Genomic DNA, 123,419 nt, shown 5'->3' on the forward strand with positions numbered 1-123,419 from the left:
CTAAATTACAAGGAAAAGATATTCAGTTGTCAAACTTTTGATAAGAAATTTTACATGAATTTTATGTATTGTTATTATGTATTATGCATTAATCTATTTTTAAAGATTGTGAATATGAAATATCATTAGAGATACATATAAAGGTGAACTGTTATCAACTTTTAATCAAAAGACTGACTGTATGACAGGTATTGAATCAAGTTTGTTTTGATAATTACATGATAATAGCACCTCAAAATGTTGTTTAATCTATTTATACCTCTGTATTTCTCTGAGGTGCGCCATAAGGTGGTCTGTCATATTTTTGTGTGGTATCAATGCCCATACCTTCAGTGTCAAAAGTTTGAGAAATTTTACTCTTATCACATTATACAGGCCATGCATGACTTTAATGCTTCATCAGCCACTGAATTGAGTTTTAAGAAAGGTGATGTCATTCCAATTACCAAAAGAATTGATGCTAATTGGCTTGAGGTAAGAGTGCTAGTGTGTACAAATAATTACTGCTGAGTAAATTTCAACCTTTTGACCAAACTAAAGCAAGGATATATGCAGATCACAGTGTGAGGTAGAGTACCGGGGATAACTGTTTATAGATTGGTAACAATATTCACAAATCATTGTTATTTCAGATATTCAAACCCTTGTACCAAGGCTTTGTGATTGTCTTTTATTAGTTTAATTGCACCTTCCTGTTTTGAACATGCTCCCATTCATGTCACATGAAATATTGAGAGACAGTATGTTTTTATGTTCTTTACTGTACAGGGTTCTATTAATGGCAAGGTAGGTCTTGTACCTCAGCCGTTTGTGAAGATAGAAGATGATGTTGATGTTGGATGGGAAGTAAGTTAACATGTATAAACATCAGTAGTTTAGATAATTTTCTACAGTCCTCCAACAGTTTTAAGTTGTACTAGCTAAATAAAAATAAACCAGCTTGTTTCTGTATGCTGATGTCAATATTTGTGAAAGTTTTGTCATTTTATATACTTCTCTGGAAATAATGATAAAGAAGTCACATTGCTTTATAGGAAGTTTAATTATTCTCATGTTAACATTTTTAATTTAAAACTTAAATTGATGAACAGGTGCAAGGCTTAATAACGTATTAAAATGATATTCATCAATAATGCACGTTGAAATCATGAACTGATTATGTCTACAAATTTCAAAAGTCTTGTGTCAGTCGCAGTTTTGGAGTATTTTTCCCTCCTTTACTCTTAAAGGGCTGGGAGCTTTAACTTGATGATTTTTTTTTCACTTTTTGTTTTGTATGTCAATTGCAAGTTCTTATTCTATTCCACAAAGCGTGTTGAAACATTGCCTATTCAGCTTATCAACACAGCGTCTGTACATATAAAATATACTGTTATTGTTTACATTTGAATTCTAGTCCGGACCAAGAATAACAATACTGTCTTTACATGTACAGGCAGAGTTGACAAGCTGCCACCATTACTGTATATCTATCTCAACATACTTTTGGAAGCAGAACATAGAACTGTAGTTGACATTTAAAAACAAATACAATGAAAAAATCATCACAGTTGTGGCTGCTGGCCCTTGAAAGATAAAAGGCAGTGTTTGCACATTTATACAGAATAGTAATGACACTAAAAGAGTGAATGGTTTATTGCAGGATGAGTGGGAAGATGATACACCAACCATGGTAATAAGATGTCATTATGAAGGATCTATAAGGTATGCACAGTATTCATAACAAGTTTGTCAGTCCATAACCTTCATGTTATTTTTATGTCATTAATGAAAGATTTACCATGGTTTATCGTTGACATACATGCCTGTCTGAGAAAAATCTACTTTTTTTCAGGGAGGGAAAATTCTCAACAACAAAAAAATAGATAAATACAGTGGTTTAAACAGTTTGATTCAAGGCTGTCAGGATTTACCACTTTGACTATCCAAATTTCAATACCATGCCATCCCTAATATAAGCATCATAATATTAATGATGACATGTACATTGCATTTGATAACAGAGGCATTGTGTCCAGTAATTCCCTTTTTGTGTTTCCAATTTCAGAGACATAGATGTTGATGCCAAAGTAGCTGAAAAGCCAACTTACAATGAACTTCTTGAAGTTATCAAGTAAGTTTTACAAGCCACTAGACATTGCTCATACATTGAATGGAGAATATTAACAACACCCTATCTATGCCACAAGCGCTCGAACCGTGATCTGTGAAAATGGAAATCAATAAATTGATCACAAAAACTTATGTAGTGTCTCCTGTCTATCTATGTGACTACCCATCTAGTAGAGCGAGAGTGAACTTGAAGCATGACCAAGGTTGTGTTTACATCAGACGCAAACGTTCACCTTTCCTGTTGTGCTTTGCCAATGGGGTCACCATCACTGAGTCTACTGTAGTGCAATGTATGTAAATAAGCGTATGCAGTGTACGACAATGAAATCTGCTTAAAGGCGGAGCCTCCCTTTAAAAGGGCGTGAAGCTATGGCGGCGTTCATTGTGTAAGTGGACACCAAACAGGCAACACGCGGGCACACGCTCCAGAAAATGCCACTTTTTAGTTTTTCCGGCCGCAAAAATGCAGACAGACTGCCAAGAGGTCAGCGCGAAGCTGCTGCCGATCGAACTCTGTGGTTATATTCAAATTCTAACACGACTGGAAGACAATTTTTTAGGAAATTCGAGCGTTGGTGGTGGGGAATCAATGACCGTTGGCGATTTGAACCGACCGTCAATCAAACGCTTGTATAAACTCTGTTTGCAGGATTGGCAAAAGGTGCCAAAAGGTTGAGATCAGTTTGTGTAATTAATGTTATAGAAATCAAACATCGTACTGGCAAAGTGTTTGACTGGGAGGAGAACTCCACTAATGCGAGAACCTGGGATTGAAAATTGCGGCTTTAACAGATATCTGCAAATGAAAACTAATAAAGAACTTAACAACGACGACCAGGAAATGTCACCTGGCTTGATTACTGTCAAATCTCCCTAAATACAAATATAGCATACGGCCGTTTCACCTCTGTCTATGTATATATAAAAAGGTGTGAAGGACCTGGCAACAAAATTGACCTTTCCTTCATCTGCAAATTTGTTTCCAAGGTAAATTTCTCCGTAAAACTGCAAAATTTAACTCCAAAATCATACTCTCTCTATCGATCGATAAATCTATTTTATGAGACTTACAGGTAATTCTTCTTAATACCACTGTACAACCTAAATTTGCCAAAATATCTTTGATAAACAAATGTAAGATTGCCAAAAATGCAGTTGTGGATAATTCACCTGTGACCTGAGGAGCAGACACACTAATCCTGGCTGGTGATTGGCCAACACGTCTCATATGATGACTATGTTGATGTCATGGCCTGTCATCTGACAGGTCATAGTCATCATGTGAGACATTTCAGTTTCAGTTTAACTGTTTCCTGGAGCATGTATATACTGTGATATAGTCTGTGAACTGTTTCCTGGAGCATGTATAAACTGTGATATAGTCTGTGAACTGTTTCCTGGAGCATGTATAAACTGTGATATAGTCTGTTAACTGTGATATAGTCTGTGAACTGTTTCCTGGAGCATGTGTAAACTGTGATATAGTCTGTGAACTGTTTCCTGGAGCACATGTAAACTGTGATATAGTCTGTGAACTGTTTCCTGGAGCACATGTAAACTGTGATATAGTCTGTGACCATAAATGACATAATGACGGCCATTGACTATCTAATCAAGTATAGACAATTCAGATACAATTTAGAGACTACCAAATCCAGAGACAATCCAGGCATCTCTCCTTACATTGTTTTCAATTTATCAACAGGAATGAACTCAGTGTTCAAGACATCGCACTAAACTATCAGGACATAGAAGGAGATCTAATCCGAATAAAAGATCAAAGTGACATTGAATTACTTCTTGAAGAAGCTGCCAAATTTCCTCAGTTAGCCATGTCTGGCTATGTATCATGGGAGTTACGGATCACCAAACTTGGAGATTACTCTATGTATCATGTAGAACCATACAAGTGATAGGCATCTCATTTGTAGAAACAGTACCACATCTCTCGAGCTAACTGTACAGAAAAACACTGAAAGGACGAAGTCTTTTAAACATTTTGGTCATATAGCAAGTTACTTGTCTTTTTCTTTAAACAGTACATGTATGTACTTTGGTTTACCCGTAATTCAATCTGGTTTGTACATTTTTATAATGTTTGATGAAGTCAGGCAATTCTCTTTGTGTGCAGAAATTGTAATTAGTTCCATTAATCTTGGGAAGTGAAGATTTTAGCTTGCTGTTGTTTTCATTACATATTTGAAATGAGAAGAAAGGACAGCATTTTTCGAAATTTCCAAGTTTTGTAAACAGCCACCCAGAATAGTTTTATAAGAGAATGTATGGAAACTTGTTGCACTTGTTTTCACCAATACCAGTAAACGTATGTTAGTTGTTTAGCATTAAGGCTCAAAAGGAAGTTCACACTTCTCACAATAAATAATCACCAAGTTGATCATTTCCAATATTTATATAGTGCAATATTAATACCTCTACATCCTGTAAGCAATGATTTTTATCATTGAATAATTTCCATTGCTATCAGTATTTTGTGAAATTACTTAACAAGTTATTGTCGGATGATAATTTTCAATTACCACTGTACAAATTTTGGATATGTAGGAGAAATTTGTAGATATCGATAAGGAGACTTGTGGATAATTTTATAGTACTTTGACCTCCACAGTTGGCCACGTATAATAGTTTGTCATGAGATCATCATAATGTCATACAAGTTGTTGGATGTATGATATACCTTGTTATTATTATTACTTGGATGGTACTGCTGTACTCTGATTATTGAAAATTCAGTTTAAAACAGGAACAACATGATAGCTCGTCATAGTTAAAAATATATCAAAGAAAAGCTCTGCTGTTCAGAATGAAAATGCCATGTAGAATAGAGTTGAAACACACCTGACATTAGCATTAGAAGATTAGTTTAGACTGAAAGAGTCTGTGGTATGTGGGTTCTCCACTGACCCTACATTAGGTATTCATACACAGCTGAATCTTTCTGTGTAAAGCTCAGTTTGCATGTACTGAATATTTCAAACATTTAAAATATTCATATTAATACAGATTGATAGTATAGCTTTTAGCAAATCAAGTTGTCCATTAAGGTATTCAACTGACAAAGTTGCTACTCAGTCTGGTAAAATTGCCATTATACTTATTTGCCTTGACCAGCAAGAACAAATGTACTTGTATGATACAGAATGTCTGCAGGACTAACAAATTAGACTTCAGGACAAGTATTAAACTAGACAGTAGGACTAGCAAACTAGACAGTAGGACTAGCAAACTAGACAGTAGGACTAGCAAACTAGACAGTGGGACTAGCAAACTAGACAGTAGGACTAGCAAACTAGACAGTAGGACTAGTAAACTAGGCTGCAGGATTAGAAAATTAGACAACAGAACCTACAAACTAGACTGCAAGGCTTTTTGGCTGATCATGATCCTGGGATCAGTATGAATTTGTTTCTGACCACAGTCCTTGCATCACCAGTCTTGAGGAGGTCGAATAATTTGGGATGTTTGACACTTTTGTCTTACAATTGTCCAGCTGTCTAGAATTCATATTTGTAGTATATGCAAACACAAGGCACTATTGCAGTGGCACAAAGTGTGACTCAGAATCAAAACAACAAAGCTTGGCTTTGGAAATTAATAAACTGATGGGAAGTTTATACCTGATGATGCCATCTTCATTTCCAGTGTATTCTATTGGCCTGTAAAGATGTTATGTTTCAATGGCATCTTGCTGCTACACTCAAGGCCTACATATTTACATGTAATTAAAAGCAAACTTACAGTAGGGTATTCTGGTCATTAAAATTACTCTCAGTGAACCAAATACTAAACAATGCTGGTAAACAAAATTGGCACCCATAAAATTCTTATTTGGACATGACAACCATAGTCATCAATTTTCTCAGAATATGTCATTTCTCTACCAGGAGCACTATTTATATTCTGGAAAAAAAATCGGTTCGATGATGAACTGTGTTTTTGACCGAAAATTGATATAACAACAAAATGATCAATGACTCCTCATGTGTACAGGGCTTGGGACTTAGAAATGTACTGAGTTTAACTATGTTGATCATGAAATGGACTGAAAAAAGTTTCCATTTCTTTCACTTGCATTAATTTGCCTGCCATTGTCAAAAAGGCATTAGTGGCAATTGGAGTTTAAAAATGTTTGGTTTATTATATAATGGAAGATAACAAAATAACAAAGAACACTTCTACCCATGTGATAATAAATTGAATGACAAAGCAAGAATGGTAATGATATAGAAAGAGTTTCAAAACTTTCAATGTAGACTGTACATGTGAACAAGCAACCACCATGCATATTGCTTTCTTTAATAGTACAATCTATGTACAGTAGGCGTAGTTCACACCTTTGACTATGGCCATGTCCACAGCACTAGTTGAAGGACTGTAAACAGACTACTGTTTCAATCATGTATATAGACTGACAGTTCATTTTGTTCAGATTGTCTTTTGAAGAAATCATGCTTCTGGATTGGGACTAGAATCTGGAATATTAAAGCTGTTATGTGACTCAGTGACATTGAATCTGGAGTATTAAAGCTGTTATGTGACTCAGTGACATTGAATCTGGAGTATTAAAGCTGTTATGTGACTCAGTGACATTGAATCTGGAGTATTAAAGCTGTTATGTGACTCAGTGACATTGAATCTGGAGTATTAAAGCTGTTATGTGACTCAGTGACATTGAATCTGGAGTATTAAAGCTGTTATGTGACTCAGTGACATTGAATCTGGAGTATTAAAGCTGTTATGTGACTCAGTGACATTGAATCTGGAGTATTAAAGCTGTTATGTGACTCAGTGACATTGAATCTGGAGTATTAAAGCTGTTATGTGACTCAGTGACATTGAATCTGGAGTATTAAAGCTGTTATGTGACTCAATGACATTGAATCTGAGCAATGCATTATGTATGAATGAAGTGTAAAAGAGATGTTACATCTTTATTGATTAAAGTTTTCCAGATTATATTTTGCAATATTTAACAAATTTGTTGTATAATAAGTACATCATAACAATAAAGTTTTGTATATTTTTAGATGGCAAATACAGTTTTTTTAATCAATGTAACATTGGATAGTCAAACACAAATCAATAACACAAACAAGACTCACTTAGAGTTACGTGTGCTTCCTATATCAGGTTAATAATTTATTACGTTGATACTTTTTAGCTCCAGGCATTTGATCATCAACACAGTCATTGGAAGTTCTAAACTTAAAATGAAGAAACTTTCAGATTTTGTTATCATGTGATTTGCCATGTGACCTGTGAAAGGTATCTCTATAGTGTAAGTGTGTAACAATTTAAGACAAGTGAACTATCCTGTAAATGTATGTTCTTTATATTTTTGTAACAATCAACTTTGTAGCAGTTTGTCCTATCAGTTTTCAAGATTGTTACAGTCTCTGCCAAAGCAAGGACCAGAATAAAGACAAATTTGCATAAATTTCTTTCAGATTTGATATCTTGTGTAGTATCAGTATTTACTTGAAAATACTGGTTAATTATGGTTACCAGACAGCCATTTTGTTTTGATTTCTCTTGGCCCACACCTGTCATGTGGACATGTTACCTGAACTAATTTGTCTCAAACTTTTACATTCTTACAATTACACTATTACAGGAATCTAATTGTCCATATCTCTTATACGTGTAGTTTTATCCAATAAGGCTGCCACTACTACATTTTGCTTAAAAAGACTAAGTCTGAAAAGACTTAAACATTTGCTCAAACTTTCCTCAACAAACTTTCAACCGTTTCCTCGACATATCCAATATTTCCCAATATGTGCAATTCAAAATGGCCACCCCCTGTGTTAACTCTTGGGAAAATTGAATTGTTTTATTTTCACAAAACTGATACAGTGAAATCTTTACTTACTTCAAAAGTTTAAAAATGAGTTCCCACTAATGGTAGACCAGAAAAGTACTGTAAAAACTTCAGAGTCTGAATATCTGTCTCTGAGGCGAATTTTGTTATGTCATATGTAAAACTCATTTCATGAAAGCTTTACACTGCACAGCCAATATGTTAGTATGTGAAAATTTCTCTATGCAAATCATCTGTTGATTGCTGCCAAAGCTGAGAATAACTTCCACTTGACAGTTCCATCTAGTGCTTTACCTGTTCAGTGCATGAGAAATTGTTTACATTATCCCCTTGCTGCACTGACCCTTATTTAAACTTCACTTGAAATAAATCATGTAGAAATAATGACAGGAATATCAGGAATATCAGATATGTGAACTAATGTCTTTTTTGTTGCTAAACACGACTTTCCAAATAATTTTGCTGCAGTATTATTCTAATTGAGCATTTTAAACTGACATCTCTTGGATGACAAATTTCAAGTGTTTCAAAACCAAGAAAGGTGTGCTTAAAGTTGTTGGACACTGAAAAGGTGGAGTTCTCGAAACACGCACATTGAGGTGAGTGCAAGAACCACAAGTAATGTCAAAATACTTTTGGTGATAATTCATGATTAAAGTCTGGCGTATCATTGTAAAGAACAATGGTGGACACAGTATATACAGTGCAGGCTATGAGAACAAGCTGAATTGAGTAGATATTTTCAGGTGTAAGGATGAGAAACTGTAGCATAAGCACAACAAATGAATAATACTGCTTAATTTTTCAAATTGAAACACTAGATAAACAACAGTAAAAGTATACATGCGTTAAAATATTAATCAAATCAGGGTATTAATGAAATTACATGTAATGAATTCAGATGTTATGAAAATGTTGTGACCAAAGGATGCACCTAAACTGAAAAGTATTATGAAAATCGGACACCCTGAGGGTGCAGACATTGACAAATATTATAAACATGGTGTGCTTGGAGGGCACGCCAAAAATTATAACTGTTGTAAAGTGGGGCACCCAGAGGGTGTGCCAAAAATAAAAAGTCAGACTTAAAGTAATCTTGGCACTGTTTTTTCTTCGTATCTACTTGCAATCCTTTTTATTTCTTCTGCCATCCTAGGTTTGATTTTTTAGTCCCCACGGACACCGTCCGGGGGGACTTATAGGTTTGGTCATGTCCGTGCGTGTGTGCGTGCGTCCGTGCGTGCGTGCGTGCGTGCGTGCGTCCGTCTGTGCGTCCGTCCGTTCACGCAGATATCTCAGAGATGCCAGAAGCAATTTCATTCAAACTTGGTACAAGGATTACTTCATATGTCGTACAGATGCACGTCGATTTGTTTTGTGATACGATCCAATATGGCTGCCAGGCGGCCATTTTATTACGATTTTTTCATGTACAGAGCCATAATTCAGGCATGTTTCAACTGATTTTATTCAAAGCTGTTACAAGGACATTGACCAATATCATAGATATGCACGTCAATTCTTTTTATGATACGATCCAATATGGCCGCCGTGCGGCCATTTTGTTACGATTTTTTCATGTACAGAGCCATAACTCAGGCATATCTCAACCGATTTTATTCAAAATTGGTACAAGGACATTGACCTATGTCATACATATGCACGTCACTTTGTTTTGTGATACGATCCAATATGGCCGCCAGGCAGCCATTTTATTACGATTTTTTTATGTACAGAGCCATTACTCAGGCATGTTTCTACAGATTTTATTCAAAGTTGATACAAGGACAATGACCTATGTCATAGCTATGCACATCAATTTGTTTTGTGATATGATCCAATATGGCCGCCGTGCGGCCATTTTGTTATGATTTTTTCATGTACAGAGCCATAACTCAGGCATATCTCAACCAATTTTATTCAAACTTGGTACAAGGACATTGACCAATGTCATACATATGCACATTGATTTGTTTGTGATTCAATCCAATATGGCCGCCATGTGGCCAGTTTATTACGTTTTTTCATGTCCAGAACCATAACTCAGACATGTATCAAGCAAATTTATTCAAAGTTGGTACAAGGAGATTGACCAATGTCATACATATGCATGTAAATTTGTTTTGTGATACGATCCAATATGGCTGCTGTGCGGCCATTTTGTTATGATTTTTTCATGTACAAAGCCATAAGTCAGGCATATTTCAACCAATTTTAATCAAAGTTGGTACAAGGACATTGACCTGTGTCATACATATGCACATTGATTTGTTTTGTGATTCGATCCAATATGGCCACCATGTGGCCATTTTGTTACGATTTTTTCATGTCCTGAACTACAACTCAGACAAGTATCAAGCAAATTTATTCAAAAGTATTTTTATCACAGACCTAATGAAGAGGACTCTTTCCTCTCTGAGGACCTGTAATCAAAGCACCCATTAACAAGTGGGGACTGTGTCATCAACGATGACTTGTTTTTCAAAGATGACCTCTTGGAATCTTATTTTTATTCAAAAAATTTGCACACCCCATCCCCTGATATCAAATGGTCCATCCCTTATTCAGTACCAGTACCGGTATGGTAGTAGATGAATTGAAACTACATGTAGATACCAGTAATACATTTTTCTATCCTGTCTGATGAAGAATATTTCCAAAACATCATCAGTGTACTACATAAATTCATTTGCATTTCCACTGAAAGAAAATGACAAAGTATTACTGAAATTTTGTTGGATACTTAAACTGCACAATAATTAATCCTTTATAATCATTGTTTTATAACAGGATCTACCAAATACTCAAATTGGCTGAACATTTTTTAAATTACTGACAGTAATTTTGTCACCCATCAAAACGTGTTATTGTAACTATTTCATTTGGCGATTTTATAAGTGAGTTTATGTAATAAAAGATTCATTGCTTAATTTGACAGGCAAGAAAACCAAGTATAGGTCTATATCCATGTTTGACTTTTCTACCTATAACATATGTCATGAATTGTAAATGATAAACCATTAGAAAGACAGGCAGTTGTCTAATAAGCTTTACAGCACAGAAGAGTGGGAGCAAAAAGTATCAACATTATCAATCAAAGATCATGCTATTTCAGTAACAATTTAGCATAGATAAATCATTAAATTGCATAAATTTCTTGACTGACAAAATATTTGTTGATGTGAAAATATCTTGTGACATTGTATATCCAATGCTGTTTGTCCTCACACATGAACATAAAGTTTAATTATCATGGCTATAGGATATGTTGTTGATAGGTCATTTACCGCCAAGGTAACATTATCCTAGTATGGTTGAGCATGAAAGAACATTTGAGTATCACACCCCCGTCACGTCAATCCAAAAGATTTTGAATGCCCCCTTGTCACTTCTGATTTTTTGAATAATCCCATCAATTCCTCCAACCACCAATCTTTAGGTCCATTTGCAGTGTGTGAGCAGGTTGAATGGCTCCGCTTCCAACCAACACAGTTATATGAAGTTTTGCCTGCCATGCCTCAGTGGATATATACATCTCAGGGAAATCACTGTGAGCTTGACTCGGCCATACTGTTATTTAATTCTCCTATGAAAGATATGGTGCATCCCTCTGAAGCTTTAAAGCATGAATCTAGGAAAAAACATCAATTTGACAAATTTTATGTTAGCCCTTCATATAAATGTAGCTCTTAAATGTATTTTAGCACTTTTCATTATTGCATAAAAGCAGATTCATTTTAGGGCATTTTAGCATTTTCTCTTAAATTGCAATTTTTTTCTTTCATTGAGTACATTTTAGCCCTTTTCCCTATTTATTTATTTATTTATTTATTTATTGGGATAGCCTATGGGATCTAAGTCCCATTTACAGGTTCAAAAATAAACTGAAGACACAAAACCACAATTACAGACAAAATACAGTCACAGAAACAAGTCACATAGAAAAAGGGAGGTCTATACAAAAGTTGAAGCTCAAGAAAAACACAAGAAAATAAAATTAAGTAGGTAAACTGCCAAAAATGGAATGTCTAATGTCAGTTTTAAACTGAGTATGATTACTGAAAAGATCGATATTTGGATGGGAAAGTAACAATACATTAAAACTACTCATGCACCTGTTGATTCACTAATTGATTGTATTTTAGCCCTTTATTGCATTCATTTTAGCAATTTTAAATACTCCTTTACATGTTTGCACTTTTTATATTTAAGGCCTGACTTTCTGGTAACTATACTCGAGCTACCCTGTATATAGAGGTATATACCTGAAAGGATTTATTGCATTTAATAGCCTCAAATAAGTGTTACCTTCGGTGTTGTTAATTTGCCAATAATTCGACAATTTAAATCGTAATTTTTTTTCTGGTCGAATTGATAGGGTTTTACGGTATTTAATCAGGCCTATACATTTTTGTTGCAACACACGCTAACATGCTAGCGCCCCCACTGTTTGAGTGTGGCGCATGCACCCGGAAGTAAAAGTAGATTTGGAGAAAGATGGCGATAGCGGTTGGAACAACTGAGGTAGTTGAAAAAACATTTGGATTGCTCAGCTATGACAAGTTGGCAATCAATACAAAGCAAATATCTACCAGTTTTGTAAAGCAACTGGAAACGAGATATGACATCTTAAAGCAATATCATAGTGACGGTTGTCCCACAGCACACCAGAACATCGCACTTCTGTTGGAGATGGCTGCGTGTGCATATCGACTTCACAAAAGTGAACCGGGTGAAGATCCAGAAGAAATGTTGGTGAGTGTGCTTGAAGAAGAACCAAATAATTTGAATGCTCTTGCAGATTTAACCTTTGTGTATGAGAAGACATATCAAACAAGCGATGCTCAGAGATGCCAAGGTAAACTCGAACGTTTGACCGGCGACCAAATGTCTGAAATGTTGAGGGCAAAGAGCTTTGCTGAGAGGGCATTCGTTCGTGCGCACGATGTTCATACACGCACTCGGTCGTATGAGAGATACTGCGAATCTAACAAACTGTATGAAGAAGCAATCAGCTTAGCCAGTTCCTATGGTGAAAACGTCACTGAAGATATATGCGCATGGCACTTTGTAATGGGTGAAAATTATCGAAGAATATACAACATCATGACAGACATTGAGCAGCCGATGTCGGAGAGAATTGTACAATACGATAGAGCTGCAGAGTGTTATTACGAAGCACTGAAAACCAGTAACGCAGAGCTTAAAAGTGAATTATGGTGTTCAGTGGGTTTATTGTTCTGCAAGAAACCCAAACTACCGAAAGGACAGCGGTATCCACATTTCATTGGTTCGTGTGCAATGCTGAGGTGTTTTTACCATGAGAGACCACTTGAGTGCTTTAAGAAAGCATTGGAGACTAATGAAGACTCACTCAAGATCAAAACTCTGTATGGATGGCATTGTCATAGGTTGGGAAAGAAGGAAGAGGGTATGGAAATACTCAATGAAGTCATCAAAGCCGACCCTGACAATCGTAGTAACTGGTATGCATACAGCTGTAGATCCAAAATAAACAGAGTGAAATACAGAGAACAACACAAGAACAAGCGAGTAGATCATAAATGTGAAGAACATGGCTGTAAAGAATTACTGATGAATGCCCTGTCTGATTCTCAAAAATGTATCAAAATGAATAAATCTCCACAAGAATATGCTCACTTGGCTGAGATTCATCATCTTCTTGCAGTGTTTGATAAAACGAAGATCAACAAGAAAGAAATGAAGAACGCATTGAAGTACTTTGCTTTGGCTGAAGATTGCCAAGATGGGGCAGAGAGACCAGACATCCATCAACGCAGGGCACTGTGTCTTCAAGACAATGGACAGAGCCGTGAAGCAATTGAACATTTCAAGCGAGCGTTTGAATGTGCAAGTGATGATTCTAGGCATGTGAAGAACTTCACTCACCTTATGGAAGCCTTCTTCCGAGAGTACCGTAACAAAACTGAAAGTTGTCTTCTCGCAGAAATTGCACACTGGTTCAAACGAGGTGTAAAACGATACAAGAACATAAACATTGATGTTTTCAATGAAGATCATGCTAATGAACTTCTTGAACTCGGTAAATATCTCCTTGGTAATGACCAACTTGTGTATGCCAAAAGATGTTTCAGTGCCCTTCGGAAATATTGCAATGAAGAAACTAGATGTAAAGCTAAAAGTTTACTTCATGAAACACAAACACGGTTGAAGGAAGAAGAAAAGACACAGACACAGATCAAAGAAGAATCAGAGTGTCTAGATCCTGAGAAGAATCAGGAGAAACCTGAAGATGTGCAAAGTGGCCAGGATTGTGATCCTGATCATACTTCAGAGCTTGCTCCGATGGCCTCAAGGCAATCTCCGGCAAAACTAATGCTCTCCATAAGCCAAGACCAAAATACAAATACAATCAATATCACTTCACCAGATGGGGACATCAACTCACAAACCAATGCCGACCAGTTCTCACGCCCAAATCTAGAAACACTATTCTACAGAACTCTCAGCCAAATTGATGGAAGTGTTCGAAATAAACCAGATATTCTACCAACTTTGGAAAATCCAAAAAACAAAATAAACAAACTGTATGACTTCTTTCCAATCTACTGCAAAGAAAATGAAGAGTGGGTTTTCTACACGTTACTTCCAAAATTGGAAGAAGATATGGAGTTTAAAGGATGTATCGCTGACAGAGATTTTACACCTGGGAAGCAGATCCTGTCAAACATTACAGAAGCTATTGAAAATAGTGCCTGTGTCATAGCTGTGATGTCTAGAAAATTTTGGGAAGACAAGCGATGTGAACATACTTTACATCAAGCAATGAGTGAAGATGATGATAGAGTCATACCTTTTGCTATGGAAGAGTATGATGAAAATGACAAGAAGGCCAAAATGTTGAAGTCAGTCCAAAAAGTGAACTATTACAAATATTTAGATTGGAAACCTCTTGAGACAGGCCTACTTGAAAGAATGGAGCAAAAGGGCACAAAATAGGCTGTTTATAATTAAGTGATGTGGCATGTGCTGCTCCACACAATATTTACATTCAGCTGCATTTATGTGTGAATGAATTGAATGAATGACTGAAAAAAAATGTACTACAGCTGTGTGACATCTCATCTGAATTTCATGACACACATGTGACCACAGGGAATAGATTTCATGTCAAGTAGGTTTTTCTCAGTCTAATGTACTACCATGGAACATAGTTCATTTTCCCCTATTCTGAAAATTTTTGTTAATTTTCTGTCATTAGTTCTGTATTTGCAATAATCAAAGCAATCGATAGTCAGTAAAACTGATGTTCAGAGTGATGGTCTTTAATCCAATCAATGCGCTCAGCAAAGTGACACTAATGCCAAGATTTCCTGTCCAAAAACAGAATTTGAATTTACATTGTATAATAGTCAAAGACAGTGAAATGTCAAGAGATGGAGATTGTCACTGACATATCTGTTGGTGTAAACTCAAACAGGGTGCATGCACAAATGACCTAAATACCAATATTAAACTGCTGTAACTGAAATACATGCAGAGTTGCATTGCAATGTGAACTCATTCAAGATGCAGAGAATTAAGGCATCTCAGACTGTTGTGAAATCTTCAAGGGTGACTGTAAGATGCCAATACATATTATTGTTACATTGGTGTAGGATATCAGCAAACACTGTGAATAAGTTTTTAGTGAGTATTTACAGAGGTGATTGTATTCCAAGAAAACAAAACTTTACATGTTTATATGAGAAATGTCATTGAAATGAAATTCTCCCTATTTAGAAGTAAATGTGTACCTGTATTATGATACATTACCGGGAAGATTATCAAACCATTGAATTGGGATAATTTTACAGAAAAAGCCTTGGAAATGAGAGTAATAATAGTTTCATAGCCATAACAATGTGAATATCTCCCTGTGCAATAGAAAAAACAAAAATTACTTACTTTCAAAGATGCTGAGTATGTTGTTGAATGATTGTTTCAGATTTTCACAATTTACCAGATGAAAGAGATTGTCTTTTCTTTGTTCAAAGTATCTTATTTTACATCTGACATTGCTAAGTAGTGAAGGTTCATGTCTTAATGAACATTGTAAATACCTGTATTGTATTCTGCACCCTGCCTGATGTTGTCAAAAGTGTCTTATCAAAGTTAATTGTTGTGTATATCTTGATCATGCATTCTTTAATTTTTTTTTATTTTCAGAAACAATATGTATATTGTGAATAAAATTGAAAGGGTGTTGGAAAGAAAAAATTGTTAAATAGTGTTTGTTTTAACTGGTCTTGTTTGTGGACAAACAATAAAGGTGTCACAGGTAAATTATTGTCATGTTTAAGTTGTTCGATAAATATATGTTGTGATTAAGTGAATTCATTAATTAATGAGCATGTTGACTTTGATTGATTTGACCTTAGTCCCCATTCAAAGTTTTATCCAGTGAGACAATTTGTTCTTAGATACAGCTGACAAAAATCTGCCCCATGGAATATTTGTACAGAGAAAGTATCTTGTCATGTTCTGTATATAGAAGTACCAGTATGCTTTTGTCATTTCATTTTGCCTGTACATTGTAATAATTGTGAAATTAAATGTGACTGTATTTAACATGACTGCTTGAGGCAAATTTTATGATTACGCATATCATTTTGCATTTTTGCCTAGGTTGTCAGAATTGTGAAGGATATGTGAGCTCTGTTCTTGGTGGCAAACAGATAATCCTTCCATATAAAGTCTGCCAGCTAAAGTTGTATCTTTTGGTGTGAGGGTTACTAGTTCTACTTCTAAATATTTTTTGGAAGGAGTTTGCTGTCCTTCTTGATGAAACTCTATCCACCTTCAAATCTAACCCTTTTCCTGCCGAGCGCCCTGTCCATTATCCTGCCAAGTCGGTCAAAACCGGCCCCCTTTTCCGTGTCTACAGAAGATCGGCTCTCCTGCACGCTTTCCTGCCAGGCATTTGGCGGGAAAATACCGCATTTTCGGGGTACGATTACCGACCATATACGTGTTAGACTTCAAAAATTTTGCATGCTCGTATAGAGGGGCAACTGCTGATGAGGTTGTGTCGAGAAAATAACGAGGTCTTCGGCGTTGTTTGCCCCGGGGGACGTGCACTTTTATGCCCTTTTCTAGCTTACTTTTGCGGAAGTAAAGCTCGTTCGCCGTCACGCACGTCCACACCGGGGAAACATCACCTCGCTCGTGAGTTAGTAGAAGACCCAGGGGTTAGTGCTATGGGTGCGGCAGCACCCTCAAACCTGTCCTGTTCCCCCTGGGTTGTGTCACTTGGCCACGTACTTTGAACGACTTGGAAGAGTCGCACAGTGCAGTCTGCTTTGACGTAGTGTCAACGACATAGCTTCGCCATTGAAGGAAAGCGTGTATGTAGTTTGGCTAGTTCAGTGCACACTTAGCTCGTTAGTGTTACCATTTCCTAACAGGTTAGTTGTGCAGTTGTTACGAAGGTGCAGTTTTGTACCACCTTAGCTCTGGACAGTGCAACTGCTCTATGCACTAACCCAAACGACAGATGGTTGGTACAAGGTCTACGTCGCACGAGCACAGCCTCCGTTGGGCTGTGCCCCTCCCACGTGATACAACGCACGTTCATCCATTACTATAGCGTCCTTACGGATCTGCCAAAAACGAAAGTGGGGGTAAAAACAAAAGAAACGAAAATATGCGATCCATAGATAGTATTCGGGAATAATTTACATTATGCCGAACAATAAATCTCGGAGTCTGTCTCGACGTCCGAGTGCATGGTCCGTGTTTCAAAAATTAAAATCGGGGTGGCAGATCCGTGTTACAAAAATTATAATCGGGGGAATTGTACAAAATAATCCGTCTAAACAAAACAAACGAAAATATGCGATCCATAGATAGTATTTTATTCGGGAATAATTTACATTATGCCGAATAATAAATCTCAGAGTCTGTCTCGACGTCCGAGTGCATGGTCCGTGTTACAAAGATTACAATCGGAGGATTGTACAAAATAATCCGTGTTTCAATTTACAATCAGCGGGATTGTAGAGCACAAACAAACGGCACAACCGTGCTCAAAATGTGATCATGGTCCGTGTTAAGACTACAGTCAAGCCACTGTGAGGCGAAGCTATCCCCTGTCCGTTATTTACGTCGGGTTCTCTTGCTGATGGTGTCGTCGGGGCTGTGTGAGTAGAGGTCTGCACGCCAACGCTCCTCTTACCTCGTAGCATCATGCGATGATGAAAAGCCGCAAAACACTCGCCCTCGTGAAGATGAACCCCGCACAGACTACATCCTTTGGACGTCTCAGACAGTCGTCCGCTCGCAGTGGTCTTACCCTCTCTGCTGCATACTTTACAGCATTTCTGCCGCCCCTCCAAACGGCTGACGTGCATCGGCTGATTTTGTGGATTTATGTACGGGGCAAGAGAAACGGTGGCCTCGACCTCTCTCACACTGGGCTGCGATCGCCACAATAACCGCCAATGAGTTGTTTCCCGACACGCAGATGAAACATCTTATGGGTCAGCTTACTATCAGGGTGTACATGCTTGAAGCATATATATGCATTTACCAGGGCAACATCAATCAGGTAACATGCCAGATAATGTCCACCATCTGTGATTCTTGCGCCCAGTGTGAAAGTACTTGCGCTTCTGGTTGGCTCGGTCGACACCTCCCATGTACCGGCGATAATTATACAGCGACAGAAGCACTTGTCGCTGCTCGTCTCCCTCCCCCACTGGCACGCACTCCAAGGGTGGACAGACCGTATTCAAGATCAGCACCTGAGCGTTACTATCCTGATAAGCAGTGATGTTAAGACGAGAGTCCGTTCTGGTCGTGGCTTTCATATCCCCAACAGACAGAGGAAGGCGCTTCCTCTTACCCGGCGGAATTAATTGAGGGGGCATGTGCGACGATTACGGTGGTTAAAACTCCCGACCATGTAGATCCCGGTCTCCATCAGCTCTCTAGCAGTAACGACCGTGCTAAACAGGCTATCACAAAATAGGCTGTGATATTTATATCCACAGAATGGCTGGACCAGCTCCATCGTAATTCTTTTCACCACACCTCGCTCCTGCCGTCTCCCATCAGTCCGATCCCGAAATTTCACACGTACTAGCTGGTACGGTGCAAAGTTAGCGATGTATGCAGTGCTGGAGTCGCATAGCTGCCATATCTTAAAACCGTCTCGGTCAGGCTTATGCGGTAATCTCTGCTTAAATTTAGAACGGCCCTTAAATCGCACCATGCCCTCGTCGATGGAGATCTCTCTACCCATCTTATAATTATTTACGCACCTGTCAACTATGGGCTCCATCCATGGATTGATTTTATAAAGGGGATCCTCCTGACACCGACGTCGGCGGCGTGCCTCATCAGGATCACGACGTGGATCGTTCTCTGGGTCTGCCAGATGAAAATATCGCATAAGCTGCTGAAAGCGACTGTGGGTAATCACAGTAGAAATACCCTGGTTTCTCAGAAATGGATCGCTAGACCAATAATCCTCCACTGATGATTTACGGTCGATACCCATACAGACTAAGACGCCAATGAACGCCTGCACCTCTCGGTAGTCAGCGTTACGCCAGTATTTATCGATCTTTCTAGCGATATATCGCTGGTGGAATTTGGCGTATTTATTAGTCTCGTCCTTTGCCAATCTGATCAGTGTAGCTGGAATAAACTTAAAAAAGTAATCGATCTCACGGGAGTGGCTGGGCAAGGTGAAAGTCGGTCTCCTCAAATATATTAGCATCGGTAGTTTCCGACATACGCCAGACAGGAGGGGTGTCGTCCTCCGCCAACACAGCAGCAACGTCATCATCGTCGTCAGAGCTTGCCTCACCTACATACTGCCTGTCATAAAAGTCATCGTCCTCGCGGAGCAGCCGGGGGAGAACCAATGGCATCAGCCGTCTCGTTACTAACTGTCTCACTAGCAGCAGCAGACGTAGTCTGTGCAGGTGAAGTATCTCCCACAAGAGCAGATGTAGTCTCTGCAGGTGAAGTAGTCTCTCCCGGAGCAGCCGGTGAGAACCACTGGCAACCGGTGACCCACCATCATCATCATCGGTAGAACGATCAGTCTTACGTTTACGCTTACCACTGGGTTTTTCAGCCGGAGATAGCTTCGCCTTACGGGCGCGTTTCTTGCCCGACTTCTTAGAACGTTTACTAGGGACATCACAACGATCGCTACCACTACCGCCCGGAGACTCTGCATCTTTGAGCTTCAGTCGTCTGCTCGCCTTCAGAAAACTTTTGCGGTCGGCCGTCAAGCTCATGTCTGGAACAGTGTCGACAGACTAGCAGGTCCCGCCCTTTTAAAGCCACAGGGAAACAAAGCCCTGGACATGATTTGACGCAGGGATGTTTATATATGCAGCCACCTGTTATTATAATGAACCTACGGCAATCAGGCCACCAACCGGCGCTGACATTCCTACCCGTCATGTAAATTGCCTGTCCGTACCATTTGATATGCTAATAATACTCGTTTGCAATGCAAATCCCTCGAGCACTTAGCATAACATAGTCAATGTCATTAGCATCTCAACTTGACATTCCGTCCAGCTGGGTACGTGGCATGCGCACCTGCCACCCAAGGACGTTGGCCCAAGCCCATGCTCAGTACGGGTGGGAAACCCGTATCTTTAACCTCATGTCCCTTCTAAGTACGCCCGAGCAGGGGTATTGTCATCCAAGTCGGTGACAAGCCAACCCGACTGATCGCCCATTAAGCAGTAATGGACTGGCCGTCTCGTTCTTGTACGGCAACGAACAGTGCTTCAGCGGCTTGTTTAGGTCATAACCGTTGCCTTCCGAGCGGCTTACCCAACTAAGGCGGTCAAAGATGAAGGATACCAAAATTGTCAACAGCTGTCTCGGCCTCATCCGTTGGGCAAACATGGCTCCTTCAAATAACGTGGCCAGCACGTCTACGTCATCAGCGGTGATGACGACCCGTCATTGACGCCCGAGTGCGTAAAACTCGGAATATACCGACAGGTACCTCTACCTGAGTCGGTCATACTACGATATAAACCAAACACAGGTCTGCCAACTCCCGTTAGACTCGGCCGTTAGCCGAACTTCACAGGGACAACATAGGCGTAACAAGTCGGTGAACAACGGTTCACGCACCTAACCGCAGCCGCCGCCAAGTCGGTGAACAATGGGATCGAATTTCGAGGCCTTGTTCGTGAATGGCAAGGCTGAGGCGGTACGTGTGTTTCGTTGCACGGCTTGAACGTCTAGAGCCAAGTGCAGCCGACAACGTCCGACATCTGACTGGGTAGTCTTTTCAAGAAGGTAACAAGTCGGTTAAAAGCGGTGGTTACCCTTCACAAATGTCGCTCAAGTCCGTTCGGATCAGTTCCATGTCAGGGACTAATCAAGCCGAGTCCGTCAAATCCGTCCGCACTTCCCGTCAATCAGGACTAAGTCCATGATTTTCGTCTCGCACCATTGGCAAAAATTGCACCGCCAGCTGAGGCGGTCTTAGGCGGTTGCCTTAGCGTTGCCGAGACGGTCAATTTCGGCCGCAATCTATGTAGTGCCTCAGAGCAAAGTTAGCCCAAACTCCGCTAGGATACGTCACCGTGCTAACCTGCCAAGTACGCTACTCGTCCCCCCCAAAAAACCCAGTCCCCCAACGGGGTAGGGGACTGGCTGGGTAGCTTCTGCACCTTTCCCTGTCCTTGGACTCCCTGTGAACCCATTTCGAGAGCAAACGCCGTTCCTCGCCCAAAACCTGTCCTCGAACGACCCCTAGCATGAGCAAGGGTTTGCTACACGTAGTTCCGTCGACTAGGCAGGAAAGGGGGTACCAAAAAGTAGCCCGATTTCCACCGCCTTGGGAGGATAACGGCCGTGGCTGCTCAGATTCTAGCTACACCGAATTTCAAGCGGATTTTCACCGACTTGGCAGGAAAAGGGTTAAATCAAACACTTGGCAAATCAATGTGTAAAGCTGAGGGAAGCATCTTTGCATTGTGTTTGTCAGACTGCCCCCAGACTGTCTGGCTCTCTGTCCTAATGTGATAAATTGAATGACTGGATTACACAAAAATCAATTGTGTTTTCACTGTAGGAGTTCAATGAATATGTCCATACATGTAGCCTGTAGCATTGATAAGTGTTATATTTTAGTTGTAGTGTTGTAAGGAAACTAACAAGCTTGGCAAGGAACATGTAAACCAACAAGAGCCATAACATGAGAGCAACTGTTCTGTGAAAGAAATTACTTTTTATACAAAAATTGGGACAACTGATTTGGTTCATGATTTTTACGCTCCCATATATGCATATGTATATATGAAAATGGGAGGTATTCGTATAAGGTGGCAAAATGGCGTCTGTGTGTATGTATGTAAGTATGTATGTATGTCTGTTAGTCCGTCCACATCAAAACTCCTAAACCGTAGCACCTACTGTCTTAGTATTTGGTGTACAGGTGCACCTAGGGGTGGAGATGTGAATTTGTTCAAATGAACATGTCAGTGCCAAAAATATGCAAATGAGGGGGAAAAAAGGAAAAATCCTGCAAATGGCTAAAACTCAGTAAGCATTGGTCAGATTTGGTTGAAACTTGGTATGCAGATTTCTTTAAGTATTCTAAATTATATGTGCCAAAATTTGGATGAAATTTGCATGTTTATATTTTTAGGGTATTTTTTCCGTTTTTAGTCAAAAAATCTTGTTCTCTGAAATCGCTCGTCTGATTGCTATGAAACTTAATATTCATGTTCCTCAGAATGACCTCAGTCATGCTTGTACAAATTGTATTGATATTGTCATATTTGTAATTTTGGAGCAATTTTTCCAATTTTTGATAAAATTTTTTTTAATCCAAAAACTGCTGATTTGATAGCTTTGATACATGTGTTTGGTATACAGGTATCTAAGATTAATCTCAACATAATGTATTGAAGGTATGTTGAAACTGGCAATTTTTTTTTTATTTTTGGGGCAATTTTTGCCTTTTTTGGTCAAAAAAATTTTCTCCTAAAACTTCTGATCTGGTAGCTTTGATATCTAGTGTACAGGTTCCTAGGGTTTATGTTAATTAGATATATTTAAAATTAGGATGAAATCTGCAATTTTGTATTTTGGGGGCAACTTTTCTCATTTTTGGTCAAAAATTTGTTTCTCAAAATTAACCAGTCTGATTGCTTTTATATTTAGTAAACCAGTCCTTAGGGTTTTTGTTAATAAGATTTATTGAAATTAAGTTGAAATCCGGAATTTTGAATTTTTTGGGCAACTTTGCAAAACTTTCAGTTTTACTGGGATATCTTTCATTTTGTATTTTTAAGATTTTTTTGGGTAATTTTATACCTACTTGAACTAAGAGTATATAATGTGGTGATTTAGTAAGCATTTGATATGGTAAACTGTATTTGGTGTTGAAATGCGGTGAAAAAATCCTGGCAGATTTTGAAAAAATTCCAAACAAATGCCACCAAAAAATTCAGCCAGAGAAGGTTTGACAAAAAGAAAAGGTGGGAGAGTGGGGAAAAAGAATGTACAATGGATCGGATAAAAAAGATAATGTACCTCATCGATCTTCCGGACACCATCCCTTATCAAATGGTCCACCCCGATGTATTTTTTTGCACAATTAACCATGCAGTGTATTTTAGTTTAAGATGTCAAATTAGGTAAGGATTTGAAAGTTATAGTCAAGTTCACCTCAGTTTAACTTTATCTCTTGTGTCATCATCCTTGTGTAATTGGTTAAGTTTGTAAGTTGTTCCAGATGTGGATGTACCAGCTGTTCTGGAAGAAAACAATGTTTACTTTTTCCTGTAGGGTTTCTGAGTTGATGATTGTATGTTGAAATTTCTCCATGTATCTGGTGTATGGGCAAAGTGTAAACATTGGTTGCATGTTATGTATTTCAGTCTATGTCAAATATTGTAAATGAAAAATCAAGAACAGTTTACTGTGTGCTTGTAAAAAATAACATATTTGTCAATATATAAACTGCCTTGCAGATTGATTGTCTTAAAGATTATCACAGAAGTAGAAAAGGAAAAGAAACTAATCAAATTGCTGTAACATATTCACTCTCAGTGCCTGTATAGGCCTATACTTAACTATTTTATCATTACATTCAGCTGTTTGTTATATCTTTATCACGCTCCATGGGCCAAGGCACACTTGGGTCAATGTCATCACTCTGTGCCAGTCTGTGTATGTCAGTCTGTCTGTATATGTATGTCTATGTTTCATACACTTGTTTTGATAACTATATGGGAGCGAACAGTGATGTTGTCATGATTTTATTAAGACATGAACAAACACAGAAACTAATGAGGTGATCTGCATGAAAGTCCCTTGAAGGCACACTGAGAAAGAAAACTTACCATTGTCATGGTAAGTCTTTCATGAAAAGTAGGCTTGGTAAGGCATGACAAACGTAAATAGTTGTCTCATTGGAATGTCCCATTCTCAATTAAAGCTTCATTACCTCACCCCAGAATGATGTCCCTGACATTTCCAGCCTGAACAAAATAGTAGCAATGTTTTTTGGAACTATAGTCTTCTGAAGAATTGTCAACACAATATCTGTCTTGCTGTGATTTTCACAATATCTGTCTTGCTGTGATTTTCATGTATTCTCTTCATATGAGCTGTACAATCTTGCAATTCTTGTCAAAGTTAATAGATTTGAAACAATCAACATTACTCATTCATGTTGTGTGAATTTGAACGATAACACATAAAATGGGTCTTTCTATGATGCACTTTCTGTCAACAATTCTGTGCCCGTAGCACACTGAAATAAATGAAACATCTAGGAATGTTTCTTTACTGGTGACTGTGAGGAAATCTTGAAGAGTAACAGGTGATACCATAAGATGTCAAAGATCTGAGTGTGAGAGTTTTTTTTTGCGTGTTGTGCTGCTGACATTCAGAAATAGAGTCCGTTAAAGTAGGGGATGTCCATGCTGCAGTGGAAATTGAGAAAGGTCACATTACGGAAATGACCCCGTCATACTTGAAGACCAAGTAAGATCCTCTCCTTTTTAGGGCCAGATGAACATCATCTCAAATCCTTCCTTTCTTTTCATCAATATGAATAGCTGAATGAATCTCCTACAAGGTTGATTACGAGGTTGATTACAAATTTGGTAAAATGAAATGATTGGGTTTTCAGGACTTGCCAGACATTTAAATTTGCTGTTGCAAAGTGGAATCAATATTCATTATAAAGATTTCTTTCATTATAAAGATATGCACCTGTATTTAATCTGTGCCATACACCAAATGCCTAATATCAATGCTAGATGGATGTCATTTGATATTTGGAAAGAAGATTTCATACAATCTGACACTTCCATTGCACTTTAACTATCAGGAGAAGATAAAGATGAATCTAATTGAAAAGTAAACTAGCTGTAGGCTGTGTAAGGGTCAGGTTCAATTCTCACACTCCCACATCAACTGAACATAACATTCTGATTTCAACTCTTTGATCACATCATTGACATAGGTTCATTCTGTGACTGAATTTTATGATGAAAATCATTTTACTTTCCTTTATGTACCCGCCATGATAAAACAATTTGAAAGTCTTTCTTCAAGAGAGCTAGCTCACATGTTTTTGAAACATTCACAATCATACACAGGATGACTCTTTATGAATGGATTGGAGACCCCAGAGTAAATTCTTGCATTCTGATGAAAGTAAATGTAGTCAAGAAATCAGAAGTTTGATTGCATCTCTTTTATTATCTGCTGGCCCTAAAACATTCATTACTTGTTACACATATGTAAATACATCAAATGAAAATAACAAATTGATTATAATTTACAACTTGAATTACCAAGCCAAGTAGATTACATTTTTCTTGGGACATTCAAATACCATTAAGTGTACTAGAATGTTTGCAAATAATTCTTGGCATTTGTATCATTCTATCACCAGTAAAACTGTGTTATATGCTTTGATATCAGACTCTGATAGCACAGAATTAAACACCAAATAATTGAGTGTACTTCAGAAAACAAGAAATCACAAAAGCTAAACAATTACTGAAAACAGTATTGGTTTTATTAAGGGATTTATAGTGTTCTGATGTTGGGTTCACAGTGACCAGCTAATGAAATACGTATGTACTTGAAAAGATTGTCAGTTTACACAATGCGTACAGGATTTGGTGGGGAATTCCGACAAGTCACAGAATTCAGTTAAATCACACAGACAGAGCAGAGACAACACATCAACTCATTACAGAACCTAAACAAAGTGACAAAAATGTGTATGGACATGTCTGTTGTATTGATGGGTTTTAAAGATAATTTGTTCCTTAAAGACTAATTCCTCAGCCATGGAAAATGGTGGTGTTGTTACATGTAATAACTGATTGACTCAAAGCCATTAGAACTTAGCCTTTCAAAGTTAGAAATCTTTGGTAGTGTCATCTGGTATTGATTTTAGTGCCTTTCCAAGCAAGTACAAAATTGTGTGTGGTTTCAGTATCTACAGAGTCTTTTTTTCAAATAGAACAAGCACATGCAGGATACTATTATGTACATGCTCATAAAATACAGTTGGATTTTCGAAAGCATGAACACTTGCTCCCCGTCTTAGGTTTTCATTATAGATACTGGAATAGCTGTGGAGTGCATTGTGGTGTAAATACAGGAGTATTTGTGATTTCTTCAGCTCACTACTGGCACAGTTCGATCACCTAACATGCAAATGTACAGTATATTGAAAGTGACAATAACAGCAGATGTCTGTGTATTTCAACTTTTGAGATACAAAATAAAGGTAACACGAAAATATGCAATCTGAGAGAAAGGCTCTATTTACAAGCACTTACAGCAATATTTATTGAAGCTTTCTCTACATGATACAGTTAAATCTACAAATGATGAGAAGACATTAGAAATGAGAATTCATTGATATATATTTACAACAATACAGGTAAAGATTAAATCTGAGAATGGCTAATCACTTGAGTAAATGTATTTACGACTAAATAGCTAACAAAAGATGAGTTTTACTCTCTGCTAGGTAAAACCATTCCACCACTTTACTGTGTGATGTTTGAACATCACAAGCAATGCATCATAAGAACAGAAGTTCTATGACCAATGATTACAAATTACCAACACTGAAGTGTCAAAGTTGCAGCTCATACAGTCACAATTCACAAACCGTCTTCTGCTTTTGGCATGTTATAAGATTTGAAAGTCTCTAACAGGCCAAGATAAACTGGGATACTTGAAAATTATGTATCTGCATACTGTAGAGATCTTCTCAGATTAGACGGGTCACAGATAGACTGCTTTGTCTGCAGTACTTGACCATGGTGAAATAGACTGTATCTCAGAAGTACAGCTCATGAAAACTATATTTGAAACTTTACACCTGACTTTGCTCTAATGGTACATAGACCCACTACTATAGAACGTAGTAATGACCAAAGTAGAATGATGGTAGGGTTCAGGACAAGATGACAACGAGTGTTTTGAAAAAGACAATCAGTTGTGACTATAAAGCTTTCTAGTTTATGACATGATAGTACTGATGGCTATTTTACAGTGTTGACATAGAATATCAGAAATTAATGGCAAAATTCACAAAATATGACCTATATGAATGGTATATGGACAGATAGGTTATCAAACAAATCACATTATGTGGTTTTTTTTACTTTGCAACATTTACTTTCACTAAAATTACACCATGTGTTCATGCCTGGGAATGTAATTGGAAAGAATTTTTATTCTTTAGACTATCTTACTCTGACCCTGTTTAATGGGAGGAAATGGCTACTTGACTATTTTGACAAAGTTTGCCTTTTGCAACTGATAATTTATGCTAACAAGTCAACCAAACACCCAGAAATGGCAGAATTTGTTCATATGAATTTATTTAAAATTTGTATTTTGAATGAAACACAGAGAAGAGCTAATTCAAAACACAGATGCTTTTTATTTGTTTTGGCTGTGACATATAGTGTCAGTGCTGAATTGTAGCAATGGTTTTTTTTTAAACTGATCCCAGAAAACAATTCAATTCAAGTCAACAGCTGCAACATTTTCTTTAGCAATGATTAAGGTGCATAGAGGCTAACTTGCATAAATCTGCTGGCTTAATTTCTGATTATGGATTGGCTGAGATTTGTCCTGTACTGGCAATCATGCAACTATAGCAAAGTTGCTAAAGTCATGATGATGAGATTTGTCCAATCTGAATACTAGTACCTATGATCCATTCCATGGTAGTTTTAGGATGTTCTGATCCATTCATGGTATTTTTAGGCCACCTAATCCATTCCATGGTAGTTTTAGGATGTTCTGATCCATTCATGGTATTTTTTAGGCCACCTAATCCATTCCATGGTAGTTTTAGGATGTTCTAATCCATTCCATGGTAGTTTTAGGATGTTCTAAACAAGTTCCAAATTGAGCAAAAATTAACTACACACAACAAACGACTTTGTGACTTTCAGAACTTTTTTGGGTAAATCTAACTCCAAGTTAGCTTGTTGAAATTACGTGTTATTGTAACTTTCTGGTGACTAAGTCAGTTCAAACATTAGAAAGTATTTTTGCTATTTATCAGCAATACAATAGAGTCATGACATGAATCAACAACGATGATCTTTGTTGTGAATCATATCACATTTCTAAACAAATGTCATGTTCTTGAATGTACTCACAGGATACATGCATTCTTTCTGGAATGTTATAATAATAGTGATTTTCTATGAGATAACAAAATTGACATTGTCTACTAAACTATCTGCATTGTTTCACATATGACATAGAGCTTGGAAGGTTTGTCATCCTTGGTGCTTTTCCTATATTTCTGTAAGCTGGCTTGCAAGAACAACACAGCAGTCAAAAATATAACGACAACATATTAAAACACCTTGGGCACATTTAGACGGAGTAAAATTAACCATTATAAAACATAAAAACAATGTCCATAGAAGTAAATTCACAAACTTTAATATAAAGAAGGAACAGGCCTTCTCTTCACATTCGGCAATACTGTACTTTTCATACAAGCAACAACTATGTTAAACAACTAAAATCAAGGTACAATGAATTTCTTTGCCGATGTTAATATTTATCGTCTTCAAGAGATGTTACATGTTGTGGTATCAACTTTTAGAATATACAATGGCAGAAACCTACTAACGAAGTTACCATTATTCATAGATACATTGCAGTGGTACATCTTTGTTTTTTTCTTTTCTTGAACAAGACAGCTGAACAAATCTTGTTTAGTTCTAACTGTGCTCACATCACACATCAAATTGGAATATGAAATCTACTCACATCGGTACAGTCATCTGTTTATCTCTAACCTTCATAGAGTTCAATAAAACATAATACCTAATAAGATTTCATGGAAAATCACTGTCAACACTCAATACCACAACATGGATTAAAAATTTTGCCATGAACATGTCAGCTTCCGAAATACTATTCAGAACAGAAGAGTTCAGAAATCAGTCATTGTTGATATTATATTTCTGTATTTCTGTTTTCCATAGGGGAGTTGTGGATTCACCAAGGGTACAGGTTATTCCATATTTGTACATACTTGTCAATCACAAACACGCTATGTACAAATGATAGACATCTCTACGTCTACATTTCATGTTCTCATTGACTGTCTACTATTACAACATATAATAGAACATGTGACACCTCCATGAGATATTTCCTTTGACAGCAAAGTAGATTAGTCCATATATTCATTCACCATGGGTCATACCACTGTTTCTGTACAACATAGGGGTGGTTCAAAACTCTTCATCAGAACTCAGCAAGGTGGTTTTCTCCATGTTGTTGGCTTTATTTGTCTTCAATCCTTTGCCAAGGCTTTTGATTTTTTTGCTCACAGGAGCCTCTGGTGTCTTTGGTGTATCCATGATGTCATCATTGATACTCCCTTGGCTTTGCTGTGTGTACTGTTGATAGGCAGGAGAGAAATTGTGGATTGCATCATTGACAAAGTCCTTGGGGTTCATGGTTTCCTTCAGACTGCTGGATATACTCTGTAAAATATAACACAAATCAAAACCCTTGGTGAGTATGGACAGTGTTCATCTGAACAAAGTCCATGTTAGATACAATTGGTCATGATAGCTGCAGTTTAGAAGAAACATTCAAATTACATCATTACCATGAGCAGGATATCCGGTAATATTTACACAACTTTTCAAGTTTCTTCCTTCTAAACTGAGAACGAATTTGAGAAAAGGATTGTGGTCTTTGAAATAAAAATTGGCCACTGTAAATATAGCAATGCCATTGTAATGTTCAGTCCATAGCTTCAACTTATTCTGTTGACAAGAATGATGATGGAGTAGAAAACACTCATTCAAATGATGTGTTGCATATTGCAGAAGTAAATTAATGAGTGAGCTAACCTGCATAGAAGATCCACCTCTTCCCTGAGAATAATCCCCTTGCTGGTAGACTGTGTGTGGGAAAGCAAAACGCAGGGCTACAGCTGCAAAGAACATCTCAATACAGATGAGGAAATTCTGCCAACCAGCAGACACTGTACCAGCTTCTATACGGATCTCTTGCTCACTGGTAAACACAGGTGCAATGACTCCAGCCACTTCCAAGACAGCCAGCAACACACCTATTACCAATCATACATTACATATGGTAAATAATGTTGACTGTCTTAACGGTGAATGTTAAAAAAGTATTCTCTGCAGATTATTTGGACTGTACTTGCAAGCACAGTTATTTGTTCCAAGTCCATGAAAGATGAAGTACATGTATATACATCAATAGATAAACTTTTTTGAAATAAATAACCTTGTGTCTTTATTCAGCTCTGTAATAGCAATGAATAAAGTATGAAACTTTCAACCACATTACTATTACATCACAAATTGTGATTAACATCAATATGTTGGTGTAGAAAGTTTAAAGCATAAATATCCAATTTGTACGTTTATGGTTTAATCACCATATCTTGTTATAAACAGTAATGCTACTACATTACATGTAACAAGTATATAACATGGGTTTTCAAAATGCTTGATTAAATATTCGAACAGTAAAAATGAAGGAAACTTGCTCTATTAAACGATAATTTTGTAAATTTAGAATAGTTCTGAGGTCTAAGAAGTCCTGATCTTACCTTGCCAAAAGGAGAGGAAAATGACGGATTTGACCACACAAAATTTGAGTACAGGGTCAAATGGAGCCAGTAACTCTTTTGTGGCTTGGTAAAACAGGAACAGAGCATAGAGTGCAGTGCTGACAGAGATATTATAGATTATGGTAATATAGAGGTATCCACTGCTCACACTGTGAAAATATAAACATAGGGATAAGTATATCTGTATTAACAACTATTAACAAAAATACCGTCAAGGACACTATGTGCTCACATTCGGTTTGAATTGGTCCATTCGAGAAATATTTAAACCAGGAAAAACAAGAATGACAAAAGCAAATAAGGTCTCCGACTTAGGTACTGGAGGTCATCTTTAGGAACATGCTAATCAACTTCTATAGCAATGGGAGAAGCAGATCCTAAATAAGCAAATGTCAACAACAAAAAACAGAGAAGGCTTGATAAAAAGAAAAGGTGGGAGTGGGCAAAAAATGCACAAGGGATCTGGTAAAAAAGTAATGCTGTATCATCGATCTTCTAGGCCCTACCCCCTCCTGAATATCAAATGTTCCACCCCTTGGTATTACATAAGACCAAATGACAGGAAGTACATTTACAACCTTGGAGATTTTTAATTAATGCCATGAGTGTTATCATTCTAATGTAAACAGCACTTAAGTTAGTTACAGATAGTGAAATGCCTTCCACTGTGGGCAGTGATTACAACATCTGGAATTATCCTGGATCCAAATTTCTCATCAGTTCTTGATGTCTTACATAGAAAAGTTGCAAAATTGGTCCAAAATGAAAAAAATCACCTCAGCTTTGCTTTCGGGATCAAATTTTCCTACAAATTGGTACCAAATATGACAAAATTATGTTCACAGCCTTCAAAATTGTCTCACAACATATCCTGGGTTGGTGTAGGTCATTTAAGGTCACAAACTGAGAAAAGTACCAAAAATATACAAATTTTGGGGTTTCCCAACACTTTGAGCAGAAAATTTATCTAATAACCACTTTCGGGACTTTATACCAAATTACAAAGCTATCAAACAAGGGACTTTACACCAAATTACAAAGCTATCAAACAAGGGACTTTACACCAAATTACAAAGCTATCAAACAAGTAATGTTGAGACAAAGTTTTCTTGACCAAAAATGATAATATTGTCTTAAAAATACAATTTTTTATATTTCAGGACAATTTCCACATATCTAACTATTGTCATCTCTGTATGTCTGGGTACCAAATATGAAAGCTGTCTGTCCAGGGGTTTTAAAAAGGAAATACTGTCTAAGATTTTTTGACCAAAAATGACAAAATTGTACAAAATAGTAATTTTCCCAATTTTGTCATAATTTCAACAAATTAGAAGAGTAACACCCTTGCAAAGAGACAACCCAAATTTGAGAGCGATTGGGCTGGTGGTTTCAGAGAAGAAGAATTTTTACTGAAAATGAGAAAAATCACCAAAAAATTCAGCAAAAATACAAAATTAAGGATATCTTCACAATATTCATAAAACTGTATAAGGTTCACCTAAGGTACTTGCACACAAATTTTCAAAGCAATCAAAAAAGCGGTTCTTGAGTTATTAATTCTTAACCATTTTCACATTTTGTAAGCTCATTTGCATAATTTTGGCAATGCAGACTTCATTTGAACAAAATCCCATCTATAGCCCAGGATGCATCCACACACCAAATACCAAGCTGAAACGTGCAGCGGTTTGCGTGTTTTTGATGTTGACGGACATACTGTACATACATACATACATACATACATACATACATACATACACACATACATACAGACGCCATCGACTTCAGCCTATACGATAAACTCACATTGGTAAAACCAAATGTGAGCTAATAAAAACAGATTAATAAGAACACAATAAGCAACTTTAATGAGTATCTGAATCTTTTCTAAACTAGTGCATGTGTTAAATTCTACACATCTGGTATATTTGATGGCAGATGAATGTCTTCTTACTCTATTCATAAACCATTTATTTTAACGTGAATGCTTGCCAATAGCATCACATGAATATCATTGCAAGTATCCGTGATTGTAAATGATGTCATCTCTTTGTTAAAATTCTTCTGAAAATAATAACATAGTTTCTGATTATTTACAAATGTTATGCACCCCTCTACAATAAATAAATGGTGACTAGAGATACTGCAGATCTTAATTTTTACATGTAGTACAATACTAGCAAGTATGTGACATTGTCAGACTGTTGCCATGGCATTGTGAACTCACCTCCAATCTCCATCTGCATATTTGTTAAATGCCTGTAGTATGAGAGTCAGTAAAGCCATGACTGGTTTAACAATACAGAATTGTAGAGTAGCCTGCTTGCAGAACCGTAGGAATCCAATGGAGTATGTCCTACCACTCAAGCAGCATGTACACCACAGCCAGCTTGATCTGTAAACAGACAGTTTAATAATATCAATGTTGAGATTGACAATATTTGAAGTGAAACTTGATTGGTCAATATAGGTAAATTTTTATCATTTTTTAAGTGCCCTGTCCTGTGTATCACCAAAAGCTCTACTGGTATCTGCCTCAAGCTGTAATATAGAAACAATTGCGGGAACAATTGAAGGGCAATGGAGCAACCGTTCTTATGGTATCAATAAGCACTTATCTGAGGAATCTTATAAGATTTATAATTTAAATACAAACAAACCCCTGAGAATTGTGTTAAAGTTTACTTTAGCTTACCATCATGCTTGCAAAATTGTATTTTCATAGCCAAGCTCATACCAGTTGTGTAATATAGTTCACATAAATGCTGAGATGAGAAATCTATTTCTTAAGGTAGTGGTAAAGGCTATTTTTGCACCAATTCTTTTCTCAGAGTTAATGTCAAGTTTCAAGTGTTAGAATCAAGATATTTAGTTCAAATTTTCAGGATAACTACCTTACTTATACTTTCTCCAAAGAATATAAAATTGTATATTTGTAGCCATGATTTTGAAATATGACACCAATCAATATTAAAATTTAATTTTTCATATTTTTTTACATCTTTGAATTTAATAATAAATTAATATTACCAAATTAGTTATAAATATGTTGACACTATTAATTGTAAGATTTGTACGGCAGGATTTGTGAATAAAATCTGTTTTTATGATTTTACATGGGTTTACATATCAAAAATTATTAAAAATTCTTTCAAATTTCAAAATGTGATTTTTCAAAAAGTACTTCAAATACAGGAAAATTGTGCCGTACAAATCTTATCTGTAACCTTGTTAATAGGCTGTAAAAATTCCATGTCCATATCTCATTTCAAAGGTTGGATTTAATTGGTATAAAATTATGTAGGCAAACATTTATTCTGTCAAAATTGTTGAAAACAAGCCATATTTGCACCCCTCTTTTGAAGTCAAAGAGCAGTCTTTTTGGTTATCTCACTTTTGACACCTCTTTGACACTCAAAGAATCTAAAAATGCATTTATAATAGCAGTCACGCATTCTAAATGCAAGCACTCCCTTGTCAAACTTTCCTAAAAAACAGTAAAAAATGACTTTCCCTTTTCAAACATATTTTTAAAAGCTAGGGGACCTCTACCATAGTTAATACACTAAGGACTCCCCAACTTCCTCTTATTTGGTCAGTTTTTCAGAAGTTTCAATGCTCTATAACTCTGCAATGCCTATGACCCCAAATGTCTAGTTTTTTTTATTCCACAGAGAATGTTGACTACTTTTATGTTTTAATAGTTTTATTGAAGTTTATAACTGACACTCTAGCCTTTACCGCTACCTTAACCCTTTTCCTGCCAAGTTGGTGAAAATCCGCTTGAAATTCGGTGTAGCTAGAATCTGAGCAGCCACGGCCGTTATCCTGCCAAGGCGGTGGAAATCGGGCTACTTTTTGGTACCCCCTTTCCTGCCTAGTCGACGGAACTACGTGTAGCAAACCCTTGCTCGCGCTAGGGGTCGTTCGAGGGCAGGTTTTGGGCGAGGAACGGCGTTTGCTCTCGAAATGGGTTCACAGAGAGTGCAACGACAGGGAAAGGTGCGGAAGCTACCCAGCCAGTCCCCCACCCCGGTGGGCACTGTTTTTTTGGGGGGAGACGAGTAGCGTACTTGGCAGGTTAGCACGGTGACGTATTCTAGCGGAGTTTGGGCTAACTTGGCTCTGAGGCACTACATAGATTGCGGCCGAAATTGACCGTCTCGGCAACGCTAAACCGTACTGTAAGCAACCGCCTAAGACCGCCTCAGCTGGCGGTGCAATTTTTTGCCAATGGTGCGAGATGAAAATCACGGACTTAGTCCTGATTGACGGGAAGTGCGGACGGATTTGACGGACTCGGCTTGATTAGTCCCTGACATGGAACTGATCCGAACGGACTTGAGCGACATTTGTGAAGGGTAACCACCGCTTTTAACCGACTTGTTACCTTCTCGAAAAGACTACCCAGTCAGATGTCGGACGTTGTCGGCTGCACTTGGCTCTAGACGTTCAAGCCGTGCAACGAAACACACCGCCTCAGCCTTGCCATTCACGAACATGGCCTCAAAATTTGATACCATTGTTCACCGACTTGGCGGCTGCGGTTAGGTGCGTGAACCGTTGTTCACCGACTTGTTACGCCTATGTTGTCCCTGTGAAGTTCGGCTAACGGCCGAGTCTAACGGGAGTTGGCAGACCTGTGTTTGGTTTATACCGTAGTATGACCGACTCAGGTAGAGGTACCTGTCGGTATATTCCGAGTTTTACGCACTCGGGCGTCAATGACGGGTTGTCATCACCGCTGATGACGTAGACGTGCTGGCCACGTTATTTGAAGGAGCCATGTTTGCCCAACGGACGAGGCCGAGACAGCTGTTGACAATTTTGGCATCCTTCATCTTTGACCGCCTTAGTTGGGTAAGCCGCTCGGCAGGCGACGGTTATGACCTAAACAAGCCGCTGAAGCACTGTTCGTTGCCGTACAAGAACGAGACGGCCAGTCCATTACTGCTTAATGGGCGATCTGTCGGGTTGGCTTGTCACCGACTTGGATGACAATACGCCCTGCGCAGGCGTACTTAGAAGGGACATGAGTTTAAAGGTACGGGTTTCCCACCCGTACTAAACATGGGCTTGGGCCAACGTCCTTGGTGGCAGGTGCGCATGCCACGTACCCAGCTGGACGGAATGTCAAGTTGAGATGCTAATGACATTGACTATGTTATGCTAAGTGCTCGAGGGATTTGCATCGCAAATGAGTATTATTAGCATATCAAATGGTGCGGACAGGCAATTTACATGACGGGTAGGAATGTCAGCGCCGGTTGGTGGACTGATTGCCGTAGGTCCATTATAATAACAGGTGGATGCATATATAAACACCCCTGCGTCCAATCATGTCCAGGGCTTTGTTTCCCTGTGGCTTTAAAAGGGTGGGACCTGCTAGTCTGTCGACACTGTTCCAGACATGAGCTTGACGGACCGCAAAGTTTTCTGAAGGCGAGCAGACGACTGAAGCTCAAGATGCAGAGTCTCCGGGCGGTAGTGGTAGCGATCGTTGTGATGTCCCTAGTAAACGTTCTAAGAAGTCGGGCAAGAAACGCGCCCGTAAGGCGAAGCTATCTCCGGCTGAAAAACCCAGTGGTAAGCGTAAACGTAAGACTGATCGTTCTGCCGATGAGGATGATGACGGGTCACCGGTTGCCAGTGGTTCTCACCCGGCTGCTCCGGGAGAGACTACTTCACCTGCAGAGACTACATCTGCTCTTGTGGGAGATACTTCACCTGCACAGACTACGTCTGCTGCTGCTAGTGAGACAGTGAGTAACGAGACGGCTGATGCCATTGGTTCTCCCCCGGCTGCTCCGGGAGAGACACCACCTGTTGCGTGCACCATGAGCCCTCATCCTGCGTCAGGAGAGGTTCCTGTGCCCAGTGCGAAAGAGCTTGAGTCCTCGTCATCAGCAGAGGCTGCCCAGCCCGCTCCTGCCATAGTTTCGTGTGCTGCGATGTCCCCGCCGAAAAAGATAGTGCGGAGGGTTCGTTATCAGGATAGCCCACCTGATTTTGAGCCAGATATGATCTTGATGCCGCTACGGGCGAGTTCAGGCCCAGACGCCCAGACGACGGTGATATCACCGCTGAGTCCGACTCGGAGGTTGACGAGGATGCGGCAGAGGACAATGACTTTTATGACAGGCAGTATGTAGGTGAGGCAAGCTCTGACGACGATGATGACGTTGCTGCTGTGTTGGCGGAGGACGACACCCCTCCTGTCTGGCGTATGTCGGAAACTACCGATGCTAATATATTTGAGGAAACCGATTTTGACCATGAGAGAGGACCGACTTTCACCTTGCCAGCCACTCCCGTGAGCTCGATTACTTTTTTAAGTTTATTCCAGCTACACTGATCAGATTGGCCAAGGACGAGACTAATAAATACGCCAAATTCCACCAGCGATATATCGCTAGGAAAATAGATAAATACTGGCGTAACGCTGACTACCGAGAGGTGCAGGCGTTCATTGGCGTCTTAGTCTGTATGGGTATCGACCGTAAATCATCAGTGGAGGATTATTGGTCTAGCGATCCCTTTCTGAGAAACCAGGGTATTTCTACTGTGACTACCCGCAGTCGCTTTCAGCAGCTTATGCGATACTTTCATCTGGCAGACCCAGAGAACGATCCACGTCGTGATCCTGATGAGGCATGCCGCCGACGTCGGTGTCAGGAGGATCCCCTTTATAAAATCAATCCATGGATGGAGCCCATAGTTGACAGGTGCGTAAATAATTATAAGATGGGTAGAGAGATCTCCATCGACGAGGGCATGGTGCGATTTAAGGGCCGTTCTAAATTTAAGCAGAGATTACCGCATAAGCCTGATCGAGACGGTGTCAAGATATGGCAGCTGTGCGACTCCACCACTGCATACATCGCTAACTTTGCACCGTACCTAGGTGTGAAATTTCGGGATCGGACTGATGGGAGACGGCAGGAGCGAGGTGTGGTGAAAAGAATTACGATGGAGCTGGTCCAGCCATTCTGTGGATATAATCACAGCCTATTCTGTGATAGCCTGTTTAGCACGGTCGTTACTGCTAGAGAGCTGATGGAGACCAGGATCTACATGGTCGGGAGTTTTAACCGCCGTAATCGTTGCACCATGCCCCCTCAATTAATTCCGCCGGGTAAGAGGAAGCGCCTTCCTCTGTCTGTTGGGATATGAAAGCCACGACCAGAACGGACTCTCGTCTTAACATCACTGCTTATCAGGATAGTAACGCTCAGGTGCTGATCTTGAATACGGTCTATCCACCCTTGGAGTGCGTGCCAGTGGGGGAGGGAGACGAGCAGCGACAAGTGCCTCTGTCGCTGTATAATTATCGCCGGTACATGGGAGGCGTCGACCGAGCCAACCAGAAGCGCAAGTACTTTCACACTGGGCGCAAGAACCACAGATGGTGGACATATCTGGCATGTTACCTGATTGATGTTGCCCTGGTAAATGCATATATATGCTTCAAGCATGTACACCCTGATAGTAAGCTGACCCATAAGATGTTTCATCTGCGTGTCGGGAAACAACTCATTGGCGGTTATTGTGGGCGATCGCAGCCCAGTGTGAGAGAGGTCGAGGCCACCGTTTCTCTTGCCTCGTACATAAATCCACAAAATCAGCCGATGTCAGCCGTTTGGAGGGGCGGCAGAAATGCTGTAAAGTATGCAGCAGAGAGGGTAAGACCACTGCGAGCGGACGACTGTCTGAGACGTCCAAAGGATGTAGTCTGTGCGGGGTTCATCTTCACGAGGGCGAGTGTTTTGCGGCTTTTCATCATTGCATGATGCTACGAGGTAAGAGGAGCGTTGGCGTGCAGACCTCTACTCACACAGCCCCGACGACACCCATCAGCAAGAGAACCCGACGTAAATAACGGACAGGGGACAGCTTCGCCTAACAGTGGCTTGACTGTATTCTTAACACGGACCATGATCACATTTTGAGCACGGTTGTGCCGTTTGTTTGTGCTTTACGATCCCGCTGATTGTAATTGAAACACGGATTATTTTGTACAATCCCCCGATTGTAATCTTTGTAACACGGACCATGCACTCGGACGTCGAGACAGACTCTGAGATTTATTATTCGGCATAATGTAAATTATTCCCGAATAAAATACTATCTATGGATCGCATATTTTCGTTTGTTTTGTTTAGACTGATTATTTTGTACAATTCCCCCTATTATACTTTTTGAAACACGGATCTGCCACCCCGATTGTAATTTTTGAAACACGGACCATGCACTCGGACGTCGAGACAGACTCTGAGATTTATTGTTCGGCATAATGTAAATTATTCCCGAATAAAATACTATCTATGATCGCATATTTTCGTTTGTTTTGTTTTTACCCCCACTTTCGTTTTTGGCAGATCCGTAAGGACGCTATAGTAATGGATGAACGTGCGTTGTATCACGTGGGAGGGGCACAGCCCAACGGAGGCTGTGCTCGTGCGACGTAGACGTTGTACCAACCATCTGTCGTTTGGGTTAGTGCATAGAGCAGTTGCACTGTCCAGAGCTAAGGTGGTACAAAACTGCACCTTAGTAACAACTGCACAACTAACCTGTTAGGAAACGGTAACACTAACGAGCTAAGTGTGCACTGAACTGGCCAAACTACGTACACGCTTTCCTTCAATGGCGAAGCTATGTCGTTGACACTACGTCAAAGCAGACTGCACTGTGCGACTCTTCCAAGTCGTTCAAAGTACGTGGCCAAGTGACACAACCCAGGGGAAACAGGACAGGTTTGAGGGTGCTGCCGCACCCATAGCACTAACCCCTGGGTCTTCTACTAACCCACGAGAGAGGTGATGTTTCCCCGGTGTGGCCGTGCGTGCCGGCGAACGAGCTTTACTTCCGCAAAAGTAAGCTAGAAAAGGGCATAAAAGTGCACGTCCCCCGGGGCAAACAACGCCCGTGACCTCGTCATTTTCTGGACACAACCTCATCAGCGGTTGCCCCTCTATACGGGCATGCAAAAATTTTTGAAGTCTAACACGTATATGGTCGGTAATCGTACCCCGAAAATGCGGTATTTTCCCGCCAAATGCCTGGCAGGAAAGCGTGCAGGAGAGCCTATCTTCTGTAGACACGGAAAAGGGGGCCGGTTTTGACCGACTTGGCAGGATAACGGACAGGGGCGCTCGGCAGGAAAAGGGTTAATTCAGTTTTGAAATGAAATATCAAACAATTAATGATATACAGTCCCTGACTGTGTATTGACTATGTAGATAACTGGGGGTTTCAAGTTTTTGTCAGCTTTGAGAAAGGAAACAGTACTTGTTACCCAGAAAATATCAAAGTACCAATGACACTGTATTGTAACAACTAGTATGCTTTTAGAGAGGCAGATATGTCATGTATGGCGGCTGTCCATTTGATTATCTGAAGTATGAAGGCATGGACTTGATGATGAAGATGTACATGTATGCAATGCCAATGTTAAATTCATGGCTATGGCTTCACAAAATAAAATAACAACATCAGCTAGGAAACAAACAGATATACCGGTACATGTCATATTTTTGAATTTTTTCAATCAAGTTTCGTAATATAACATAATATGATATGATATGTCAATAGCCACTAGTTATATCTGTTGATACATTTAATTTTCATGTTAATTAAATATTAGCAATATCCAATAGGAAACAAATATGATTGACATGTGCTTTTTATAGAAACATGATGAATCGGCAAACCAATAAACTGATAGGACTCCTACTATCAAAGCAGTTTGATCAATTTATCAAAGACTTTATACATACAATATGCTACTGACAAAATTTCTGTCATATATTCAATTGACCTCGTCTGCTCTAAGTGATACACATATTAAGTTAGACTGTTTGGTTAAAGTGTATGTCAGGTCAGAAATGTTTAACATTCCGTATAAAATCTGTATGTATGTGATATGAGTATCACCGTATGGTAATATGCATTGGTTTTATAATTATATGTCCAGGGATCACTTTGGGGCGCGATAACGCGATATTTACGCTCAAAAATCAGAAAAATCGCATTCAGAAAAATCAATTGGGCAAAAAAGTCGCGCCGATAATTCAAATGGCGCGTACGTGATACCTTTACGCGATCTAAATTCATCGGTAACATTTGGCCGGTTTTCAGTACAGAACCACTCATTGTGTCGCCGTAGAGAGCGCTAGAATTACACTAGAAAAAAGCTGTTGCAGAGTTACCCGTTTCAACAGCGTTTGTGATTGGTTGCCAACAGGAAGTTTTGCGTTCATTGACAAATCATTGGAGTTGATACAGCAAGTGTTCATTGCTGATGTGCAGTGTGTTGTCGTAGCTCAAAATGGCGCTTTCGAAGGAATATTCGAGTCCAGTACGAGTGGTAGTGCGAAGAAAAAACGAAAATGCACTATTCTGGACTGCTGTACTTCCGTTACTCCCGCACTGGAAAGTATGGATTCGACCGCTTCCAATTACAACTACACTCAGAATGACAGTTTTCGGACAGGGTAGTGAATTTCGCCCAAAGCCGTTTCATAAATGACGAGCACAACGAAATCTTATTACCATACCCTTCGAAACTTTATTGTGTTTATCCTCAAACTGTTAACAACCGACAGAAGTGGCATTTAGGGGTGTCAAAGTTGCCAAATTTTTGCCATGTTGAGCGCGTGTAATCGGACTACTATCGCAGTAATCGGACGTCGTATTTTGAATGTGATAAGGGGCTAAATATTGATATTTTGAAACTTCGAACCCCGATTTTCAATTTCGATGTGTTTAGAAAACTATGTTGAAATATTTCGTGATAATTAGTTACGTTTAATCCATGGACGATGCAACTATATTTCAACGTGTATAGCGCTTCTAGATATCGGACACGGGCTGTCCCTGTGTGTTGCGTTCTACACCTCGTATTGTACGGTGTGGCTAACTTCACCAAGTTTGTAGCCCGAAATAGCTTTTACCCCCAAAAAAATCCAAAACGGGACGGCAGCGTCACCTGACTTAATAGTCGCGCCAGCGGCTTACTGACTACGCATGCGCTTATTCATATTATACTATGCGAGTAACCGGAAGTGTACCTTCTTTCATGGGCGCCGCCATGGTTTTTTTTTTTAGTACTCGTAAATTAACAAATACGAAACAAATTACTATTATATAACATGCCATTTATAAAATATACCTCTTTTATTCCAATAAATGTTATTATGCACCTTGTCGCCGATACAAAATATCGTTTATGTAGATAAAGCGAGAAAACTGTCGTGCATATGAACGGGGGCATACGCAAAGAATGCTGGGATTTAATTTTAGAAAAGCGCCCCCTGTGTCAATAATTAGATTCAAAATTGCCAGTTTTTAGACGGAACGCTGTAGTTTTCAGCACGAGGGACCGTGTTTTCAGCTTGCAAGTGGAAGGTGGGCAGTGCGGTTACCATTGCAATGATAATGATTGCAAGATACGCCCCTTGTTTAACGCAATAGGCTGTTATCATTGTAAAAATTGCCAATTTTTGTCCAAAATTTTTACACGTTACAGAAAATCTATAGTATACCTGCTCTGCTGCAGGGTTTGACGTCGTGTACGTACGTGAACTGCTTTCATAAGAGGGAAACTGGGGATAGTTGTCATATAAACGTTTATGAAGTAACAATTAATTACATTTTATCGTGAATCAATGCAAATAACATTGCCAATCTTAACCCCTGGCGCGACACCATGGGCTGAGCCCTATATAATATTATGCAGTAGCATGACTTGTAAAACGCTATCAAAACGGAGCGAAGGGCGTATAACGAACAGCATGTCATTAAAGTCTGAAAACTGAGGTCGTCCGTAAACTGTCTCACTGAGTGTATTGTTATGCAAATTAACCAATATGCAGAAAATCAGGGAAAGTTAGGTCCGGTTCCCACAGACTTTGAAATTCTCCCACTGTTTTTTTTCATGTGCGATTTTATCTCATGCCGTTCTTGAGCCAGGGTAATCCCTGTATGTCAATAGTACATACATTATACACATTTAAATTCTTGTTTTTAAATTCAATTGCAAATCAAATTTATGTCAAGGAATGAATGGGAAATTTACATAGGAAGAGAGTGAATGGGAGAAAGAACTTCTTTTTAATGAAAGGATTGATTGATTTCAGGATAATTTTTATAAGATTGCAAACACTCACAGTATACACTGGAACATGAATAGGACTGACAGAGTTGTTGTCATATATTCAATTGACAATTTTACACTGATTTGTTCATAACTCTTTATTCACTATCATGGAATGATCAATTTTCTTTTCAGCAATTTCCCTCATCACCTCTGCGTAATAATAGATACATTCCTTCAAATCATTTCATGGTAAAGGATCATATTATATAAAGCTTTTCTTATCATGTTTACATAAATGATAGGTCAGCCTTGCATAAGATTCTCTGTAGGAGAATCTATTGATAGACAGCCTTGAGTTGAAAATGGAAAAGCTTCACACTTTGCCTATGGCACTAGACAGCTGATACTGTCCTCAATTTTCACTGCATGCTAGTCCTTATCATAATACCATACTTATTGGACTTGTCAATGCCAGTCATATGCATGTCAGCTCTCAGTTACATATGATACGAACTTTGACTTTGTAAATAAAATAAATTCCATTCCTACGCCAATAAACTAGAACTGTTGACATGTCAATGTACATAATTACAATGAACTTAACATATTACGGGACAACTAAATTTAATAAATGTAACCTATTTGAAACTGTACATAAAAGTGATAGCTGGTGAAGTTAGGCCGATCTCAATTACTGTGAATGCACGAATATAGTACTGCCTACAGGCTATATTTTTTTAATTCCAGCTTTGTTATCAGAACTGATCAATAAAGACAGGTACTTACTTGATTGGCTGTCCTCTGATTTCAGACATTATTGCACTCTCTCCGCCTAAGTACTCATAACACAGACTCAAAAAGTTGTAGATTACAAATGCTGCAAAGAAAACACATTGATCTCTGTCAATTATCAAGACTGCCCACTTGAACTGGCCTGTACTTCATTTCTGTTTGTCATTTACACAGAATTGGATCAATTGCCTACTAGCTTGTCTATTTACCCAGAAACATAAACACCGATGTAACACATCAAGCAAATATTCTTTTATTTACAGTTGTAGCTTTTTAGTTAGCAGGCATATTTCAGTAATGCGCCACTGTATTTGTGGATGGATGGTAAATTTTAAAGAAATCCTCTGACTTTTCTGTAGCAAATGAAATCAGATTGCTGTTCTGCTAGTACTATGCAAACATCATACAATGCTAGGATATCAGTTAAATGTAAAGCCAAGTAGCTTTGCATGGTGATACATACCAGGATGTGATCACGTCACAAATATCAACCATGTCAAGTAACCTTGGGAACCAAATTATGTGCTTTTTTACAAATTTTGTAAATCATATGGTTCTTCATTGATGTGTAGTGATTGAAAAAGTGGAACATATTTTTTAATTCATTTTGACATGAAATGCAAAACATCTTGCGATTTGTCATATGGTATTTGTAGTGTTTCAAGTACAAAAACGGAAGACATAACCCTGATCTGGAAATACAAAAATAATGTAGTGTTGAACATACCTTCATAACAGTCTCTTATACTGTTGAAATACACATAGTAGTGGTCTCTTCCAATGAATAACAGGCTAAGCCATGAGTCAAAGGCATAGATTGGAACTATAAACAATATTCGCACAATCCAGCGTTGTTCATTTGGGCAGCAGTAATATCTCAAATGTAGGTAAATCTGAAGATAAACAACATGACGACAGAAAAGTAATGTTACAATTGCGTAGATAACTATTCAATTGATTCATTCATGTGACAAATCACACTCACACAGACTTGGAAATGACACAGTCTGCCATCCTTGCAATATTTCAGTGTGTTCCATCAACGTAAGTTTTATAGATAATAAATAAATGTTTATTTCCATGGCAGGATAACTACTATGTCATGAAGGTTTCATATTTCATTCAGAACTATAAATGAACTTGAATACTGTCTCTGTCTATAAATAGACAAGAAGCCAAATATATTTACTGTGGCATGATGACAAGTACAGAATTCATAAAATGGCTTTACACAGACATAAAGAAACAAAGCTGTCTTTGTTCTCTTTCTCAGTACACTATTGAGTTAATCCATGACCTAAGCTCACCTTCCTGCATTCTAAGGTCATTCTTTTCTTAACCTTTGTGTCTAAATGCAAGTATTTTGTTTCATGCGCTGATTCTAAACTCTTTCTATTGTAAGTCAACATATTGTTGTAGATGTTAGGTATACTGAATATGTACATGACAGGGACTGTCATGTCAGAAAACATACCAACAATATTACTTTAATTACTCAGTAACAAACATGGTCATCTGTTGGTACCAGATAAAGTATCATCAGCTAGACCATAGACACACCCTAGAGAAAACTGAGGGTCTATGGCTAGACTTGCTTTGGATATCATGAAACCAATCCTCAATGATCATTAAAGAAAAGCACTGTTTTTTTGTGTTTAAATCTTGTCAAATAAGTTTGTGAAACTGTCATATGGAACCTAAAAAATTGATGATAACAGAAACTATTGAACTCTGAACCGACTGGACAACAGTAAACTTTCTCTGCTCACATTAACTTTTTATGTTTTTAGTTTAGTGTTCTTGTACAATACCACAGTTCTCTTCAATGCTTCTGTACACATGGATGTAGCTACTGTAGGAATTACACTGGTCATAATATTCACAGTAAAAGTCTTTTGGCAAAGTGAAATAAGAGATCTTAACAGCAGAATGACTTGTTTTCCTTGTTTTATGGGGTATTAACTATCATTTTGATGTTCGTATTAAACATTGGTGTTGAATTGTGAACACATATACTGTACTGCTGATATAACACATCTTGAAATACTTCCATGTGGTAGAGGCATATTTTTGAACCTGTACAAATTTGAACTGAATTCATTTCTTTGTTCTTCTCCTATGAGGAAATGCTTTAATATTAGCTATTAAGTACCCTTGTACCAAAATACAAAATTTTCATGTCCAATTACATCTACAGAGTACTGACTATACTATACTGACAGTTTAATTAATTCAAAGAAAACTATGAAATTGGAATGTGTTATATCAATGAATATTTGATAAATCACTAGAAGTGACATGGTCATGGAAAAGTGCTAATAATCTTTAAGTTTTTTTGACATGCATGTGCACCAACAAGATTAAAGGACATCCAAAAATAACATGTTTCAAAATACCTGTACAAAGTAAAGTATATATGTGATGATCATTACTGCTGCATGTCATATGGTGTTAAACACTTGAAACAGAAAATGGATGATCATAATTTCAAGTCTTACATTGGGTACATAATTATATACATGTAGCTAGCTGAAACACATTACAGTAAGTAATATACAGTAAGTCACTGAAAAAACCCCAAAAGCATTGAATTTAAAATTGTGATCTAGTAATCTTAGAGTCATCAAAATCAGATTTTGATTGGCATTATTATCATTTGAAAGTTATAAAAAAATAAAATTATTAGTTCACAATGGAACATGTCCTCATGCCAGATAGAGACATAATGATATGTGGAGCAATTAAAAATAAACACTATTAATAGCATTATCAATAACACCTTATGTTTTCTCATTAATAAATTACTAAATTTGGTAAATGTATGACTTGTTCTAACTGCACACGTTTCAGTTGGGTAATATCATTTATTTGTGTCTGTACACACTAGTTTGGGCCCATCCACAGTACAGTTAAACTACGTAATTATTAATTTGCAATAATACCTTATTTGCAAATGGAAATAGCAGTTGACATACATGTAAATGCCACCAGAACACAAAATCAAACCACACCTTTCACACCAGCTGTTCACTGCACGCAAGCACACTAACTATTCAGTATATTTATGTATAATATAATTTTCTTCACTTGAAGTGAAACTTTGTAATTTATTTTTTAATGTCGCAGAACTGAGGTTTGTTTTATTCTCAGGAAATTTGAAAATAAAATTAATGTAAAAGGCCTGAAAAAACTCTAGCAAAATACATCAACCCTCTACTTTTTGAATTTTCTTTACAATGAGAAAAACCTTATTATGTAAACTACCAGTAACAACACAAATTGACAATTTTCCTTCTATGTGTTGTCAGTCAAATCTAACTTAAACAATAGAGAACAGTAAAAATTAATATTTTCCGAGAGAACAATGTACACAAGGGTATAACAGGTGATGACATGGATGTATAACAAGGGAATTACAGTATTAACAGTATTTTGTATGTGCAATTTGTCAGAACAACACTGGCAATATTTATTACCAATCATTACTATTGTACATGGACAATCTTGGATGGACGACTTGAAACAGGACAGAAAAATAAAATTGCTGAAATAATGTTGCTTATACTGAACCAGTATATATTTCACTGATTGATAAAAAATGCAGTATCTTGTCATCTGTTCTTAAAGACAGCAACCAATGCAGTTTTGCATTTGCACAGCAGCAAGTTCATTTTTTCAGCTATAATCTATAAATTCTGCATGTCTACAGGGGCTGCTGTGTTTCATTATATCACCATCTATCTGCAAACAGAAATGACGCTAGCTAGCCTTCCGTCATACATGTTGTTCCCATGACAACACAGTGATAATAAATTTGATAAAATTATGATTAGAACATTTGCGAAGGAAAATACATCTGATTTGTACATGAGAACAAATTAATCAATGTTGAAGAAATTGTGTACTTGTATCTAGTTTTCCTGTGGATAAATATGTTAATCCTGTACATGGTTCAGCCATAAACATTACATTTTATTTAACACTACAGCAATACTAGTTAACTAAAGATGTCTGAAGACATGACAGAAGGTGCCATTTTTATCAAACACAAGTATTTTCTCTTCCATACTCTTTGCTCTCCTGAAAATAATATCAAAGTGCTAAGAAATCATTCGGCTGCAGATGTTTTGGCGCATGACAGATGTTGTTTATGGAGATAATCTTGCCTACATTACAATTCACTGTCTACAAGTCCTGCACGGCTTAAATCAATACATACTTCATGATTTTATTTGCTAAGGAGTCTCTACAAGTATTTTGACAGCACATGTTATGAAATCTAACATCTTTACCATGATACATGATGAATTATAATTTTAATTATAATTTTATAATTTCATTTTTTATAATTTTCATTTTTTATAATTTTCATAATTTCATAATATAGAGTACATGTACTACAAAATGCAAATTACCAGGTAAATTACATCCACATTGACCTGGTGACTGTGTGTAATGATTAAGCATTATAACAGTTTTATTTTGACAAGAATAAATGGTAATCTTTGCTTTAAGGATAAAATGATTTGTAATTTTTATCCTTGGAGAGGGTGGGTAAGTGTTTATTTGTTGGCATCCATGGTGATCACTCAATAGACATTTATTTGCTCATGAATACATGGTAAAGGACTTACATCTAATCATTCGCTGGGCTAAACATGTTCCCTAGAATCACAACATGGACTAGTTTTGATTTACACTTAAATAAAAAGGATATCTGTTGTCACATGCAAAAAATTTCTTATACATATAAAAGACCACATTGATTATGTCTGGATTATTGTCTACTAACTAGATTTCTCAGCTCACTGCTATAAGAAAAACATTTCATTTGTACAAATTATTGATTGATACATGAGGATAAAAATGGACGGGCAATGTGATGTCATATTACCAAATTATTATCAAACAGTGTACAAACGCTTCATGACATATTTTTTCGAAGCCCCCAAAAAAATTGATTGAAAATATTATAAAGATAGAACTCTATGTGACAGAATCTTAATGTCAAACTACAGTCCATCCTTGTAGTGAAAAACAGCCGACACAGCGGCTATATGGGTATACTCAAATATTATTCAAATATTATAAAATCTCTATGAAAGATTGACCAAAAGACAGTCATTGAGGTATGTACTCAGTATTACAGTGAGTAAATGATGTATCTAAAACTGATGGTTGACCTGTTGTGACCCAAGACAGTAAACATGAATCATTTACTTGTCAATAGGGACACTGACTCAGTGTAAAGCCATAATTGTTAGATACAGTATGTGTATATTACTCTACCTTTCTAGAACCAGACAGTTGCAACTGTTTTTAGACTTGTGTGTCTACAAGACAAAAGCCGTTTGGCTTGATAAATAAACTACCTTAAAATGCACACACTCGTAAGTGCAGTGACAATTGACCTGGGTCATGAAATCGTGAAGATTTTTCTGTGAAATTCTTTCTGTAAGTGGAAACATGAAGACTGACCAGATGCATACCCCTGAGGCATACCATTTTGCTACTGCGTATTTTACATAACAGAACTGTCAGTGACACTTGGTTTGGAAGCTTAGTGATCATCTGCATGTAGAAAATGCAGGAAAATATGAGTAAACATGGCATTATGTACAGTAGCCAACAGTCCAAGAATAATATTATGTAATACCATATTTCAGATAACATTCAATATTGACACATTTGAGAAAATTAAATAGTAATGTAATTATTGAAGCAAAACTACCTGTTACATACTGACATTGCTTTATGCTTAAGCTTTGGTTTCCTTACTTTAGCCGTTCATGCTAAAAAACAGAAATTTTATGACACATGCAAACACATGAGCATGCCTAATATAGACAATGAAAGCAAACTACTGATATTGTTACACTGTCTGTCACATGATATCAGGTTTCTTTGCATGGAAAGATGACACAGAGTCATTCATTGAATTTCAACTCTTCGTAGACTAAAATACAAAAATGAATTATGTCAGTTTGCTGTTTTGAAATGGGCATTCAAAAAACTAAGGCCAAAAAAAAGAAAAGAAATGTTTCTGGTCATCGCACGCGTCACTTGAACAACAGCGCGTCACCCTTTTTTTTCTGTTTGTGGCCGGCGGCCGTGGCTGACACCAAACCAAAATGGCTGAAGAGAAAGAGAAAATTCTTTGGGGGGCATGATCAGTGACTGCATGAACAGTATATATGTGACTATATTGATAAAACTATAAAACTGACCCTCCTCCCTCCCTTGAGGGAAAAAAAAACCAAAAAAAAATAAAAAAAATAAAATGCGCATCGCCGCACCATCTTTTAAAGAAAGACCTGACCAGAAACATTTCTTCTCTTTTTTTTGGCCTAACATTCACACATACATGTATACATTGATACTTCTTTGTCTAAGTACATTTGTTGTTGATTATATTTTAAACTGCAGGAGTAATGCAATGGTCACTGCATGTAGATTCAAGTACAATTTTACACAATATAATTTCCATATAATGCAAAGCAGCAAAGCTAAGATTTTAGAAAATGTTCTGCAGTCTTTCATTTCTGAGAAAATGAGGACAAGTAGCTAATACACGTACTGAGTTGATTTCAAATTCAGAGTCAGTTTCAACCATCTTATTACCGACGCTACCTAAGTTACACCAATCACCAAACTTCTTGCTACTCTATATGTTGAATTTTCACATGTGAGTAACCAACACTGTCAACCCACAAAAAGTTGAAGATATCAAGAGACCTTATCATTGGAAGCCTACATGTACTTGATAAATTTGTTGCAGAACTTCAACTATCATGGAGCCTTTAGAACCAGTATTTTTTGAAAACTGATACCACTGACTTAGCACACTTGAAATGTGTGTAGTGTATGGATAGTGCTAGGATGGCAGACCTTCAGCTGAAAGAACAGGAGAAAAACCTAGATGGCATAATAAATAAGTCTGTCATCTTCATCATGATTGTTTCACATATATGACTCATGAGCCACAGAAGTCACTCACTGCCCATGTGATGTCACTCAAAAATCAAGATTTCTTGAGCAGCAATCACTTCCATTCGATTAATAATTGTTCAATAACTGTCAGGGTTACATTGTGCAAGTGACTACAGCCTACCAATGAATATCTACAGGTAGACAATGGTGAATTGTTTGCAATAGATTATATAGCATTTGAAATGATGGTTGCAAATACTAGTAAATTTGAAGGCTACATGAAAGGAGTAAATGGGAACAGCTCAAAGCTATCCAATACTGAAACTTGAAATTTGAAGATGGTCAGCATAATTCTAGAAGGCTTTAGTCTATTGTTATCACACTCGTGATACAATGCCAGTGTTCTCCACAAATGAAAATTAAAGGCGGGCGGCTAATTAGCATATATATTTGCATAATATTTGCATACAATTTACATTCACCAGGGCTATTCACAAGGCACTCCAGTGATGAGATATACTTCTGACATTCTCAATATTTTTCTCCATTCAGCAGTGATTAATGGCAAGCTATACAATTTATTTTTACATTTAAATCCTGTCTATTTACTTTAAATAAATAATAAAACATCAAAAGTGAAAAAAACCACATTGAACTAATACAAACAATACACAATTTAGTAAATATATTGCACAATACCAACATGAAAATTCAAAAGTAGGCCTACATGAGAAGTAATCAGTGTTCGAAATAATCGGTGGCAAATGATGGCACGTTTTCATGTGACCCTCTGTTACTATATGTTTGTCTGTAGCCGGATTGGTAAAGCCATGAACGTCTTTTTTTTACGTCCATGACAAGTTGACACGGGACTGAATAATGCACTAAGTTACAATGCGGAGTCAGCGGAGCATGCCTGCAGAGAAACATAAGTTGACTTTAAAACTCAATTCATAATAAAGGGAGGCCCGAAAAAAATGATACCAAGTATTTCCAAGAGAAAGATTTGAAATTTCGACTCTTAGTTCGGCAAACGTACAAAACTTCGACAACTGCGCGGCGTAGGCTGCCATGCATGTTTGTGTGGAGCACGCTGTCGCACTAGATCTCGATCACACGCGACCTTTGAACTATACAGTAGGCCTACAGAACCGTATGTACGGTACATAGCTGCTGTATTCGGATGATCTCACGAATGATGATTTTAGCTCGGGCAGTTTCTTTTTACTTCATTTCATTGTGCCTTTGATATTTTAAAACGGTCACGGATTTTGAAACTTGATCAAACGCAACTGCTTCTCAAAGTCAATCGAATGAATCCATGCAAGTTACGAATGCGTGACAGGAAATGACACACATGGCTTCAACGTCATGTGGACGTACACTGATCTCAAAATGGCTAACTTGGCTCGGATACGCAACGACCTGAGCACGCGAAGTACCATACTTTTTTGCATCTGATATTTGTCTCAACCAATCGTACGATTTTAGCCAGATCTGATCGAAATCACTTTCCTGACCTTCGGATCCTTACAAGTACGAGACATTGGCGGCAATGGCAGTTGACAATAGCATAGATGCTTTGACAGAGTGTCCGCTGGCAAAAATGCAACACCGAGCCTTCGAGTGTACCGTGTCCGTTGTATGAAATGGACGGTGTCTGTACGGTACGGTCGGCAGCTTAACACATTTCAAGCTTTTTGAATTGAAGTCTTAGCCAGTGTTCATCAGCACTACGGCCGTTTCACACTTGAAAAGCTTGCTGAAATAAGAGCGTGACAAAATCGCCGCTGAGAAACATAGGTCTTCAACCACATTTACTAAAGAGTATCGGCGCCGGCGGATATGAAACAGGATCGGGCGAAAAAATTAAAGGATCGGGGCCGTCGGGGCCTGGGGAGAACATTAAATTTGAGGATTGCATGCAGTCGCAAAACAAACCGACAGATGTGTGAACGGTCTCTCTTTATTACACGACGTTGTCAGTTGCTGTCATTTTTATTCAATAGGCTTTCAGATATTGTTCGGACAACTGACTGTGAAAACAGTTTAGGCGACAGAAAACAAAGGTGGGCGGGCGAGATTAAAGGCGGGCGGGCGAGATTAAAGGTGGGCGGCGACAAAAAGAAGCCGGGCGCACCGCCCGTCAAAAAACCCCTGTGGAGAACACTGAATGCAATACTGAATAGTGAATATATCCTGCACTTTATAATGCATGACACATGTGTATTGTGCATCTTTTTCAAAACATTCACTCAAGTTAAGCTACATTGTTGTCTGTCTCATCTATTTCCTTCAGCAAAGTGAACAGCATAGAGTTGAAATACCTTTAAAGCAAAGGCATGAGTTCACTTCTTTGAGTGACTTGATACATAACATATTATTGAATGATTTACAGTAAATTTGAATCTGTTGTTACATTCATAACTGGATGAAGTTAAGAATGGCTGACCTTCTGTTCTGGTTTCAATGAACTTTAAAAACAGAATCTCAATTCATTACAGAAGCCAGTGACAAGGTCACAAGGTCAATTAATAAAAAACAATACATAGGGCCAAAGTCCCTGAAGCTACTATAGACATGGATACAAAATTAAGTATTTCCTTACTGTATGAAATTATCTCACTAAGGTCATCCTACGGACAAGTAAACTAAATATTAAAGCTGTCTGACCAGCGGTTTTGAAAGAACAAGCAACTCAACAGTTGACAGAGCTCTGTTGAGTTATGTAGAGAATAACCTTTTGTGACACATGTATTGATGAAGAAGGTGGATATCTTTGATTAACATTGTGAGTTCTGTTTAATAAGTTGAGACTGTACATACTCAGAGAAAGCACACTGAAGAGACAAAGGTTTGAAACTTAAGAAGTTCAAGGTCATCAAAAGCATTATAAGGAATCATGTTACACTTTCATTGCACTGTTTACACAGATTGCATAATTGCTATAAATAGCACATGAGGAATCTTTATACAGCCCAGCTTTACCATAAAAACCCTATCACTTTGACCACTCTTTTAATTTTTTTCCTCAAAAAGTAATTTTATTTTATCCTTACCAAGTCAACCATAAATGGAAATTAGAACTTTCTCTATCTCTATCTCTATCTCTATCTCTATTGACTATTTTGAGCAATTTCTTTTAGATAACATACAGGGCACAATAAATGACGGTTCAGAATATGTCAAAGTTGGGATTCAGGAAAGTTGCCTTTACATGTTTTAATCCTCCAAGATGGTAAGCATTTCACTATGAACTGTCAAAAAAGTTGAACTTTCTGATAATTCTACACTAAAATTATTTTGGCTTTGATGATTTCCTAATTAATTCAATTATTTAAAATCATATTAATTATTTTTTTCTGGGTGAATTGATAGGGTTTATACAGTACAAGAATTACATACAATGTAAGTCAAATTTTGACCAAAAATGACAAAAAAATTCCTTAAAAATACAGATTTGCATATTTCATCACAATTTGAACAAGTCTAAGTTGGGTTACCCCTAGGGACCTGTATACCAAATAACAAAGCTGTCTGACCAGCGGTTATGAAGAAGAAGATTTTTTACCAAAAACGCCTTTTTTGGCATTAATTTGCCTATTTTCAACAATATCAAAAAATTAAAAAAAAAAGTTTCTCAAATCATATTTTTCATCTACACAACAAATATCAAATCAGTAAGTACTGCGGTTCTCAAGATATTTGAGTGGACGGACGCCTCACAAACGGACATACATACATACATACATACATACATACATACATACATACATACATACATACATACAGACTGACGACGGACGCCGGACGGATACCCATCCCAATAGCTTCTATAGACTATAGTCTATAGTAGCTAATAAAAAACAATACATTTAATCTGTGATATACTATAATAGAGTAATAACGTGATTGTCTTATCTAACTATGTTGCTTAAGAAACGTTTATATTAATATCACTGAACTTAAAATTTTGACAATTATTTTTTCAGAGGATATCCACCTTCCGTATAATTAGATTTTCATTTCGGTGATTTTCTAATACAGCTTCACAACATATTATCCTTGTATCATACTTGTGGAAACTGGAAACAGATACAAGAGTGAATTTTGCCCTTGCACTGGAGGACAAGCATCCATCAGGTAATGTGTGTCCTTGCGCGGCACGGGGAGTCAGTGCATGCAGAATTACCTAAACCCCGTTGTACCGTGTTAGCCGTCGTGGTGATGTGGAACTTAATCATGTGACAGTGGCTAATTCGATAGATCATGGTACCTCTATGATACATCGATATACACTGATTAACTCACCTGGTGACAGGTAATGACAAATGCCATCCATGCAAAAGCTCCAGATATGCCCCTGGCTGCGGGAGTTTGGAGCCATATTTTCGGAGTTTCAACAAGCGCCTTTGTAGTTGCGGTCGCAAGAGTAGTATCTCCCGTAGACATGTCTGTTATGGTGTTTTGGTCATTAGGGGTGGCCAAGGTTTGACTGGTAGTTGAAATCGTAGTCGTGAGAAAAGACGTCAAAATACTGGCGATTGTCCCCGGCAATGCAGAAGCGCTGGTGACATTTGAAGGTGCCATTAAAACCGCACTACACTAAAGCAAACACTTACTCTCGGCGACACATCAGTCCGACCGAGTGCAACCCCAGAAAATCCAAAAATAAGTCGATGAAAATATTAACCAACGGGACTTCCTCACGAAGAATATGGCTGCCTATGACGTCATAAATCCCATAACGTTTTGTAGATTTATAGTATGGCCTTTTTTTGGGATGAAATAATGACATATCAGACTGCCCCAGAGACGTTTTATTTCAGGTAGAATTATTCTATTGGAGTTAAAATGGATTATTTATTCTTTCGCGTGCTTTCTGAAGTGAAGATAATAAAAAGTTGTTGCGCCCCGATTTGAACATTTCGACAGTCTTGGAGGGTCGTAAAGTGAGAAACATGGTCAGGTGTGAATAGCCGAGCCTGAAGTTATTTTCGTATTCGTTTTCGTATTCGTTTTCGTATTCGTATTCGTATTCGTATTGGAGTCACTGACAAAATTTTTATTTTTAGTCCAAATTTCGTACGTATTATATAAAAGTTCTGTCTTTACAGAAACTTAAAGTGCTTTTTATATGACAATATATCAATACTTAAATATTTGAGAATGTAAGTTGAAAAAGATCCAATCTTTTTAGGCCCTAGATTGAAAGATATCGTTGCTATCAATAGAGGAGAAATTTTAAAAACAAACGGCCAGTACACAGGCACTCCTCAGCTGGGTAGTCTGTTGAATAGATCGATTTTCGGCTCGATCTATCGATCCCGTAGTCGATATGCGCGCCATTGTAACCAAAATACTCACTAGGTTACAGTGGCGGGCATACTGGCCACGGGATCGATAGATCGAGCCAAAAATCGATCTATTTAGCAATCTACCAAACTATTAGCGCCTGTGGGCCAGTAGTCTTTGGAGGAAAGATTTTTTAAACAAACATCATTTTCGTATTCGTATTCGTATTCGTTTTCGTATTAACTTCTATCACAACAACCAACTTCAACATTCTGTTGACATCATTAGTATCGATAATGGAAATTCAGCTGACCCGCCCAATTTGACGAGTTGTAAACTTAAAAGGTAATTTTCTTGTTTTAAACTGATATCTCTGAGAAAGTGATCGTCATAACGACAGTGAATGCAGGGCTCAACGTTATCGCATGCCCGTAAGTCGAAATTTTAGGGGCAAACCTTGGACCTTGAAATATCAGAGGCTTTGTAGTGTCACGAAAACCTTAAAAATTATATATATATGACATGCTATATTTAGACTGCTGTCGCAAAGGAAAACGAGATGAATAAAATGGCATCATAGGCCTATGTCCCGATCGGTACATTAGTTTCCCTAATAAAGATTAAATTAATGTGTGAGCTGTTGTCAGATTCTTTACTTGAGTACGGCCCATCTCTTTTTCTTTCCTTGCGTTTGCGTCAACTGTCATTGCCAGAACATGTTAATCAACTTGCGTTATGATAAGATACACCAGAATGCATGGAAATTAATTTGTATCGCGAAATATCGAGAAACACCTGTATTCTATGATAAATAGGCTTCAGCTAGTCTAGTAGCTGTCGCAACTGGCTCAATCGGTTTCCGTCATTTGTTACTGTGCGATCCAGTTTTAGTGTTACGCAGTTTGCCCTGCTCTACAACTCCGTTCTGCAGGTCACTCCAAAAACTTTCAGCAGTACTATTTTGGGGGACCAATCAAGCCGCTAGCCGTAGATAGCTACTTTTTTCAACAAAAACTCTGAATAGAAATGCAGCAGCTATCACTTTCGATAGATATTTTGTAGGCAAGAGAACAAAACTCAAACGTATATGCGCATTGAATCCTAGCTGTGATATCGCAGCGGTACTTGTGGCGTGTATCGAACTCGCTCGGGTCATTGAGGTCATCGCCACAGTCCCATCCATGGTCTGTTCATGGAAGTTTTTACATCCATGGTCTGTTCTACATAATTGCAGTCGCTACCAGGCAGATTTGCCATGATATTTCAACAAAGTTGCTTGCTATTTAGATCTAGCTGAAAACAAGAACCTTTATGAAACATGCTAATCTAGTCCAAGCTTGATGAAATCGATGCTTTCATCTGCTTTCCAAAGGACGATTTCCGGAAATGGTCTAGCCGGTCACATGCCACTAACGCAAATATTCATTACGCACGTGAACGCATGAAACATGTTGCAGTTACTGGTTGCTTGTTTTCCCTTGTCAGCTATATTTTGATGACATTTTATGCTGGGATTATGATTGGTTCAGTTGAAATGATGTGACAGCACTAAAACTGCTTCTGATACTTGATTGGATTGGGATATTTTGACAGATCATTCAAGATAACATCAGCAGACACATTGGCAGCGCTGTGCAGTGGAGAGAACGCGCTCAAACCTTTGAGTAACTCCGCTCAACGGCTATGCTTATTCAATGCGTATTTGGGGTCGCGGCCTTTCGGGACAATGCTCTGTGAACACTGAGCGAATACAATTTGATCACGTATACGGTATGGAGAAATGTCTTGAAAAAAATTCAGTCGCAATCTCATAAAATTTGGTCGCCTATGCGACTGAAAATGGTCGCTACTTTGAGCCCTGATTGAATGTAATACGTGAATTATCGGTCGGTCCGGTTTTATGTTATTATTGCTCACATCTTTACTCTGAAAGTTAAACTACCTATTGTGATTGATTTCTGTTACTTTCTACCCTGTAGCAGCACGTACAACTTTGTCGTAACTTGCAATTTTGTAATTTTTGCCTTACCGCACTCACTAGTTTTGTAAAGTATTGTATTGTATTGTTATTATAAATTTATTTCAGGTCTACGTAGAGCCATGTCAAAATGAAGTAAAATACTTGAAATACAAATTGTAAATGGATATTAGTATTCTAAAGTGAGTCCCAAAAGGATGACCGGATATAACAGTTTTCACATTTTTTTATTTAGATGGTTGTCCTGGACAAGTCCCCCGTTCATCATAGCTTTCAACAGTCACCCGTTTTGCAGCGCCTCACAAAAATCTGCCCTCCCCGCAAAACATGGTACAGTCCAGGGCAGCTCCTTTGCATCCGCTCTCACGAGTCCCATTACTTGGCACTGACCACCTGATTTAGGGGTGCATCCAGCTGCCCGGTCAAGAGACATGGCAAGCGAAGATGCTGCCTCACCAGATCCAACCGATTTTAAGTATGTTTTTTTCAAATAAAATGAGGTGAACAAAATTCTTTAAAATCTACAAATGCAAATTTATGTAAATTTAACCAAATTTGGCAGATGAAATTACGAATCAAATTATCACAATATTTAAACCTCAGTAAATATCGTATATTGCACGTTTCATACCTGAAACCTGGACTAAAAATAACATTTTCTGTCAGTGACTCCAATACGAATACGAATACGAATACGAAAACGAATACGAAAACGAATACGAAAATAACTTCAGCATCGTTGTGAATAGCGCCGTGAGCTTGAAGTTGTGATAAAGACAAATTCAGAACTTACAGAAGACCGATGGCAACTGATCGGAGTAAAGTTTCAATGGCTGCCGCAGCAGCAAGAAAGCTAAAGTCTCGAGGTAATTGATTAGCCTTTGCGAGACTATTTCAGGCTCTGATAATGTTTTTAAGTTGGACCGCTAAATCTTTTGGAACTGTGTGTTTATACTCTATTGCTGCAGTGCGTGTATTTATATCGAGAAAATCAAGGCCTCTACCCTTCAACAAGTTCCTCGGCTACTGTATACGCTACGGTTGTTCCGAAACCTACGGATAGGTTCCAGAAGAACCGTAGCGTATACTGTAACCGAGAAAAAACCTAGCTTTAATAAGGCCTCTTTGACACAGTCCCTGACCCTGTCTGTCTGTATGTTACTGCAGTCTCTCTCTCCCACTCACTCACTGTCTGTCTCTCCCCTTTCCCCCCTTCCTCCCTCCCTGTCTCTCCCCTTTCCCTCCCTCCCTCCCTCCCTTCCTCCTCTCTCTCTCTCCTTCTCTCTCTCTCTCTCTCTCTCTCTCTCTCTCTCTCTCTCTCTCTCTCTCTCTCTCTCTCTCTCTCTCTCTCTCTCTCTCTCTCTCTCTCTGCGCTCCCGACCCCAGTGTAGTAAATTACTGAAAGCGATTCTGTAACCCTTATGGTTCTGGTAGTACTGGTATATTCATGGAGGTAGGAAGAAAGATCTTACTTTCTACCTCCATGGTATATTGAAGGTGCAAGGCAGAAGCCAATATTTAACAGGTTTTCTTCATTTGTAAAAAAAGGTCAGAAATCCAGACTTTAACCCTTTTCCTGCCAGACAGTATCACTTCCCCATCAGCCACGTTAGCAAAAAGTGGTATTAGGCCAAAACATGACGTATTTTCACCCACTTGGCTTGGTCTGTTATAGCATCTTTAGTCCAAAAAAATCAAGTTTACAGTTATGTTTTAAACAGCTTTCAAATGTACAGTATTATGTCACAATACACCATATGGAATATGTTGTGTTTCATTAATTTTAACTATCTTGACCTGATGGTGAAATATGGACTTGGCAGGAAAAGGGTTAAGAGAGTTCAGAAATACTGTATTTATTGTTGTGGGGGTCAAGCAAGCAATAAGATATTATTATTATTATTATTATTATTATTATTATTATCACACTTTATTTCTAAACATCCATATTAACCCAGGCTGCACATTGATATTGTATACAAGTGCAATAATAAGGGTAGCCTCTCAGGCCCCGCCTGTGGAACCCATGGCTCAGTATATTCATATAATATTTGTCACATTTTGTAAATGATGGATTTAGTTTAAGCAAAAAGGAGTTTTCACTTATAACCACCTCAGTAGATTAAACCAATTTTGCAGGTGTGAGGCTCCAGTGGAGCTTCGGTTAGATAATAACACATGATAGTGACGGCAAGATCACAGTTTGTTGTCTGCCCAACAGATAGTGCCATAACGGTTATATAAATGATGCCTAAGCTGCAGATAATGCCAGGTATCATCAATATACTGTCATTAGCATCTGCCCGAGGGCAGGCAACAAATTATGATCTTGTCCATGCTATCATGTGTTGTTAATTTTATTACACTGAATGTCAACATAGAAAGTAATCACGGCGGATAATGTAATCGTATGCAGAGAATCCCTGAGCTACAAATATCCAATCACCATACTGAAAACTACTGGTTTGTAATTAATAAAAATGGATATGACATCATTGAAGCAGCCATGTATGGTATACTGTCAAAAGTACAAGAATGTTGTCTACTCGAGTTTGAGTTTACTTGGCATTTACCCTGTATACTTCTATATGCAAACCAACACAGTGTTATGCACAGATAGGATGTGCAATGAAATCAATTTTGTCACCCGCAGGCAACATGGCATCGATTGGGCAAGAGTCCTTAACCATATTTTTTGCAGTGCCCCAGCCAAATTATGATAACCATATAACACATGAGGTGTAATTACACACTTCGTTCCACAATGTTCTTTCACAAATCCAACTTTCATAATATTGTATTTACACATATTTTGTCACTGGCGACATTTCAGTAATGTACATTGTTTCTTGATATTGTCAGCTATTTAGTACTGGCAAGCAAGAAGTTCTAGATGTAAAAGACAAGGATAGTAAATAGGGCAAAGTATATTACGAACATTTGCCTATGGTATGATAGGTTGAGCTACATTCAATATAGAAAATAACAATAAATACATAAGAACAAGTAATAAATAAAGTTAGAAATATATTTCGTAAATGGTCTAGCTGGTTTTCTCTTATTATATATAAATCATAAAGTAGCATTCGTGATGGTCTAAATGGATCTTTCGCAGATCTTTTCACAGATGAAAGTCACTAAGCCAAATTGATGTTGTGTATGAGGAACAGTTTTCTTTTCTTATCAATGACAATGTCTGATTACTCAGTAGATGTCATGAGAATGGCAACTCGGCCAGGAATGGTATTTCAGATCTGAAATGAAGTAAGGTGTAGAACCTCTTACATAGCTTACTTTAATCAACCAGGACATGTATTACCCAACTATTTTTCAATATTGCAGGTCATCCTCCTCCAGGTGATTTCATTGCATTGGGTGTGAAATCAAGGACGAGTGGACCGGAGTTGAGTGATGCCAAAGCAACATCCTCTCAGAAGCTCATCCCTGGTGATAGAAAGAGGGATTCACCATCCATGTCTGGTCCCATTATCAAGAAAGCCAAAATATCAGTACCAGGACAGTCCCATTTTGGAAAGGGTGTTAGAGATGTTGAAAGTGAATACTCTGGCCCTTCTGCAGATAGCATTGCTATAGAAGGTGTGTTGCTGTTGTATCTGTATCACAGATTTTGTAGCATCACATCAGCTTCTTAATCTCAGTCAAGTATCTTCTCATTGTGCTTTTTTGGTTTTCAACATTTACAGTATCAGTGCTCCTGAAGGAGACAATTTCACTCATTTGTATGTCACTTACAGCAGTGCAAATCTGGCGTATTTCTTTACTGGGCAACATTCCACAAAGAATATATTGGAAAAGCAAGTAATTTTGAAGGTAAAAAATGGTTAAAAGTTAGCATTATGTTGGGTTTCTACCGTCTAGCACAAGCAAAATTGGAAGCTGGTAAATTTGAATAATGACAGTTTTGAAAATTTCTCATTCACTGAGTTTATTCAAAATGTTGATATTTTCAGTGAGTCCAGTTGACTTTATAGATCGTGTTTTGGATGCTGAATGCGATGGTGATGATGATAAGGTTGATGGACTTTTGTGTGGATGTATCAAGAACTTTAAGCAGAATAGAGCCAAGCCAGACCAAGTATTCTACCTTAGTTTAATGTACTTGTGTAAGAGCAAACCATATTTACTTAGTGGAAGTGAAATTGTAACAGAGGTGAGTACATAAAGCCGTAGACAGACTCATACACATACCATAGACAACCAAAGTCGGATGATAGACACATTCTCTATGGACACATTATCACACATATATCATAAACAAACAAAGTCAAATCATAGACACATTGACTATGGACACATTATCTTACTATACCGTGGACACATGGACAAACAAAGTCAGATCAGAGACACATTCTGTATGGACACATTATCTCACACTTATCATAGACAGTCAAATCATAGACATTGACTATGGATGCATCACTCATATACCTCAAATGTTCATACAAATACTCTTCAGATACAAAACATATGTAGGCACATGTATTTACTAATCACATTAGCATCACTGCTTAAGAGTTGCTGATCTTCCGAAGCTCATTACAGACAAAACCGCAAAATCTCTTTCATACTAGCATCATCTGGGTTGAAATAAACAAAGGAATTTGTAAATAAACCTTTCACAGGATACACCGGAAGTTAAATTTACGCAAGCACAATTACAGTGAAACCTGTCTATCAATGACACCTTCCCGAATGGAAAAAGTGTCCTTAATATAGAGGTGTCCTTAATTGACAGGTGAAATTCTATTCAAAGTGTAACTGTTGCTTTGATAGTCTGTTCTTAATAAAGGGGTGTCCTGATTTAGAGAGGTGTCCATATATGCAAGGCAAACGTTTGACCCAGTTGATATACAATAGTTGATCTTGTGTCATTCACATTGCTTTATGTTTGAGCTATGGCTACAAGTAACAGTAAAAACGCGGTAAAACAACTCAGAGAAATGTTAAAGTCTCCGGGATGGAGGATTGAAGGACAAATTGACTGCATTGTAAGAGCCCTACCCTCAGCTTCTGGTGATGTTAGCAAGTATTACGGTATCAATCAAAATGTTTTCATCATTTGGAAGGAAGATAGCTGAGGTAATTAAATATTGAAGTGAGTAAAAAGATAATTTCAAACATCAAATTTTTTCCAGCATTGGATTTCCTTACACTTTTGATTTAGAACTACGCAGTTTTATGTTTTCCAGTATTAAATTGTGGCATTTCAGTACCATACCCCTACATGACAGTGTTTTTGTTCAAGTGGTTATGCCATCCATCACATGTCAAGCCACCTAGGGTTGTATGGTCAAGTCAGATTGGGAGAAATTCAAAGGAAATCCAAAAAATATCAGAGGAATTTTCCCCCAAAATAATTTAGTCAGTGGATATGTAGCAATATGTTTACTTGTGTCATTAATGATTTAAACACATACCCAAGTAGCCCTATCGATACCCTCTAACATTTTCTGTCAGCTGTCATTGAACGCATTTGTATTGACTACTTTATGTAATTTGTTGTAATCATATAAAACATGTCTGAATAAATGTAAGATCGGAAACAAACAAACATTTGAAAATATCATCGCTGGTGCTTAGCTGCTAGTCTGATTGGGTTAGAGTATTTTGTTTCAAATTGTTATCTCCAGCAATAAACCACAAGAAGTAATTTGAAATGTGAATTTGCCAATGTTGTGACCGTAGAAAATATACCCTTGCCTTCAGACAGCAAAATTTTGCAATTGTCCTGTATTATTTTAACTCCTTAGTCAGTGTTTCTTTCATACTAGTAAATATTTGACAATTTTAAATGGTAATTATTTTTATGGTCAATTGTTTAGAGTTTTTTTACAACAACTTTGACATTCTAACAATACCTTGGATGACATAAAATCAGAAGATCAGTGGAAAATTTCAGAGTGAAAATGTACTCGGTGGTTTTTTAAACAGTATGTAGACTGCAGTGTCTTCCATGATCCATATGACAACTGGGTTAAAAGTAAGATTAGCATATCATTGCTCATGCATTAACTAAACTTCTGGTGTATCATGCAAAAGGTCTATTATCCATTCTTTGGAGATATTAGTGCAGAGATGAAATATTGTTCCATGGAGCCATTTGTTTAGGTTCATGGAGAGACTGAAATCATTTCCCATGCCATAATTCAAGACATGTATCTATTATCAATCTTGTATGATCTTTTGCTTTGATTCATAATCATGCCAAAGTTGCAACAACTGTTTATTTCAATTTTGATTTCAGGCATTGTGCAACTTATTAAAGCGAGATATTGCTATGAGTTTCAAAAGTAAAGGTAATCCACTGGTGTCAGTACTTGTCTGTAATCTCCTACTCTGTGCTTTTGCTGAAGAAGATAATTGGCCAGAACAGTTTGTTAGGGTAAGTACTGTATTTATAACCATTGATGCAATTCAATTAACAGTGAAACTGATGATTGTTGATGTGTAACAGTGATTTTGGTCAATGCTGATGTAATCCAAGACTGATGGAGAAATCGGCTAGTACATTCATCTAGCTGTCAGTAGTTTCTGAATCATTACTAAGTGATGCCTTGCCTTATTTTCTCCAGACTCTGGCACAAGGTTTTCACTACAGTTGCATATGAATGCCAATTTGTTTCCTGATATAAATTACTGTATAATATTGCTGCCTGTGTAAGCTCTGCACAATTATACAAGCTTTGCATTGGTACATCAAAAGGTAGGTGATGGTGGAAATATTTCAACCGTGCTCTATCTTCAGCAAAAGCATTGCTGTGTAAGAAATATTGTAATTTTCTCCTGGTCAAGTAAAGCAATTACAGAGTAAAGTAAAGTTTTGTTACTGACGAGTTTACAAAGTGAGTAATGTGTAGCAGAATGTAATAAATGTGACAAGATAAAGAGATCATCTTTGTGTGTCTTGTAATTTGTTGTGTTGATTTTGTCGAACACTATCCCTACAGGTGTATATTGAAGACTCCCTTGGTGAGCGTGTATGGGTTGATCACCCTAAGTGTGTGGATTTTGTACAGAACATACAAACAGCATTTGGAACCAAATTTCCACGAAAGACTAGTGCTTTGTTTTCGCTTGAAGGTCAAAGAAGTGGTAGCACTCCAGACCTTACTCATCCAGGTGAGAAGACATAGTCAGATTTCTTCATTTATCCAGTATGTTGTATTTGTAGGTCACTATGTGTAACAACCCAGATGTACAGGATAACTGGCAAACGTTAAAATCTGTTTTATAATTATTGATATTGGAAAGCTGACATGTTCAGTACTGCTGTATTTGTAGCAGAAACATTAGGATAAATTGTCTTTGTGACAAGATCCTCACATATGGTTGGTAAAAGTATATAGCAGAGTAAACAGTGGCACAAACTCTTGTTGATTACTCATCCACACACAAATTATGAACCTAACAGAAATAATTCTAAATAAACTGTAGAGTACTCAGAAAGTTTTTGCTGCTTAAGAACTGTTATTTACCATTTCAAACATGGTATAATTGTGTTTTGGCTTTTAAAAGACTATACTTTGGACGATTTGAACATTTTCTTCTATAAAATATTGATTTCATAATACCCTTCTAGATATTGCATCTGCAGTAGTTCAAACTTTATGAATAGAAGCATCATGATTGTCAAAATGCTTGCTACACTTTCATTTGTTGTCAGGTTTTTATCTCTTTTAGAAACAAGGATAGCAAGAACTAGTAAATTACAAAGTGAAAATTTTCTATCATTTTGCCAGTTGTACTGATATTAATGCAGGAACAGTTTTCTGCTGTTATGGTACTTCAGAACACATATCAATGTTTCTTGTCAGCCACAGATTGAACTGAAGTGTTGCCATATGGTAGATTGTAGATAAATTTGTTAACATGTTAAAATTCCAAATACTTTGTGACTGTTATTGATAAATCACTTAACATAGATTATTAATGAGGATTTTTACTGGTATTAAGTATTTACACATGGCCACTATAGTAGCTTATGATAATGACAATGTAAGTACAAATGCATGGCCATCAACATGGCCACTATAACAGCCTAATGACAGTGTAAGTACAAATGCATGGCCATCCACAAGGCCACTATAGTAGCCTAATTACAGTGTATGTACAAATGCATGGCCATCCACATGGCCACTATAGTAGCCTAATGACAGTGTATGTACAAATGCTAGCCATCCACATGGCCACTATAGTAGCCTAATGACAGTGTATGTACAAATGCGTGGCCATCCACATGGCCACTATAGTAGCCTAATGACAGTGTATGTACAAATGCTAGCCATCCACATGGCCACTATAGTAGCCTAATGACAGTGTATGTACAAATGCGTGGCCATCCACATGGCCACTATAGTAGCCTAATGACAGTGTATGTACAAATGCATGGCCATCCACATGGCCAGTATAGTAGCCTAATGACAGTGTAAGTAGAGATGCATGGCCATCCACATGGCCACTATAGTAGCCTAATGACAGTGTAAGTAGAAATGCATGGCCATCCACAAGGCCACTATAGTAGCCTAATGACAGTGTATGTACAAATGCATGGCCATCCACATGGCCACTATAGTAGCCTAATGACAGTGTATGTACAAATGCATGGCCATCCACATGGCCACTATAGTAGCCTAATGACAGTGTATGTACAAATGCATGGCCATCCACATGGCCACTATAGTAGCCTAATGACAGTCACTGAGTGTAAGTACAAATGCATGGCCATCCACATGGCCACTCACTATAGTAGCCTAATGACAGTGTAAGTACAAATGCATGGCCATCCACAAGGCCACTATAGTAGCCTAATGACAGTGTAAGTACAAATGCATGGCCATCCACATGGCCACTATAGTAGCCTAATGACAGTGTAAGTACAAATGCATTGCAATCCACATGGCCACTATAGTAGCCTAATGATAATGACAGTGTATGTACAAATGCATGGCCATCCACAAGGCCAGCACTATAGTAGCCTAATGACAGTGTATGTACAAATGCATGGCCATCCACAAGGCCACTATAGTAGCCTAATGACAGTGTATGTACAAATGCATGGCCATCCACATGGCCACTATAGTAGCCTAATGACAGTGTATGTACAATGCATGGCCATCCACATGGCCACTATAGTAGCCTAATGATAAGACAGTGTATGTACAAATGCATGGCCATCCACAAGTGTATGTACAAATGCATGGCCATCCACATGGCCACTATAGTAGCCTAATGATAATGACAGTGTATGTACAAATGCATGGCCATCCACAAGGCCAGCACTATAGTAGCCTAATGACAGTGTATGTACAAATGCATGGCCATCCACATGGCCACTATAGTAGCCTAATGACAGTGTATGTACAAATGCATGGCCATCCACATGGCCACTTTAGTAGCCTAATGATAGTGTAAGTACAAATGCATGGCCATCCACATGGCCACTATAGTAGCTAATGACAGTGTAAGTACAAATGCATGGCCATCCACATGGCCACTATAGTAGTAGGGTGGCCAAGCCATTTTTGTCACTTGTTTATACACACAGTTTAAATGGATTTTTAGCAAGAATGGGGTAAAGAAGAAAAAATAAAAAAAAAATTATGCAAATAGCTGTATCCAATCAAAAGTTATGAATTTTAAAGCAATAAAAGTGCCATTTTTTCGCGGACAATTTTCGGCAAATTTTAAAATTATTTCAAAGTATGCCGATTCCTTCAAGTTTGGCAACCCATAATTTTTTATTTATTTCACATGGAATCATTAAACTATGTGTCTTGTGCACAGATTTACCCAATATTACGGAAAAATCAAGATTTGACTGATGCACAGTCTTGGATTTTGAAACTGTGAGTGTTGAAAATTGCAAATATTTTGTCTGACTTAGTCAAAATTGCGGCGGCACGTACCGTACTATTGAAAAATGGATGGATTTTTATGTTTTTATGAATTTTGAATTCACATAACTTAAAAACTAGAGCTCACAATACAATGAAATTTTGTCACAATCTTATTTAATAACACTCAATTCTAACAAATCAATTTAAACTGCCAATTGTCTTTTAATGCAGTTCATTTTCAGCCATGAAATTGTAAGGAATAGCTGTCCCTAACTTCAGCCTCAGGCAGGCTGTCAATGGTGTGTCAGTGTGACTGCCTTCCGCCGCCATCTTGAGTCACAGTGTACTGAGGTCTATGAATGAACATGATTTTGTTTTTATGATTCGTACTTGTGCTCGTGGACAGATTTCGTCATATTTCACAAAAATGTTGGAATGATGTTTAAAAAGAGCATGCTACAAGTTTTATGGCAAAAATATGTATCTAAATGGGAAAAATCTACACCGAATTTACCGTACTCACTTTACCTCGTGTTTGCTGGCTAAAATTCCCAGAATATAACAAAAACTCACCACTACATGTAAATGGGATGGTCTGCCACTTCCTGGCCAAGTTTCACAGTTCTATGACAGCGTGCACAGGGCCCGAAAGCAGTTCCTTTGCGAAATAGGTATTGACTGGATTCAGAAGTGCGTGCCATGAGCGGCGACCGCTCGAGCGCTGTGGCCGGTCAGTACGAAGTGGCATTTTTGGAGAGGAAAAACACTATTTTTCTATCGTTTTTTCTTCAGTTTTTTAATGAAACCTGCCTCATACATCGATTTTAATTGGAAATATCCATTTTTCGGTAACTGAGCTACTTATTTTCAGAAAAAATGGCGTTTAAAATTTCACGAAAATCAAATTTCACTTTCAGTGTGCGTGAGTTGCGTATAATGTCGCAACATTTTAGCTAAACTTTGGCCACCCTAATAGTAGCCTAATGACAGTGTAAGTACAAATGCATGGCCATCCACATGGCCACTATAGTAGCCTAATGACAGTGTAAGTACAAATGCATGGCCATCCACATGGCCACTATAGTAGCCTAATGACAGTGTATGTACAAATGCATGGCCATCCACAAAGCCACTATAGTAGCCTAATGACAGTGTATGTACAATGCATGGCCATCCACATGGCCAGTATAGTAGCCTAATGACAATGTAAGTAGAAATGCATGGCCATCCATATGGCCACTATAGTAGCCTAATGACAGTGTATGTACAAATGCATGGCCATCCACAAGGCCACTATAGTAGCCTAATGACAGTGTATGTACAAATGCATGGCCATCCACATGGCCACTATAGTAGCCTAATGACAGTGTATGTACAAATGCATGGCCATCCACATGGCCAGTATAGTAGCCTAATGACAGTGTATGTACAAATGCATGAACAAATGCATGGCCATCCACATGGCCACTATAGTAGCCTAATGACAGTGTATGTACAAATGCATGGCCATCCACATGGCCACTATAGTAGCCTAATGACAGTGTATGTACAAATGCATGGCCATCCACATGGCCACTATAGTAGCCTAATGACAGTGTAAGTACAAATGCATGGCCATCCACATGGCCACTATAGTAGCCTAATGACAGTGTATGTACAAATGCATGGCCATCCACATGGCCACTATAGTAGCCTAATGACAGTGTAAGTACAAATGCATGGCCATCCACATGGCCACTATAGTAGCCTAATGACAGTGTATGTACAAATGCATGGCCATCCACATGGCCACTATAGTAGCCTAATGATAGTGTAAGTAGAAATGCATGGCCATCCACATGGCCACTATAGTAGCCTAATGACAGTGTATGTACAAATGCATGGCCATCCACAAGGCCACTATAGTAGCCTAATGACAGTGTAAGTAGAAATGCATGGCCATCCACATGGCCACTATAGTAGCCTAATGACAGTGTAAGTACAAATGCATGGCCATCCACATGGCCAGTATAGTAGCCTAATGACAGTGTATGTACAAATGCATGGCCATCCACATGGCCACTATAGTAGCCTAATGACAGTGTATGTACAAATGCATGGCCATCCACATGGCCACTATAGTAGCCTAATGACAGTGTATGTACAAATGCATGGCCATCCACATGGCCACTATAGTAGCCTAATGACAGTGTATGTACAAATGCATGGCCATCCACATGGCCACTATAGTAGCCTAATGACAGTGTATGTACAAATGCATGGCCATCCACATGGCCAGTATAGTAGCCTAATGACAGTGTATGTACAAATGCATGGCCATCCACATGGCCACTATAGTAGCCTAATGACAGTGTATGTACAAATGCATGGCCATCCTCAAGGCCAGTATAGTAGCCTAATGACAGTGTATGTACAAATGCATGCCATCCACATGGCCACTATAGTAGCCTAATGACAGTGTATGTACAAATGCATGGCCATCCACATGGCCACTATAGTAGCCTAATGACAGTGTAAGTACAAATGCATGGCCATCCACATGGCCACTATAGTAGCCTAATGACAGTGTATGTACAAATGCATGGCCATCCACATGGCCAGTATAGTAGCCTAATGACAGTGTATGTACAAATGCATGGCCATCCACATGGCCAGTATAGTAGCCTAATGACAGTGTAAGTCGAAATGCATGGCCATCCACATGAAAATTAAGGATTGGCTTCTATAAATACAGATGACTTAATTCCTTTAAAAGCAATTTTTGCCACAGTGAAATTTGTCATCCTTGCTCTTATTGTGCATGTACATATTCTTTTGAAGCTGTTGGTTTTCTATTTCAGTTATTTGTTCTTATTTTTCCTCTTCTACCAACTTGATGTTTTAGGTACATGTTGATGTTACCATGGCAACAAATGTCCCCTTTGCTTCTTATTAGTCTTTTGTCTTTAATTCATTATTAAACACACTATTGATCTGAAGTGATGATAGATAAAAATCACTTCATATAAGATATAAAATACAAAACTTTACACATAAATATAAGGCATCAAAATCACACATAAATACTGATACTGGTAATTACAATTGATAATGCTCATATATCAACCCAGATTCTGCTAATGTATACTTAAGCTTATCAACATATTTACTGCCATACAACAAATGTAGACCTGAAAGGAGCATTCATAGCAGTACCTATGTTATTTTGCTGTATAGAGTATACAAATATTTGAATGGCTGTGACGGTAATAGCATGTATTCATGTTTATCTTGGGCCTGTGAGTGGCCACTAAACATTTTGTGTCCTGAAATCTAAGGTCTTAGGCCATTTTAATGTTTAGAGACCAGTCTAGATTGTAATAATAAAATCATGTTGACGTTTACAGGATGCAGTCCTGGTCATGCCAGTGCTGATGAAGATGATAAAACTAGTGAAGTTGCTTCAGAGACAGGAGAATCCCTGGCTGATAAAGAATTTGATATTGAAATGGACAAGGCTCCCATCACATCAAGGTATCTTCACTTACGTCATTGCAATTATTATATCATTAACAAAATCAAGAGTGAGGTATTTCATTTGACCCAGTCTCTCTTTTGTGAGTAGTATGTTCATTTGTCTGAGCTTTGCTATTTTAATTTAGATTTATGTATTGGTAAGATCCCTCACTAGCCATTCTGTATTCACTCTAAAATATCCAAATATCCTTGAAAGAGCTAAGATTTGGTATAGTACAGGTTTTGGAGGAATACTAATCATATGTTGTACGTACATGAATCAAACTAATGTCAGTTGGTCCAAACACCAAATTTAATCAATAAATAAACAAAATTTATCAATAAATAAATAATTGTTTTTGTCTTCAGCTCTCCATTCTATTATACTTGCAGTTCATACGATGGGGAAAGGAAGCCCTGTAATTGTGTGTATGTGTTGCACAATAGTTTACCTCTATGGTTGTACTAATTGAATCATATGGGTTGCTAGGATTCCTTATCACATCACAGAAAATGAACTGCACCAGTCTTTTTAAAGAAGTGTAACAAGCAGTTGCGTTCAAAAAGTCCTTGTCTGAGAAGGGGGGGGGGGGGGGGGGGGGGGGGGGGGGAGGGTGGGGGGGGGGGGGGGGGGAGGGTAGAGGTGGATTGCATGTGAAGTCTATGGCACTTCAACAAGATGAGACCTTAAAATATTTTGGTTTTGATTTTATTGTACAAAAGTTTTGTGTGGCTAAAGAAATTTGTGTGTGGCTAACAAGATGTATGACCAATTCGCCACGCAAGGAATCTGTGGCTAACAACTTTGAAATCCTGGCGCTACCCCTGTGAAAGATTCAGTCGTGTGCGGGCGCTCCGGCACACTGCGACCTATGACCCTTTACTACGACTGAAGGCACACTGTACTTGGCCGCGGCAAACTCAAAAGAAAAAAGTACTGCCCACAACTGACATTACAGACTTCTCAAATATGTAAATCATGGTAGTGTAATTTGAATATTCATCACGTTGGCTATTTACGTACATAATGACCATAATGAGTGAGCGATGTGGGCGATCTTGTCACCCTATATACTGTCAATTAACTTGTTCCTGTAACATGATTGGGTCCAACAAAATTTTGTTGGAGAACAGGATTTCAACAGTGTGCCTTCAGTCGTGGTAAAGGGTCATAGGTCGCAGTGTGCCAGAACGCCGGCACACGACTGAATCTTTCAGTCTAAGCATATGTCCTTTCTTTGTTTAAAAAGATACACAGTTTTACAAGAGAGCATAGAGAGCGAAGTTGTTGACCTATTGCGTGAGCAGTTGACAAGACGACAACCGATGGACACTGGATCTCGAAATATGCTGCGTTTACTGAGTGCAACTTGTGGAATCAGTGAGATCAGACTTATGGCTGCTCAGAGACTTGAAATGTGGCTTCAAAATCCTAAGGTACTCTTCAATCTGATATCTAACTATTCACTGCTGTGTAAACCTTGTTTTAAAATAGCTTGTTGAGGTACACAGCTGAAAGCTGTCTGAGACAGAAAGAGCAGATTTGTATTTCTGAGTCAGACACTGTCATCATGACTGTTCTATCTCCATAGAAAGTTTACTATGAATATCAGTATTTACATGATATTTGGAAAAGCTGGGAAGAATCAAGATTTTATCAGTGGCATCCCTGGCTACCGTAATGATTAGTTCCCAGCATTGTTTTAGAGTAAAAACTGACCTTTTGGTTGTTGCCATGTAGAGTAGACCTCAAAATAAAAATCAAAGGTCATCTGACATTTATGAATTAAAAGTGTAACAGTCAAGAAAATCTCCACAAATTAAATTTGTCTGATGACTTTTAGCTCATATTTGGTATGTATATAAATACCAAAAAGAGCTTAAATGGTGAGCCGGTGGCATCTGTATATAAGTATGTATGTATGTATGTATGTATGTATGTGTGGATGTATGTCCGTCACACACAAAAGCTCCCAAACCGCCACACCCACCATCACAGTATCTGGTGTACAGGTAGATCCAGTGGTTGAGATGTGACATTGTTCAAATTAACATGTCAGTGTCAAAAATATGCAAATTAGGTAAAAAGAAAAAGGGGAAATCCTGCAAATGTGTGGGAGTGGTGGCATTAACTGAAACAGCCCACACATCTGAGTTGGAGATTCTGTAATCTCTAACCTATTTGTATGCAGTGTACCTATTATGTGTAGGAGTGGTGGCAGTGACTGAAACAGGCAACTCCACTGACCTTGAGTCGTTTCTTGTCATTGTTCATTAGCTGACACATATTGGCAGACCTGCTGAAACCATGGACTATGTTGAAACATTCCTCTGCTAAGCCTGTTCCTAAAGTTGACCTCCAGTACCTAAAGTTTCAGACCTTATTTACTTTTGTCATTCTTGTTTCTCTGGTTTAAATATTTCTTAACGGACCGATTCAAACCAAATATGAGCACACTGTCCTTGCGGTATTTTCATGTTTACAAAACTTCACAAGAGATGACCCACTTCTGCCACAAACTATTTTCATCAACTTTGAAAGCTACGGTTGAAAGGATATTTCATTCAAAGATAGTATTTGTTCTCCCCCTACCAAAATAACCCATAAAAATTAGTTATAAATTGATTTATCATCAACTTCCATTGTTTTCTTCATTACCATTATGATATGTTTTGATTCAGCTTACAAGACCTGCACAAGATTTGCTGATGTCTGTGTGTCTCAATTGCAATACCAGCCTGCAGGCAGATGTGGATGTTATCGGACATTTGATTAAAATTCGCCTGAAAACCAAACCTCTCATCAATCATTACATGATGTGTATACGGTATGTCCAAAATTTTGTCTTGTAGATATTTCTTTGTTATTGTACTTTATTGGTCTTTAAAAGTTAGAATATTAGAATGTGTGATTTTAGTAAGTCACAGGTAGTAACCATGGTTTTATGCTTGTTTTGATCCTCAGGACATTGCCTATTACATTCTGCTAATGAACAACACTTACAGTTCAATGCTGAAACCATCATGTACATGTACATTCACTTGTTTTGGTTTAGGTATTTATGTACACATCTGCAGCTTATGTTGCCTCCTGATTCATCTGGATCACATGATTTGCACCTGATTCTTCTTTATTACATGATTTGCAATATTGTATTTCAGTATTATGATTTACTTCCATGGTAATAATTACTAGTATCTTGCGTACAATTCTATGGTACTTATTTGACATGGAGGAAAATGCTGATAACATTTTTGTCCATTGTTTGTCTTTCAGGGAATTACTCAGTCAATATACAGAAAATTTATTCACAATTCTCCGCCATACAATTTATAATGAGTTATCAAATTCCAGAAATCCTAATAATATGCCACTTCTTGGAGTCATATTTCAACATGCACCAGATCAAGCTGCTAAAGTAAGTATTAGAATTTACTCCTCTTTCTCCAAAGTTGTACTTATTTCCATTATTTATCTATTGAGCCTGGTAGAAAGAGGATTAAAGCTTCCTAATTTCTGCTAAATCAGCAAAATATTACCAGAACTTTTCAAATGTGTTTGTTCTCAACCTTGTATAGAAATTTGTTTCATGAACTATTAGAACTTTCTTACCCAGTGCTTGTTATTTTATTCTTGTCTGTTGACCTTTCTTGATACGTAACTGCGATATCTTATAAACCTGATTCAGTATAGCACTATCTGTGTCCTTGTGCCCCAATAATTGTATGGACATGCACAAAGAAATTTTGGCAAAACAAGGCTTCTAATAATAATATAATAATATAATATAATATTGGGTTCTTATACAGCGCACATATCCACAAGTACATGTGATCAAGGCGCTTTACAATTATTATTACCCCTGGTCACTGGACCTAATATGATACCACTCAACTCCCTGGGGAGCAAACAACAGCTCACATGTGCAGCCAATAAGCGCAGCAGAGCTAAACGTACACATAACAATCTCTGTCCTACCAGGTACCCATTACTCCTGGGTGGGGAGAAGCAATGAGGAATAAAGTGCCTTGCTCAAGGACACAACACCATTGCCATACTGGGGCTCGAACTCACCATCCTTTGATCGTGAGTCCACTGCTCTAGCCACTGGCCCATGATGTCTCCATAATGCTTCTACCAGTATGATATAGCGCCCTCTATTGATATATGCCTCATGCACATGTCAAACTGCAGAACTGTTTCATCTTTTCTCTTTTTTTGAGAATGGTAATTTTAATAATCTTCATCAAATAATAGCTTGATTTTTAATTTTCATTGTAAAGTATTTAGCTATGGTGTTTCAAGAGTTACTTGCTAACAGGGAAGACTATGTGAGAGCTGTTAGAGCTCTACTTCGTGAAATCGTACGACAGTTGAAATATGAGATGAGTTTCTCTGCTTTCTCAATGGGATTAATGAGTGAAAGAACAGAAGTACAATTTACCGACTTAGATGCTCAGCTGAAGGTTAGTATTACAGAAGTTTAAGCGTTTTTTTCATTGTAATTCATTTCATCGTTGTCATGGCGTTGAATTTTGTAATCTTGCTATTCATATTGGACTAGGTAATTTCTGTGCAACTTTATAGCATTTCTACTTGAATTGGTAGTTCCAAACGGTGTACTCCATAACTTTCTGATGTGTCTATTCATGTGTTAATGGAAAGAATAGGAACAGTGAAACAGACTGAAAAAGACATAGACAGACAGGTCTTTGATAAGAAAGTTCTTTACCCACTGTGTTACAAGGATTGCATAGTAATAATTCATTAATAACATTAATATCCTTCAGTTTCAACCATGTTTTATTCCTTGATGGCTATGGTCATAGAAAGACAATCTGAACAGATATTGACACCAGTCATAGACAATATTGACTGCATAAATTACAGTAGAGAGAAATATAATAGACAGATAGACACAGATAGACAGATAGCTGTTAGGGAGATTTACTAATTTAGGCAGCTTCTCCATATTATCTCAATGCTGTTTCCATGGTGCAATGAGTATAGATATTACATGAACTATCTGAGTATTTTTACCCTGTTATAACATCTTGATTTTAGATATTGTATGAAATTGTATTTTTTTTCCCCAGGAGAGACTGTTCTTATCGCTATCTGATTTGATAGCATTGACTCAATTACTTAGTGTCACTCCAGCTGTTAAAGATGTCATAGCTGCATACAACAGAGGAGAAACTAAAGGTATTGTCTGAAGAACTGTTATCATTCGTAGAATTATAAAATGAATTATCCCCAAAATGTAAACCATTGGAAGTGAAATACAGTTATAAAAAAACAGAGCAATGAAGTGCATTGGTCAAAGTTTTAGAGAAAATGTCACAATCTACATTAGATATGGATGACCTTTGAACTTTGACCTTGAATGTGTACCAGGGTACTTCTTGATATAACAGTCATTGAATACAGTAAAGACCAGATCTAATTAAACTCTTCTGTCTCTGATCTGAAAAGCACAACCAGCACTAACATGCACTGTTTCTGTCTACAACTTTGTATTGCATGTACATTAGTATTTTCATCAGTCTTTGTGGTATGGTTAAATTTGCACAAAATGTGGTAGTACATTTCTCACAATAATACCAATACAACAGTATTGGTTTTAACTAACAACGTAGGGAGCTTGATCTCAGTTGATAGTGATGAAAATGTGATTCACCAGTAGCATAGTAGGCAATTTCTCTTTGTGATGACAATCTGCTTGTTCTAGGGTGCCATTTCTAAGAGAAATATCCTACCTAGGATTGCATGAATTGTACAATGTAACATATGATCTCAGTGTCACTAGTCTTGATAGGGTTAGACTTTTACATCTTCTGATATAAAGGGTATTCCTCTTGTAAATATTGCCTCTAATTTCACCATTTATTGCTGTATTATATCACAAATACTTGCCTTTTTCATATTTTACCAAACAGATAGTGATGTGTTGCAGACATTTCACAAACAGGTCTCTGTGATCCAGAGAGATTCAGTTTGGTGGCTTCATACAATAGTGCCTACAATGTTTAAAGTGGGCACCAAAGAATATGTACACAGGTATGAACTCATTTCAAAATTTCCATCATATGATCAGTGATTTTTGTAGCATTAAGGGGAATGGGTTACGGAATGAAAGAAGCTGTCAAATTTTATGATTCCATGTCATTCTATCATACATATTTCTGTTTATGGATTTTTTAATATATTGTATTGCTTTTAGTAAATAACAGTCAAATAAAAATATTGTTTGACTCCTTAACATTTTGCAAAAATTGGTTGTCAATCTGTTGTATTGTATATTTTGGTGGTTTTTCTGATGTGATTGTCGTTACTTAAAATGAAAACTAAGGACTAAATGATATTTCTCTCCCTAGCCTTCAAAAAGTGTTATTTTTAGAACAAGCAGAGACTTACTGCAACAAGGATAATTGGCCCCCAGAGGCAGATAGAGGGTAGGTACTAGTATACATTTGATGTGCAGATCAGAGTGACAAAAATATACCAGTGGAATTTTGCTTTGTACAGTTAGAAATGAAAACCAATGATGTATGATAGTACAGACAATCAGTCCATTGGAAACAATTTGGAATCTCTAAGATGGAGGAAAGCATTGGATGAAAAACCTGATTTAACCCTCCTTACAAAATTCAATGTTTCTAACTCAGTCTGTTTATAGAGATCAAAACTTTGCCCAGATGTTTTCTGCACTGAAATGAGATAACTATTATCAAACTCCAACCATTAAATTGACTTGGTATCTGACATTACTGATTTTCTTTGTCCTAAGAAAAATGATACCAGGTACTATGAATATGAAATACCATATCTGCAGATAGCTGCCTTCCCTTGAAGGTTGATATTATGGTGTGATTTGTTAAAGTGAGGTTCATAATCCATGTATTGCAATTACCGCTATTTCCATGGTATTGATATGTGAATACATAGGCAATGCTATCATTACACATACAGTCTTTGATTTTGATGATGCTTTGTTTATAATTTCATGAGTGAATATTTCATATGTTATGGATTACAGGATGTTATTGAAGTTACTCTCGGATGTACCAGTGGAGGAGGACACACTGATGAGAGTCTTAGTGATTGGTTTATCAAGGGAGTTGCCGTTATCACCTGGTGAAGCCTTGGATCTTGCTGATAAGCTGGTCAAACGGGCTGCAGCATTGTACAACCATGGTATGGACTTATGTCTTTCAAAAAGTATATCCGGACAATTTCAAAGATCTTACACCAGTTTGTTTTTAGGAAGACACCTTGTGATCATAAACATGCCTCACCTCTCTGGGCTATGACACCTCCATAAAAATTATGAAGGATTTTAAAAATGTTAAAAAGTTAGAAAATAATGAATGCTTTAGATATAAAATAGTGAAGTTTTTGCAACTAAGGAAAAAGTAACAGTATTCTCGACCACGGGCCATCCGGATACTTGCGGGTTCCTACGTCATTTTTGCGTCACAACGCCGTGAAAATAAATAATTGAAGTTCGGATTTTTCAACCATCAAACCAATATTCAAAGTTTCAATATACATAAATGATATAAATTTTAGTTCTGCTTTTTTACACACAATTTCTGTATCATTCGCTCTTCTGCATTGTCTGATCTCTCATTCACCTCGTTTCACCTACTGACGTCACTCCGCAGTCGAGAATTTAGTTTCTTGTTGTAATACCTGCACATCATGAAATGCATTACAACAATATTTCTGAGATTACCTATTGATTTGACAATTGTTAACTGTATCCTATTTAGATTTGTCAGTGTTGAGAGTAGAGAGAACCCAACTCATGGATGCAGTATTAAATCTATGTGGATACCATCATCCTGAAAACATTGCGTTACCACAGGGGTGAGTTATCCTTTGTACCTTTACACGCAACATTTAAATAGGACCTTACAGTCAATATAGTATAAATGATAATATTACCCAGAGAGTAAACTTTTTTTAAAGTAGTCGAGAAGCATTATACATGGACTGAAGTGTGACAATGGAAATGGTGAATTTGTCAACGTTGAAGGCAATCTACATAGGGCTATGTGCGGTCAATTAGAAATAGTGTCAGAGGTTTTCAAATTATCTATTTCCTGCTTTGTAATGAAAAATCAAGACTAGATATCAGATTGATCATTGGAAACAAGTAGAATTTTACAAGCACAACAGAAAGACAAGATCTTTATTGCAGATTGATGTTTATAGAAAGTTAAAGAACTGTGGTGCCAACAACATTTTGGTATTTTACTTCTTTCAGATACCAGCCACCTCAGTTAGCTATATCAAACCTATACTGGAAGGGTTGGTTGCTTTTACTCATTGTGTCTGCTTTCAATACTGCCAACATTGGTGAGTTTCTCAATTGTTGCCCTTCATTGTCTTCAAGGAAAAAACATGTATTTTCTATATCAGAAATATTGCCTTACAAAACAACCATGTTGCCAGTCTATGTACAAATATTTACTCAAAGTATAAACGATGAAGCTATCTATAAATGATGACAATTTTAACAATCATTTCAAGTGAGCTGATATACATATTCTACTAATGTTAGAAAGAATTTGCCCAAAGAAGAATAATTTTTTTCTTTGTATATTTGAGTTATGTGTTAGAATTATGATAAATATCATTTTCTGTTGCATTTCATTCATCTTTGCCATTGAAAAAGACAAATTTTAGAATGTATTTGATGATTCCTTTTCGGAGGAAGTTTTGACGTGTAAGAGGACTAATCATGAGCTGTCATGGTGGAAATTTGTTATGTAAATATAATTGCAAGATTTACATCTTGTTTACAATGTATCAAGTTTAAGTAACAAAAGGTTGGTCTCATTCCAGGGTCTATGGTTTTTGTGAACAAATAGAGTGAATAAAAAAATTAGTTTTCAACAATGAACCACCCTTGAATATGATTTAATAAATCTGTATTTCTGTTGATCTTACACAGGACACAAAGCATGGGAAGAATTTCCAATGTTAAAATGTATGATGGAAATGTGTATGACAAAGTAAGTCTATTTTTATCACAACTGGAAGTTGTGATATAGAGGTGGTTTCAACCGGTGTTTGATGTCGTCCATTTCCGTAAACGACAAAAAGTCAAAACTGCTGAACAGACTGCGTTGATATTTGGTACCGATACATAGACTGGTTCCAAGGTTCCAATTCCGAAAAATGGAGCCAAACGGAGCGGAGGTTATATAGTTTTGGGAAATTTCTAACCCCCCTTTTTAACTAGGGGTCTTTCATATATGTAGTTTTGGAATGTACACCAATCCTGCATTGTGGACTGTTTTATGAGTTGTGGAACAGAAATGAGGTTTTGATGAATGTTAGAAATATGCAGGATGGCTGATTCAAAGTATAAGAGATTTCTATGCTCTTTTGGGTATCAAAAGCAATAAAAAAAAACATATTTCATAGTTTAGATTCTCACTTTTGAGATGACCCTAAGCATTTGTTATGTAAACATCCTTGAGTCAATATACAGACTTTGACATTCCTGAGATTAAGTATCCATGACCTCACATGTTACAGTCTTTCACTACCATGGTATGGCCCAAACCCATTGTTATCAATGGTGAGTGTGGACCTGTCTACAGGAAATTGGGTGGAACAGGTTAGACAATGCCATGACAAGTTGCAAGGTAGCACCAGCATAGAGTCCTACGCATGTCCATGTGTTCTCACAGGAAATTACAGGAAAAAAATTATTTGAGAAGTTTCTCTCCTTAAATAGAAGTATATTACAATTTAAACCTGTCATGGATGGATTGCTCTCAAATGATCTGAAACACAGTTATTGCCCATTAGCAACAAATCTATAGCAAGATTTATGTAAAGTTCATGAACTTACATAAGGTATTAGACAAAAGATGACCATGACTTTGCTACTTTTCAACATTGATTTCATTCAGATTTCCTCAGCTTAGTGTATAATTTTGTAATCTTAATTACTGTCAACTTAGCTTTACTAACTTATTCTAACCTCATTATTCTTACACTACTGTTATACCTTATAACCACAAAATTTCAAGAGATGCATATATGATTGTCACTTAACAAACAATTTACAAATATGTCTTCTGCTGTTTTCTCCATATACATATACATGTCCCTTTTCTCATAAAAATGGGCTTAAAATCGCAATGTGAAAATAGTCTTTCAGCTGTATGTTGCTCATTGACTTCGTGGTCTGTCTAATTAGTCTCCACGGACACCGTCTGGGGGGACTTATAGGTTTGGTCATGTCCGTGTGTGCGTGCCTGCGTCCGTGTGTGCATCCGTCCGTCTGTTCACGCAGATATCTCAGACATGCCCTGGTCAATTTCTTTCAAACTTTGCACAAGGATAGTACCCTACCCCATACAGATGCACGTCGATTTGGCTATGTTAGAGGACTTTTTAGTTTACACCACTGCACCATAGACTACCATGTATAAGTCAGCTGTCTATAGAATCCCATGTATAAGGCCAAGTAAAATAAAAATTTAGTTTGTCATCATATTCATATTGCAAAAAGGATTCAGTGACACAGTTTTTAGTCCCCATGGATGAAGTCCAGGGCCTTATAGATTGGGTCATGTCCCTCCGTTCACGCAGATATATAATATATTTTGACAAAATCTCCCGTGACCTCGGTGACCTTTGACCTCAAATATACATATTTGTCCATAACTCAGTAACCACAAGTGCTACACCCTTCATATATGGTATGATGGGACACCTTATGACGCCACATATTGTACCTCATTAATTATGTGCATATCTAATTTTGAGCGAGCCAATAGAGCTAGGTCTGATTTTTGGTATATAGGGATGACTTAGCAATACTAATTTTTTGACAAAATGTCACATGACCTCAGTGACATTTGACCTGAAATATACATATTTGTCCATAACTCAGTAACCACAAGTGCTACACCCTTCATATATGGTATGATGGGACACCGCATGACGCCACATATTGTACCTCATTAATTATGAGTAGTTTCACAATGTGCCAGTTGTGATCAAGTGCCATTGGCGCTATTTTTGGTACTTATTTGGGTTCGTCCACTATCTATTTTGTGGTTATGTTGTTCTTTAATTAATATGACATTATTACTGTAGTAACTTACAAGAATATCTTTGTGAAATTTTAAAATTACATCAGCATATTTCAAGTGTATGGAAAAAAATTACTTCTCCAAATGCTTGTGTTTAATTAATCCATGAGACTTGGACATCTGAAGTGTGATCCGTCTTTTTAAATATTTTAAAGTAACTCATACATGTCATGTACATGTAGGCTAAAAATCTGATATCATAGATGTATATTCTTTTTTGCAATTCTGTTTTTTCTATACAAATGTTTCATTGGTTTTTTCCAGCAATTTTGACTTTCCTCCACCCACCATGGCCACTGATGACAGAACTGTTGAAGAAATCAAAAGTAGAGAGTTACAGGTTAGTTTCTCCACAAACAGTCGGAAACCACTGTGCATTTTATTGTTAGGATGTGTGTTTTGGTTCCAATAGATTGTTAATTCACATAAAGAGATTATCACTAGCATTGTCGTTGTTGCTGTTAACACTCACGCCTGATACGACCAAAAACTTACATGACAGAACTAGGATGTGTGCGCAGGGATAGAATCAAAACAATGTTTTCTCCCAGAAATTCCTGTGATTCAATATGTCAAATCACAAAAGGGCAATGTCAGTATATATATAATACTATAAGTCTGGAAATTGAAGCGAGGTTCAAAACTTTAAATCCCAAATATTCTGAGTTTTTACACAACAAACACAGATCAAAATGGATGCCATTTTGTAAGATCCAGCTGCAAAGTAGTACACAGAAAGTGATTGGTATTTATTGTAAACAATTATTCAAAAAACTAATCTCGTCTGTATGGATTTAGACTTACTATCATTAGGAAAATGGAGATCAATAAGGAAAAAATCATCAGAATTTTGTAGTCTACAGCAGATAAAAATTCACTATCTATTGACACACACAAAGAGACAGCTTCCATATCTTGGAATACCAATGTTTTATAATATATTTAAGTTTCATAGCAGCTGACTACTGCATGTCCTATTTGGGGTAATTCTTCATCAAAGACAAGCACCAACCACCATCAGGTCAGGTCTTCAAGTACAGTCAGGTCTTTCAGTGAGGTCAGGTCTTCCAGTGATGTCAGTGAGATCAAGTCTTCCCGTGAGGTCAGGTCTTTCAGTGAGGTCAGGTCTTCCAGTGAGGTCAGGTCTTCCAGTGAGGTCAGGTCTTCCCGTGAGGTCATTGAGGTCAGGTCTTCCAGTGAGGTTAGGTCTTCCAGTGAGGTCAGGTCTTCCAGTGAGGTCAGTTAGGCAAGGTCTTCCAGTGGGTCATCTTCCAGTGGGTCAGGTCTTCCCGTGAGGTTAGGTCTTTCAGTGAGGTCAGTGAGGTCAGGTCTTCCAGTGAGGTCAGGTCTTCCAGTGAGGTCAGGTCTTCCAGTGAGGTCAGTTAGGCAAGGTCTTCCAGTGGGTCATCTTCCAGTGGGTCAGGTCTTCAAGTGGGTCAGGTCTTCCCGTGAGGTCATTGAGGTCAGGTCTTCCAGTGAGGTCAGGTCTTCCAGTGAGGTCAGGTCTTCCAGTGAGGTCAGTTAGGCAAGGTCTTCCAGTGGGTCATCTTCCAGTGGGTCAGGTCTTCCCGTGAGGTTAGGTCTTTCAGTGAGGTCAGTGAGGTCAGGTCTTCCAGTGAGGTTAGGTCTTCCAGTGAGGTCAGGTCTTTCAGTGAGGTAAGTGAGGTCAGGTCTTCCAGTGATGTCAGTGAGGTCAGGTCTTCCAGTGAGGTCAGGTCTTCCCGTGAGGTCAGGTCTTTCAGTGAGGTAAGTGAGGTCAGGTCTTTCAGTGAGGTCATCTTCCAGTGGGTCAGGTCTTCCCGTGAGGTTAGGTCTTTCAGTGAGGTCAGTGAGGTCAGGTCTTCCAGTGAGGTCAGTGAGGTCAGGTTTTCAAGTGGGTCAGGTCTTTCAGTGAGGTCAGGTCTTCCAGAAAGGTCATGTATGGGGTTTTTAGTTGCCACCAAGTCACTTGACTATCTATTTTTTGTTTACTTTTTCATGGCATATAGCTTGCACAGATGGAGAAGCAGGACATCTTAGAGTTTGAAAGTCATCTAGCTGCAGCCTCTACACGTATGCATATTGATGAAAGTACAAGTTTATTGTTAGCACAGCTGACAAGAATGGATCCACAGTAAGTATGTCAAACCATTCAATCATCAGTTTCTCATAATGACTTTGTTTAAGCTATTTTTGATAAAGCTTGGTGTTGTTCATTAGTCATTTTGTTACTGATGACAACAGTGTCTTCAAAGAATCAATTACCTCTGAGTAAGATTCTACTTTCTTGATGATGAAAACATTAACATTCTCCTGTAAGACATCTTTTTAGACTGTAATGATTACAATACATGTATTGCTGTAACAGTTGGATTTGGAGAAAAAAGGGAACACTAGCATTCAATGGCTTTGTTTTTTTTATGTTGATGTCAGAAATGCTTTTGCAACACTTATCTTGACAATAGCATTCCTCATGATTGTATGGCATCATGCTCATGACATTGGGTATTTATTGCTGATGGAAATTCAGACAAGTTTTTTCACCATTACAGAAGTTTGTCATAAGATCTTTTAACATGTGATTTTTATAGTTTCAATCATGACATTGTCAAATTGACAGAAAAAACGTACTAATACATTATTTCCATGAACATTGTATCCTGAGATCATAAACCATGTGAACAAATACATATTTTTACCTGTTCATATGGAGCTGTGATGTCATTAAGACGCAGCCCTATTGTGTACTGGCTGCTGCTCACTGGTTTCCTTATTGCTTAATGACTATACTTTAATAAATTTACTTTCAGTGGTGTAGCCCGCAGACTTCCATCACAAGTTATGGAACAATTGAAAACTCTCAATCAGAGTTTGAAGATTGGTCATTTATTATGCAGAAGTAGATCACCTGACTTCCTTCTTGATATCATTCAACGACAGGTAATTATGTGTAGCAGTGTCAGCTGCACTGGAAATGTTTCATACAGAGGGAACGATTCATTAGTGTTGGAAAAGTCACATTCATTATTAAGCATCCGTGAACATGTTGAAGGAATGATATCCAAGATGTACCTTCAACTTTGTGTTTAGACAAGACAAATCAAGAAAACAGTAACATTATTAACAGTATCTACCAGAAATATAACAGTATGCAAATGAGCTAATTCTGCCGAAAATGTTGTGTGATGCACAGTCAGGCTCCACTGGACATCCACTATGTCATCTGTTGTCATTAGTAAAGTGAAACAGTTGATTTTAAAGAGTAACCAGCTGTAATTATTGACGACTTTTCACCATTCATGGAAGTTTCATGTTCTGCTCCCCAAATCATATTAAAATACCACTGTATTCAGCTGGTCAACTCAGCCTGTGTAAGCATAGACTGCATTGTTGATATTGACAAGTTGTTTCTGGTCTGGACAAGAATTCAAATGTAAACAATAACAGTGCATTCTACACATGTAAATGCTGTGGTGGTAAGCTTAACAGTAGGTGCTATAAAATGCTTTGTGGAGTAGGACAAGAAGTTACAATTTACAAAGACCAAAACTGTTGAAAAAATTATCAAAATTTATAACTGCTGGCCCTTTTATGTGTATTTTGTTTTATTGTCATGAAAAAACACAACAAAACAAAGACCTTATTCAACATTGTACATACCATTTTAAATTTCAATGATTACATAAAGTGATAAATATTTGTGCAATATTACTGTCTGGTATTCAGGGTACATCTCAGTCCATGCCATGGTTAGCAGACTTGGTAGAGTCCAGTGATGGGTCTTTGGATGTCCTTCCAGTTCAGTGTCTTTGTGAGTTTCTCCTCCATGATACCACGGAAACAGAGACCATGGAAGACACAGATGAAGAAGAAAATAGTGCAGCACATAACAAGAAACAACAGGTGTGTCACAAATCAAAGCTGTTTTAAATGGTTCAACCTTTTGTTCATCCTTTGACATTTAACCTCTGACATATAACAGGTCTGTGACAAATCAAAGCTGTTTTGCATGGTACGACCTTTTACATGCAACTTTTGACATACAACCTTTGACATTTTGGTGTGAATATCATGCTTACCTCTGTTGTATAGTATTACATTCTTCCACTTCAGTGCTGTCATATGCCATGTACCGGTATGTTTTGAAAGTGGAAAATTCCATTTTGTGACTTAATGTTGTTGATGAGACATAAATATGCCTGATAGATAGTTTGCTGTTTTTGTATGCTGACAACATAAGGTAGTTTTAACTATCTGGAATGAGACCATGTAGTGTGAATGATCCTAAAAGGGATTGCATTGGTTACCAACCTGAATCAGAGATCTTTTACGTGATGGTTGTATTGATGACATCATCATTTCTGACTTTGTCAAATTCAACCATTTATTCATGCATCTTTCCATTCTTTACAGAAATTAAGAAAACAAGAACAGTTGCTGAATAGATTGCAAACATTATTGTATAGCCCTGAGAGCAGACAACAGGCAACCACTGAAATTCTTGATTACTTTCTGTGTCGTTTGAGCTCTCAGCAACAAGCAGCAAGATTGTTGGCTGCGAAGGTGAGTGTAACCTTAAATCTAGCTTACAGTATTACATATCTGATTTCATTGTACAGTATTAGTGGTGATTTAACTAAAATGTTATTGAAAGCCTAGACTTGGAGGAGCTGAGTTGTACAGTAATTCACCAGACCACAGATGATTAGACAAAGAGTTGCAGAGCAATTTTAAAAATGAAAATGTTGTTTCACGAATGTGTCATTTCAATCATTAAAAGGCATTATTTGGTTACCTGAGAAGTTGCTGACATAATGTGTGCTTCTCTATTCTTTCCTTACTTGATGATTTTTTTCATTATTTTGTATTTAAGTTGGCAAGTTCTTACTCTACTCCAAGAAGAATGTTGAAACACCCACTATTTAGCCTCTCACATAGGGTTTATATGTGTAAATGCACTGTTATTGTTTCACTTTGAATTATAGTCCGGACCAGATTTCACTTGTCAACAATAACAATGCAATTCTAACAAAATCTTGCAATGCTGTCCAGGGGTTGTCAATGCTGTTGGATAAACCAGATACAAAGAAAAAGAAAAAGAAAATATTGGAAGAGCATAATGAAGCAAAATCAGAAGATAGTGATGATGATATCATGATTGTTGAAGAGGAACCAGAGGAGAATCTTCAACAGTTTGAATCCCACAGTTGGCTTTTACAACAGCTGCCTTTACTCCCCCACTATGAGATGGTGCAAGCACAGGCGTGTTACCATTTACGACAAGTAAGTTGCTTTATCAAACATAAATTGATAAATGATCTCATTATAGTAGTTATCAGAGTGAAAGGGGAGAATAAGGTAGTGTGATAGAAAAAAATATGATGAGTGGTTGAAGAGAATATCAACTACGTACTATAAGCGGTAAAGATACTTTATCACAGAAATAAAGAAGTATGAAGGATGATTTCAAAGGTACATTACTTCAAAACACACACTACTTTGCTGACTGTGTTTTTACTCTTACAACAGGCTTGTCAGATGGAAACAGAACCGGTAACCATCAGTGCATACATCATGTTTTTATCCAAGTATTCACCATCTAATCAACTACATGATATGGCAGACCTAGCATTGGTAAGACATATTCTGTCATTAGTAGTTATCAGAATGAAAGGAGAGAATAAGGTAGAGTGATACAAAGAAATATGATGAGTGGTCAAAGAGAATATAAACTATTTATTATGAGGGGAAAACAACCTAAATCAAAGAACACATTGGAAAATTTCAAAAATACTTGACTGTATGTACATGTTAGAAGATATGAGGAGAGAGAGACAGAGACAGAGACAGAGAGACAGAGACAGACAGACAGACAGACAGAGACAGACAGACAGACAGACAGACAGACAGACAGAGACAGACAGACAGACAGACAGACAGATTATGATATGTAATTTCGAGAAATTAAATTTTGGTGTTCATCTCTGTTGTCTTTTTGCCTGATAGGATTTAGCTCAGCTGATTGTTGAAAGACCAACAATACTGAGTTCAATGCTGCCAAGAGAATCAGAGATAGATCCTACTTGTACAACTTTGACATCTATGCTGCATATTTTCCACAATTATCTAAAGAAAGCCACTCAACCTCATGCAGAATCTTACTCCTGGGTAAGCTGACTCCTATTTTCAATAAAAAAATGAATTCAGTGACATGGGATTTTCTGTTTTTGACAATCTATGGTACTATTTCAGTAGATGTCAGATATTTACCGTAGAATGCAAACAAGTTGAATCATTTACTGATCACAGTTTTTGAGATGATATAGTAATTCTGAAGAGTCTTCATTGGAACATTTTGTATGTCGTGAAACTCTTTTATTTCACATTCTTTTTATTGTACCAGGTCTTGAAATCCAAATTACTTACACCAAGCAACTTTACCAAGTAGAGCTTTTTCTGCCAAATGAAAATTGAAAAGCTTTAAACAGATGTAGTGTCTTTTCTTTCATTTTCTTTCCCTTCACAGTCTGACACACAAGACCAGGTATTCATACAATGGCAAAGTGGTGAAGTGGCCACAATGCATATCTTAGTGGTGCATGCAATGGTTATCTTGCTAACCTTTGGTAAACCTCCAGGTAAGAATCACATATTGTTTTATTTTATGACGTCAATCTGAGTGGCCTTAGTGACCAAACACAATGGCTCAATTATTCTTAATATTTGTTGTAGAATGAGAATATCAACCATTCCCTTGCTTGGTATTCTTTTTTCCTCCATATATGTCGCTGTTACCGATACATGTACTTATAAACTTTGTTGAGGAATTTATAACTTTTTGAAAAGTATTTATATGGTAATAATAAATATTTTGAGAAAAGTGAAACAATGCATAGGTGAGACATTTGATTTTTTAGATTGACTTATTGTTGTATATTGATTTGCTTATTTCATTTTAATTTTAGTTCGAGGAAATTCATCTAATTATCATTTTATATACTTGGACAGCTGTACACAGTTATTGCAGTGTTAGTACGGTAGTTTACTACCCTTGACACAGATTTTGACAATGACTGATATCTGTGACATTGACATATTATTGATTGTAGGTAGTAGTGCCTTTGATTATTTGTTGAGTGCATGGTTTCCAGACAACTGCCCATCACCATCAGCATTTCTGGTAGACACTTCAGAGGAAGCTTTACTCCTACCGGATTGGTTAAAACTTCGAATGATTCGTTCAAATGTTCCCAGATTAGTGGATGCAGGTAAGTTTTCATGGTGACATTGTAACAATCTGACAGGATCTGACCTATATCTTGTAGTACTATGGTTTACAGTAGAGGTGAATAATACCAGGTTGCTTGTCATTTTACCGAGATTTTGCATCGGTATATGAAACATAGGTGACACAATAGAAATGGTACTGAGACTTGAAAGCCATATTCCTTAATCATGTATAAACATTTGATCTACATATGATGGCAAATACCATACGCCTTTGATGTAAGACCCTGCTTGATTATAAGACCCCCTTCAAACATAAAGAGATTTTCTCCATTCATAACCACTCTCACAATGAGGTACATTGGATGTTGGTCAAAAGGAAGTGCCAAAGAAAGATGTTAGATGTTGCATGGGATTTTCAATGAGAACTGTCAATGCCCAATGCAGAGTCACCGAGGATACTGTACAGTTTCACTACTCTGTCTCTCAAAGAGCCAGATAGATACACAACTAATATACCACTTTTTGGAACTTCGGTAGTCACATCCTTTCACATGAATTCTGTCAAGTGTAAGTCTCTCAAAAGAACAAGTCAATATGTTAGTCATGATACTGGTGAATTATGTCAGTTATAATGACAGAAATAAGTATGCTAGAACAACAGCAATATATAGATACACTAGAAAGTACAATGAATTAAGTATTTTAACCCTTTTCCTGCCAGACAGTAATAACTGTATCACTTCCCCATCAGCCGAGTCAGTAAAAAGCGGTATTGAGCCAAACATGACTTATTTTCACCCACTTGGCTTGGTATGTTATAGCATCTTTAGTCCAAAAAAATCAACTTTACAGTATTTATGTTTTCAACAGCCTTCAAATGTACAGTATTATGTTAAAATACACCATATGGAATATGTTGTGTTTCATTAATTTTAACCATCTTGACCTGGTGGTGAAATATGGACTTGGCAGGAAAAGGGTTAATTCAACACTCTTGACTTATCATGATTCTTAGCCAGCATTTGCAAAAACAATCATCACATTGCAAGTTATAGGTATATCTGAATAAGTTTACCCAAATTTGCATGAGGTATCAATGCCTTCATGTTTTGAAATGATACCCATGGATAAGACCCCTCTTTTTTTCCTCCATTTTATCTTGTTGAATGGGGTTCTATGATCAGACAGATACTGTATATCTTATATGTAGACTAGTGTATTTTATGAAGGATAAAATTTATTAGTAACTGGTAGACGTTCTAGAAAGTCCAAAATTTTAATATCAGAAGACAGAAAGAGATCAAGAACCTTGAAGAAGTGTATGTTTCTCTGGTTTTAGCTCTTGAAGACTTAGAGCCAGCCCAGTTGGTATTGTTTGTACAGTCCTTTGGTATTCCAGTCAACAGTATGAGGTCAGTATAACTCTGATGTGCCTTACAACACCATGAGGTCTGTATAACTCCTCATTAGAGTATGAGGTCAGTATAACTCTGATGTGCCTTACAACACCATGAATTCTGTATAACTCTAATCTTCCTTACAACAGTTGAGAACAGATGTAGTCTGTTTGCAAAAATTTGCTGTCAAACTGTAATGAAAAGAGCAGTGTAATATGTCCAGAGAACCCTCGGGGGTGATTTTATCATTTTTAAGTGACTTCAATTACCAAATCATTCTATCACCATAGTTATACATGCAACAGTTGGTTCTTTTCCCTGTTTGAATTTGCATAATTGTGTGCTACGGTTTTGACCGACTGCTTATTAAATGGTCTGGTGAAATGCCCATGTTGCAAAATCACAAAAATACAGTTGATGGTCTATAAAACAGTTGCATTCATTTCTTTTTTCGTTTAGCGCGCGTGATTATGAAATATGGCAAAAGAAAAATGCAATGTGGGCGTGTCCCCCCGAGCCTCTCCAGTCGACTTTTTTCGGCTTTCCGAAGTTTGCCCGACGTCGTATCTCATAACGGGAAGTTAAGTATTTCACACCTCCATAAGCTCCCCATGGGGGGTAACTTCTAGGTTTCCGCTTACATGATCAGGACAGTGTCCTCCTTCACTTTGGGAAGACGTTGTTCTTTTGGTGGCTGTGACAGCGGCAAGAACATGAACGGCTCAACTGTAAACTTTTTCAAGTTCCCGTCAAGTGTTGAGTGTTTTGAACCATATGTGCTTGTCTCGGCTGGTTCGTACGATCGGCCACGGTCCCTCGGCTGAGCCTGCCTCGCTACTCGCTACACAGAAGGTTGGGACTGCAATGCAAGTCAACTGCATGAACACCAACACTGAACGTTGTGACTGCCATTAAAATGCACTAGTCTACAACACGGAACGTCGGGACCGCGATGCAAATCGACAGTAACTTAAAACGTTAATGGGACCGTGATTAAAATGCACTACAACTACGACACGGAAGGTTGGAACCACGATGCAAATCAGCTGCATGAATAGCAACACTGAACGTTGAGACTACCATTAAAAACGAACAACAACACGGAACGTAGAGATCATGATACAAATCATGGAGGTAGAGTCCTCCATGACGAACATAGAGGGCGTAACAGAGCAACAGTGGCGTTTTTGAGCTCTTGTGTTATTGGAAATTTTTGTACTTGAAAAGTAAGTTTTGTCCACCAAATTGTACCCATCCATCGTTGTTAATCAACCAACGCTATTTTTGAGAAGGACTTAGCGTTTGTTCTTGTTTCCTGAACTGTAAATCGACTTGTGAAGTTTTTGGACCGTGCGGTACGTGACGTCGACGTATTTCCAAGATGGCCGCCGCTGTCAAAGCCAGGAGTACTACAAGAAGAGGATCTGCAAAAGCTGACAAAGAAACAGCAGACCAAACGTACGAATGCGGCACATGCAGGAAAATTGTCAAAGATGACTCCGCAGCTCTACTCTGTGGGGTATGCAAGTTCTGGCACCACATTGGATGCGAGAACGTGAAGAAAGAAATTTACGAATTCCTGAGCTCCAATGCAAATGAAGACGATAGTCCCATTCACTGGTTCTGCAAAAAATGTAATCGTTGTGCCGTGAGTATAATGACTAAGATAACAGCGTTAGAGCAGAAACAGACAACAATGCAAAACGAACTCGATGATATTGGTGGAGCAGTAAACAAACTTGGAGATAGTGTCGATAGAATTGAAATACATGTTGACTCATTACAAAAGAACATTACTGGCTGTATTAGAGAGGAAATGAATAAAGAAAAGAGAAGATGTAATGCCATTATTCGAAACTGTAAGGAAGAAGAAGTAGAGGATATACTAGCTGTAAGAAGCGTTCTGAAGGAAATTGGAATAGAGCTAGAAGAGACCACAATAAATATTGAGAGACTAGGCACTAAAAGAGGTGAAGGCTATAACCGTCTAATCAGAGTTAAATTTCCGTCTCCAGACCTACGTTACAAGGTATTACAAAATGCACATAAACTGAGAAACAGTAAAACAGAATCACTACAAAGAATATATATCACTCCAGACTACACCCCGCTTGAACAAGAGAAAGAAAGAGAACTTAGAAATCAGCTAAGGAGAAGACGTGAAGCTGGCGAAACAAACTTAAGAATAAGAAGAGGAGAGATAGTGTCTGTAGAGAGAGATGAAGATAATCCAGACACAAAAAACTTCAGTTAAATGCAGAGACTTATAAAGATGTAAATATACATAGAGAAAGGACAGCTTGCGAACCTAAAAGTGTACATATTGTAAACACGGACAGAATTGTAAATAAGGAGAATGCAAGGAGAAGAAACTATTCTTGTGTAAATAGAAATATTGATAACCAGAGGAACATTCATCAGATATCAAGACTTAATTGTTTATATACCAATGCTCAGAGTGTCATGAATAAACTAGACGAATTACGGTTATTGGCCTCACATGGTCAATATCATGTCATTGCGATCACAGAATCATGGACTCACCCAGACATAAACCCTGCGGAACTATATCTAGAAAACTATCATTTGCCTTTGCGTGAAGATAGACTTGATACCCAAGGTGGAAGAGGAGGTGGTGTGCTGTTATACATAAGAGACAATATACAGGTTATGGAAGAAACAGAATTCCAGAAACACGAATTCTCAAACTCAGTATGGTGCAACATTAGAACTCAGGGAAGTCAATCTGCACTTCTGGGAGTGGTCTACAGATCTCCAAATAGCAACGAAGAGAACAATACAAAACTGATAAATCTTATTGAGGAAGTTGGCGACCGTCATGTTATAATTATGGGAGACTTCAACTATCCAGGTATTGATTGGCTAAATCTAACGTCAGATACTAATGGAAGCAAGTTCTTAGACGTAACACTGGATAAATTTTTATCACAGCATGTTTGTTTCCCTACTCGAGGAGCAAATTGCCTGGACTTAGTATTGTCGAGTGAAGAGAACATGATAACAGAGATTGCTTCAGGTGGCCATCTGGGTGCCAGTGACCACATTCTCATTACAATGTCTGTGCAACTCATCGTAGAAGTGACATTAAATAAAGAAAAATTGTTGAACTGGAGAGAAGCTGATCTTGATAGCATTAAGAGTGTTCTGACGAATGCACCTTGGCAGGAAATTGAGAGCATGAAAACGACAGAAGAGATGTGGAACTTTATTAAAGAAAAGACCAAAAGTGCTGTTGAGGTTTACGTACCAACAAAAGAAATGAGAAGGAGAAAAAGGCAACCATGGATGACACATGATCTTTTGAAACTTATTCATAGAAAGAAAAAGAGATGGAAGAAATATGTTAAATCTCAGGATCAAAATGTCTATGAAGACTATAAGAGATTACAGAGAAGCTGTACAAAAGAAGTTAAAGCAGCAAAAAGAATCTTTGAGAGGAACTTGGCTGAAAATTGTAAAAAGAACCCTAAAGCATTCTATGCCTACATTAGGTCAAAACAAAAAGCAAAAGAGATTATAAGTCAATTGAAGAAAGAAGATGGAACAGTGTGTGATAGTGACTTGGATATTGCTATTGTTCTGAATGATTTCTTTACTTCTGTATTTACGGAGGAAGATACTAGCAGAATTCCTGAGCCTGACACTATTTTCACAGGACCAAGTGAAGAACAGTTACTGAATATAACTATTACAGAAGAAACTGTGTATCGTCATTTATGCAACTTGGTTACGACAAAGTCTGCTGGTCCGGATACAATGTACCCACTAATTTTGAAGGAATGTGCCGCAGTTCTATGTAAGCCACTAGCAGTACTTTTTAACAAATCATTACAGTCGTCAGAAGTACCTCAAGACTGGAGGACTGCAAACATAACTCCCATATTTAAAAAAGGAAGTAAAGCAAACGCTGCAAACTACCGTCCAGTCAGTCTGACATCAGTGGTTGGCAAAATTATGGAAACCTGTTTGAGAGATGCACTAGTCCATCATATTGAAGAGAATTGTTTGATCAAGGACACACAACATGGCTTCCGTGCGCACAGATCCTGTTTAACTAATCTGTTGGAATTCCTTGCAGACTTGGACATGCTCCTAAATTGGTCAGCTACATGGCAGATGCAGTTCAACGTTGAAAAGTGTAAAGTTATGCATATTGGTCCTAAAAACCAGAACTTTCACTACGATATGAATGCAGTTTCACTAGCAACTGTTTCAAAAGAAAAAGACATTGGAGTTACAATTCATGAATCACTTAAACCAGCCTGTCAATGTGCGGAAGCAGTGAAAAAAGCAAACAAGACCCTGGGATTAATCAAGAGATCATTTTCATTTAAATCAAAAGACATCATGATGAGACTATACAAGCAGTTTGTCCGACCGTCATTGGAATATGCCATACAAGCGTGGTCACCATGGCTACAGAAAGACATCAACATGATTGAGAAAGTGCAGAGAAGAGCCACACCATATTTACGTCACTTACCATATGAAGAGAGACTGAAAAAACTACACTTGACATCTTTAAGTTTAAGAAGACGACGTGGAGATATGATCCAGATGTATAAAATAATGTCCAACATTGATCACTGCAATCTGAAGTTCCATAAACCACACAGTAGGTCAACGAGAGGTCATATTCACAAAATACAGAAAACTCACGCAAAACTGGATGTCAGGAAGTACTACTTCTCATGCAGGATAGTAAACGAATGGAACAGTCTACCAGATGAAGTTGTTACAGCGCCAACAGTAAATGCCTTCAAAAACGTCATTGATTTGTACTATGAAACCAGAGAAGTCTAGAGGGATGACCAGAATCCTGAAAGGATTACTAATCCCGTCAACCGAACTGAACTGAACTGAATGATACAAATCGACAGCAACACGGAACGCGTCGTTGGGACGGCAATTACTGAGGCTAAATTGAAGAACAACGGGGAATACCGGACCACGAGGAACGCGATGCAACTCGACCACAACATGGAATGTTTAAGACCGTGATTAAAATGCACAACACAGAACATCTAGACCGCAATCAGTGTAAATCAGCTATAACACCGAACCTTGTTGCCTCGATTAAAATGCGTATGTCTGCTATGTATAGCAAAAGTTTCAATTCTCGCGAGCGAGCGTTCCTATGCCTGCTGTACACTGGACAAAATGACGTCAAATTTATCACAAGGGCTCGATTGCGTGTGTGTAAGTTTCAATTCTCGCGAGAGCCATTTATGCATGCTGTACACTAGACTAGATGACGTCAAATCTCTCGCGAGACTTGGCTCGATTGCAAATACGTACGACGCGACGGAAAGAACGCAATAATACGGATTCGGAAGTAGACACAGTTTTTGCGAATCGCCGAGAGAGAAGCGCAGATTAAACAAGAGACTAAAAACCCAGTTTTTTCTTTATTTACCATATTTTTTAAACAAAAATCAGTTTCGCCACTGTGGCGAATTAGGATCGATTTTTTTTCGCCACTTCGGATTTCGATTCGCATTGGCGAACGTGGCGAATGGGCAGCGCGAAGCCTGTTTTGTTAGCGGATACCAGGCAGAGATAAGGCGGCGTTGGACTGCTATTCGATGTAAATGAACACGACTGTGACGTCACAGACGGCCAACCTTGACTCCCGCTGAGGGCGTGACCTGAGTGTCGCAAAATGACCCCATGAAAGCCGCGCATAGAAATATCAAAAAAATTAACACTTGCGCGTACTTTTAGGTTGCAATTTTGTTGCGAGTGTAATAGTATTGACCTCCTGGAAGATATTCTGTCACACGACCGGGACCATTTCACCAGACCTTTAAATTGTATCAACAACAAGATTTTAGTTTTCATCCAGACATATTTCTAAATGATGACAACATTGGGTCAAGCGATATTTTCTACTTACAGCTTATGACGGCCATTTATTTGATGTATCATAGTTGAAGTTTTTCTAGTGTGATAATCTATTACCCATCTGAAAATCATGTTCAGTTCCTATGCTGTGTTGATTCTGATATCACTGTTCCTCCAATGCCAGAATATAAAACTCTCCCTTTAATACCTTGCTGTAATTCAGACAACTGTCGTAAATACTATGGCACAATTTTGAATTGAGCTCGGAGTCTAATTTGTATCCAAGTTGTCAGCGTAAACTTCAAACTTTTTGTAAGTCTTATGCTATGTTTGGTGTGATATTTTAAACTGTCTGTAGATTCGATACAACTTCCATCACCATCTGTAGCTTGACTTTACAACCAATCTTAAAACAACTACAATGACTTTACAACCAATCTTAAAACAAGTACAATAGATATATTCAGTCTATCACATGGAACGACTATTTTATATGTTACAGCAAACTATTACAGCATCTAGACACGGCATGTACACATGATATGTACAGCATGGAGCAAGCTGTGGTTGATAAAGGATACATGGCACAGCTAGTTGAAGTTCAACAAATGAGAGGAGCTAAAGGTGGAAATAAATTCCATGATATGTTACAATCATTCCTGGACAAAGATGACAAAGGTACTAGACTGACTACCATGATTTATTCATATTCAAAATTGATTTTAGATTTCATAATGAAGATAATGTGAATCAACGTATTTACTGAGCAGGTAGTACTGGTATACACTCAAAGTTTAGAATGTGTGACATGTTAGCAGTTCATAAGTCATACATGCATACTGACCTCCATTAATCAAGATCTCAGTTTGATGTTTGACAAAGGTTTTGTTCCTGGACAAATCCCTGAAGGTAGCGAGTTACCATTTTGGTTGTGATACACAGCGGTAATCAGCGGTTGGTGATGTGGAACTTTAATTAGCCACCTTGAAATTTACTTAATGTACACAAATATGCCACAGGCATGTCTTGTTTTTATTGTCGTTGAAAGAAAGAAAACAGTGATCAACTTAGTGTTTTTTATTTTCTGTAGCCGAGAAAAAGAAAGAAGAAGTAACAGAAGAGATGCAGATTGATGAAAAGAAAGAAATGCCAGCAAAGATAGATTCTAAATATGTCAGTATTGATAGCAATGAGTCAGCAAAATTGCTGTTACTGAAAGTGAGTAAAGCATGTCTTGTGATTATGATCAATAACATTACTTGACAATAATCATACTTCTTTGCAAAAGTCATGGATAGACATGCTTGATGTGTTGAACTGAAAGTATTCTACAATAATTTGTCTTTAAATATGAAATGATAATACAAGAGGTGTGTTTGAATCAAAGGAAAAGGTAATTAGTATTATAATATACCTTGTCTGCATCCACCTATCAAATTGGCTAAAGCCACGACTTATACGCTGAACTAGATGCCCTGGACAGTGAATAATAAACGTAAATGAAAATTGAAGCATTTGATTGGCTGTAGCATGAGAAAAGAATGTCGTCTGCGTAGCATCTGTAAACTCTTGCTGATTTTGACATTCTGAAAGTTCAAGGCTGGCAGACTCTGGTAAACTATATATACCTTGTTACACAATAAAGCACTGATGTAGGGCTCGTCCAATCAGAGATAATCTGATAGAGCAACTTGGCAGTCAGTCAGTGGTAGAGTGTTTGCATGAGCACGAGTGACTCAATCTGACATCTCCTGGAACATGGCCTTTGAACTTGAATGTTGTATCCCCCTTCCCCACTTTTGATATAGTTACTGTAACTTTTATTATATTTTGTCGTATTACAATAAGGTTGTAAACATTACACTTTGGTATTTGGTTGCAGATATAATACACCCACTGGAGAAAATTTAATATCGTATTTGGCATAAGTAATTATCATGCTCTGCTCTTTGATTATTTCACGCAAGATGTACTTATTTTCCCCATTGAGGTATTCTACAACCTAATAAGCTTGATTCCCATCTATAACTTCAAAGGGGTTAAAAATTCTGATTGAAATACAAAAATTAAAAGTCACAATATATAGCAGAAGAGACATTAACAGATTTTCTATCGAAGACAGTCTTTCCTTTGATAGCGCTGATCGCAAATGACGTCACTGTTCTATCTCATTAATATGCATAATAAACATTTTTCCTCATTTTCTGCATAAACGACGAAAATATTATAAACCTGCGAATGTTAGAATGGCTATTTAGCGTCACACTTATTCGTATGAATTGATGACTGAGACTACAAGCTGCAACAGCAGCCGCGCATGCAACAACAAAATTTGTCCGAATTTCAGCATATTTGTCTGAAAGTCGCGCGCGTGCAGCTATATTTAGTAACAAATCCGAAATCGCGATCAACGCTATTGTCATAAAACTTTAAGTTAACTCAATATTTACTGTTTTCTTGTGTTCTAGAGGAGTATAGTCCTAAAATTATGTGTAGGTTGATGTTAGCTAATTTTGTTAAAATACAATTATGAACACCAGCCATTTTTTTTCATCCATTATTGCTAATCTGATAAATATGTATGATCCAATTCAACACCAAACAGACAAATACATGACCATAACTCACACACTGTTGAGTATAGTCAATGTCATGTATATTGAAGTCCAAAGTATTAAACTTTTCTATATTCTGTTATTTTAGCTTTTCAGCATTGGTGAATATAAGACAAACACATCAGCTGAAAGACAATATCTAAGAGGTTTACAACTGGTAAGCTATATTCTTCATTTATGCTCTGATACCATTTGTAAAATCTACTGACACAGCACCTTTCTTCATGACTTAAAATCGGCCAGGTTTCTGCTGATTTGTGGGTGTCATGTAAGATGTGTATGTCAAGTCATTACTGTGGAGTATATATGGCAAACCTTGTGACAGGTCTGTCAATTTTCAACTGATTACGCTTTGAGATAACATCGCACCAAACTGTGTATGAAGATTAGACAACATTATGAACAAATTTCCTGTTTTACGGAAGATGTTTCAATTGACACTGTCCTTTACAAAATTGTTATCTTTACTAACTTAGCTTGAGTAATATCTTTCTATCACCATGTCGTCTATGCTATTATTCACTCAGACACTTTCTAGAGAAATCTCCAAGTTGAAGGCGTGTTCTGCAGTTGATCGCTATGGTGATTACATTATCCATGCAATTCAAGAAATCCTTCAATCAAGTGACAAAAGTGAATTTATTCAAAGTCTTCATGGAAAACATCATTTATCATGTCCATTATTCACTCTACTCCACAGGCGACAGGTGAGTTTAAGGGGGAGACCCACATTCGCAGACACTTATCTTTAACCTGATTTTTCACCATTAAAATGAATCTTTAACCCGACATGTAGTATATGTTTGGGTAGCTTGACAATTGAAGATTACAAAAATTGTGAGAATATTTCAAAACCAGTTTGCGTGTATCTGTTTTGCTCAAAAATATGTGTTTTTGAGTTTTTTCACTTAAAAAAGTGTACTAAGTACAAGTACACCATTGGTGAGCTGTTTACTGCAATCGATAGCAGGGTAAAGTGTGTAAAAAAACTGCATGGGTCTTGGATTTTTGATACTCCGCTTTGTTTTTGCACAATTAGCCTTGAAAGTGATTCTGAATAAACTAACAGCTTTTGTCCACATTTGTCACGATATCTTTTGTTTTTGGAACATTATCAGAATTCTGAGACACACTTTTGAAGAAACAGTCACTAACTACAACCTGTGCAAAGATAAGGCTAATCTGTCAACGTGGCGCCAAGGTACACTATCCAGAAGTTGCGATACATTGCCAAAAACGGAACGGAGTAAATCGCAGAAATGTGTATGCGACCCTTGGAGTTGCACAAAGTCAGCTAAAATTCCGGTTCGCTCACATTTTCGGTGGAAATTTCCAGCCCATACTGAAGTACAGGACTTGTTACACAATTGTCTAAATTTGTGGTATGAATGAAATGATACATGACGTGAAAATTGGAAGAAAATGAACACTGAAACAGCCAGTTCGCGGCGTACGCATTAGGCTTTATTTACACAACTGTCATTCCGAGCTAAATTTGGGGATTATCTTCTTGCTAAATACAAATTAGCATATTAACTGTGCACTGTAGTGTACCAGTAAAATCTGATTATCAAGCACAGAAATGGCTGGCTGCGTATATACTTTGTAAAAATTATGTGATTTTGCATGCCAAGTCCAATGGCATTGTGTTTTCCTGTCTTTTGGTTGCGCTATCGTCACCCGCGTTTTCAACTTCCTGAGAGACACGTGACAATGAATTTTCAATGTCGTACCATGGAGGTAGGAAGAGAAGGAGCATGCACGTCTATTGTCTCCTTTGAGGGAGATGAAACATGCCGCTTGTTTGCTAAGCAAACAATAACACATCTGCCCAGGTAATTCCATAAATGGATTATGCCGGTTTGGATACGTTCAATGTTCTTCGGGAATAGTCGGAGAAAGTACGCATGCGCTAATACAAGTATGCGTCTTCCACGAACAGACATGTGATGACTGAAGTAGGCGATCTGATCGACGATTTTTCTTGACTTTAAACTTTTAAGTATTCTGAATTTGAAGGAAATGACACGAAACACTGGAAACAAATTATCAAGAGTGGCCAGTTCGACTACGGACACAGCTAGTTTGACCTTTTGGTAATGCATGGTTCGACGACACGGAGAAAGTTATGTACTGATAACAATACACTATCGTCAATACGACATGGATGTAGTAGTATCTACAAAGTTGTAATGTTTAATAAACGATAAATAAGATAGGGACCATAGCGACTTACTATCAGCATGACGTAACACAGACTCCCGATGCTACATTATGCTAATCACTGAACCCGGTCGGCAAAGTGACTGAAATTCTGACTTCAATTACAGAACCGCAACGCGTCGCAACGTCAACCTGATATGACTATCTACAACCCAAGGTTACGTTCTTTCAAAACAATGTCGACGTTTTTTGCGGAAATTTGCGGAAACCCCCGAAAAGAGTATAAGTAGTGTGACTTGTAAATAAGCTGTAGAGAGAACAAATGTTTCCGTACTCAAATTTTTATGCGTCCGGCTGATCTGAATCTGGTCCTCCGACGAGTTACATAACCTCTTGTGTTCAAAAGCATCAACTGCGCATGTGCTATCACAGTATTTTTAGTCTACGCATTCGATTCAAATCCACGATAAAAAATATTTCAAACTCATTAAATTTGACAGTTATGTGACTAGGCGGCCTTGCAGGACCGGCTAAAGCGAGGATAAGAAAGGAGATAACAGGATTATCTGGCATTATACAATGGTGGTTAATCCATTTATTTCTCCTGCAGGCTCCTTCTCTTCCTACCTCCATGGTCGTACATACCGACAAAGCCGAAGTTCATTCAGACACTGTGTTGCGTACGCTAGCTTTTAAGTTCCATACTGCATGTTGAAGTAGACCACAGTCCATGCACCTTGAACACGGCAAGGAGATAAAATGGGCAGCTACATGAACACGGTCTCCGACCTCAGAGCAGCAGTTTATAGTGCAGGGCTAACTTTGTGTTGTGCCAGGTTAGAACCCATCGTTAGGCTAAACTAAATATAACATCAGACAATATCTGGTATCTAAAACATTTCCTAATAGTAAACTAAAAAGTACCAGTTGGCGAAAAACTGAAATAAATCGATTCTGACACGAAACTCGAACAATTCTAAAAGCGACTTGTTTTGGCTTTGCGAGTACGTAAAACCATGGAGGTAGTAGAGACTACCTCCATGGTAAAACAGATGTAAATGTGTGACCACGCTGATAACTGAATGCGTCATTCTAAAATCGCGACGTTCGAGTCTTGTACAAGTAATGAACTTCAGTCAAACAGTTGAATATCGCATTCTCTGATATGTTGAAACGAGCATTCGTTGTTCTTCGGTGGCGACTGTCCATTGAACTACTATAATAACGACGATAGACAGACCAGCAGCACGCTGTTTTTCAGCATGATTGAGTTTATAAACAGGGAAAAACAGTTGGTGATTCGAAAAAAGCACGTTCGTGGTTGTTTAATTTTTTTCAAGTTCATGGAAATTATTCTATTATTTTCTATTTTGGTTTCTTTAAATTTATTGCATAAGTGTATAATTACCTAATAACAATTCAATGGCAATTATTTTAAAGCTATACTGACATGAATTTGTGCTGTGAAATATCGCGTACTTTTCAATCAAGATTGACTTTGACCCTGGACTTCGACTCATTTCATGAGCAGTCCGCCAATAACAGTTCAGTTGGTCGAGACAAATTATATCTGCTCTATGATTAGCTCTGGTACAGATTGAAAATAAAATGCTAGGTCAACATTGTGTTTACATTGTAAATCACAGCATCATTCTAATGTAATATAGCAAAACTGTACGTGCGTTACTCGTATCACGTTCCCTCTGTGCCTGCATAGAATTTACAAAACAATAAGCTTACGTTTCCAAACCGGGCAGAACAGACACCGGCGCGATTTTGTCGCTATAAAAGTTCGAAATATTGGCATATTTCTAATTTCTACTGAGAGGAATATTGCTCACCCAACAGTCGAAACAAAAAGATGTCGCAACCATTTTCACAAAACTTGTGATGTACAGGAACGTAATCTTCATTGCATGCTTAAAACGTAACGTAAGCGGGAACAGTTTTGGTTGCCGGACTTCACTGGGCATTTGTGCAGACATAAGAAAATCATCTGACATTTTATCGTCAGTCGCAATTAATTCGGAGCGGGATCAATTTTGAATGTCCGACTTCATTAGGTGCAGACAAACATGTAAACTTTTATCAGAAAAAGATGTAATTTTTGGATTTTCGGAGTAGGCCTAGTTTGATTGGGGTGGGGTCAGTTTGAATGTCAGACTATACTTTGCATTGAGTCCACGTCACTTGTTAGCGGATCAAATGTACGTTTTGGTTTTCGATGGCGATTAATTTTCAATGCTTGACTTTATTTGGCAAACATGTAAAGCATAAGACAAAGACGTACTATTTGGAGTTTCGGCCGTTATTTGTTTTATACGGGAACAGTTTTATTAAATACGTATTATAGGAAAACAAGGTAAAAATAAGCAGCCTCTCAGTTGTGAGCTAGATGTATCACCAGCTTTTTTTGTAAGTTCAGTTTACTAAATTTAGTGTTGAATGAGTAAGCTTAGCGTTCTGCGTTACAGTGCGCGCTTGCGACCAGTTCCAGTTTACACTTTTTCAACGCATCGGAAACTGGAATTTTAAGCTGGACTGCACAGTAAGTGAGGCTACCCACAATTCCCCTTGATTTGTTCACTCAGACATTTTTTGCTAAAGGCTTTTTCAATTTTATCAGTTTCTTAACAATTTTTAACTTACAATTTAAGTTCAGGATTATTTGTTTAAACCATGTTCCAAAATTATTGATTATGTTAAAATTCAAGAGTAAAGTGAATGAGAAGTCGATGTTTGGTGGTGCTAAAATTGCACATTTGTCAAGATAAAGTTATCAGCAACTAAGATGGTCTCATCATACCACCTGTTAGACATGCAAATTTCCTTTGTTACGAACATTAAGAAAAAAATCAATACCTCAGGGTTCTGCCCACGCCGGACGGCGCTGGACGGCGCTGGACGGGCCCGTCCGGCACTCAGAATTTCCCATCACAGACACAACTTATTCCCTTAGTTTCCTTGAAAATATTGTGTATGGCTGTCAAAAATCTATGTCGACAAAATTACAAAATTGCTATCTCGTCCGCAGAAAATGGGTTGATCTTCTCATTATTCACAGTAAGAAATCAGAAAATTATGATAATCAGAACTATGTTGCCAGAATTTTGAAATATGGACCGAGTTGTTCTGTGTACAGAAGAAATTTGCTTCAGTTCAGTGTGTGATCTCCGTGTGTACAGATCATGGTGAATTGTGGGTAGCGTCACTTACTGTGGACTGTAACTCTGACAATTTCAACTGTTCTCTACTTCCCGGCCATATGCTTGATATTTTGCTTTTGCGGACCATGCTTTTGCAATCAACGGCTACCTTCGATAGCCACGACATACTTCCTACTGGCAGATGGGAAGTAGACTGACGCATGTGCACTCCTCCAGATGGAATTAACGTAATCTACTTACGCTCTTGAGATAGTCTTGACTAATCTGGAAACCGTTGAGACACAAGATAAACGACGGCACGCAAACTGGCCCACAATGTTCATTTTTGTTAAAATCTTACACATTTCCGAGTATAATATGTTATGGTTTCAAACTTATTGTCCACTCAAAGGCCATATTACACAGATTCAAAATTTATCATAAAACAAGAAATGACCAAAATCACTCAAGGAAGGTGGGTCTACCCCTTAAGATATTACTGTCCATGACATCAGTCTTGTATCTGTCAATAAATCTTGTATCAACCGCTGTGTTCTGTGATCATGTGTTCAACATTTTCACAGAATATTTGCATGGTTTTATAAAGTTCTATGGCCTTTAAATGTTCTTTACATTATGATCAAAATACCAAACATGAAAGATGAAACTCTACAAAAAACCATGTACATATATCACTACTATAGTGTTTGCACAGTTTACAAGCCTTAGCCTTGTACTCTCAGAAGTCCATTTGATCATGTGTTTTTGTCTCTCTGTATGTCTGTGTGTATACATGAGCAGAGAAAATTTATAACAGAAAAAGTACATTTGTGTTTGTTACAAAAACTTGATTTACTTTGTTTGACAGATGCAGGTTATTTAGTAATGCTTATTTGATAACAGTCAGGTTTTTTGATGTTTTTCATTAACTTCAGTATACTATGTTTAATAAATACTGCAGGGTACCATGTTCTTGAGGTTGTTTGAAGAGCGCCCTCATTGTCCAATTGCACGCATCTCGTAGAGAAGTTTATGAAAAATCCACAAACAATCAAAGACAAGCATGATGTTACTTTGATTAATTTTTGGGTTTTGCTAAACAAAATGCTTTATGTACATCAAGTGTATCATTTCACCATTCAGAAATGTGTGGATCCGGATGAAGCTATGGACAGATTTGTTCAAATAGTATCTTCAATTTTAATGTCATCGAAATCTGAAAATAGTGTGTTGACAAGAGTTCTCAAGCAGTATGAGAAAGGCAAAAGAACCCAAGGTGAGTTGCTGTTTGACACGAAAGGAAGCACTGTTGTTGTCACAAAACCCAGCCTATAACATATGAAAGGTCACCACAGAACCCAGTCTGTGACACTTGTGAGAGGTGGTCACAAAACTAAGTCTGTGACACAACAAGTTGTCCAAAACCACGTCAGTGACATGGCCCAAGTCTTCACAAATCCAAGTCAGTGATACACTAAGCCCAGTGTTAGATGTGTAAAAGGTTGTCACAAAAGACAAGTCAGTGACATGTGACAGATTGTCACAAAAACTCAGTCTGTGACAATTGTGATCGGAGGTTGATATTCTCCCATTCATTTGAAACTTCTATTTTACACTTTGCAGCTTGTGATCATGAATTTTTAATCATATGAGATAAAGAAACGTTGAAACTTGACAGGTTTATTGTCATGACATCAGTCTTACAAATCTGTGATATCTTCAAATGGTTCTCATCAGGAGTGACTCAAAGTCATGTTGTTGTGAATATTCTGCAATTAAACTCTTAATTCACCTAACATAACATGGTTGATGAACGGTGTTGGTATAACAGCTCTCAATCACTATTTGCAACTACAATAAAATACCATTGAACATCCACTAGTAGCCATGTTTAGTCTGACTGTAATGTTATAGTGTTTTAGGTTTGCACGAAGTCTGTGAATTTTGCAGAAAATATACTATTCCTTTTGTTCATTCCTGTTCTGTGAAGGGTACCAGATTTCAAAACTGAACATTTTCTTTATATTGCATATGCAGAGGTTCATATCAGAATTCTATTACGTCATACTTCTTGTTCTGAATACAAATAGCCTATCAACATGGCTTGTATGACATACTCATATCTTTTCCGTATCTTCCCATTAGCAAAATCCCAGACTGCTGAGAAAACATTGAGTGAGGGAAGTTACAGCTCAGCAGAAGTCAGTGATATTATTCAAGATGTTATAGAAGGAAAGATGAGGGTTGACAGAGAAGTGTTCCAGAAAAGTAAATCAAGTCTTCTTGTTTTCCATTTCCTTAAACTGCCAACTCATATTATATGTACGCAAGAAGCAATATTAAAAATGAATTTTTGCAATAGTGCAGAGAATAAGAATTATATTGATTATCGTACGTCTGTGTCTGTAACCTGTGGAGAAAATGTCAGTATGAGTTGACACATTAAGGTGTTATTGGACACGATTTGTTTTTTGACCCCACAGCCATTTTATGTGAATACTGGGGAAATCTAACTCGATCTCATATTTTTTTCATAAAAACATACATCTCATGATCACAAAGTCAAGTGGTGTATAAGAAGACCAGTTACAAACCTATGAATTTATGTAAAATAATTCTGCTGAACTATGATTTCTTCACCGCAAATGTTGAAGTTTGTTCTATATGGTTAACTGACTTGCACCTATAGTCTGCATGCGATCCTGTTATGCACCATATGTAAGGGACATTCTAAACGCATTATTTTCCTTCTTTTCACATGAAATTTGACTGTAAAAGGTGTATAATGTTATTCACAAGATACCAGGATTTATGTCCTCACACATGGTATTAGCGTCTCAAACACAGCAATCACTGTACAATGTACTCAGACATAAATCCCTGTATTTTATGAGTATTCTAATACTATTCTCAGGTTAAAAAACAACAATTCCTTTGTCATATAAAGCTTTGGCATGAGATTGATTTTTTCATGTACTTTGTAATGGTTAAAATGTAGAAAATAGTTCACATGGATATCTACAAATTTTGATGATTATGATTGTAAATGTAAGAAAAAACAAATGAAAAGAAAACAATAGCAGTGAAGAAATTAAGATTCCAGAATCTGCAGAGGTGTACAGGGTTGTTAAATTATACAAGAAAATATGGAACTTGTAACCTGTGTTTACAATGATTATTGTGTAGCAGTACATTTTGCTAAATCTGTAATATTCTCATATTAATGATTCATAAAAAGTTGATTATTGTTCAGTTTTGTTAGTCCCCACGGACACCGTCATAGGTTTGGTCATGTCCGTGTGTGCGTCGGTGCGTCCGTCCATGCGTCCGTCCGTTGGTTCACGCAGATATCCCAGAGATGCCCGGAGCAATTTCATTAAAACTTGGTACAAAGATTACTTCATATGTCATACATATACAAGTTGATTTGTTTTGTGATACGATCCAATATGGCCACTGTGCGGCCATTTTATTATAATTTTTTCATGTACAGAGCCATAACTCAGGCATATCTCAACTGATTTTATTTAAAGTTAGTACAAGGACATTAACCTATGTCATACATATGCACATTAATTTGTTTAACGATATGATTCAATATGGCCGCATGGCGGCCATATTGGTACAATTTTTTCATGTCCTTGTCCATAACTCAGGCACGTCTCAACCAATTTTGTCCAAAGTTGGTACAAGGACATTGACCTACTTAATATATATGCATATTGATTTGTTTTGTGATACAATCCAATATGGCCACCATGCCGCCATTTTGTTACAATTTTTTCTTGTACAGAGCCATAACTTAGGCACATCTCAACCAATTTTTTTCAAAGTTGGTACAAGGACATTAACCCATGTCATAGATATGCATGTCAATTTGTTTCACGATATGATCCAATATGGCCACGTGGCAGCCATTTTGTTATGGTTTTTTTTCATGTCAAGAGCCATAACTCTGGCAAGTCTCAACCGATTTTATACAAAGTTGGTACATGGACATTGACTTATGTCATACATATTCATGTTGATTTTTTAGACGGTAAGATCGAATATGGCTGCGTATTAGCCATTTTGTTACGATTTTTTCATGTACAGAGCCATAACTCAGACATATTTCCACCAGTATCATTCAAAGTTTGTACAAGGACATTGACCTATGTCATACATATGCACATCAATTTGTTTCACAGCATGTAGCAGTATCATGTGAATTACTAAAGTTTCGTAATTAGGCTAATATGTCAAGAAATACTGCATCAAATTTCATGAAACTTGGTACAGATGTTAAACTTACATTGCTTTAACAGTAAAAAAGACATTTATCAGTGTCATGTTAATTAATTTGTAATTGCATATGCAAGTGATCTTTCCTAATTAGAGCGATACATCCACAAATACTGTGTCAAATTTGATGAAACTTGGTACAGATGTTGATCTCATAGTGTTGTAAATACTGCAAAAGTGTTTGGCAAAATCCTGTTGATTAATTACCAATTGACTCATTTAATAACCTTTAATAATTAGGATGGCGGCCTACATTGGTTTTATGTTTTCACCACCATGGAACTCATTCTTGGCCATTGAGCGCCATCTGTATTGCAGTATTTTTATCACAGACCTAATTAATAAAGAGGACACTATCCTCTCTGAGGACTTGTAATTAAAGTACCCATTAACAAGTGGGGACTGTGTCATCAACGATGACTTGTTTACTTTAATGACTGTTTTGTTTACTTTGATGGCTGTTTTGTTTACTTTGATGGCAGTGTTTTGTCAGTTAACGAAAGAAAAATCCTGTCATCTTGAAGACTTTGTTAATGCTGCACTATCTGTTGCCATGCAACCAGCCCCCCGTTCACATGAGACTAGTGAGCTTGTCAGTGAATTACTCTTGGAAGAACAATCTAGAATGATTGACAAGTAAGTTAGAACAGTCTAGAGTGATTTACATGTAACAGTCAGGAGTGATTGACAAGTAAATGAGATATCATCAAAGGAAGTTATGGCTTTTTTGAAAGTTTTTCACCTGAGATATGTTATGGCTTTATTGTAACCATGCTAGATAGTGAGTTGTAAACAAATTTTGGCCAGGGTTTTGTATACAACAAACACAACATTGATCAAGATCTCATTTTGGTTTTGATAAATATGACATGAATGTTGCAGTCCTCTATTGTATCTTTTGAAGGTCAAAATGTTCTCCTTTGTATGACAAAATTCACATGAAAATTTTCTGTTTATGGTTCATTGAAACAGTATTTCATGGTCTTTCAAACTGTTTATCATACCTCTACAACTGTTTGATGTTCATGTTGTCTTGATATCTCTTGTGTATTTTGTCACAGATCAGAGATAAGCTGGTCAGCTGCAGGTCTTCTCATTGACTGGCTTGAACTCATTGACCCTGAAATTGTACAGAGCTGTCCTCAGTTACAGCAACAGTTACTGTTTGTGAAGACACACAAAGACAAAACAGAAACAAAAGTTGAGAGTTCATGCAGCGCGTACTTGCTTGCATTGCTGAGCCATCAGAGTAACTGGCAAACTTTACATCTGTGTATCAATTGGTTACTGAAACCAAGAACAGATACAACCAGGTGAGAAATGTCACAAAGAAAGTTACAGACAAGATTAATATTCATCTCGCTGTTTGCCTGATTGTTAAAGATATGATATTGTCATTGAATAATTGAGGATCTCAGATAATAAAATGACAAGGTTTAATGAAAAGTTTCACCATCAAGAGGAGTGCCACTTACTTCAATGTTATCATTATTATCATATAATGATTGACAGATGTCTTCCATTGTGACAAAAATTTCTGAAATTTTAACTGTCTGTTCAGCAAGAAACATTAAATTTTTTACATTGAAAAACATTAATCAACATATGAATATTTTAAATAAATCAACATTTGAAGTCTTATCTGATAAATGTAGCACAAACACAGTTGAAAAACAAGATCTTATAGAAATGTTTTCAGCTGAAATTTGTTACCTTATAAGCATCCACACATTATATCTTAGTGAGTATTATCCCTGCTTACAGGCCATATTTCTCAAAGTGTAGCTTTAGTATCAGCTGAAAGTAAACCCATACTGTCTTTGTTTTCAAGGATTGACTCAACAGCAGCACTGGATTTCCTCTGGGCTTGTATTCACATACCAAAATTATGGCAAGGCAGAGACACCAAGACACCAAAGGTAATTCACCATTTCTATGTATCAGAGATTAAGCAATGTAGACTCTCCTCAAAATCTGAAAGAGAGTAATCTGTGTTTTATATCAACAGCCTACTCTCATAAAATTTTTCACTATCTGATATGTAAACTTTCTTTTCACCATATTTTATGATTTTACGAAAACCTACCCTGTACCTATCTGATAGACCCAACCTTAGTTGTGGTAATCTAATATTTCTATTCCCACCGCCTTCACCATAGAAAAAAGTCTCTCCAAAAATGTATGCATGTGTAGGTATCTCACATTAAAGACGTTTGGTTACTACTATGCATTAAGAGACATAAATATTAAATAAATTCACATAAATCAGAAAGACTTTAAGTATTAGCTGCGTAATTAAAAATTCTATCGTTAAATTCCATTTCAGAAACATACAGAAGAAGTGATTTTCCATTTATCGGCCAAACAAGTCTGTTGTCTGACAGATTTTATCCTTGATGAACTTGAGACTTGCTGCCATGAGAAGACAACAATCCTTATTGAAGCTAGACTGCCACTTTTGATGAATTATTGCCAAAGCAACAAAGCAGTCAAAAGGACGGTTGTTAATCACCTTTTCAGTAAAATCAACATCAATGGGTAAGGCTGCAAAAGATATATTTCAAGGGAAACTGTGTCAGCCTTTGTAGATAGTATTATTAGAGAAAGATGTGGCTGAGAAATGTGTAGTATGATTGTAATCTTGTGATCGGTGTCTGATTCTCAATACAGAATTTTGGTGTTTTTTAAGTCAGTATTTGTAAAGTCAATATGGTGTTTGAAGTCAATGTGTGAAAGTCACTGAGAGAAATCACAGTCCCTCTATGGCGGGACTGTGGGGAAATGTATGGAAATCTATGGAAATCATAGTGGTGCTGTTAGTGCTGATGACAGTCCCTCTATGGCGGGACTGTGGGAAATCTATGGAAATCATAATGGTGCTGTCAGTGCTGATTAATGTGGATTATCAACATATTTTGAACAGTGCAACAACATTACAGCGAACGTCAAAATGAACCGCAGACCAAGTTTGATAAGCCCCTATCAATTTCCCTCGCAATCTTCCAATATCCCTTAGAAAACACCGAGGTACTTTGGTTAGTGTTGCCGATAAACAGGGCAATAAACATACAGACGCCTGCTGTGTTATCGCCATTCGATCTCCCTTCTATTTCTGGCTCCCTTTCCGGAAGAAACCATTTTGAAGCCCAAAGTGGTTGACAAGAAATGAAATAAAGCATGCGATTTTAAGACCTGTAATTGTAACAATAATTTCAAACTCGATTTTTCACAGAACTTGTTTTGCATTGTTACGTGCGTCGATCCTGTTATCGTGAAGTATTTCCTGTAAGCAGTCATGTCACATGACATACTGTAACCAAACTCGAATAGTAAATTCCATGAGCTTGCAAAGTAAACAAATGTCAGTGTAAGAGCACATGGATAGGCAATGGCAATGTCTCAAGTACAAGTTGAGTTCCACGGTAAAATTAGAAACATTCACACGGAACGACTGAGATACAGCCAGTTAGTATATCTAGTGAAAGACAATGTCGCTGTACTGAGTGAGGCCCTGATTTGACTCTCGGCCGGCCGGTGAACTTTTACTCGTGGAAATGCCCTGTTCTCTCAGGCTGGTATTTCATTATGACATCGTTTACAGTGCTGAGCATGCGATACATTTCTGCGGCGATACTGGTTTGGGAAACGCCTGTCAACCATTTTTCTATGATGCTTTTTCTTGCCTAAAAATCCATTGTAAGACAAATCGACGTCAACAGAGAAAAAAATATTCTCACGATTTTATGAACTGGCATACCTTGATTACATCAGGGTCTATGCAGTGCACATACTGATCGACAACCATAGATAAAAGACAGCAAAACTCAGCCGAAATTTCCGAGATTAACTGACAAAGTGTTTTATATCGCTGTTTTACATCAAACTGATTACACAATCTCTGGATACAGAAATGGCATTTTGGTGAAATTTCAGCATCAAAAAAATCCCAAAACTTGACATGAGGATGTCATGTGCCGATCAACAGCATAGTGCACGTGTGAACTGGCATGGCATGCATTGACTCCATGGACTGTAGAGAGTAGAGAAACTGTCTATGATTGACTGCACGGAAAAGCAGTCTGCATCTTGTGAAAACAACAGCATAGCAGTGAAAATTGTAATAGTCACCAGTAAAAACTCTTCACAGATGAAAGGATAATTGCTTCAAACTAAGAAACTCCATGTTCAGATGATGAAAACAAACATCGTGGTCGGTTAATGACAATAAACAATGGCCGACGCAACTGTGTAATGGACTATACTATTTAGGTGATGGGGGTGGGCAGGGTCAAAGGATCGAGAAAGTACTGGGAAAACGTGTGATTTTCCTAATGATACTGTCTCGGGAACTCCAGTGTCCCATTGTTTTGTAATATATAACAAGTGTGCCATGAGCTTCATTGAATAAACTGATATCAAACAGCCATACATGTAGCTGTAAACTGGCGCAAAATGGTTTGATCCATGCAGAACTTGCATAGGGAGATTGAATGGAGATGGCACAGCAGGTGCACTTGTATGTTTACTGAGCAAAGTACATCGGTGTTTTCCAAGGGATATTGGAAGATTGCGAGGGAAATTGATAGGGGCTTATCAAACTTGGTCTGCGGTTCATTTTGATGTTCGCTGTAAATCATCTCAAAGCTATCTACTGATCCATTAACCACTCTGTGACAATTACTGGTATATTTTGTGAAGAATACTCATTTCAAAGGCATTACTGATATTGCAGTGTGAAAATAATTTTAATTAGTTATTTTGTCTGTCTTCTGGGCACTGTTTAAGTTTTAGCCAAGCACAACTACTAGCCTGTGTTGGCTTTTGTTGAATACAATGAAGAAATACTCAGAAATATAAGGAACCCTGGAAATATGATGGATGTATTTCAGAAAAGTTGATCTCAACTTCCATGGGAACTGCTTCCTTTGAAAAACAATTGCCTGACAGAGATGACAACGATGATAAAGTTTCTGTATAATTTACTGCTATATTTTTTTTGCATAAGCTTAAGCATTGAACACTCCAGCTGTTAATATTTCACTCTCATTGTTTACAGTTTCATGCCACAGGAAATTAAAATACTGTTCCTTTTGTATCACATCCGGTTATGATACTGTAAAATTTCAGAAGAGAATTTTCTGTTGAACACCTGCTCATTGTTTTGGAATGTGTTTACACCGATTCTTGACTGTATCTCTCACAGAGTCATCAACATTTCCACAATTTTAATTATCTTTCATAGTACTTTTTATTACAAGAATTTTTTATGATATGTCCAAGATCAAGATTTAATTGAGTAAAATCAAATGACAATATTACCATACCCGGTTTATTTCTGTTCTAGCTGCAACACTGCATTACTGCTGCTTTCTGAACTCTACCTGCAACAGCCAGATTTAATCCAAAGTGTTTCCAACAGTGAAATTCTCATCAAAAATGCATGTTTTGTCAGCCAAAGTGTTACTCAGGTAGGTTGCTATGGAAACAAAATGATATTAGCGCCATGATACCAGTAGGTGGTGGCAACAGTGGTACAAGATAAAAACTTTCATGATATAATTTAATAAATGTTTAAAAGCTGTAGCTGTCAGGATTTCTCTCGTCCAATCAAGAAACACAATATTGTTAAATGATGATGTGTCATCGTCAGTATCTTAGATGGTATCTTTGAAGAGCTTTTATTTATCATGAAAAATGAGAACGAAGCAACACAGTTTGTGATGGCAATCTCACGATATGCCATTTTGCACGTAAATGATAAAGTAATTTTATACTTTTAATGTAAATTTCGTAACACTTCATATTTGTATCTTGTGAATGGCAGAGCTGCTCTAACAGTTTCCTCTTTTCTGTTCCAGTTTGATGTGTTGACACACAGTTTACTGTTAACACTGGCTGCAACAAAGTCTGGTCGCAATTGTGAAAACAAAATGAATGATGCAAATATTGCATTGCGGAAAATAGCAACCTCTCATCCAACATTGCTACTCAGGTAAGTAGGGATCAAATTGCATGTTTGATATCAGTCTACAGTTGGTACAGTAACAGTTATAGATGATATCAGTCTACATTGGTACAGTAAAGTTATAGATGATATCAGTCTACACTTGGTACAGTAACAGTTATAGATGATATCAGTCTACATTGGTACAGTAACAGTTATAGATGATATCAGTCTACATTTGGTACAGTAACAGTTATAGATGATATCAGTCTACATTGGTACAGTAACAGTTATAGATGATATCAGTCTACATTGGTACAGTAACAGTTATAGATGATATCAGTCTACATTTGGTACAGTAACAGTTATAGATGATATCAGTCTACACTTGGTACAGTAACAGTTATAGATGATATCAATCTATATTGGTACAGTAATAGTTATAGATGATATCAGTCAACATTTGGTACAGTAACAGTTATAGATGATATCAATCTACATTGGTACAGTTACAGTTATAGATGATATCAGTCTACATTTGGTACAGTAACAGTTATAGATGATATCAATCTACATTGGTACAGTAACAGTTATAGATGATATCAGTCTACATTGGTACAGTAACAGTTATAGATGATATCAGTCTACATTGGTACAGTAAAGTTATAGATGATATCAGTCTACATTGGTACAGTAACAGTTATAGATGATATCAGTCTACATTTGGTACAGTAACAGTTTTAGATGATATCAGTCTACACTTGGTACAGTAACAGTTATAGATGATATCAATCTACATTGGTACAGTAACAGTTATAGATGATATCAGTCTACATTTGGTACAGTAACAGTTATAGATGATATCAGTCTACATTGGTACAGTAACAGTTATAGATGATATCAGTCTACATTGGTACAGTAACAGTTATAGATGATATCAGTCTACATTTGGTACAGTAACAGTTATAGATGATAACAATCTACATTGGTACAGTAACAGTTATAGATGATATCAGTCTACATTGGTACAGTAACAGTTATAGATGATATCAATCTACATTGGTACAGTAAGTTATAGATGATATCAGTCTACATTTGGTACAGTAACAGTTATAGATGATATCAGTCTACATTTGGTACAGTAACAGTTATAGATGATATCAGTCTACATGGGTTATTAACAGTTACTATTCATGCAAAAATTTTATGCAATTGTGACATTTTGGGATTACCTTCAATAAATATGGTACCAGATTTGCATAAGGAGCAAGTTTGAAAGCTAAGCCAATTTAGGCCAATAGGGCCTCATAACATCTTCATATTTTTGTATGTTGATCATGAATCTTTCATGAAACTTTCATATGTCACATTTTTATTGAAGAATTATATAGTTGCAGACATAGTGTATTTGTAAGTAAATTATATTTTTCTGTATGTAAAATTATTCCTAATAAATGAAAGACATTCGATTGGTCAGATCACAGATCCTAAGCGTCTATGGTCAGATGCATAGTTCAATGTCACCTACAATATAATTAGTTGAATCCCAGCTGCCATTGACAATTCTGACTATATTGATTTGTTTTTTGTATTTCAGACAATTATCCATGATTTCTGCTGCCTTGAAAGGACGTGTTCATCTAACATTTTCTGAATTCCGATCTCGACATCATCTTCTCTTCTTTTCACATGTCCTTGGATTGTTAGAGTTGTTACAACCCTTTGTATTCCAACAAGATCAAGAAATTCTACATTCAACATTGGAATCTTATTTCCATCTCATTAGGGTAACGAACACAGTCATCATAAACTTCAGAATTTAGAAGTCTTCTCAACTTCACTTTTTAGCTGATGATTCCTTTGTGTTTTTTTTTGTTGCTGTTAATGGTGTCAGTTTGTGATTATGCAATCAGTAATTTATAGTACTAACAGTCTTTTGGTCAAGCATGATGTATTGCAGAGTGGTTCACTGTGCTGTAGGTTTATTTTGTAACAATACAAAAGTCAATTCTGTCATCAAAATGACATCAAGTCTGGACTTCAGTTTTCCTCCGTAGCAATACTATCTACATCTAATGTGCTGTCCCAATAATTTTGTATAGAAATGAGAACTATAAGGAGAGGCTGATAAATTCTAACTCATGTTAATTTATGCATGACCTTGTTGGATAATATTCATGACCTACCCGGTAAAATGCAGTGTATTACATCAATTCGATCAGACATTTGAATATTATAATACCTGTTTCAAGGATGAAGTGCACCCATCTAAAATGGATTATCTATTCATGTTTTACAACTTTTCATGATAAACTCACTACATGTACTCTCATGATAACATCATGTTTCTTAAAAAATGATCAATTGTGTTCAATCTTTCTAAGAGACACAGATCACTGGGCAGTTTCAAATTCTTTTACTCCAAATAAAATCAATGAATTTAGTCATCAGAAATAGTACAGTTTCAGCTTTAAAAGTTTTGTTTGATAATTAATGCAATTTGTTGTTGTCATGTTCAGCAGGGAAGCATCTGCAAAGTGTATGCCTATCATTGACATACAGAAATCAAATTAACTGTCATTTTGATTGCAATCTTCATTGATGTTAGAAAAGAAAGCCTGCAAAGTGTAATGTTGTAATGTTATGATGTGGGTTTAGTAGTTTTGTATGATTGATAGAAATCTCCCTTGGATGTCAGCATTTACTAAAACTCTACTAACATTACATATTTCATTATTTGTTCCAGGAATATGGTGGACAGAAAACCGTAGCAGTTGTCATCAATAAATTGATAGAATTCTTACACAGTTACAGTAGCTTTGATCAGAGTAAAGCATCAACATTGCTAGAAAAACATGCCACTGTCCTACAGTGAGTACCCATCTATTTATATTCTATGCTATTAGTCTCTAAGTACTTAGAATTCCGTATCTTAAAAGTTTACTATGTTAATGAAAAAGCATGTCACACATGCAGTATAAACTGTTGAAGATGTAAGATTGAAAGATACCACTCTTTCTCAGCTCATTCATCAGAGCCATTTTTATGTTCTGTTTACAGTGACCTGTGTAACTACTACCCTGATATGTCAATACTGAAGGCATTGATTGCTAGCATCGCACTGCCAAGCAGAAGTGCCAAGGAAACGCAGACCAATATCTCTGCCACAGAAGGACACACAACCCAGGTCACAAGGGGGTCATCCAGTATTGGTGGATTAAGTAGTAGCATGGTACCATCAGGGAGCAGTACTCTCTGGTCAAAGTCTGATATAACTCCTCTCAAAATGAAGTTAGATAAAAGACAAAGTATTGAAGGTAACTGTACTGGTGTAGATTCAACCATTGAATAATAAAACTGCACAAGTGGACAAAGTGCCAGTATTTATACCCTTCTATTTTGAAATAAATTACTAAATGGAATTAATAGCAGTGGTTGCTCTACATGTAAGCTATGTACTTTTAACCTGCAAACAGATATAAAGGCAAAGCATTGTCATTTATACATATCACAGGAACCAAATATTAGTTTATCTTCAAAAGTTAACTTTTCCAATTTTCTGTCAACAGATTTACTGGAAGGACTTCAAGAACTGGATGAGATTTCAAAACGAAAAGTTGATATTTTGCAGTATTTCATTGTAAGTGTGTATCTTGTATTTTTATGCACAGAATAACATAATATATTAATCATCTTGTGAATACATCTAGTGTGGTTGATGCTGTCTTGGCTTCAGCACACAAAGTCACAAAACTCTGAATACTTTATGCATCATTGTCATGATAACAAAATTAACACCAGTTTCAGACTTCAATTCTATTGGTGAGTAAATGATAATTTTATATATTTGGTTTGTAAGCATCTCAGTACTTCTCGTGAAATCTTTATTCTATTCCGTCAATTTTTCCATTTTGTTGAACTGACTAATTCTTCATCCACTCCTGAACATCGCAATTTTTCCTCAGTAGCTTGTTACTATGTAGAGCCAATGTTGACCTCAATTACAAAACATTATTCTTTCAAGATTAGCATTTCAATGTGAGATGTGTAATTTCTAGTTTTCTGTTTTGATGACAGACTGATTTGATGGAGTTGATGAGTAGCAGTGTAAGTCAGTGCAGTGCTAGAGCTTATTCTCTGATGATGAAACACATTCGACAGAAACCAAGGTATGAAATCTCATCAAACTGACAACACATGTTGACTTCCACAAATGATGGCTTAAATTTCCCCTGAATGGAGAGTTTGTGATTGTTTGTATTTGCTGATATTATTAGTAGTTGCCATTATTGAATGCTTGTTTTTTGAAGCAGCTACATAGTCTCGATTCATGGATAATGCAGGTTTTGCAATCAGACTATTCCGTAGTTATGGCTTCCCAAAGAATGTATAAACATAAAACAAAAAAATAAAACTGAAGGATTGTCATCAAGTTGTTCCTGTTGTAGCATTGAATGATGACATCATCAAGTTGTTCCTGTTGTAGCATTGAATGATGTCATCAAGTTGTTCCTGTTGTAGCATTGAATGATGACATCATCACTTTGTCAGGTAAGGCATATTGATTTGACAATTCTAATGATACTGTTTATTTGCATTGACAGTGCTTCAAAGGAACTGTTACCAGCTATAATTGACTGCCTTGATAATGCAGACCATAGCATTGTAAATATAGCTCTTCAACATCTTCCAGAGTTCACTCTGTTATGCCAAGGTAAGACAATGAAAGGAGTGTTAGGAAACCCAATTACCTTGACTGTTCTTTGCCTCTTAACAATTTGGATTTGGTGCCCCTTAAATAACCATTAGTAATCAGTGGGTCACCCTTATACCTTATATAAGTGGTATGTATAGACACTTTGAACACTTTCACTGCGGCAAATATTGGTACATGAAATCATGCATACACACATGGAAGATATTGTAATGCTCAATGAACCACTATCCAAATGCATTCTGTCTGTGTTGTTCATCTTGATTTAGAAGGGATCTGTATACTCTCTTTGTAGTTAAATGTTTTCATTCTAGGAAATCCTACAAATTAGGCACATTTGTAGAACCAACTCAAGAGAGAATCAAAAAATAACACAGAAATGAATGTACTTGCCACAGGTTACTTGTGCCACAGTTTTACATCACTGTTACACTGTAGTGTCATACACATCAAATCTTTCTAAGTTGTGTATGACAAAGAGAGCCTTCAACATTGTACACTTCATGTACGCAGCTTATTCCAATCCTTATGACAAGTCCATATGGCTTTCTCTCCAAAGATTTCAAAGATTTGCAATGATTTAAAGCACACTTTTCCTGTTGTAAAGTTTTCACAGCAGAACTGCAGAACTGGAATATCATATTGCCATCTGACTCTTATCAAAGTTTATGTTTTCATTACAGAGAGTGCTAACATCTTGCTACAGAAGGCATTTATAGTTGGAATTAACACCAAGATTGACACATCAGCAGTCATAGCAGAGACTTTACAATTGCTAAATATGGAATCTGTCACAGTACAGTCATGAAGTATCACCAGACTTTCTTGTGGTTTGTCATTTTGTAATCACACAATGTCAACTGTCAACCAACTGATTTATTCTGGCATGTTAAAACTGTGAACATTCACACAGTTCAACATGCATTATGAACCTGATTTTTGCTGAGTGGAAGGTGTTCAGATCCTGTTATTTCAGTGAGATACACATTGCCGTGTAGTTTGATAATGACTTCACACAAAATGTGATCAAAATCATATCAGCAAAGATTGAATGATATCAGTGGATGCTAATTTCTGTGGCATTTGATGTAATGAAAAGTTGAAGTGTGGAACTGGCAATATACAGTGATTTCATTTGTTCTCAGCCATACTAAATTCTAGTTCATATCTTGGTGTTGAACCATTTTGATTGTCAAAATGAATGAAAAAGATGTCATTCTGAAATTAGGTGATATTACATATCTATGACTTTGCCCACAAAGAAAAGTCACATCAAAACAACAGTAAATTGTATGAATGAAGAAAGCAATATTGTCCTTTAAAAGTAGTTGCTACTCGGTAAGATACAAATATGATTTGTAGTCTAAGCTGTACAGACACAATATCTATCCTGGTTCTTGTGATCTGGGGTTGAATTGATGCATAGTATTGCCTACATACGTCAATAGTGAGCGCTATAATTGGAAATCAGTTCACAGTTCTTTCAATTGAGTTTTAAACTTGTGCTCTTTTTTCCTGTCATATTATTTCCATTACGTGACTGAAATAAAGCCGACAGAAGATTTAAAAGACATTGTCTGTGTTGTTAATTATTTTCATTAGTAGAACCTGATTTTTGTTATCAAGTGTAAAAAAGTACTTGTTTTGTGCTGTGTTCTCATCTACTCATTTACTGGCCTTCTCATAACATTGTGCTGTATTCACATCTACAGCTTGGTGTTTGAGATTAGATGTAGTTATCAAAACTCAAATGTGTAACTTATTGTGTTTCCTAACCGTTACCAATGTATACCTACTTTGATCTGAGGTTGGATGATCTGTACAGCAGTCACTGAAAGATGTGTATAGCATTCATCCTTTTAAGTAATTGCAAAGCCAGGAGCCAATGCATGGATGTTTAACCGATATTCTATAGTGATAAATGTGCCAGCACTGAGTCAGCATGTGTTTCATGTTTGGTCACTGATACGTAAACACACATAATGTATTGTGTATGTTCCAATTCACAACTCTTTCAGTTCATTTACAAGTTCAAGAAATTGCTGTGCATCATCGTTTTAAGAACTGTAGTTTTAATATTTTCTGGCATCAAAGAACATTCTTGAGTGATTGGTATTTAACCTAGAGGGCACAGTGGGGATGAACAATTGTTAAAATTTTCATGGTTTTGAACTGTTAAATGGATAAGCAGCACTGAAGCAGATAATTTCTATCTTTGCAGCTTTGAAAACATTTGACAATGAGATACAGCTGTATTTGGCTAATTACCAGGTAGGGTTCTTTGTTCCTAAATTACCCTATCAGTTGAAAACATTACTGACTTTGTGGCAACATCTGACAGTCTGTAACTTCAGGTATGTATTGTCAAAAAAGTACATAGATCTGTTGAGAATGTATATAGGGCTGGATGTGTGATATTTTGAAAAGAATTCCTCTATTAGTAGTCATTATTCTCTAAATAAGCAATCTTCTAACCTCTTAGCTTTATGCACAGACATCTCAAGCACAGGGTGTTACACACAAGTGGAATTTTATATAGTATATATATATATATATATATATATATATATATATATATATATATATATATATATATATTCGTTTGTAGGATATTACACACGTACCATCTTCTGGTTCAAATAGTTTATTATAACAGCACAACGTTTCGTCCTAAAAGTAGGACTTCCTCAGGTGCTACAGATCAAAAGTTTCAACACGGAGTAAGTCACAGTGATATTTAACGTACAAAAGTTACATGTCGGAGAAAATACTAAGTGACAGTATGGTGAAAATACAGGAGTTGTTTCTTACCTATTTGAATGGCTCAGATGTTGAATGGCAATTGGGAGAATGTTTGAATGTGTATTTATAGTGTGGCTGGGAGGGCGCTAGTGTTGGAATTTGATGAGCTTATTATATACACTGTGTAGTAACTCTCGCCGTAGACTGAACCTGGGCAATGGTAACTCTCGCCGTAGACTGAACTTGGCAATGGTGTCACTTGTATATTTTGGCATAGATTGTGAAACTGTATGAGGGTTTCCAGAGGGTTGTTCACATAAGCACATTACAATGTGTAAAATATGACTTTATTAATCATAATCATAATTTATTCATAATCATAATTAACAAAACAATGGAGTTTCCAGATGGCATTTACACAAAGTAGACGACATTGTGTGTAAAAAAGTTTTAATATTCTGTAACATTCATATTAATAATTTATTAATATTCATAATTATTTTTTATGATAATAATAGGAAAAATCATCACAAATTATGCCTACTGGACCTGTGACTTTGTGGGTTTAATGTGTACATACAAAGTTCTTTGTTCTTAATGATGATAATATAAATTGAAGAGGTACACTTATTTGTAGCTGTCAGGTTGGTGCAGTCCGTAAGA

The 123,419-nt window shown here is 37.4% G+C and overlaps 4 protein-coding genes across 8 annotated transcripts in view; 3 read left to right on the forward strand and 1 right to left on the reverse strand.

Annotated features, from left to right (window-relative positions):
* LOC139152135 (neutrophil cytosol factor 4-like) overlaps positions 1-5,901 on the forward strand; it is a 16,575-nt gene extending 10,674 nt beyond the window's left edge. Inside the window, exons 7-11 of the mRNA XM_070725229.1 lie at positions 376-474; positions 769-846; positions 1,643-1,704; positions 2,048-2,113; positions 3,818-5,901. Coding sequence (XP_070581330.1) covers positions 376-474; positions 769-846; positions 1,643-1,704; positions 2,048-2,113; positions 3,818-4,025 — 513 coding nt within the window. The 3' untranslated portion in view covers positions 4,026-5,901. The remainder of the gene's footprint in view (positions 1-375; positions 475-768; positions 847-1,642; positions 1,705-2,047; positions 2,114-3,817) is intronic.
* Positions 5,902-12,448: 6,547 nt separating this feature from the next.
* LOC139150794 (tetratricopeptide repeat protein 22-like) lies at positions 12,449-14,932 on the forward strand. The gene has a single exon (XM_070723187.1). It carries the CDS (start codon positions 12,449-12,451, stop codon positions 14,930-14,932), a length of 2,484 nt encoding a protein of 827 aa, XP_070579288.1.
* Positions 14,933-25,661: 10,729 nt separating this feature from the next.
* On the reverse strand, positions 25,662-55,665 carry LOC139152138 (transmembrane protein 184B-like). Of its 3 annotated transcripts, none has more exons than XR_011556567.1 (8): positions 55,240-55,665; positions 44,726-44,891; positions 43,993-44,083; positions 33,334-33,501; positions 31,083-31,252; positions 30,352-30,572; positions 28,292-29,976; positions 25,662-28,230 (listed from the first exon to the last, which is right to left on the reverse strand). XR_011556567.1 is itself a non-coding variant. In XM_070725233.1 (7 exons), exons 1-7 carry the CDS (start codon positions 55,516-55,518, stop codon positions 29,722-29,724), a joined length of 1,350 nt encoding a protein of 449 aa, XP_070581334.1. In that variant the 5' UTR covers positions 55,519-55,665; the 3' UTR covers positions 26,760-29,721. The 3 variants fall into 3 exon arrangements, 1 of the variants encoding a protein (XP_070581334.1); XR_011556566.1 differs by having other exon boundaries at positions 28,292-30,003; positions 55,240-55,654; XM_070725233.1 differs by having other exon boundaries at positions 26,760-29,976.
* Positions 55,666-55,873: 208 nt separating this feature from the next.
* Positions 55,874-121,585, forward strand: LOC139152139 (integrator complex subunit 1-like). 3 transcript variants are annotated; one of them, XM_070725234.1, is made up of 48 exons: positions 55,874-55,899; positions 58,936-59,067; positions 61,544-61,798; positions 62,173-62,372; positions 64,467-64,604; positions 65,170-65,341; positions 71,445-71,571; positions 72,804-72,990; positions 74,236-74,381; positions 74,831-74,972; positions 75,838-76,020; positions 76,651-76,759; positions 77,494-77,614; positions 77,932-78,009; positions 78,594-78,751; positions 79,330-79,426; positions 79,827-79,918; positions 80,517-80,577; positions 82,942-83,017; positions 84,666-84,790; positions 85,467-85,596; positions 86,383-86,559; positions 87,070-87,219; positions 87,709-87,939; positions 88,186-88,290; positions 88,663-88,824; positions 89,183-89,294; positions 89,766-89,924; positions 91,226-91,298; positions 97,651-97,826; positions 98,239-98,366; positions 99,852-99,920; positions 100,291-100,470; positions 106,216-106,348; positions 107,218-107,340; positions 109,839-109,992; positions 110,418-110,669; positions 111,188-111,275; positions 111,683-111,894; positions 114,701-114,824; positions 115,215-115,348; positions 116,898-117,087; positions 118,047-118,171; positions 118,361-118,617; positions 118,870-118,940; positions 119,378-119,469; positions 119,905-120,014; positions 120,698-121,585. In XM_070725234.1, the coding sequence occupies exons 2-48, from the start codon at positions 59,004-59,006 to the stop codon at positions 120,820-120,822; spliced, it is 6,573 nt and encodes a 2,190-aa protein (XP_070581335.1). In that variant the 5' UTR covers positions 55,874-55,899; positions 58,936-59,003; the 3' UTR covers positions 120,823-121,585. The 3 variants fall into 3 exon arrangements, with proteins under 3 accessions (XP_070581335.1, XP_070581337.1, XP_070581336.1); XM_070725236.1 differs by lacking the exons at positions 55,874-55,899; positions 58,936-59,067 and adding an exon at positions 56,455-56,568; XM_070725235.1 differs by lacking the exon at positions 55,874-55,899 and having other exon boundaries at positions 58,915-59,067.
* The last annotated feature ends 1,834 nt before the right edge of the window (positions 121,586-123,419 follow it).

The sequence above is a fragment of the Ptychodera flava genome, chromosome 15, assembly GCF_041260155.1.
Source record: "Ptychodera flava strain L36383 chromosome 15, AS_Pfla_20210202, whole genome shotgun sequence".
NCBI classification, from domain to species: Eukaryota; Metazoa; Hemichordata; class Enteropneusta; family Ptychoderidae; genus Ptychodera; species Ptychodera flava.

What these genes read in the sequence shown, in the direction of transcription:
- LOC139150794 (XM_070723187.1), top strand. Translation starts at nt 12,449, where the DNA reads ATGGCGATAGCGGTTGGAACAACTGAGGTAGTTGAAAAAACATTTGGA.
- LOC139152138 (XM_070725233.1), bottom strand. Translation starts at nt 55,518, where the DNA reads ATGGCACCTTCAAATGTCACCAGCGCTTCTGCATTGCCGGGGACAATC. An exon ending in TATAAGAGACTGTTATGAAG is followed by an intron (nt 44,084 to 44,725) that starts GTATGTTCAACA and finishes TTTTCTTTGCAG; the next exon opens with CATTTGTAATCTACAACTTT. An exon ending in TTTCCTCTCCTTTTGGCAAG is followed by an intron (nt 30,573 to 31,082) that starts GTAAGATCAGGA and finishes GATTGGTAATAG; the next exon opens with GTGTGTTGCTGGCTGTCTTG.
- LOC139152139 (XM_070725234.1), top strand. Translation starts at nt 59,004, where the DNA reads ATGGCAACTGATCGGAGTAAAGTTTCAATGGCTGCCGCAGCAGCAAGA. An exon ending in CCCCCAGAGGCAGATAGAGG is followed by an intron (nt 78,010 to 78,593) that starts GTAGGTACTAGT and finishes TATGGATTACAG; the next exon opens with GATGTTATTGAAGTTACTCT. An exon ending in CGTGTTACCATTTACGACAA is followed by an intron (nt 87,940 to 88,185) that starts GTAAGTTGCTTT and finishes CTCTTACAACAG; the next exon opens with GCTTGTCAGATGGAAACAGA.